At 38.1% G+C, this 123,915-nt stretch overlaps 2 protein-coding genes across 4 annotated transcripts; one reads left to right on the top strand and one right to left on the bottom strand.

Moving 5' to 3' along the window:
- Nucleotides 1-8,199: 8,199 nt before the first annotated feature.
- On the bottom strand, nt 8,200-19,016 carry ENY2 (ENY2 transcription and export complex 2 subunit). Of its 2 annotated transcripts, none has more exons than XM_055431701.2 (5): nt 18,859-19,016; nt 17,056-17,132; nt 13,249-13,319; nt 11,968-12,042; nt 8,200-9,329 (listed from the first exon to the last, which is right to left on the bottom strand). In XM_055431701.2, the coding sequence occupies exons 1-5, from the start codon at nt 18,862-18,864 to the stop codon at nt 9,253-9,255; spliced, it is 306 nt and encodes a 101-aa protein (XP_055287676.1). In that variant the 5' UTR covers nt 18,865-19,016; the 3' UTR covers nt 8,200-9,252. The 2 variants fall into 2 exon arrangements, with proteins under 2 accessions (XP_055287676.1, XP_055287677.1); XM_055431702.2 differs by having other exon boundaries at nt 18,931-19,009.
- A 193-nt stretch (nt 19,017-19,209) lies between these two features.
- NUDCD1 (NudC domain containing 1) lies at nt 19,210-112,593 on the top strand. 2 transcript variants are annotated; one of them, XM_055431700.2, is made up of 10 exons: nt 19,210-19,440; nt 33,615-33,769; nt 51,950-52,135; nt 57,697-57,877; nt 59,535-59,714; nt 62,621-62,825; nt 66,390-66,534; nt 72,048-72,173; nt 108,807-108,966; nt 110,919-112,593. In XM_055431700.2, the coding sequence occupies exons 1-10, from the start codon at nt 19,323-19,325 to the stop codon at nt 111,209-111,211; spliced, it is 1,749 nt and encodes a 582-aa protein (XP_055287675.2). In that variant the 5' UTR covers nt 19,210-19,322; the 3' UTR covers nt 111,212-112,593. The 2 variants fall into 2 exon arrangements, with proteins under 2 accessions (XP_055287675.2, XP_088700886.1); XM_088844760.1 differs by lacking the exon at nt 51,950-52,135.
- Nucleotides 112,594-123,915: the final 11,322 nt, after the last annotated feature.

Here is a 123,915-nt window from a genome sequence, read left to right as displayed (position 1 = left end):
ATCCCTGGGTCAAGAAGATTCCCTGGAGAAGGGAATGGTAACCCACTCCAGTATTCTTGCCTGGAGAATTCTATGGACAGAGGAGCCTGACCCCAGTCCATGGGGTCACAAAAGAGGCAGACACAACTGAGCAACACACACACTACAATGTGACACTTTACCTCTAAATGCTTCACTGGGGAACAAGGTCTTTCTACTTGAATACAAAGATAACACTCAGGAATGTTCAGTTCAGTTCAGTTCAGTTCAGTCGCTCAGTCGTGTCCGACTCTCCGCGACCCCATGAATCACAGCACGCCAGGCCTCCCTGTCCATCACCAACTCCCGGAGTACACTCAAACTCATGTCCACAGAGTCGGTGATGCCATCCAGCCATCTCATTCTCCGTCGTCCCCTTCTCCTCCCGCCCCCAACCTTTCCCAGCATCAGAGTCTTTTCCAGTGAGTCAACTCGTCGCATGAGGTGGCCAAAGTAGTGCAGTTTCAGCTTTAGCATCAGTCCCTCCAATGAACATCCAGGATTGATCTCCTTTAGAATGAACTGGTTGGATCTCCTTGCAGTCCAAGGGACTCTCAAGAGTCTTCTCCAACACCACAGTTCAAAAGCATCGATTCTTCGGCGATCAGCTTTCTTCACAGTCCAACTCTCACATCCATACATGACCACGGGAAAAACCATTGCCTTGACTAGACGGACCTTGGTTGGCAAAGTAATGTCTCTGCTTTTTAATATACTATCAAGGTTGGTCATAACTTTCCTTCCAAGGAGCAAGCGTCTTTTAATTTCATGGCTGCAATCAGCATCTGCAGTGATTTTGGAGCCCCAAAAAATAAAGTCTGACACCATTTCCACTGTTTTTCCATCTATTTCCCATGAAGTGATGGGACCAGATGCCATGATCTTTGTTTTCTGAATGTTGAGCTTCAAGCCAACCTTTTCACTCTCCTCTTTCACTTTCATCAAGAGGCTTTTGAGTTCCTCATCACTTTCTGCCATAAGGGTAGTGTCATCTGCATATCTGAGGTTATTGATATTTCTCCCAGCAATCTTGATTCCAGCTTGTGCTTCTTCCAGCCCAGCGTTCCTCATGATGTACTCTGCATATAAGTTAAATAAGCAAGGTGACAATATACAGCCTTGACGTACACCTTTTCCTATTTGGAACCAGTCTGTTGTTCCATGTCCAGTTCTAACTGTTGCTTCCTGACCTGCATACAGGTTTCTCAAGAGGCAGGTCAGGTGGTCTGGGATTCCCATCTCTTTCAGAATGTTTCACAGTTTATTGTGATCCACACAGTCAAAGGCTTTGGCATAGTCAATGAAGCAGAAATAGATGTTTTTCTGGAACTCTCTTGCTTTCTCCATGATCCAGCGGATGTTGGCAATTTGATCTCTGGTGCCTCTGCCTTTTCTAAAACCTGCTTGAACATCTGGGAGTTCACGGTTTACATACTGCTGAAGCTCAGGAATGTTAACAGTGATAAAAGTTCATTTTCCAAGTTTTCTAATTGCCCTAATAATGTTAATAGTTGTGTTTTGTGTGTTTACACATTGCTTTAAATACTCATGTCTCTTCATTATCTTTTAACATGGAATGCTTCCTGACTTTGGTTTCTTTCCTTTTTCTTTTTTTAATCTTTCATTCTTTCTTGACATTAACGTTTTTGAAAAGGTCATGCCAGTTGTTTTTGAGAATGTTGTCACTGCTGTTTTAGAGCAAAACTGGAGAAGGGTTGTGTGAGTTTCCTCAGCAAGATTCAGGTGTTCAGGTGCCCAGGGAGGAAGCCCTCGTGGTAGTCAGGTTTAATCCAGACTGTGTGTGATTAGAAAAAAGAAGAGAGACGTTCAGGGTCATCATAAGGGAGTTTTATTGATAAACCATGAAATCTAAGTGGGTAGAGAGGGAAGAGAGAACATGAAGGGAGTGATGGATAATAATGATAAAAAGTTCACCAATTGGCTGGAGGTCTCTACAAAGTCTCTAAAAAGTGAATTATATCAGGAACATAGGAAATGCAGCTGGTCAGTGAAGACATCTGTGCTTTTTCATGAACTAGATCTGCTGAAAGCCCAATGCTTATGGATGGGGTAAAATATGGGAGATTGATCCCATACACAAAATTGTTTTATGAGCCCCATTACTAGGGAGAAAAGTACAGCATATAATTAAAAACTTGTAAAAGTCTTTTACTGTAACTCTGACTTTATGTCACACCTCAGAAGAGGAATGCCCATAATTCTCATTCTTTATTATACTCCTAGCATCCTTAGCAGAAAGGAGATGTGTTGTTGACAGATATCTATCATGTAGAACATTTAAGTGACTAATGAAGTCATTTAGCTCAATAATGGTAAAACTGAGAGGAAGATCAGAGCACTCACAGACACACTTTATTAGCCTTGCTGAACACTCCCCAAATCACGATATGTGTGTGCATGCATGCTAAGTTTCGTCTGATTCTTTGCAACCCCATGGACTGTAGCCCGCCAGGCTCCTCTGTCCATAGAATTCTCCGGGCAAGAATACAGGAGTGGGTTACCATTCCCTTCTCCAGGGAATCTTCCCACCCAGGGATCCAGTCTGCATCTCTTTACAGCCCCTGCATTGGCAGGCGGGTTCTTTACCACTAGCGCCATCTGTTGTTTAGTCGATCAGTCGTGTCTAACTCTTTGCAACCCCATGGACTGCAGCACGCCAGGCTTCCCTGTCCTTTACCATCTTCTGGAGATTATTCAAACTCATGTCCATTGAGTCGGTGATGCCATCCAACTATCTCATCCTCTGTCGTCTCCTTCTCCTCCTGCCTTCAATCTTTCCCAGCATCAGGTTCTTTTCTAATGAGCCTGCTCTTTGCAACAGGTGGCTAGATTATTGGGGCTTCAGCATCAGTCCTTCCATAGAATATTCAGGGTCGATTTCCATTAGGATGGACTGGTTGGATCTCCTTGCACTCCAAGGGACACTCAAGAGTCTTCTCCAACACCACAGTTCAAAAGCATCAATTCTTCGGTGCTCAGCCTTCTTTATGGTCCAGCTCTCATATATACATGACTACTGGAAAAACCATAGCTTTACCTAGACGGACCTTTGTTGGCAAAGTGATGTCTCTGCGTTTTAATATGCTCTCTAGGTTGGTCATAGCTTTTCTTCCAAGGAGCAAGCGTCTTTAATTTCATGGCTGTAGCCACCATCTGCAGTGATTTTTGAGCCCAAGAAAATGGAGTCTCTATTTTCCAGTGTTTTCCCACCTGTTTGCCATGAAGTGATGGGACTGGATGCCATGATCTTCGTGTTTTGAATACTGAGTTTTAAGCTAGCTTTTCCCAGTCCTCTTTCACCTTCATCAAGAGGCTCTTTAGTTCCTGTTCGCTTTCTGCCGTAAAGGTGGTGTCATCTGCGTATCTGAGGTTACTGATATTTCTCCCACAATCTTGATTCCAGCTTGTGCTTCATCCAGCCCAGCATTTCTCATGATGTACTCTGCATATAAGTTAAATAAGCAGGGTGCCAATATGCAGCCTTGACGTGCTGCTTTCCCCATTTTGAAGCAGTCCGTTGTTCCAGTTGTAACTGTTGCTTCTTGATCTGCATACAGGTTTCTCAGGAGGCAGGTGAGATGGTCTGGTATTCCCATGTCTTTAAGAATTTTCCAGTTTGCTGTGATCCACACAATCAAAGGCTTTTTAGAAAGTTAGTGAAGCAGATGTTTTTCTGTGATCCAATGGATGTTAGCAATTTGATCTCTGGTTCCTCTGCCTTTTCGAAATCCAGCTTGAACATCTGGAAGTTCTCGGTTCGTGTACTGTTGAAGCCTGGCTTGGAACTTTGAGCATTACTTTGCTAATGTGAAATGAGTGCAATTGTGCGGTAGTTTGAAGATTCTTTGGCATTGCCTTCCTTTGGGATTGGAATGAAAACTGACTTTACAGTCCTGTGGCCACTACTGAGTTTTCCAAATTTGCTGGCATCTGTATCGCTACCTAAGTCACCTGCACATCACACAAAGTGAAAGTGAAGTCACTCAGTCATGTCCGACTCTTTGCGATCCCATGGACTGTAGTCTACCAGGCTTCTCCATCCATGGGATTTTCTAGGCAAGAGTACTGGAGTGGGTTTCCTTCTCCAGGGGATCTTCTCAACCCAGGGATCAAACCCAGGTCTCCTGCATTGCAGGCAGACGTTTTACCCCCTGGGCCACCAGGGAACTACATCGCACAGGGTCGGTTTAATGGACATCTGTTTCGATTATTCTATTTAGTGACTCTTATGCCACCAAAGCCCAACTTTGATATAAGAAGCTGTCTAGGAGGGATAAATTCTTAAAGATGTGCCCCCCACAAATAATTTTAGAATATAAAGGTATAAAGTAACTGGAAGACCCTTATTATCACTTAATTCTCGTGATCCCAGGCAGAAGCCAAAGCATTTAAAGATGTGATAAGTACCAGCTCCAGTATCAAAATTGTTTTACGAGCAACAAAGCACCATGAATGTAGATTCTATCTACCTTCATTCACTGGCTTTCTTCACTGTTATCACAAGCCAGCATTCATTTGAACGATACGAACCTCTATTTATGTATATATATGTATATATTTGTGAATACATATATATATATACACACATATACATGTGTGTATATATATATATATTTCTGGGGGATGGCATGGCAACCCACTCCAGTATTCTTGCCTGGAGAATCCCATGAACAGAGGAGCCTGGCAGGCTACAGTCTATAGGGTCGCAAAGAGTCAGACATTGCTGAAGTGACTTAGCACTTCATGACATGAACATATATATATATTTTTTTTAACAAAGTTACATTGTAAGGGAAAAAATATGAATATTCTTTTTAAAGGGCTTTCTGAGATAGCATAGTGATGGAAAATATACTAGAAACTATTAAGAATTTACATACTGTGCTTTTTTGATAAAATAGCTGAAATAGAATTATTTCAGTTGTGCTATTTAAATCAATTTGCTGTCTGAATTACTAAATTGGCTTCAGAATATGATCCCAGTAAAATAATATCCACATTATTATTATCCCAGTAAAATAGCATCTCAGTGTAGCTTCATCTTAATATATACCAGAAACACATTCTGAGGTCTTTATATTAGGTTTTAATTAAATTGCATTATCATCTTGAAAAAGCTGACTGGCCTGGATTTGGGCCTGACATGAGAACATATTTCAGTGAGCCCCAGAGAGGATCAAAATATAGGCTTCAACTGCCCCCTGGTGACTGATAAGCAGAATAACCAAATATAATTCAAAGTCTGGAATAAACAGGTTTTCCCTTTGCCATTTATCTATTCATTTATAAGAACATATTAGGAGTTCTATTATGTACTCTGTTATGCACTGAAGATCAAAAGATAAGTGGGATACAGATTTGTGTCATAGTAAAACCAGGGTGAAAAGATAATTTCAGCTCTCCCTGCTAAGTGCCATTATAGTGGGTTTTCTTTTTCCTATTCTGATCAAGTTATTTTGTATGCCTTTATTTTTGTAGGTATTCTTATGGCAATTAATATTAGAAATTCCTGAAAAATAAAAAAATAAAATCTTTCTACACAGGTGTAATTCCTGTATTAACACAAATCTAGAAGACACATAGTAAATAATTACTATTTCTAGTTTTTCCTAGGGCTTCCCGGGTGGCTCAGTGTAAAGAATATGCCTGCAGTGCGGGAGAGGCGGAGATGTGAGTTCGATCCCTAGGTCGAGAGGATCCCCCGGAGGAGTAAATGGTAACCTTCTTGTGTTCTTGCGTGGAAAACCCCATGGAGACGAGCCCAGCAGGCTACTGTTTATGGGGTTGTACAAGAGTTGGACTGAGCAACTGAACAACAACAAAGTTTTTCCTAGGAGTAACATGAATCTGTATTTTTTTTTCTGATTTACCCATATTGCTTTTCATAATTGTCCTACTAATAATGTTTAGTTTTAAAAATTATTTTCATTCTCTACAGGTCAGCATTATCAAATCTATTAAGCAGATGAAGAAACTGAGGCAGAAGTCGGACTTACCTAATAATTCAATGTAATAGATGAGATCACAACTCAAATTGTCTAATCGCACCTGTTAAGTTTTCTTGGCAGATTCATCCAGACTTTTGTGTCGTTTCTGATGATAAATATGAGGGGTCTTATGAAGCCACTGAGTAACATGAGATAGCCATTTACAAGAAGGGTTAAACCACACGTTGGATCATTTCCAACATCAGCTACTGAGCAGCTGTCACAATTCTCTTGAGTTAGTTGGAGTCTTTTTTCAAGTTATGTAAGTCCCATATCCAATTACCAATCCCCAACATCACCCAGGCCCAGGCTTGGCACTGCTCAACCAATGATACACTTGTGGTGCCAGAGGAAAGCGACTGCATAAATAATGTACGTGGGTCTTCTTTAATCCTATACAAGAGAAGTTTATGATCATCCTAATTAGTATTTTACTCACTCGGTACAGCCATATAACAGTAATTTCCTAATGAATTTTCAACACTGAGCATGAAAGGGTGCAAATTTTTAAAAGATGTATTCCTAATTTAACATAAATCAATGATGTGAGTCAATATATACAAAGTTGGTTTATTTGAAAGATATCAATGATTCTAGATGAAAACTACAGGATAATTTCTAAGAGGTCAAAAATAAAAACCAAAAAAACTACAGATAGTGGGGAATTTCTTGGTATCATTTTAAAGCTAGGCTCTTTAGTATTTTGAATTGTTATTATTTTCAATTCAGCTATTTTTGTTCCATTTCAAAATATTTTCCATTTGCTCGTATTTTCTTTTGAGCTATTAAACTAGTATCTCTATGAGCAATTTTTTGCTTTCATATACAGTACTATGAAATAAAAACTAATTGTTCAACATTTATGTACCACTTAAGATTGTTTCATTTTTGATAATTGGGTCTATGGGGTCACACAGAGTCGGACACGACTGAAGTGACTTAGCAGCAGCAGCAGCAGCAGCAGCATAATGGTGACTATAACCATCATTACTTTGGATCATTGCTTTATAAGAAATGAAGTGAAACAAAATCTTTTTGGGTTGTTTTATGATTTTGTCTTGGACTCAAATTTTCATATGACTACCCTTAAAATATAAATTCATCAGAAGTTTGTATCTCTAGAGAATGATCCAAAAATTAACACTCAACTGTACTGGTACCTTCCTTTTTTGCTCCCATGTTTGTTCGTTAGTTCATTCAGTGTTAATTGCTTTGTCCATTCACCCACAAATAAGTATCATACAAAATAAAGTCCTGTTTTTTCCCCTCCAGGAGTTGCATGCTAAAGTTGGAAAACCACTGTGTTGAAATCAGGAACAGGAGCTTCTCATAGAAAAACTGGTAGGGAATTGAAACAGAGCAAGAAACATCAGAATATTCTGGCAACATGCTGAATTCTGAAAGGCAAGTAGGAATGAGTTAAGTAGGAGGGCTACCAAGTTTGGTGGATTTTCTACTGTACTAGAGATATAGCAACTCGGCCCTTTTTGGGACTTGTAATGAGAAACAAGTAAATGGCAGTTCAAGAGGAGCCTAGGTGATATAGCTGAGCTTGAACTTTACCCAATGAGAAATTTCAAGGAGGGGAATAAAAATGACCAGGCTTGAATTTTAGTAAGGTCACTTAGGTAGTAATGTGGAAGATATACTGGAGGAGGCATGGAGCAACTGAAGCGAGGAAATATTAAGAGCCTATTGCAATAATCTGGGCTTGAACTTAAGAGGGCCTAAGAGGGCAGGTAGTTTTGACAATTTACAATCTTGTGACACTCAAAATGGTCTTGATTAGCAGCATGAGCACGTTTGAGAAGCTTGTCTGAAATACACAATCTTGTACCATATTTTCCTTACCTTCAGAATCAGTATTTTAACAAGTTCAAGTAATCTGGTGGCTCAAATGGCAAAGAATATGCCTGCAATGCAGGACACCCAGGTTCAATCCCTGGGTCGGGAAGATCCCTGGAGAAGGGAGTGGCTATACACTCCAGTATTGTTGCCTGGAGAATCCCAGAGGAGGCTGGTGGGCTGCAGTCCATGAGGTTGCAAAGAGTCAGACATGACTGAGCAACTAACACTTTCAGGTAATCTGTATGTCTGGGAGAATCATTCAGACAAAATAGAAACACAGCATGGGCAGTTACTAGAGAAAAAAAAAAATCACTCTTAGGTGTGGTCAGTTTGAGGTGTTTATGGAACATTCAAGGAAGCTGATCCATAGCAGTTGAGTATATGGATCCTGAAGCTGGGTTGGAGATTCAGTTTACCATTTATCAATCTGTTAGTATTTTAAGCCATGGTCCGACCCAAGTTTCCTGGGATCTGCCCAGGAAATTGTATCATTAGGCAGAGGTTCCAGAGGGTGCACTAAGAAACATCATTACTTAAAGTTCCATATAGCGAAAGGTATCCACAAGAAACAGGAGGTTCCAGTGGGAGGTCTAAACAACGTGAGAAGTGGGAAGAGTTCCAAGTGGCAGGATGGTCAACATTCTCATTTTCCAGCAGAGCTCACATAAGAACAGACAGAAGTCCATGGATTGGGCAATCTTGATGTCAGAGTAAAGCTACGGGTGGAGATTATTTCCCATTAGTTCATTCTTGACCTTTGTATGTGGGGATGCAATTTGGTTTCTGCTTTCCAAGTTCAGATGAGTAGAGCATGTGAGAGGAGCTTGGTATGGAGCCACTTTGCAAATGTTCTCTCTTCCAGTAAGATGGTAAATTCTTTGAGGAATAAGGAAGGCACATAAAGATGAGTAAGACCCAGTCCTAACCCTCAGCATTTATAACAAATAAGAAATAAGGTATCCATTGTACAAGATGGGACATATATTATAAAATATAGGGATTCAAAAGAGGCATATACTACATCCAAACAATCAGAAGAGGCTGCTTACTTCTTCTAAATTGTTAGTACAGAGATGTGCTTACTTAACAGTTACAAACACTTAAAACTATATTAATTGCTGACTTTTCTCTCAACAAATCTGATGAATTATTAATAAAGTCTCATTTATTCCAAAATCGAAGGAAACTTCAAACTCATTCATGAGATATTTATTAAAATAACACATTTAGGGAAAAAAATCAATACAATGTATACATCATTACTGAAAACTGTATACCATCATACAAAAAAGGATTTTATTTTGGGAAATCGATTCCTAATTTATGGCAAGTTTTACTTTAGAAATAAAACCACAAAACAACACAATCTAATTCAATCTTAAAGGCTGGCATGCTGAGCAAGGAATGTTCTTATTCTTTGTAGGAGTTCCTTCTTTACACTGTCAGGTACCAGGGCTGAAATATAAAAATAAAAACATAAAAGTAAGATGATTCCAATTAATATTTATCAATTTGAGATCTGGTATTTTACTCAGGATTACCAAGTGAAATTTCATAAATAACCCTCATGCTTCAATAAAAAAAATAAAGACATCTGAGAAAATAAAGTATATTTGAAATTTATTGGTTGAAAGAACTATCCAATACCTAAAAATATACTGCACATGTGAAAATTCTTTACACTAGGAATAGAAGAGGCCTTTCTTAAAGAAAGGCTGTAAAAGATTGCTAAATCTGATTCAAATGCAACTTAATAAGCCTGGTTAAAATCAAACAAAAAAACAGAGAAAGCACTCTTACAAAAACTGGGTAATCTCTCTACAATTTCTTCAACTTGATAGGAAAAAGATCAGCAGGCTTACAGAAAAATGATGAAAGGAGAAGCACACAGTTCTTGAATGTCAAAAGAATTTAACCTCACAACAGAAATGAAAATTAAAACTACCATTCAGAGAGCATGTTTTACCAATCAGATTGGCTAAAATCCAAAGGTCACTAACATATGTATTGGCAAGACCGAGGGAAAACTGGCCCTGTTACATCGTCTGGTGGGAGAATAAATTGATACAGCATATTTGGGGAGATAATTTGGTGATCCTGTATTGAAATAAATGCATATATTCTCTTGAATCAACAAAGATGCAAGAGATTCAACAATAATTGTTTCTGTCACATGTTCACGTTTCAAATCTTGAATCATGTGACTGACTATATTATCTACTCTGAATATTAATCCAAAGATGGGCAAATGGGAGTTCCTTGGTGGCCTAGTGGTTAGGATTGCAGGCTTCACTGCCATTTGGCCCAGGTCCATTCCCTTGTTGGGGAACTGAGATCCTAGAAGCTGCAAGGCACAGCCAAAAAAAAAAAGGGTAGGGGAGGGAAGCCCTGATCCTTGAAACTTAATATTAAATGTCAGTTATTAAATCTATACTATTTCCCCGCTTTTTGGCTACTAATAAATAAGGACAAGAAGGAATTAAATTTAACCTCTAATGTTATTTGCTTGAATCCAGAGGAAATAAAATATTCAGATATAGTTCAATATTTCTACAAAAAATTACACAAATAACAGAAATCAAATAAGAGAGATACTCCTCTTTATAAATTTAGTATAAACCTGCCGAGAAATAAGGACTATATAATTAAGTCCACTGGAAATGTGATCAATATGTATATTAAATATACTTTTACTCAAAATTATGATGATTGAGAACAGATTAGCTGCCTTGGGGTTACGGATGAGGTTTGACTATAAAGGAATAGCTTGAGGGAGTCTTTTAGAATGAATCTATATATGTGTATAAAGTTCACAGAACTGACACTAAAAAAGGGTAAATTTTACCATATGTTAATTTAAAAAGTACTTTCTTAATAAAAAGAAAAGATTTATTTTCACTTTTCTTTTTTGCTAATTCTCTAGCAGGGGAGCTATAAGGGATTGAAATATCCAACACACAAGCACTGAAGGAAATGCAGAGATAATTTCTACCCTGTTAACAGATTTACTTCTTAAATGTTAACAGATGAAGAAAAGTAGAAACAAAATATAGAAATTTATTTAAAAATATAAATCCATGGGGAGGGCAATAAATACTGCCCCCCGCCCTGAAATATGATTGACCGACAAAGTTATTTTTTAAAAGATGGCTGGAAAGGACCATGGGATGCTGTAGCTCTTTCTGCTGCTGCTAAGTCGTTTCAGTCGTGTCCAACTCTGTGCGACCCCATAGATGGTAGCCCACCAGGCTCCTCCGTCCATGGGATTTTCCAGGCAAGAGTACTGGAGTGGGGTGCCACTGCCTTCTCCAGTAGCTCTCTCTAGGTGGTAGCAATTCAGGGGCCTAGTATTCTCTAGTAATAATTTAAAAGTGATTTACTTTTCACACTTCAATTCTTTTTACTTTTTCTGTGTGAGGAAACAACTAATGGGTTATCTAATTTACCTGCTTCCACTTATAATTACAACCACCCCCTACCATCTTCCTCAAAATAAATGAAAATAATCTAGTTACTCGTAATTATTACATATAGACTTAACATTATTTCCTCTGTTTCTTTTGGTTTCTCTTAACAAGGCATTAAAGGGAGAAATTAAAAAGGCAGCTGAAGTTGAGTTTTAAACATGAATTACCCAATCATGAAGTTATGGAGCTACCAGATTCTTAATTAGACATCCAAGAAGACAACTTTGTTTATTTTTAATAAGGAAAGCGAGCAATGACTCAGGGGCTAGTGTAAAACACTGAATTATTACACATAAGGCTAAACTTTACAAATCCTAGCTTCCGGTAATATTTGCCTCTATAAAAAAAATCCCAAATTTTAGAAATTATCTGTTTTAACAACCATATCAACTTACATGCGTATATTGTTTTAAGAGTACAAAACATTTTTCATCTCATTAACTGTTCAAGAAAGTTGGGGAGGCAACTATAACTCTTCCTAAAGAGAAGATGCAAGTATATCCATATAATTTTACAAAGAGTGCTTTTTTTGTTTTAAAAAAAAAAGAAAAAAACCTGAACCAGCAAAAGAGAAAACAAATCATGTCTTAGCCCACATTTCCTTTTACACAATTTGTATTCCTTACCTCTGCCTTTTGGTGTGATTTCAGCCACCAAGTCATCAACAGTAACGTGTTCTAGTCCCTTTTCTTTAATTACCTCTTATGCAAAAGCAAAAAACAAATCATATCATTTAAAATCATTATCTGTAAGAAAGATTTTCATAGAGGAAGGGTTAAGATCATGTTTTTAGAGTCCAGACTGGTCTTAAAAAAAAAAAGAAAAAAAAAGAGGACACTTCTTTTTTTCTTTCTAATGAAGATTTAGTTCAACCTTAAACACAGCATGTAGTCACCAGATTCAAAACGTAAGACAAATAGTTGTAACAAGTAGAATGAATTTAAACTGTAAATTGAAACTGCCCAAAATTAAAATATGGAACAACTCCTTTGCTCCCTCTTCTCTATGCTGGACCAAGAGGGGGAGGAAGAGGAAAGGAGTTAACACTTACTGGACCTCTATTACATGCTGGGTGCTTTGCAATATTTAATATTCACAATTATCTAATGGTCTGGGCATTTTTCCCACTTTGAAAGTAAGGCAAGTGATGCTTAAAAATTAAATAACTCATTCAAACACGACTTGAAATCCAGCTCCAGTTTTACACCGAAGGTCTATTTGACCTTGAAGTCTATGCTTTTGTTAATTTGGCACATTGCCTTCTTTGGATTAATGATATAAAGTCTCTATTATCATTATCATTTGTAGAAACCATTACAATGAGAATTCATTAAAAATATCCAGAATTCCATCGTGCCAAAAGCTGAGCCAGAAAGGAAGGAGGCTCACCTTAGTGACTTGTGGAATCTAGCTAATGGCATCATCATCAATATCCAGTAATTTAACAAGCTTCCATTTTATAATTTAAAAAATATAAGTAATTTTCTAAGAGCTTTTACAGATGATTTTTTTCAAAAATAACACTATTAAAGACAGGAGATAAAATTCTATGTCTGCCAGCCATAACATGCTCAACATGTTATTAAGAAAAACTGACTAGGAATCACTAATGTTTCACTTCCAGTAGGCACACTGAGAAAGGTGAGATATTTCATGCCAGAGGAAATCTTGCCTCAATTGTTTTAAGAGAAACACAAAGAAACATTTCTAAAATTTAAGGAACAGGTCTACGTATGATCACTCAATTCAAGTAGTCTATACCACATGATTCAATTTTCTATTTGTGCAAAACTATGCTTGAGCACTCAACATACCTTAAAATACTGACTATAATTTTTTCTAGTGAATTTCAGACCCACACAGTTGAGAGCAATGGATTAGCTTATCTTCTAAATGAAACTGATTACCTTTACAGTGTGCCTTCAACTGATCCTTCCAGCCACATTCAATTAATTTAGCTCTCAGCAACTCTTTGAGGCTGTTGAAAAAGAAGTGTTTCCAAATTAAACTACAGCAGAGTACAGTATCTTAGACAGGAATGTTTGAAGCAAAGCTTCACTGTTCAATGAAAAATCCCCTGCTTTCTGGTTACAAAACTTTTAATTTAACCATGGCCTAATCTTGGTTCTATCACTAAAAAGTTCTTTGATCTTATGTGAGTCATTTAAATGCTGAGCCTCATTTTCATCATCAATAAAATTCAGTCAAGTGGATGGGACACAATACTTCTTAAGAAACCCTACTTGGGCCTTCTTACACACTTTCTACTTCCCTCCACCAACAGGAATATTGTGGGTTTTGTACAACTTCAAAAAGGTATTAGTTGAGTTTGAAGCAGCTGTACTTTTGAAAGCTTCAAACCACAGAATCCATTCTTTAACTACAAATTCTTAACCATTAACTATCTTACTGCCCCATTATATCTCAACCTTATAGACTTCCCCTTCCCTTTTTCTCATTACCCTTCTAAATTATACATTAGCTATGTTATGTGTTAGTAGCTCAGTCATGTCATGTTGGACTCTCTGTGACCCCATGGACTGTAGCCTGCCAGGTTCCTCTGTCCATGGAATTCTCCAGGCAAGAATACTGTAGTGGATAGCCATTCCTTTCTCCAGGGGAGGTTCCCAACCCAGGGATTGAACCCACGTCTTCTGCATTGCAGGCAGATTCTTTACCATCTGAACCACCAGGGAAGAACTTTAGTTACTACATTAACTATAGTATTTCATTAATTCTAAGACTGTACTTCCCCACATTTTAACAATCCAGTCATTGGCCTGCCTATCATAATTTAATTGCCAGTATTTTCTTTTTTTAATGGACAAATAATGGTATATATTACAACTAATGACATCATGGGTGCAAAAAAATATTTCATCTTCTGCAAAACCTACTGTTATAAAGCCTCAATCTTCAACCTAAATCATCTCATTTCTCAGCTTAAACATGTTGAGTTCCAAGCCAAACTGCTTCTTTTTCAATATTCCTAACATCCATTATGTGACATTTCCATCTTGATGTTTAACTAAGTCACTTAATCTTAATAGGGCCAAAACCCAACCCTTGCTTCTCTTCCACCTCAAGCTGTTCTTACCAGAAAGGCAAATCCATTCGTCTTGGTGCTCAGGCTAGAAACCTTGGCAGCCTCCTTCACTCAGTAATTTTGATAACACTAATATCCAATTATAAGCACATCCTCCTGGTTCCAGTTTCTAAGCATATACCTGAGATTCAAATGCTTTTCACCACCTCTGCCATTACTAGCTAGTTCAAGCCACCATCTTCTCTTGACTGGACTGCTGACTTGTTCCCCTGCCACTTCCCCCGGACACTTCCTTTTCCTCTCCCTGCTCAAAACCCTCCAGGGATCTCCCAGTTTACTCAGTATGCAATTTCAAGTCTTTACTATAGCCTAAGTGACCCTGCATGGTTTGCCCCCTCCCCAGTGATGTCTCTGACTTTACTGTTTCTCTCCCTTACCCAACTGACTCAGTGGCTTCCATGGGTTCCTCAAAAGGCCAGGCAAGGGAATGTCCTGGCAGTGCAGTGATTAGGACTCGGTGCTTTCACTGCAGGGTCCTGGGTTCCATCCCTGACAAGGGACTAAGGTCCCACAAGGCGTGTGAAATGTGGCCAAAGAAAAAGAAAAAAGACAGGCAAGTTGTCTCAGGACCATGGCTCTTGAGTCTCCCCACTCCCTCAGATAATTCTGATCTCTTTATGAGTGAGGTCTACTTTTTTTCCTTTCTATAACACACCTGATTATTCTCTGCTTTATTTTTCCTCTAGAACTCCTCACCATCTGACACACTGCACACGTATTTTCTGTCTCCTTCCATTAGAATGTAAGCAGTATAAAAGAACAGACTTCATTTTGTTCACTATTTTATCTTCAGACCTTAACAGGACATGGCAAATGGTAGAAACTCAGTAAATTAAAGCTACGTGAATGAAGACAAATGAAAAACAATAATACATAATCCCCTACAGCCATTACTGGCAATGCTATCCTCTTGGTTTCCCAAGGCACTGTTCTAGAGGCTTTCTTCCTCATTCCTCACATCAAGCGTTGTTGATTTTACTTAAAAAAAACAAAACAAAACTGTAAGTTCTTTCCTTTTTTGCTATTTTACTTTCAGCCTGATACTATCTTCGCAATCTATCTTTAGTCCTTCAAATCTCCTTCACACTGCCAAAATAACATTCCTAAAGTGCAACACGATCTAGTCAGTCTCCTGAAATTTTTTAATGCCTCCCATCACCCAAGGATAAGTCAACAAATGTTTTTGAGAACCTACCACCTATTTTTCTGCCATTTCTTTGACAGTAAAAACACGCTACAACTCCAGTGTAAGAAGTCTGGGTAGGGGCTCTAGCAATGGAAATGTGAGCTAGGCAAGGTGGATCATGAATGGCCAATTACTGAACAGGGATGTAACCAAGTAAAGGACATTGCTGAAACTACTAGGAGAAAGTAGTCTTAGCTGGAGATGTAAATTTTGAGCTCCCAATTCCTGTCACCTTGTGTGTAGTGCCTTCTGGAAAATAAAGCCAACAGAGGAAAGCAGATATGAGAGCAGAAAATAAAGACATATTCTTGGTGATAATTTTTGAGAGACTGGACCCAGTGGTGCCTGAAGCACCTTCAAACCCTAGATTTTTAGTTACATGATATTATACAGTTCCAATAGTTGAGCTAGTTTCTTATCCTTTTTAACGGAAAGATTTCTGATTATACAAAAACCACATTTCTCCTGTCCACTGTCTTTCACACTTCAATTGCACAGTTCCCCCAGAATATTATCATATTAGAACAAACTTCTTTGACTTTGCATATTGTTTCCATCTGCCCAAACTGTCCTTTCTCTTTTACTGTGCTGGGGAACCACTACTTCTTCTCTCCCTGGTGAAGTAACACTTCAACCATTCTGGGAGACTTCACTGATCATCTTAATCTCCAAGTAGAAGCTCAAGTTCCCTCTTAGGTTTCTCTCATACAATCTATCACCCTGCTCCTGGAAGCCTTTTTTGGTTCTTTAGCCTCTCCTGTGTACTTGCAAACCTGTTCATTCTTCAGATGTTTACTTGGCTAATTATGTGCTAGGTATGATGCTGGGAATAGAGTTTCTGCTGTGGAGAAACTCAGATTCTACTTATACAAACTAGCAAACTAGACCAGTATAATACAAAGTAATTAAATGCTATGATAGAACAAGGTATTTGGGAATTAACAGATTCCTGGAAGAGATGATATTTAAATTAAAACCTGATAATGAGCTCAAATTAGTTAAAGATGGGGGAAAGAAGAATATTTCAGAGAGTAAGAACAGCAAATGCACTCTGAAGATATGAGAGGCTGGTAACTGAAACTGGTTCCATTATGTTGACTCTCTTAAAAACTAGGCAACATTTTATCTCCAATGGCAGTTATTTGGGTATGTATTTTTCGTCTCCTTTAGATTACACATTTTTTGAGAGAGAGTCATTTCCTGTTCATCTTTGTACATGATTCACTTCCCTCCAAGTTTTGCCATATTGAACAGACCTAAGCTTTTTCTTTATTGATGTTAGGAACTGAAGTTTTGCATAATCTCAATTTTCTGTAATTATTTCTACTAACATCAGTATTGTTACTTGATAACTAGATTCTTGTCATATAACAAAATTATAAAGATGTCAAATATAATTTATTAACACAATCTATTACTTACCGTTCTCTTTCTCCAGTTTCTATCAACTTTTGGTTAATCGCTGCTCTCATCTGCGCATCTTTGTTCATCTTGCTAACCTGAATATCAACATGTATTTTCAGATAAAGAACTCTCACAAAGCACTGTTTTCTAAATCCTCTAGGCTAGCACCTCAACACACATCTCTCTCTCTCTCTCTAAGTCACTTCAGTCATGTTGGACTCTGTGTGTCCCCACAGACAGAAGCCCACCAGGCTCCCCCATCCCTGGGATTCTCCAGGCAAGAACACTGGAGTGGGTTGCCATTTCCTTCTCCAATGTGTGAAAGTGAAAAGTGAAAGTGAAGTCGCTCAGTCGTGTCCGACCCTTAGCGACCGCACTGACTGCAGCCCACCAGGCTCCTCCGTCCATGGGATTTTCTAGGCAAGAGTACTGGAGTGGCTTGCCATTGCCTTCTCCGTCAACACACATAGTTCAGTTCAGTTCAGTCGCTCAGTCGTGTCTGACTCTCCGCGACATAACACGCTATCAACTGAAGGGATGATAAATTTCAACAATGTGTTGACAATGTCATTACTCTCAATATTATTTACTGTTTCCCAAGAAGTCATAATGATGAACTTTACAATTTCCCCCCCTGTACCCTTCATTAGTAAGTCTTTGGATAATAACAATTACTGTACATTTATTAAATGCGTATGTGCCTGGCACTGAGCTAATGTGTTTTTATCTCATTAAATTCCCATATCTTATTCTTTTATGTAAGTAGTATTAACAGTTTGTATTTTACAGGTGAGGAAACTGAGGAACCAAGATAGAAAAGTAAACTCAGATACTGTGACCCCAGAAGCCCCCAAATACTTTAACAGCACATAATAACTGACTGGTAATCATTTCTGCCTCTTAATTAAATGCATTCAAAATTTGGGGGAAGCTATATAACCTATATATATAGCTATATAATTGATTTATTGAATATCAATAAAAGATTAAGTACAGTTGGTGACAAAATTTCCAGGTAAGGCTCTTAAGCACTTTACTTTTCACTAGGATGCACAGAATTACAACCGCCAAACTAGCTGTGTGTGGGTGTGTATGTTCTTTATCAAAACTTGCAGGTTGGGATAAAGAAAAAAGAAATCTCAAATAAATACCTAACTTAGAAAATTCTCAATTTTCAGTAAAAACAACCAAAACGGTGTAGAAATAAGAGGAAAGTTAAGTTGTAAAACTTGGAATAAGCTAACGTTACCCTACTTATCTGTCACTAACTTGAGAACTTTTGTTGTCTCCCAACTCGCCGCCTATAAGAAAACAGAGTGGCGGTGAGTTTTCAGAGTTGTGTGTGTTTTTTTTTTAATGCAACAGGAAAAAGGACAGGTTGAGAAAGAAGTAGGATATGTTTGCTTTTGCCAGTTGGAGGCTAACATTTTCAAAGTAACACTAAGATCTATAGTCAGTACCTTCCCTAGAATACTGAACTTGATCCTGCCTTCGCCCCGACACTACGGATAGTGACCTTGGACAAGTCAGTTCTTAAAGGCCTCAGTTTTCTCACTGGTAAAACAAGGGCGCTAGGGGATCCCTCCCAGTTCAGACGTTCTTTGGGAAAATAGAATAGGGCGGAGACAGCGGGAGAGGCGGGAGGGGAGGAGCCAGAAAACAAAGCGAGGACTGGCTTCAGGCCAACTCCGGTAGCACGCCCTGTCGGAGAGCCCTACAGGCCCGCGAGCGCGGGTCGGGGAAGCTAACGAGAGACAGCACATCGAAAGGAGCCTGGGCTGGGCCCGGGTCCCGGCCCTGAGGACCACGGGCATAGCTCACCACCATCACCGCGGGCGAGGGCCGTCCCTTCCCAGCGACGAAATGACCCTTGCGCTGACGACCGTTACCTACCACACTCTTCGGCTGCCCGGACCTAGACCCTCAGTAGCTCGGGCACCTAAGCACACAGAAAGCTAGCACACGCATTTCCGGGGCGGGGTCTCGCCACCCTGCCTATAAAGTGAGAATTTAACCAGCGCGGGCCGCCTCCTGGTCGCTCAGCCTTCTGGGTAAGAGAGTCCAGATCCTGCTGTCGTACTGGCATTGAGTTCCCGAAAGACTTAATATCCCAGCATGCAACAGAAACAACTTTCTCGCGGGCACTACATTTCCCAGAAGGCACGCTACGCCGCAGTGTTTTCTGGGATGAGAACCACGCCGCCTCCAAGCCACAGTGCTACCAGGGAAGCGCGGACCTTTCAACGAGAGCTTTACTAATTCTCACGCTGGGCCCGTGGAAGGCGATGGAGGTGGCCGCTAATTGCTCCCTGCGGGTGAAGAGACCTCTGCTGGATCCCCGCTTCGAGGGTTACAAGCTCTCCCTCGAGCCGCTGCCCTCTTACCAGCTGGAACTTGACGCAGGTGGGAAGCGGCGGCACCTTCTCGCACTCTGTTCCGTTCCCCTTTCGGTTTCCTTCGGCGCGACTCATCCTGCATTTTCTTCTTTCCTGACTTCGGCTAGCCAGGCGACTGTGGCTTTCCTCACGGTCAAGCCGGGCTGGGGTTGATTATGGCTTTCTCTGGAGAATGACGCCCATCCCCGACCCCCAAGGGAGCCGCCTTCGAGTGGCTCTGGCATAGCAGGACCGTGGGTTCCTCCCTCGGCTGTGTTGCCCGGGCTCCGAGAGCCTGTCCGGGGTACTGCCGAGGACCCGCCTGCCTGTCGTTCCTGGTCTGATCCCTGCTGCAGAGTGCTCACAACAGGCTTTGCTCTTGGAGCATCCTCTGTGTGCGTTGAGAAGCCACACCTCTTTGGAAGACTTTCTGCTTCTGTCCTCTGGCTAAGACCCAATTCTTAAAGAGAAACTCCATTGCAGTTATAGGCTGTCAGATTGAGGACTCTGTCTTAGATTACATTTCGAGAAAAAATTGGAAACGAGTTGGTTTAGTACCCACACTTCTTCTACTTATTTTGTTTATCTGTCGGTGGCGGGAATAATCATCCGTGTTTTTACAATGTAACGAATGGCATTTTTGTTGACGATAAAGAGCCCAGAGATTGCATTTTGAATACACAACCCTGCTGATTCTGATTGAGCTAATAAATCTAGTTAATAGGTTTTATATTAGAGTAAGGGTTTATTCGTTTAATGTATAAATTATACAAACTCAGCAACCTCTCTTGAGAGCCTGTTTTATGTTACATGCTGATACAATCAAGGTGAATATGATACAGTAATATAAAGTTGCTGTTGTCTAGCTGGGAAGAAAAGTGTAAGCAGATAATTACAAGAGGATGTGGTAAGGCAGTGATCGGGATATGTACAAAACATAGTGATGGTGTTTCCATGTTTCTCAAACCAGCCAGAGACATCTCGGAAAGCTTCCTGAGGGAGTTGGTATCTCAGTTGGGCTTTAAAGAATAGGTCGGAGTTGATCCGGAGAAGGCAATGGCAAGCCACTCCAGTACTCTTGCCTAGAAAATCCCATGGACAGAGGAGCCTGGTAGGCTGCAGTCCATGGGGTTGCTACTAGTCGGACACGACTGAGCGACTTCACTTTCACTTTTCGCTTTCATGCATTGAAGAAGGAAATGGCAACCCACTTCAGTGTTCTTGCCTGGAGAATCCCAGGGATGGTGGAGCCTGGTGGGCTGCCGTCTATGGGGTCACACAGAGTTGGACACAACTGAAGCGACTTAGCAGCAGCAGCAGGAGTTGATCAGGGTAAGAGAAATGAGCTTGCTGTTTCTTTTCATTCCCTTTCTCCCACCTTACATAAATAAATGATAACTCCATGTTAATGAGCTTTGCATTAAAAAACCACCTCAAAACTCAGTGGCTCAAAAGAGTAAGCAGTTATTAGTGCTTATAAGTCTACAGGTTAGCCAGGTGGTTCTAGTCGTGACTTGGCTTTCTAATACATTTGGGGTTCTCTGGTACATTTCTCATACATTTGGGGTTCTGCTGTAAGATGGTTTCAGATGCTCTCCTCTTGGTTTTCCTCCACGTGGTCTCTCATCCAGCAGGCTGCCACAGGCTTATTCCAAGAGACAAGCAGTGCACAAGAGTTTTTGCAGGCTCTGCTCGCAGTAAGTTTGCTATTGTTCCACTGGCCAAAGCAAGTAGTGTAATCAAGCGCAGAGTGGGTATGTATGGGAAGACTTCTCATGCAGGTCGACATCGTTGTTTGTGCTTTAGTCATCTTTGGTGTATTTCTTGTTTTTTTTTTAATCTCTGTAGGGAAAGAGCCAATTAGCCAAGATCAGCAGATGAGCAGTGGTCAGGCTCTCGCCCCACGGCCTCTCGCTCTTGCCCCACGTTTTGTAAATACGTAGCTAGGTAACAGCTGAGATCACTTATTGTACTGTGCACGTGCAGTGCCCCATATAAGCACCCCCCTGAGAAGCCCTTGCGGCTGCGTTACAGCTGTGTCCGCTAGGTCAACCATGAGAGGAGAGAATCCAGGGTGTCTGTTTCTACGGCTGCTGTGCCAGTCAGGAGACAAGAAAGGTGTCTGCCATTCCTACAACTCCTTGAGTTTTCTTCCATCGTCCCTGCTCATGCCTTGCCTACCATGGTTCGAGAGTGTGCACAGTGAGGAACATCGAGGTCATCTCGTCTTCGGTTTCTCAGCAAAGCCTATCAACTCGAAATCTTGTCTCCTCCACGCCTCTCCCCTGGTCCAAATCATTGCTGTCTCTCGCCTGAACTGTACTACCTTCCTGACGAGTCTTCCTGCTTTCGAGTTTGGGCGCCTTCATTCCATTCTCTTTAAGGCAGTACTTGTTACAGTTTTCAATTTTTTGTTTACCGGATACCTGTTTCCTCTACTGGACTGTGAGCTCCGTGGATACAGTGGTGTTTCTCTTTTGCTCAGCGCTCACTCTGTAGAGTCAGTGGCTGGCATAGCGGATACTCAGTACATTGACCAAATGAAGAAGAGAGGTTGTTGAGGTCATTCCGTTCCTGGGAAAGCATGAGCAAAGGGGAAATAATTAGACTCTGTGCAGGACACTACTCCAGTGCTGTTTTGCAGGAGCAAAAATATCTACTGGGAGAGCGAGAAGATGTAGATAGGTGAAGGCACTTTTTATCTTTGGCTTTTTTTTTTTTTATCCTATGAGTCAGTGTTTCCCAGACTTTTCCATGGGCAATTACAAAGTAAATCTCAGCTGTCATAGATTTATCAGCTTTTTAATTTCCTTAGTGGAGCTGTTTCTTAAAAACTATCATGTCCTCACCCACCTTTTCATAATCAAAAGGATATTTTGACACCAAAAAAGCAGGAAGCAAAATGTCACAATAAATATTCCTCTTGAGTACATTAACTTTGTGAAAAAACTAAGATATTCTTTTTCTGCCTCATTTCACCAGTATTGGTCTTAGATGATTGTTTGGGATGCACAGGTGGAGGTGATGAGATGTCATTTACGTTAGGTTCTTAAGTAGAGAAGGGAAATCGCTAAATTGGGGATTGAACAGTTCACTCTTCGGGGCTTCCCTAGTGGCTCGGAGGCAAAGAATCTGCCTGCCAATGCAGGAGACATGGGTTCGATCCCTGGGTCGGGAAGATCCCCTGAAGGAGGAAATGATAACCGACTCTGGTATTCTTGCCTGGGAAATCACATGGACAGAGGCGCTTGGCAGGCTACAGTCCATGGGGTTGTAAAAGAATCGGACACATCTTAGCAGCTAAACCACAAAAAGTTCACTCCTAGGCTCTGGGAGATTGAGTTTGGACGATGAGGGGAGTGGAGACAGGGAGACCAGTTTGGAGGCTTTGCAGAAGTTCACATGAGGAGCTTTCATTAAGAATTACTTGAGGACGATGAAGAGGTTAATTCTTTTAAAAACTGCCATTTCTAGAGAGAGTGTGAGATGATTGAGCTGCTCCTCCTGATGGTTTGATTTCTTGTATAACCAGCCCAGGGGTTTCATATTAATTCAACAAACTGTTGGCAGGCACCTGTGGTGTGTGAAGCTCTGCAGCTGGGATGTGAGAATGAAGGTGGGGTGTCTGGACTCAGAAGAGCTCAGAGCATTGAGTTTATTCTCTTGTCTTATGTGTTGTTAAATTGTTCTAAAACACACTATGCTACCCCCTGTGACATTGCATAAACAGTAAATGTCACTCTATCTTTTTCTGTCCCAAAGAACTAAGCAATGAAAATCTTTTGTATAAAATGTAATTGCCCTTTGACCTAGCAATTCCATTTCTGGGCATTTCTCTTATATTTTTTTCCCCCTAGACTCTCCACTCAGTAAATGTACATATTTTCACTTAGCTAATTCATACTCCATTCTTTCATCTTGGTTTATAAGAAAGTCAGATTCCTTTCTTGACTATTAGAAGCTGTACTATAAAATCTGTTCAAATTAGAATATGTACTTTTCCAAAGACCTGATTCTTCATAGACTTTATCAAATTTATCAGCATTTGGTGTCTGTTTTCTCTGCTAAGACTATATTCTGCGTTGAGACTCCTGTATCCATCTTTTTCAGTGTTTCATCTCTGGGGCTGAAGCATGACTGATTAGTAATAGGTGATTTTATATCACACACAACATTAAACAGGTTTTGTTGTTCAGTCACTCAGTTGTGTCTGACTCTTTGCCACCCCCTGGACTACAACATGCCAGGCTTCCCTGTCTTTCACTATCTCCCGGAGTTTGCGCCGATTTGTGTCAGTTGAGTCAGTGATGCTCTCTGACCATCTCATCCTCTGTCGTCCCCTTGTCCTCCTGCCCTCAGTCTCTCCCAGCATTAGGATCTATTCCAGTGAGTTGGCTCTTCACCTTTGGTTGACAAAGTGTTGGAGTTTCAGCATCAGTCCTTCCAATGAATATTCAGGGTTAATTTCCTTTAGGATTGACTGATCGATCTCCTTGCTGTCCAAGGGACTCAAAAGATTCTTCTCCAGCACCATAATTTGAAAGCATTAGTTCTTTGGCACTCAGCCTTCTTTAAGGTCCAACTCTCACTTTGGTACATGACTGCTGGAAAAACCATAGCTTTGACTAGATGGACCTTTGTTGGCAAAGCGATGCCTTTGCTTTTTAAATATGCTGTCTAGGTTTGTCATAGCTTTTCTTCCAAGGAGCCAGAGTCTTAATTTCATGACTGCAGTAATTGTCCACAGTGATTTTGGAGCCCAAGAAAACATAGTCTGTCACTGTTTCCATTGTTTCCCCGTCTATTTGCCATGAAGTGATGGGACCAGGTGCCATGATCTTAGTTTTGAATGTTGAGTTTTAAGCCAGTTTTTTCACACTCCTCATTCACCTTCAAGAGGCTCTTTAGTTCCTCTTCATTTTCTGTCATAAGGCTGGTGTCAACTGCATATCTGAGGTTATTGATATTTCTCCCAGCAGTCTTGATTCCAGCTTGTACTTCATCCAGCCTGGCATTTCGCATGATGTACTCTGCATATAAGGTAAATAAGCAGAGTTACAGTTCACAGCCTTGATGTACTCCTTTCCCAATTCTAAACCAGTCCGTTGTTCCATGTCTGGTTCTAACTGTTGCTTCTTGATGTGCATACAGGTTTCTCAGGAGGTGGGTAAGGTACTCTGGTATTCCCATCTCTTTAAGAATTTTCCACAGTTTGTAGTGATACACACAGACAAAGGCTTTATTATAGACAATGAAGCAGAAATAGATGTCCTTCTGGAATTCTCTTGCTTTTTTCTGTGATCCAGCAGATGTTGGCAATTTGATCTGTGGATCGTGTACCTTTTGTGAATCCAAAAGGATTACTTGAAGGAATTTGAACTTACCTTGCTGCATGTGGGGCTTCCCTTGTGGCTCAGCTGGTAAAGAATCTGCCTGCAATGTGGGAGACATGGGTTCGATCCCTGGGTTGGGAAGATACCCTGGAGGAGGGAAAGGCTACCCATTCCAGTATTCTGGCCTGGAGAGTTCCATAGACTGTATAGTTCATGGGCTCACAAAGAGTTGGACACAACTGAGCAACTTTCACTTGCTACATGTGAAATGAGCACATTTGTGTGGTAGTTTGAACATTCTTTGACATTGCCTTTCTTTGGGATTGGAATATGGCTAGTCCTGTGGCCACTATTGAGTTTCCCCAATTTGCTGGCGTATTAATGGCAGCACTTTAGCCGCTTTACTGAGATATAAATGACAATAGTCTACAGATATTTAAATGTGTAGTTAGTTTTGACGTGTGTCTGTATACACTTAGGAAGTCATTACCACAATCAAGAAATTAAACTTAGCCATCATCCCCAGAATTTCCCTTGTTCCTTTCTGTATCTGGTCCAGACTTAGTTAGGAGGGAGCAGGGAGGAAGAAAAAGGCAGAAGTGATCTCCCTTTGTAGCCCACCAGGCTCCTCTGTCCATGGGATGTCCCATGCAAGAATACTGGAGTGGGTTTCCATTTCCTTCTTCAGGGAATCTTTCCAACCCAGGGATCGAACCCAGGTCTTCTGCATTGGCAGGCAGATTTTATTTTATTTTTTAAATCACTGAGCTACCAGGCATACCCCTAAGATTTATAATGTACATCTTTAAATTATTACATGATGCATTCAAATGGTATTTCATTATTTCATGTATAGTTTGAGAACCAAAAGAATACTTCCATTTCTCTCTTTTATGCTATTGTCATGCATTTTACTTTTACATATTACTATAAACTTACGTTGTTGTTCAGTCTCTTAAGTTGTGTGCGACTCTTTGGGACCTCATGGACTTCAGCACGCCAGCCTTCCCTGTCCTTTGCTATCTCCTGGAGTTCACTCAAACTCATGTCCATTGAGTTGTTGATGCCATCCAACCATGTTAGCCTCTGTCGTCCCCTTCTCCTCCTGCCCTCACTTTTTCCCAGCATCAAGGCCTTTTCCACTGAGTTGGCTCTTCACATCAGGTGGCCAAAGCATTGGAGCTTCAGCATCAGTCCTTCCAGTGAATATTCAGGGTTGATATCCTTTAGGATTGACTGTTTTGATCTTGCTGTCCAAGGGACTCTCAAGAGTCTTCTCTAGCACCACAGTTTGAAAGGATCAGCTCTTAGGCGCTCAACATTTTGTTTAAATAGTTACCTCTTGTTAAGTCACTTCAGTCGTGTCCGACTCTGTGCAACCCCATAGATGGCAGCCCACCAGGCTGTGCCGTCCCTGGGATTCTCCAGGCAAGAACACTGGAGTGGGTTGCCATTTCCTTCTCCAATGTGTGAAAGTGAAGTCGCTCGGTTGAGTCCAACCCTTAGCAACCCCATAGACCGCACCCTACCAGGCTTCTCCGTCCATGGGGCTTTCCAGGCAAGAGTACTGGAGTGGGTTGCACCTCTTCAGTTCAGTTTAGTTCAGTCTCTCAGTTGTGTCCGACTCTCTGCGACCCCATGAATCACAGCACACCAGGTCTCCCTGTCCATCACCAACTCCCGGAGGCACTCAAACTCATGTCCATAGAGTCGGTGATGCCATCCAGCCATCTCATTCTCTGTCGTCCCCTTCTCCTCCCGCCCCCAACCTTTCCCAGCATCAGAGTCTTTTCCAGTGAGTCAACTCGTCACATGAGGTGGCCAAAGTATTGGAGTTTCAGCTTTAGCATCAGTCCTTCCAATGAACATCCAGGATTGATCTCCTTTAGAATGGACTGGTTGGATCTCCTTGCAGTCCAAGGGACTCTCAAGAGTCTCCAGCACCACAATTCAGAAGCATCAATTCTTTGACTTAAAGAGATGTAAAAGCAGGGGAAAAAATCTTAACATATTTATTCCTATAGTTGCCATTTCTGGTGCCCTTCATTCCTTTATGTTGATCCATAGTGTTATCTGTATAATTTTCCTCTGCCTGAAGGACTTTTAATATTTCTTATAGTGAGGGTCTTCTGGTAATGAAATATTTCAGCTTTTGTGTGTCTAAAAACATTTTGCCTTGATTTTCAAAAGATATTTTTTGCCGTGTACAGAATTCTAGGATGATGGGTATTTTTCCTTCAGTACTTTAAAGATTTTACCCCTGTGTCTTATTACTTTTATTGTTTCTCATGAGAAATCATATGTTATCCTTTGTTCTTTTATGTATGATATCTCTTTTTCCTCTGGCTGTTTTTAAGATTTTTCTCTTTCATCCTGATTTAGAGTGGTTTGATTGTATTGTGTGTTGATGTGGTTTTCCTCATGATTCTTGTGCTTGGGGTTTGCTGAACTTCCTAGATCCCTGAATTTATAGTTTTCATCAGTTTTGTCAAGTTTTCAGCCATTATTTCTTCTACTCTTTTTTTTTTTTTTTTTGGTCCCTTCTCTGTTTTCTCCTTTAAGGAATCTAGTTACCCATTATTTATTTATGTATTCATCTTCGTTGTTGCCTGCGGTCTTTCTCTGGTTGCGGAGCACAGGCTGTAGGTATGTGGGCTTCATTAGTTGCAGCCCATGGGTTCAAGAGTTGCAGCTCACAGCTCTAGAGCTCAGGCTCAGCAGTTGTGGCACATGGGCTTAGCGGCCTTGCAGCATGTGGGATCCTCCCGAATAAGGGATTAAACCATTGTCCCCTGCATTGGCAGGTGGATTCTTAACCACTGGACCTGTAGGGAAGTCCTTTTTACCCATTTTTAGATTAGGAGAAGTTAAAACACCAGCTCATCAATGCTCTTTTTATTTTTTCTGTTTTTGTTGTTTTGTTTTTTGTTTGTTTTTGGCCATGCTGCGTGGCATGCAGGATCTTGGTTTTCCAACCAGGCAACCTGTGCCCTCTAAAGTGGAAGCACAGAGTCTTAAACACTGGACCATCAGAGAAGTCTCTCGTCTGTTTTATTTTGGATAGTTTCTGTTTTCATGCCTTTAATTTCACTCTTCTTTTCCAGTGTCTATTCTGTCATTAATTCCATCCAGTATACTTTTCATTTTAGTTTTCATCTCTAGAAGTTTGATTTAAATGACTTTAATATCCTTCATATCTCTAGTTATCATTATGAACATTTGGAATGTACTTTAATCAATACTTTAATGTTTTATCCTGCTAATTATAACTTCTGTGACCATTATCTGGTGGCATCTGTTGATTGATTATTCTCTTCATTGTGGGTTTTGTTTTCTTTCCTCTTTGTAAACCTGGTAATCTTTGGATGCAAAAAGTTGTGAATTTTACCCTATTGTATCCTTATAAATCGTCTTGAACTTTGTTCTTTGATGCAGTTGAGTTACTTGAATTTATCACATTAACTTCACTGGATCTTGCTTTTTTTTTTAAGCCTGGTCTGGAGCAGTGCTGAGTCTGTGGCTGATTATTCCCCACCTCTGAGACAGGACTGTTCTGTGTATTCTGCCTATGAATTAGGAGTTTGCTCTATTCCAAATGGGAACGGTCACAGCTCCCAGCCGTGTGTGAGTTCCCATTGTTGTTCCCTCTAGTCCCTTCAGTTGGTCCTTTCCCTGGCCTGGAGTGGTTTCCTCAAACATATGCCATTAGTTGTCTGCTGAATATTTGAGAGGCCCTCTGTAGATCTGTGCAGTGCTCTCTCTGTGGCTCTCTTCTCTGGTACTCTTCCTGATGAACTGTAGCTGCCTTGGTCTCCCCAGACTTTTCAGTTCAGATTCCTCGACCCAGGGAGTCGGTCACGTTCTGCTTCACTCGCCCCTCTTTGTGCTGTGAGCTGGACCCTCAGTCAGGACGCTCAGCTGGGGCATAGTAGGGCTGACCTCATTTGTTTCTCATCACTGTCCTTTATTGCCTGTTGTCTCATGTCTTGAAAATTACTGTTTTATATAATTTTGTCTGATTTATTTTGTCTTACTGGTTGTTTCTGAGGGAAGGATAAATCTAGTCACTATTATTCCATCTTGGCTGTTCAATACATGTTTTTAAGTGAGAGTAATTTCTGTAGAATATTAGAGCTGAAAACAAAATTGAAATGGATTCTTGAGCATAATGAGAAAATGGGAGTGTAGACTTTATTTAGAGAAGTTTGAGAAATACAAGGCGGAAGAGAGCTTTGCTTTGAGTGCAGAGCAGAGGAATCCTTTCTCATGTGTTTTGTGAGTGGGGGAGTTTTCGACATATTTAGGTGAAGGAGAAGGGACCAGTGAAAAGGAGATAACCTGAGGAAGGGCCCAGAAGAGGCAGAAGAGAAGGAAATCATCAACAGCTATGTGAGAATTAGCCTTGGAAGGGAGAAGAGGAACAGAGAAATTAACACTCTTCTCAGGCATCATATAGCAAATGCTTCCCATGTTTTTTAATATAAGCCTGTCAGTAACTTACAGGATAAGTGTTGTTCACTTCTATGACAGGTGAGAAATCAGGGTAGACAATTAGGTAACTTACCCTTAAGCTGCTCATCAGTGGCTGCTGCTGCTGCTAAGTCACTTCAGTTGTGTCCGACTCTGTGCAACCCCATAGAGGGCAGCCCACCAGGCTCTGCCGTCCCTGGGATTCTCCAGGCAAGAACCCTGGAGTGGGTTGCCATTTCCTTCTCCAATGCATGAAAGTGAAGTTGCTCAGTCGTGTCCGACTCTTCGTGACCCCTTGGACTGCAGCCTACCAGGCTCCTCTGTCCATGGGATTTTCCAGGAAGAGTACTGGATTGGGTTGCCATTGCTTCTCTGCATCAGTGGCTAACCTGACCCAAAAGCACATGCTCTTCCTGGTCCCTGGGCTGTTTCTTCAAGGCAAGGAGAATAAAAGCTGGTTAAAAAAATTTAGGCAATAATTAAAATAAAGGGAGAGAAAAGCCGTGTAACCATTGTTTTGTGTAAGTTTACTATAAAATTCATGCCTACTCTTCTGGAGGAAAATTTGGGGAAAAGCAGATCTAAGTATGATGGTACAGAAGCATTATATAGAAGAGTTTACTGGGAGCTGTGCTGCTAAATCTAGCCTTGCCCTGTTCTATGCATTTGCTTCGGAACTAGCTCTACAAACTTGTACTCTTGCTTCTTTACATCTTTATATGCAAAGAGCAGCAAACTCAGCAACTCGGTGGAAAGAAGATAAATCTTCTGCGAAGTGACCTTCGTAAAGTAATTCAGTCTAATTGTATATTCTAAAAGGACAGGAAGCTGTAACTGTGGCCATTGTTAGCATCCTTTGGCCAGGGACCGTGTCTGTTTTATTTATCAGTATTTGCTCAACGATGGCAGAAAGTGAAGAGGAACTAAAAAGCCTCTTGATGAAAGTGAAAGAGGAGAGTGAAAATGTTGGCTTGAAGCTCAACATTCAGAAAACAAAGATCATGGCATCTGGTCCCATCACTTCATGGGAAATAGATGGGGAAACAGTGGAAACAGTGTCAGACTTTATTTTTTTGGGCTCCAGAATCACTGCGGATGCTGATTGCAGCCATGAAATTAAAAGACGCTTACTTCTTGGAAGGAAAATTATGACCAACCTAGATAGCATATTAAAAAGTTGAGACATTACTTTGCCAACCAAGGTCCGTCTAGTCAAGGCTATGGTTTTTCCCATGGTCATGTATGGATGTAAGAGTTGGACTGTGAAGAAAGCTGATCGCCGAAGAATTGATGCTTTTGAACTGTGGTGCTGGAGAAGACTCTTGAGAGTCCCTTGGACTGCGAGGAGATCCAACCAGTCCATTCTAAAGGAGATCAATCCTGGGTATTCATTGGAAGGACTAATGCTAAAGCTGAAACTCCAATACTTTGGCCACCTCATGCGAAGAGTTGACTCACTGGAAAAGACTCTGATGCTGGGAGGGATTGAGGACAGGAGGAGAAGGGGACGACAGAATGAGATGGCTGGATGGCATCACGGACTCAATGGACATGAATTTGAGTGAACTCCGGGAGTTGGTGATGGACAGGGAGGCCTGGCGTGCTGTGATTCATGGGGTCACAAAAAGTCAGACACGACTGAACTGAACTGAAACACCATGTCTGGCACATAATGGACATTCAATAAATCAATTTGTGAATGAAAATCTATAGATTTTTGAGGTCCCATGCATGTTATATAAGAAAGTTAGGTACAGATTAAGGGAGGCTCCCCTCTTGTTAGGTCCCAAGTGCTTTTTAAAAGAATAAGGAAAAAGGCTTTTCCAGCAGGGCTCTTGTAGTATATTTCCAATAATAAAATAGTTTACTACACTGACTTCTTTCAGTTCAGTTCTGTTCAGTCGCTCAGTCATGTCCGACTCTCTGCGACCCCTTGAATCACAGCACGCCAGTCCTCCCTGTCCATCACCAACTCCCGGAGTTCACTCAAACTCATGTCCATCGAGTCGGTGATGCCATCCAGCCATCTCATTCCCTGTCGTCCCATTCTCTTAGCTCTTTGTTAAAGAGGTCGCTCATCTTCGGTCAGCTCACAGAGCCAAGCTAGCTTGGCGACTCCCAGCCATCCTTTTCTCCCGTAGACGCCACAGAAGAGCCCTGCCAGTGGTTAAGCTCTGTCACATTCTGGATGTTGCTTTTCTCCTTTCATTTCCTCTACCTGCCTTTTTTATACTTGAGATGATTGACACGATAAATGCAGTAACTTTAAGTATGTAATGTGTCCTTTTCTTGTGTCCTAATAAATTATGTAAATTAATCTTGTCAGAATGGGGCAAGACAGACTATTTCATGGTTTTTTAACACGGTTTTCCAGATCCATACGTTCACAGTCGAGTACGCATTCATTTGTACTAAGGCAAAGGGCTGAGAAGTTTCTGGCTTGTTCAGCACTGCCCAGGTCTTTGGCACAAGTATGAACAAAATGTATTTGTTGTATCATTGCCTCATGTTGCTGCTTTGCGCCATGACGTTAGCGTGTGTACTTCCTGCAGTATCAAGTTTAATCCACACAGTGGTGCTAGAAAACCAGGAATTGATGATTGTTTCTAATCAGTGTGTATGTATTTTTAGCTTCCATATAAAATAAACTCTTCCTCCAGTTATGTAATAACAGTTTCCTCAGCCTCTATCAAATTCATCATAAAGTTACAATGATTTTACCTCTGGAGGTCTCTAAACTTCAGCCATTCTTACCTGGATGACTGCAGTAGCATCCTGGTGGGTCTTCCAGAGTTTCCTTTGCTCTGCTCTGTTTTCCATGTGTAGTTATAGGTAAACCTTTTGTAAATTTGAGTCTAGACCTTACTCTCCTACTTAGAAGCTTGTAAATGAATTATTACATTGAGTTTATCAGCAAAGATGAATATAGCAAGGCCTTTTGTGATCCACCTTCTACGCAGTTCTCTAGCTTCATACATCTGTAGCCTTTCCTTGTGCAGTTCTCCTTGTGATAAGTAGGGTGGGTGGGTGTGGGTGGGGGGGTGTGTGTGTAGGTGTTCTTTGTGTGTGTGCTCAGTTAAGTTGGATTCTCTGACTTGTTTTTTTGAAATCAAGTTTTTCCTTTTACTTTTGCCTGCGTGTGAGTGTGTGTTGGCGTACTTTGGGTGTGTGTGTGCTCAGTCAAGTCAGACTCTCGGACTTGTTTTTTTGAAATCAAGTTTTTCCGTCTACTTTTGCCTGCTGTCCTTTGCCAGTGATAAGTAGGGCGTGTGTGTATGTGTGTGTCCGTCTGCTTTTGCCTGCTGTCCTTTGCCAGTACTCAAGATGGGTATTAGAAGCAGGGACAGGTGAGCATTTGGGGAAAAGAGACGAAAATACTTGCAATCAAAATATAGTAAGGTGAGTTTCATAATTAAGTAAAATACTGTCCAAGCATAGTCTACTTATATATTTCCTTTTGGAACAGAAATTAATTCTAGGTCATGAGCAGCCCTGAACTATAAGGGTTTCTATCTACATAGAAGAGAAGGAGGAATGGGAGGCGGATTTAAAATTGTAGAAGCAGCTAAGAAAGTAGATCTTTTAAGTTCTTATAATAAGAACAGTTGTAACTATGTGAGTTGATGGATGTATGTGTTAAATAAACTTTTTTGGTAATCATTTCACAAGACATACATATATCATTATGTTGTACACCTTAAACTTATACAATGTTGTATATCAATTATATCTCAATAAAGCTGGAAAAAAGTAAAATTATGGAAGTCTCTAATGCCCTAGTGGAAAAGAAGCACTGTTCTTTGAGTAGGAAACCTTGTTTCTGTTCCAGATATGGTATTGTTTTGTTCTGTACTCTTGGGAAAAATGTGGTATAACATTACAGTAGTCACCAGTTATACTTCATTTGTTTCCATCATTATATAATGAGATAATAAAAACATTCTATTTCTTAACATGTAGTAAAAATGAATGAGTTAATAGACAGGAAAGGATTTTTAAACATACAAAAACACTTCATAATGTAGTGTACTTAATATTTGCCCAGAAGACAGGGAATCTTCCAATTTTAGAATTTCTCTGTTCTTTATATTCGTAATTATAAGGAAGAGGTACTGAAAAGAAAAGAGTGTGGTGTGAAAAGCTCTATCTCCCGCAGCACTGTACTATAACTTCTGTAAGGAAACAGCCTTGTCAGTTTGTTTCACTGTTTACCCTTTGCACACAGTGCCTAGTTGGTGCCCAGAAACTGTTTTTGAATGAATAATATAAGTAAATTGTCCTGAAGGCCTTGGTAATTAGTGTTCTGTGTTTTGTTTTTTTTTTTTTTAACTTTGTTGGCATTCTGCAGAAAAGAGCAATCTGAGAAAAGCTCTTGGTGTTTATTTTTCTTATATTTCAGCCGTGGCAGAAGTAAAACTTCGAGATGATCAATATACACTGGAACACATGCATGCTTTTGGAATGTATAATTACCTACACTGTGATCCATGGTATCAAGACAGTGTCTACTATACTGATAACCTTGGAAGAATTATGAATTTAACAGTGATGCTGGTAAGTAAAAGATCTATAATACTAGGATTTTTTCAATAAATTTGATCCTTAATTTTCACTTTTCATCTGATGGCCACAGAAATGAGGTACACATATACCTTTAATATACGGAATCGTATCATCAGTTTGTATAAGGCTTCATTTTGTTTAATTCAACTTTAATTTTTCCATTCATTACTGTTACTTTAACTTAATCCCCTCTACTCCCACCAATAGGCAACTGAACTGAACTGAATGTATTTTATATCTCAATATTGATGTAACTGTTCATGGCTGCTTTTTCTGTGTGAGTTGTTAGTCCTGACTATGACAGTGGATTTATCTGTGTTCCCTTTTGGTTAACTTTTGCTTAATGTATTTTTAAGTATGTTAATTAGGAATAGATCTTTTCAGATTGTTTTGTCTGCTGTGGATCGGCCCTTTTAGCGTTATAAAATATCCCTGTTTATCTCTGGGCTTTGGGAATAATTTGTCTTGAAATATTCTGATATTTAATATAGTTGTCCTGGCTTTTTGTTTGTTTAATTAGTATTTGTCTTTTTCTATTCTTTTTCTTTGAGTTTGTGTTAGTATTTTTAAAATGGTCCTTGTAAAGAGCATGTAGTAAGGTCTTGTTTTTTTAATCTAGAATGACAATCTATGTCCTTTAATTGGCTTAGTTCATTTATATTTAATTACTATTATGGTTGGGTTTCTGTTACCATTTTGTTTATTTTTCCTGTTTTGTCCCATCAGTTTTTTTGTTCCTTGGTGTCCCTCTTTAAAAATGTCCCTCTTTTTCTTTAAAAAAATTTTTTTATTAAAATTCCACTTAATTTTCTGTTTTGACTTTTTATTTAAATCTGCTTGTGTTATTGACTATGAGGATTACTCTGTTTCTTCTAAAGGATTCTTGCCCACAGTAGTAGATATAATGGTCATTGAATTAAATTCACCCATTCTGGTCTATTTTAATTCACTGATTCTTAAAATGTGGATGTTCACTCTTGCCATCTCCTGTTTAGTTACTTCTGATTTACCTTGATTCATGGATGTAACATTCCAGGTTCCTATGCAGTATTGTTCTTTGTAGCATCAGACTTTACTTTCACCACCACACACATCCACAACTGGGCGTTGTTTCCGCTTTGACTCAGCCTCTTCATTCCTTCAGGAGCTATTTCTCCACTCTTTTCCAGTAGCATCTTGGGCATCTACTGACCTGGAGAGTTCATCTTTCAGTTTCATGTCTTTTTGCCTTTTCATACTTTTCATGGGGTTCTCAAGACAAGAATACTGAAGTGGTTTGCCATTGCCTTCTCCAGTGGACCATGTTTTGTCAGAACTCTCCACCATGATCCGTCCATCTTGGGTGGCCCTATAAAAGGTTGTTGCTGAACCATGAAAAGACGCTGGGATTCTTGGCCTCCGGAGGAGAAGAATTCAGTCCGGGGCCAGAGATGAGGCTTGACCGCACAGTGCTTTTGTGTAATAAAGTTTTATTAAAGTATAAAGGAGATAGAGAAAGCTTCTGACATAGGCCTCAGAAGGGGGCAGAAAGAGTACACCCTTGCTAGTGTTAGCAATGGAGTTATATACTCTCTAATTATTTATCACAGTGAATCAGAAGAATGTCTGGAGGTTGTAAAGACCTCACTAGACCTACTCCCATAATTTACATTTTAAGATAACAGGATTAGCCAGAAGGTTTTTTCCAGAGACTGTCCTTAAGCAGGATACATTATTGTGATATAATCCTAAGGAATGTAGAGGGAAAAAAAGTTGGTCCTTTCTTCCTCCTTGAGAATTCCAGACCCCTCTCTCCTTGGGGACCCCCTAGATGTCTTATCAACCTGCCTAGGAAATGAGCCACCTACACGGTGTGGCTCACTCTCAGCTTCAGTGAGTTAGACAAGGGTGTGATCCATGTGATCAGTTTGGATAGTTTTCTGTGATTGTGGTTTTCATTCTGTCTGCCATCTGATGGATAAGAGGCTTGTGCAAGCTTCCTGATGGGAGGGACTGGCTGTGGAGGAAACTGGGTCTTGCTCTGGTGGGCAAGGCCATACTTAGTGCAGTTCGGTCATTCAGTCATGTCTGACTCTTTGTGACCCCATGGACTGCAGCACACCAGGCTTCCCTGTCCATCACCAACTCCTGGAACCTACTCAAACTCATGTCCATCAAGTTGGTCATGTCATCCAACCATCTCATCCTCTGTCGTCCTCTTCTCCTCCTGCCTTCAATCTTTCCCAACATCAGGGTGTTTTCCAATGAGTCAGTTCTTTCCATCATGTGACCTAAGTATTGGAGTTTTAGCTTCAGCATCAGTCCTTCCAATGAATATTCAGGATTGATTTCCTTTAGGATGGACTGGTTGGATCTCCTTGCAGTCCAAGGGACTCTCAAGAGTCTTATCCAGCATCACACTTCAAAAGCATCAATTCTTTGGGGCTCAGCTTTCTTTATGGTCCAACTCTCCCATCCATACATGACTACTGGAAAAACCATGGCTTGACTAGACGGACCTTTGTTTTATTAGTAATGTCTCTGCTTTTTAATATGCTGTCTAGGTTGATCATAGCTTTTCTTCCAAGAAGGAAGTGTTTTTTAATTTCTTGCTGCAATCACCATCTGCAGTGATTTTGGAGCCCCAAAAATAAAGTCTCTTAACTGTTTCCATTGTTTCCCCATCTATTTGCTATGAAGTGATGGGACTGGATGCCTTGATCTTCATTTTCTGAATGTTGAGTTTTAAGCCAAGTTTTTAACTCTCCTCTTTCACTTTCATCAAGAGGCTCTTTAGTTCTTCTTCACTTTCTACCATAGGGTGGTGTCATCTGCATATCTGAGGTTATTGATATTTCTCCCAGCAATCTTGATTCCAGCTTGTTCTTCATCCAGCCCAGCATTTCTCATGATGTACTCTGCCTATAAGTCAAATAAGCAGGGTGACAATATACAGCCTTGGAGAAGGAAATGGCAACCCACTCCAGTATTCTTGCCTGGAGAATCCCATGGACAGAGGAGCCTGGCAGATTACAGTCCACGGGGTCCCAGAGAGTCGGACACGCCTGAGCAACTGAGAACTACAATATACAGCCTTGACATACTCCTTTCCTGATTTGGAACCAGTCTTTTGTTCCATGTACAGTTCTAACTGTTGTTTCTTGCCTGCATACAGGTTTCTCAGGAGGCAGGTCAGATGGTTTGTTGTGATCCACACAGTCAAAGGCTTTGGTGTAGTCAATAAAGCAGCAGCAGATGTTTTTTTGGGACTCTCTTGCTTTTTCAATGATCTTATGGATGTTGGCAATTTGATCTCTGGTTCCTCTGCCTTTTCTAAATCCAGCTTGAACATCTGGAAGTTCATGGTTCACATACTGTGGAAGCCTGGCTTGGACAATTTTGAGCATTACTTTACTAGCATGTGAGATGAGTGCAATTGCGTGGTAGTTTGAACATTCTTTGGCATTGCCTTTCTTTGGGATTGGAATGAAAACTAACTTTTTCCAGTCCTGTGACCACTGCTGATTTTTTCAAATTTGCTGGCATATTGAGTGTAGCAGTTTCACAGCATCATCTTTGAGGATTTGAAATAGCTCAGTTGGAATTCCATCACCTCCACTAGCTTTTTTCTAAGGCCCACTTGACTTCGCATTCCAGGATGTCTGGCTCTAGGTGAGTGATCACACCATCATGGTTATCTGGGTCTTGAAAGGCCATGCTCAGTAAGTAAATCTTTAATCCAATTTTCTGCTGGTGGGTGGGGCTGTGTTCCTTCCCTGTAGTTTGGCCTCAGCTAGGGGTAATGTCAGTAATGGGGACCTCCTTCAAAAAGACTTATGCTGTCACACTCAAGACTATTGGAGTCAGCTCCTAGGAGAGTCAGTGCCCCTGACCCATGCCTCTGCCACAGACTCCTGGACACTCACGGGCAAGTCTGGCTCAGTCTCTTGTGGGGTCACTGCTCTTTTCTCCTGGGTCCTGGTGCACAAAAAGTGTCGTCGTGGTATTTTTAATTGTTTGTGTAGACATTGTAGTACTCATCCTTAACTTATCCTGCTGTTCTTTTAATGAATGTTATTCCACTTAAAAAGCAATTTAAAAACCCTACAGTAATATAACTCCTTTACTTCCTTTTCCATCCTTTGAGTTACTGTCATACATTTGCTTCTTCATATGTTGTAAACTTCATAATACATTGTTAATGTGCTTGCTTTAAGTAATCAGTGGTCTGTTAATAGTTTCCTGACTGCTCTTTGCTCTTTCCAGCTTTCCTCTGTATTTCATCTACAGAATCTAATTTGTTTACTCTTAACACCTCTCATTTAAAGTCCTTAAATATTTCCTTTATGGCAAGGAACACCCTTTTTAACATGTAATTCTACAATAGGTAATGCATTCATGTGATTTAAAAAACAAATTTAAAAAGATACTTAGTGAAGTCTTTCTGACCCTGGTTTTATCTGTCCTTTCCCTCTATTACTTCTTTTTACTAGTTTTTGATATATTCTTCCAGAGGTGGATTTGTGTGTGTGTGTTCGATTTTTAAATACAAACTCTTCACCTTGGCAACTGTAGCCTATTATGCCCTTTTCTCCAGCTTTGTCTTTCACCAAGTTGTACACTGTATTCTAACAATACCATATTACTAGAATCTGCCCTGTATCCCTCTGCCTCCAACCCTTTCTTTACCTTCTCTCTAATTTCTATATCGGGCTGCTTCACAGTCTTCACTTAAGTTTCAGCTAACTGTTTCATCTAGGAAGCTTACCCTCAGGTCCTCCCTTTCCTCCCCCAGGATATTCAAACCGTTAGTCTCAGATCTGCGTGCACTGTGAGTTTTTCTGCATGGGGCTAGATAATAAATGTTGCAGGGTTTATGGACCAGACAGTCTTAAGTCGCAGCTGCTCAGTTTTGCTATAGTTAGTGTGTGAAAATGGCAGTTCACAGTATGTAAACAGTGAGTGTGCTTGCATTCCAATAAAGCTTCATTGACAAAGACAACAGGCTAATTTTTAGGCTTATGGAGTATAACTTGCCAACCCTTGATCTAGGCTGTGTGTCTTATATTTTTATAATCCTAGCAGCCAACAGAAGGCTTCATCAGTATGTTTATAAAATGGATAACGGTTCCTTAAAGCTTGCTGACTTTACAGTTTTGATATTATCTTATTATTTCTTCTTCAGGTAAAAGTGTGAGTCTTCTTTACTGCTGTGCATGGTCAGGAGAGGGATGCCAACAGGGTCACAGGGCCAAAAGCTTGGTTTTATCAGTTCACTCATTGATAATCATGATTTTGGATACTAATTCCAACTCAAATCACAAGATTGGAAATCTAGAGAATTAAAGTTCATGACTGCATTTGAAATACCATAGATAAGCAATGTGGCCTACTTATCAGTATCTTTTTCTTCTATTGAAAAGTTTCCTTGGGAAATAAAATTATTTGGTGGCTTTTCTTCTGTAATTTTTTTTTGATAGCTTGCTTGACATGGAATCAGAGCAGAGACTGATACATCTGTGATTCCTTATCCTGCCCCATTGTCTGGCTTCTAATAATTCGTTATAGTTCCTTATTTGGTCTAGTGTCTCTTTGCTTTTCTGTTGACTCGTTAACGACACTGTATACACATACACTGTATATACACTGTGTACTGGGATAGTACACATACACGTTTACTCTGTTGCCCATATATGATCATACGCATCCATACTCTGCATATGCATAGTTAGCATTTTATTGTGTTTTTTAAATTTAAGGGCTCTTATATTTTTTAAAGAGTCTTATGCTTTGATTCAGAAGACAAATCTAAAATCTGGATAGTCTTTAAGAATATTGACTTACGGAGCCTCAGTCTAATTTATACTGTTCACTTGACATTCAAAATGTTTATGTAGTATATGTTATGCATTATTGTAGGCACTGAGAATGCTGCAGTGTACAAAGTAAAGTCTCTTCTACTTTATTAATTTCCAGTAGAATGTGAATTTAACTGCTTCCTTTCCTTGCTTTTGCAATTTGAACTTGACATAGAAACAACAGTCTTTTTGTTATGTTTGTACATGTTCAAAGCAATGTACATCTTTCTAAATGTAGTCTACATTTATACATGTTTAACTTCCTAGTAAAATTAGAAAGTCCTCCCTGCCCCTTGGAAAGCAATAACGAAGCCATAATTTTTAATGCATGACTTCTGGGAAAATTTCTACAAGTGCCATTCTTTCCTGGTTCTCAGTTGTCATTCTCATCCCTAAATTCTTTTAGGACTTCACATGTATTCTCTTTTCAGTTCAGTTCAGTCGGTCAGTCGTGTCTGACTCTTTGAGACCCCATGAATCGCAGCATGCCAGGCCTCCCTGTCCATCACCAACTCCCGGAGTTTACCCAAACTCATGTGCATCGAGTCGGTGATGCCTTCCAGCCATCTCATCCTCTGTTGTCCCCTTCTCCTGCCCCCAATCCCTCCCAGCGTCAGGGTCTTTCCCAGTGAGTCAACTCTTTGCATGGGGTGGCCAAAGTATTGGAATTTCAGCTTCAGCTCCATTTGACACCCAGAACTGATCTCATTTAGGATGGACTGGTTGGATCTCCTTGCAGTCCAAGGGACTCTCAAGAGTCTTCTCCAGCACCACAGTTCAAACGCATCAATTCTTTGGTGCTCAGCTTTCTTCACAGTCCAACTCTCACATCCATACATGACCACTGGAAAAATCATAGCCTTGACTAGATGGACCTTTGTATTCTCTTTTAGCAATTGGATTACAAAAAAAAATTTTAACTATTTAGTTGAAAAGACATAATATACACTCTAGATAGTATATTAAAAAGCAGAGACATTACTTTGCCAACAAAGGTCCGTCTAGTCAAGGCTGGTTTTTCCAGTGGTCATGTATGGATGTGAGAGTTGGACTGTGAAGAAAGCTGAGCGCCGAAGAATTGATGCGTTTGAACTGTGGTGCTGGAGAAGACTCTTGAGAGTCCCTTGGACTGCAAGGAAATCCAATCAGTCCATTCTAAAGGAGATCAATCCTGGGTGTTCATTGGAAGGACTGATGCTAAAGCTGAAACTCCAATACTTTGGCCACCTCATGCGATGAGCTGACTCACTGGAAGAGTCTGATGTTGGGAAGGATTGGGGGCAGGAGGAGAAGGGGACGACAGAGGATGAGATGGCTGGATGGCATCACGGACTCAATGGACATGAGTTTGAGTGAACTCCGGGAGTTGGTGATGGACAGGGAGGCCTGGCGTGCTGTGATTCATGGGGTCTCAAAGAGTCGGACACGACTGAGCGACTGAACTGAACTGAAATATAGTTTATTAGATCTTCTATCAAGAAGACCTGCATATATCTATATACCTTTTTTTCCCCCCAACTAGTGACAGCTGTATGTTTGAGTGAGAATCCCCTGACCTGAATGCTAGTTTTTGTAGGTCTTGTCTCTTGGGCAGCCAGATGTCCCCAGAGAGGAGTCCTCTGGTTTCTTGTCTGAGAGGTATAAGGCCTGATTGTGGCTTTCTGGTATGCAAAGAAAAGAAAAGAATTTGTAGTCTCATCTTCTGATACGTGGGCATTTGCTGATTCCTCTGTTTTCTTTCTGTGGTGTCCTTTACTTCTGTAGTTACTGGGCCTGAAGGCCGGAGTCAGTCTAATTAAAACTTTCAATATAGAAATCTTGTTTTTTGATAGAGTGAGTTAGTTTATATTAATTTGGGGAGAATTGACATCTTTGGAACTTTCTTTTTTTCACCCAAGAACATGGTATGTGTCCTTTCATTTATTTATATTTTGTTTTATGTCCTTAAAGTAATATTTGTATTGTTTTCCTTTGGTCTTACGCTCAAGTTTAATTTTGACTATTTTATGGTTCTTGCCTCTTGTTAATAGAATATGGTTTTTTCTGTTTTCTTTCCTAGAGGTTTGTTGATAAAGACTATTTGTTATATAAACAGTCACCTTAATTGCTAAGTCAGTAATTTTTACCTGTTCCCATTTAGGCTTTCAAAATTGATAGTTCCATCATTAACAAAAGGAAATGGTTTTGTGTCTCCTTTTCTAGTATTTGTGAAAGTAGAAAAAGCATTCCTGTGTCATTTCCTTTTTGTCTTCTTGAAGAACCTCTGAGACAGTGTTGAATAATAATGGGAAATGCAAGTATCTCTGTTTACCTTTTGATTTTAATTGTAATGGCTTTTAAATGACTTGAATACTCACTTTTGGTTTTAGATAGCTCAGTTGGTAAAGAATCCTGCAATGCAGGAGACCCTGGTTGGATCCCTGGCTCAGAAAGATCCGCTGGAGAAGAGATAGGCTATCCACTCCAGTATTCTTGGGCTTCCGTTGTGGCTCAGCTGGTGAAGAATCTGCCCGCAGTGCAGAAGACCTGAGTTTGATCCCTAGGTTGGGAAGATCCCCTGGAGAAGGGAACAAGCTACCCACTCCAGTATTCTGACCTGGAGAATTCCATGGACTGTATAGTCCATAGCCTCGCAAAGAGTCGGGCATGACTGAGCGATTTTAACTTTATTGTTGTAAACTTGCTTCTTTCAGTTTCTATTGAACATTTTTATTATGCCTGATGGATTTTATTGCATGCCTTTTCAGAACCCACCTATTTTTAATGTATCAGTGTAGTAAATTAAATTGATATGGTTTTAAAAATTCCTTAATTTCTTAAGTTCTTTGAATAAATTATTTTAGGTTAGAATGCATTATTCTTTTGATACATTATTGGAGTCTATTTGCTGACATTTTATTTATAATATCTGTATTTGTTTTCACAAGTTATATTGTTTTTATTTTGTTGATAACAGATTTTGATTAAAGTTTTGCTGGCTTCCTTGAATTATAGAGTTTTCTGGAAGTGAAATAGTTTAGAATTGGAGTAATCTCTCTATATATTAAATAAAAATTCTCTTCAGACCTGATGCATATCCTGTTCTTTCTAATGGTAATTCTCTAACCACCTATCCAGTTTTATTCTGTTGTAATTGGTTTACTCAAACTCTGTTTCATGGACAGTACTGAATATTTTTGCTAGGAAAAAAATTATCTTTTCTCTTTTTCCTTTCATTTTCCTCTTTTTCCTTAAACTTTATAAGGATATCATTATTATTTTATTTTTAACGAACCATATTTGGGATTGTTTTAGTTTTCTGCTTAAGTCAGCTTTTTGTCTTTGGCTTTCAAACTGTATTGTGCATCAGAATCATTTGGAGCAATTGATCAAAACAAAAAGCTAATTTCAGGTTGCGGTTCCCAAAGATTCTGATTCAGTTTGTTAGGATTGGTTGTGGTCTGGGAATCTTTATTTTATCAAACACTGCAGGTGACTTTGCTTCTGGTCTGGTGACCAAGTTTTGTGAAACTCTGCCCTAGTGGTATAGAAGAATACCATGCTAACTTATTATTTTTTTGATCAGCAACAAAGGAAATCAGCTTGCTCTTTGAACTATACTGGGAGCAGGTGGAGAGTATTGGCTACTGTGGTTATTATACATTGGCTTTTTTTTAAGCAGAAAATAGTTCTTACATAACTTTTATTGTCTGATTTTTTTTTTTTTAAGTCAAAGGCACACGTGCACAAATCTCAAGGAGGTTTTTTATTTGTGGCTGATTTACAAAAATGACCATCCTTGTTAATTTGGGCTAAACATGTGGTCACAGTGAATGAAGGCTGTAGGGCCTAAGAAAGGAAATCCCCAAGTTGTTTAACCTTTGGATTTTGTCAGGAGCCAGCAGGTGGCAGCAGTGCAACACAGGTTTATAGAGGCGTTGTATTGATAAGGTCCAAATCAGCTTACTTTGTGGGGCGTGTGTGTTCAGTCGCTCAGTTGTGTCAGACTGCAGCCCGCCAGGCTCCTCTGTCCATGGATTCTCCAGGCAAGAATACTGGAGTGGGTTGCCATTTCCTTCTCCAGGGGATCTTCCCAACCCAGGGATCGAACCTGCTTCTCCTGTGTCTCCTGCATTGGCCGGCGGATTCTTTACCACTGAGCCACCTGGGAATCTCAGCCACAAGCCACTGAGCCAACTTGTGGTTTACAGTCCTTAATTTCAGAAAAGTGTCAGTTGAGAGGAAGTTCACTTAGGAAGTAGAAAAATTCAGTTCCTTAGAAAAGCAAAAAAAAAAAAAAAAAAAAAAATGTTTAAAATTTGATTCTTTATTATGTCATTTTATCATATTAGGGCTTAGTTTAAAGTACTGTGTTCTGTTTCTTAATATTTAGGGGATTAATTCTATCCTAATTTCTTTTATCTGAAAAACTCATGTTTTTGCTAATAAAGAAGAGCATCATCTTGTGATGCCTCTTTAAAATGCATGTAAAGATCCAGAGGAGAGTTAGTTGATTCCCTCTGAAGCGTGCACTTGTGAGACTGTGTCTCAGAGTTACTGGTTATAGCTACTTGCTAGTCCAGCTCAGTTATTTACCAGTATATTCTTATCTAGACCTGAGTCCAGCTTTTGTTCTACAGTTGAGTTTACTAGCAGGGAGTGGGAGATTTCTCTGGTTAAAGAAAAATGAAAGGTGTAAAGTCCTTAGAACTGTGTGTGCTTAATACACTATTGAAAGCTTTGTGGTACATAAAGACATTACTTAATCAAATTACAATTAATTTAAAACACTTTTCCTTACAGTTCTAACAAAAAAAATGTGGGGGAAAGAAGAAAGATATAGGAAGATTTTTTTTCCTTCCAAATAGTTATTAGTGATGAAAGTCTTTCTCCAGAAAAAGATCACTGTCTTTTAAAAGGGCAGGTTTTTAAATATCAGTGTCTAATAGACATTACTTTGCCAACAAAGGTCCGTCTAGTCAAGGCTATGGTTTTTCCCGTGGTCATGTATGGATGTGAGAGTTGGACTGTGAAGAAAGCTGATCGCCGAGGAATTGATGCTTTTGAACTGTGGTGCTGGAGAAGACTCTTGGGAGTCCCTTGGACTGCAAGGAGATCCAACCAGTCCATTCTAAAGGAGATCAATCCTGGGTGTTCATTGGAAGGACTGATGCTGAAGCTGAAACTCCAATACTTTGGCCACCTCATGCGTCGAGTTGACTCACTGGAAAAGAGTCTGATGCTAGGAAGAATTGGGGGTGGGAGGAGACAGGGACGACAGAGAATGAGATGGCTGGATGGCATCACCGACTCGATGGACATGAGTTTGAGTGAACTCTGGGAGTTGGTGATGGACAGGGAGGCCTGGTGTGCTGTGATTCATGGGGTCTCAAAGAGTCGGACACGACTGAGCGACTGAACTGAACTGAATAGTAAATGGCATCCTTATCTAGTTTGACTATATTTTTTTAAACTTGAGTAGTGTTTTCTGTAAATGTACATGCATTAGAAAAAAGCTCTGTTAGTTCAGAGCTTGTCTTCTTGTAGCTGTAATTAAGATCCTCAAATGTTTTAAGCTGTTTTCATAAATATGTAGTTTATGTATTAGTACTAATTTGCTGTTTGTTTAGAGTGTCATTTGTACACAATATGTGGACAGTGATATTTTTGTAGTATGTTTTATTGACTCAGGAATCTAATTAAAATACTGTATAATGTATTAGCCTGAAGGAAAAACTGAATATAGTAGTTTCGTTCATACTAGAGGGTGTTTTTTTGGGGGGAAGGTGTTACTCTATAAGTTGCATTCACTTCTGACGTATCATTTGTTTAGAAAAACTTGAGAATTGATTTCTTCTCAAGAAAGTGTGGAATATAGGAAAGACCAGTTTTTGGAGTGCAGTCAACCAAGATTTGAATATTGGCCATGCCATTTCTAGCAGTGGAGTTATATGCAAATTATTTAATTTTTTTGAGCAGAGCTTTTTATCTTTTACAAGTGGAATAATAATTTCAACTTCATAAGGTTTGGAAATAATTAAATGAGATGGCAAAAGTCAAAGCACTTATTTAATACAATACTATACATTATTATCATTCAAGAAGTACTCCATTTATCATTGAAATTTTAATCCTTTCACAGTTCAGCTGTGTAATGTTATCTCAGAATGATTGTCAACAGCTTTGAACATAGTAATGTTAACATTTTTTTGACTGGAAGAAGAAAATGATTGGTTGGGACCAGGAAATTATAGATGCTAATTACATAAAGCTTTATTATTAAGACACTGTAAAACTGTTCACGGAGGGTATTCAGAAATAATTTAGCACTCTAATTTGATTTATTAATGCAGAAGAAAATATTTTGTTGCCTACAGTCCATTTAAAATTAAAATGTATTCTGAAAAGTAGGTTTCAAAAATCAGGAGCATTTTAGGTTCTTTCACATAAACTATCATTTAGCTTTCAGATAACTGTGTGTTTTCTTTTGCATTTTTAATTTAATTATTTTTGGCTTCACATTTATATACTGGAATATCTTAATCATTCTGTTGGATGTTGCACTCATTTATCTGATAATCATAGTCCATGGGGTCGCAAAGAGTTGGACATGACTGAGTGACTTTGACATTCACATCTGATAATCAGATGCCTAGCAGTCTCAGTTATGTGAAGCCTTGTATTTAAAAGAAAATGGCTTAAAGCCATCTTTAGGATGGTGTATGAAATGAAGAATGATCGATTCCTAACAATGGTTCCCTAGCTTAGATGTTGTGAATGGCGTGTAGTGGGGGAGACCACTAGAAACTTTGCTTTGAAACAACTATTTTGAGGAAGAAGTTGCCTTTTAGCTTATTCATATCTTTTAATTATGTATATCACATGTAAATTATTCAGTGTTTTTTAAAAAAAGCAATGTATTGAAGCAGTAATGGAAATTTCCCCTTGACCATGAGTCTCCTTTACTGCCAGATCTCGTTTTCCTTTCTAATAGTAAACGCTAGAATAGCCAGGTCTGTGTAAGCACAGCTTACCCTGTGCTGTCATATCACAGTGTTTGTTCCAACATATATGGATTTATATGTTTTCTGCATCTGCATTTTTTTTCTTCAGTCATTATCTTGGAGAACTTTTTAATGTATTATAAATCTACTTCTGGGGACTTGGTGGTCTGGTAGTTAAGACTTTGCCTTCCAGTGAAGGGGGTGCAGGTTTTCAATCCCTGGTCAGGGAGCCAAGATCCCACATGCCTCACAGACAAAAAACATAAAACAGAAGCAATATTATAACAGATTCAACAAAGACTTTAAAAGTGGTCCACATAAAAAAATCTTTAAAAAATTAAATCTACTTTAGTATAACTAAGTTATTCGGTATTCCAAAGGATGGTTATACCAGTTAACCATTCATCTGCCAGTGCTTTCCAGACAAAGATGCCAGGTTCACGTTTATATTTGAAAACACTGGATTTATTACTTTGTGAAGCAGAGGAGGGATGTGTACGATGGGGAACCACAGGATGTCTCAGTAAGAGGATGTTAGAAAGGACATTGTAGGGTTAGGCTTGTATTAGATGGGGAGAGGATTTTAGAAACTGGGGCTTTGCTCTGGGTTGGCTACTGTTAGGAAACCGGATAATTCCATGATGGGTATCTTAGTGAGTCTTGTCCAGAAGGAGGGAAGACTGGACCAAGGCTTAAGCTGTGATAAGTAATATTGGCATGGATTAGGATCCTATTTGTGGCTTTGACAACATTCATATTTTATATGTATTCGGTTACCATTATGGAGTGATGCTGTTTTTGTCTTGTTTGGTCATAATGACAGAGGTCACACAGTGTCCTTGTCTGATGATGATGTTCTGTGAAATTGTTTATCAGGAGAATATAGCTGTTTGTGTCACTAGCTCATAGCAAAACCAAGTCCTCGCTAATACTACCAGGCTAGCATTGGGATCGGAGAAGGCAATGGCAGGCCACTCCAGTACTCTTGCCTAGGAAATCCCATGCATGGAGGAGCCTGGTAGGCTGCAGTCCGTGGGGTCGCTAAGGGTCGGACACGACTGAGTGACTTCACTTTCACTTTCACACATTGGAGAAGGAAATGGCAACCCACTCCAGTGTTCTTGCCTGGAGAATCCCAGGGACAGGGGAGCCTGGTGGGCTTCTGTCTATGGGGTCACACAGAGTCGGACACGACTGAAGTGACTTAGCAGCAACATTGGGATGTCAGGTGCTGCTATTCTCTTCCTCACTATTGATAAATGACTAGATTGTATCTTAGTTTTTATTAGCACATTTTGTCATTTTCATCATTAAAATAAACATTCTTGTTATGTGGATCTTAGTGTACATGTGCAAGTATTCTAGAAGTGGAATTTTATTTGTTGTTGTTTAGTCACTAAGTCATATCCAACTCCGTTGAGACACCATGGGCTGTATCCTGCCAGGATCCTCTGTCCATGGGATTCTCCAGGCAGGAGTACTGGAGTGGATAGCCAGTCTCTTCTCTGGAGGATCTTCCCAGCCCAGGGATAGAACCCGCGTCTCCTGCATGGGCAGGTAGATTCTTTACCACTGAGCCACCTGGGAAGCCCACTAAAGGGTATATAACACATCATAAAATTTGATTTATAATCGTTGCAAAAAGCCTATACTTCTGTTACTACCAACAGGGCACCTTAGCCAAGAATAGACATTAACAATCGAAGATTTCTTTTTCCTGGCTAATGGAGATATCATTATTTTAATCATATATATATATTTTTTACTAGTGAGTTTGAATATTTTGGCCTTTTTTTAAAACCATAGTTTTCCTGTTCATATTCTTTTACTATGAAAGAAAATGATAACCTTGTCATTCTTGTTGAGTTTTAAAGGTACTTTGTATGTTATTAGTACTTTTATATTTGTGGCAAGTATTTGTCATCTTACCTTCTGTATGTCTTTTATTTACTCATAAGAAGGCTTTCTCCACCCTGAGATTATTAAAACAATCTTCTGACAAAGCTACTTTCAGTTCAGTTCAGTCACTCAGTCGTGTCAGACTCTTTGTGACCCCATGTATCACAGCACGCCAGGCCTCCCTGTCCATCACCAACTCTCGGAGTTCACGCAAACTCATGTGCATCGAGTCAGTGATGCCATCCAGCCGTCTCATCCTCTGTCGTCCTCTTCTCCTCCTGCCCCCAATTCCTCCCAGCATCAGGATCTTTTCCAGTGAGTCAGCTCTTCACATGAGGTGGCCAGAGTATTGGAGTTTCAGCTTTAGAATCAGTCCTTCCAATGAACACCCAGGACTGATCTCCTTTAGGATGGACTGGTTGGACCTCCTTGCAGTCCAAGGGACTCTCAAGAGTCTTCTCCAACACCACAGTTCAAAAACATCAATTCTTAGGCACTCAGCTTTCTTCACAGTCCAACTCTCACATCCATACATGGCCACTGGAAAAACCATAGCCTTGACTAGATGGACCTTTGTTGGCAAAGTAATATCTCTGCTTTTTAATATGCTATCTAGTTAGTCATAACTTTCCTTCCAAGGAGTAAGCGTCTTTTAATTTCATGGCTGCAGTCACCATATGCAGTGTTTTTGGAGCCCAGAAAAATAAAGTTTGACACTGTTTCCACTGTTTCCCTATCTATTTGCCATGAAGTGATGGGACCAGATGCCATGATCTTAGTTTTCTGAATGTTGAGCTTTAAGCCAACTTTTTCACTCCCTTCTTTCACTTTCATCAAGAGTCTTTTGAGTTCCTCTTCACTTTCTGCCATAAGGGTGGTGTCATCTGCATATCTGAGGTTATTGATATTTCTCCCGGCAATCTTGATTCTAGCTTGTGCTTCTTCCAGCCCAGCGTTTCTCATGATGTACTCTGCGTATAAGTTAAATAACCAGGGTGACAATATACAGCCTTGACGTACTCCTTTTCCTATTTGGAACCAGTCTGTTGTTCCATGTACAGTTCTGACTGTTGCTTCCTGACCTGCATACAGGTTTCTCAAGAGGCAGGTCAGGTGGTCTGGTATTCCCATCTCTTTCAGAATTTTCCACAGTTTCTTGTGATCCACACAGTCAAAGGCTTTGGCATAGTCAATAACGCTCCTTTACTTTTCCCTTAAAACATTTAGATTATTGATCTTTCTGGAATAAGGAATGTTTTTGTATGATTTTTTTTTTCCTAAAATTCCCTAATGTTCAACTATTATTTGTTGACTAGTCCATTTCTTTCACAATTTTTGGAAATTCAACATCATGTTCTAAATGCCTACATAGGCATTAGCTTGCAATAAAATTTCTCTTGCTTGCCTTTCACTTAACTGACTGGATTAACTGGTATTCTCTATTTTCTTTTAATAACATACTGACTGAAGACCACAGTAAGCTTGATATGTACTGCTAGTAGGCTGCTCAGTTCTCTACTGTTATAATTATGTTTCTGCTAGCTGAGTTTTACATCAGTAATAATCAGATTTCCTCATCCTAAAAACTTGTCAACTGTGTTTGTTGATGTATTTTCATTATTTAATGCAGTATTATGTAAATCAGTAAAATATGAGTACAAAAAGAAGGAAAGGTGCCCTTTTAAAGAAAACAAAATTGCATGCTTTAGAAAGAAACAGTGGGTCACTAAAAAACTTGAGGCTAATAAGGACATTGTTTAATTAATTAAATATTTTTTAGTGTATGTATATATATATTAATCTAAACAGCTCTGCTTCTAAGTCACTTCAGTCGTGTCCGACTCTGTGTGACCCCATAGATGGAAGCCCACCAGGCTCCCCCGTCCCTGGGATTCTCCAGGCAAGAAAATTGGAGTGGGTTGCCATTTCCTTCTCCAATGTGTGAAAGTGAAAAGTGAAAGTGAAGTCGCTCAGTCGTGTCCGACCCTTAGCGACCCCACAGACTGCAGCCTACCAGGTTGCCCCATCCATGGGATTTTCTAGGCAAGAGTACTGGAGTGGCTTGCCATTGCCTTCTCCGCTAAACAGCTCTAGGAGCAGGAAATGAAATACATGAAAAGTGAAAGTCACTCAGTCATGTCCAACTTTTTGTGACCCTATGGATTATACAGTCCATGGAATTCTCCAGGCCAGAATACTGGAGTGGGTAGCCTTTCCTTTCTCCAGGGGATCTTCCCAACCCAGGGATTGAATACAGGTCTCCCACATTGCAGGCGGTTTCTTTACTGAGCCACCAGAGAAGCCCTGAAATATATGAATCAAGGATTATTTCTGTACTGCAGGAAAACCTGTTAACTAAACACTAAAACAACAATAAAAACTGAATACAGTTCCGTGTATGAGGGGAAGTTTATTTTCTGAGTTGTAGCCCTTTTTTATTTATTTTCTTGTAAAACACTTTAATGATGTAATCCATCTTACTACTTTATATTATGGGCTTCCCAGATGGTTCAGTAGTAAAGAATCCACCTGCCAATGCAGGAGATATGCAAGAGACACAGATTGGATCTCTGGGTCTGGAAGATCACTTGGAGGAGGAAATAGCAAGCTACTCCAGTATTCTTGCCTGAGAAAATCCCATGGAGAGAGGAGCCTGGTGGGCCACAATCCGTGGGGTCACGGAGAGAAGCATGTCAGTCGTGACGCATGAAGCATGAGACTTAAGCATGAAACATGAGACACTATATTTATAAGGAGGTATATATATATATATATATACACACACAATAAAAATGTGTTAACAAAAACGCAAGTTGTTAATAGCATAACATAACATTTTCATACCACAGAGATGTCTGTGTAGGTATTTCCAGTTAGTTAAAAATACTGATCGTTAATTTTAAACTTAAGAATGAAGGCTAGATTACTGCATTGCATTAGTTATCTATTGCTGTGTAATAACTTACTTCAGGACTTAGTAACTTGAAACAATCAATGTTTGTCATCTCACTGTTTCAGTGAGAAATCAGAATGGCTTAGCTAGGTGGTTCCCTCTCAAGATTTCTCAGGAGAATGTAGCCAAGATGTCAACCACAACTGCAATGATCCGAAAGCCTGACTAGAGCGGAAGGGTACACTTCCGAACTTCACTCCTGGGCTGCTGGTGGTTGTCAGGAGCCCTGAGTGCCTCTTCACGTGGTCTGTCACGTGCAGTCGAAGAGAAAGAGCAAGACACAAGATGTACAGTCTTGTATGACCTAACCTAAGAAGTCAGATCCAGTCACTTCTGTTTCTTACAAGTGATCCAGTGGGATAGCTTGTACTCAAGCAGGGGACTTGGGCACCTACTTGTGAAGAGGAGAGTAACCAGTGCACTGCTGATACTTTCATTCTCTGTGTGTTTCTGTCAAGGAGAGGGAGGGATTCATTTATAATATTCGGCTTCTGTTTAGGATACTGCCTTAGGAAAACCACGAGAGGTGTTTCGACTTCCTACAGATTTGACAGCATGTGACAATCGCCTTTTCGCATCCATCCATTTCACATCTGCTACCTGGGTTACCTTGTCAGATGGAACTGGAAGACTGTATCTCATTGGAACAGGTGAACGTGGAAATAGTGCTTCAGAAAAATGGGAGGTGAGTTGTTTTGTTTTCTTTAGACTTAATGCTGAGTCTGGAAAATATATGCAAATTAGATCTTAATGATTTAAAAATAACACCTTTTTAGGGATGGTTTACATGTGACCTCTTGATTTTTATAGTATATAGTGTTTTGGATATCTACCTTTTATGAAACTGATACTTTAGCTATTCCTGTTTTGATCTGGGATGAGTGCAGTTGTCAAGAAATGCATTTGTTTTTCAGCAAATACCAATTGAGTGCTTTTAAAGTGTAAAGCAGTGCCTTAAGCATTGACCTTGCTACCTTCATTTTGTAAAGAGTTGGCCAGAGAATTACACTGTGATGTCTTTTCTCCTTTTTCTCACGTTTTAATCTCAGATATATTTACGAGCCTAGCACGCTTCTACTGCCCCACTTGGCTATCTGATATGTTTAAACTAGTCAAATAGTAACTTTACCAGAATATTCCATATTTAGAAAAACATACCATAGCATCAGTTCAGTCACTCAGTCGTGTCCGACTCTTTGCGACCCCATGGACTGCAGCACACCAGGCTTCCCTGTCCATCACCACCTCGGGAGCTTACTCAAACTCATGTCCATAGAGTCAGTGATGCCATCCAACCGTCTTATCCTCTGTTCTACCCTTCTCCTCCTGCCTTTAGTCTTTCCCAACATCAGGGTCTTTTCCAAATAGTGCTTTGTGTCAGGTGGCCAAAGTATTAGAGTTTTAGCTTCAGCATCAGTCCTTCCAGTAAATATTCAGAACTGATTTCCTTTAGGATGGACTGGTTGGATCTCCTTGCAGTCCACGGGACTCTCAAGAGTATTCTCCAACACCACAGTTCAAAAGCATCAATTCTTTGGTGGTCAGCTTTCTTTATAGTCCAACTCTCACATCCATACGTGACTACTGGAAAAACCATAGCTTTCACTAGACAGACATTTGTTGGCAAAGTAATGTCTCTGCTTTTTAATATGATGTCTAGGTTGGCCATAGCTTTTCTTCCAAGGAACAAGTGTCTTTTAATTTCATGGCTATAGTCACCATCCGCAGTGATTTTGGAGCCCCCAAAAGTAAAGTCTCTCACTATTTTCATTGTTTCCCCATCTTTGCCATGAAGTGATGGGACTGGTTGCCATGATCTTAGTTTTCCGAATGCTGAGATTTAAGCCAACATTTTCACTCTCCTCTTTCACTTTCATCAAGAGGATGAAAGTTCTTCTTCTTTCTGCCATAAGGGTGGTGTCATCTACGTATCTGAGGTTATTGAAATTTCTCCCAACAATTTTGATTCCAGCTTGTGCTTCATCCAGCCCGGCATTTCTCGTGATGTATAATGCATAAAAGTTAAATAAGCAGGTTGACAATATACAGCCTTGACTTACTCCTTTCCTGATTTGGAACCAGTCTGTTGTTCCATGTCCAGTTCTAACTGTTGCTTTTTGACCTGCATACAAGTTTCTCAGGAGGCAGGTCAGGTGGTCTGGTATTCCCATCTCTTGACTTTTCCACTGTTTGTTGTGATCCACACAGTAAAAGACTTCAGCATAGTCAGTAGAGCAGAAGTAGATGTTTTTCTAGTATTCTCTTGCTTTTTTGATGATCCAGCGGATATTGGCAATTTGATCTCTGGTTCGTCTGCCTTTTCTAAATCCAGCTTGAACATCTGGAAGTTCATGGTTCATGTATTGCTGAAGCCTGGCTTGGAGAATTTTGAGCATGAATTTACTAGCATGTGAGATGAGTGCAATTGTGCGGTAGTTTGAGCATTCTTTGGCATTGCCTTTCTTTGGGATTGGAATGAAGACTGACCTTTTCCAGTCCTGTGGCCACTGCTGAGTTTTCCAAATTTGCTGGCATATTGAGTGCAACACTTTCACAGCATCATCTTTTAGGATGTGAAATAGCTCAACTGGAATTCCATCACCTCCACTAGCTTTGTTCATAGTGATGCTTTCTAAGGCCCACTTGACTTCACATTCCAGGATGTCTGGCTCTAGGTGAGTGATCACACCATCGTGATTATCTGAGTCCTGAAGATCTTTTTGGTACAGTTCTTCTGTGTATTCTTGCCACCTCTTCTTAATATCTTCTGCTTCTGTTAGGTCCATACCTTTTCTGTCCTTTATTGTGCCTATCTTTGCATGAAATGTTCCCTTGGTATTCTAATTTTCTTGAAGAGCGCTCTAGTCTTTCCCATTTTATTGTTTTCCTCTATTTCTTTGCACTGATCACTGAAGAAGGTTTTCTGTCTCTCCTTGCTATTCTTTGGAACTAGAATATAGTTCCATTCAAATGGTTATATCTTTCCTTTTCTCTTTTGCCTTTAGCTTCTCTTCTTTTCTCAGCTATTTGTAGGCCTCATCAGACAACCATTTTGCTTTTTTACAGTTCTTTTTCTTGGGGATGGTCTGAATCCCTGTCTCCTGTACAGTGTCACGAACCTCTGCCCATAGTTCTTCAGGCACTCTGTCTGTCAGATATAATCCCTTAAATCTGTTTGTCACTTCCACTGTATAATCATAAGGGATTTGATTTATAACTGTAATAATGTAACAATCTCCAAGATGCCATTTTTATTTCAGTTTTTTTAAAACAATGTAACAAACTTAAATCTGAGGGGCAGGTTTGCATTTTAGTAATAATAAATGTGAAATTAGTTTCTCCAGAGCCACAGGTTTTGAAAGTAGACAAAGTGACACTGAGTTGTTGTAGTAAAGTACATCATGATATTGCTGCCTTCTAAATTTCAGCAGGTGGCCTTTAGTTCTAGGTAGCTAAAGAGAATTTAATATTTTACATCTTATAAAACATTTTTATCAGACCAACAAGTGCCTGCAAACACTGGGCCTTAACTATTTGAGAAAAACAACAGGCCTTAGCGGTTTTCTTTGTTATTGTCATACCAAATGCTGCACTACTTAATTGCAGTGTGTTAAAAAATACAATGAAATACCAGAACAATAGCCTGTTTATAGAAGGCCTTTGCAGCCAGTCACAGTTTTAAATATTCATTGGACATTGTGACATATTCTGTTCCTGCCTCCAATAATTTTTTCTTTTCTTTTTTTTACTGAGGTAGTGTGGTATATAGCACCCAGCTTCCTGAAACAGTTGAAAAGAATTTGGAGAATGATGGACAGGAGAGATACGAATGAGAATGTATCTGTTATCAACCTCTGGGATTCTGTTGGTGTAAGAAACACATTGACCCTCTTCACCTTCAGATTAAAAATAACACCACGTAGTCCATCAGAAGAAAATTCATATGGGTTTATAATTCATTTGGTTTCTGCCATGTATATCTCCTTGGCCCATATTAGTCCTTCAATAAGATTTTTTAAATAAATTAAAAATTTAAATTTACTCTATATCCTCTTCAGTATATATACTACCATAATGAAGTCAGTCCTCTCTGGGGAGGTGGGGACAGTGGGGAATGCGGGACCTGGGCATTAACTGAACTGGAAGGGATACTGTCGGATAGTGGTCGCTTTGAGAGAAATAACTGAGTTTTGGGACTTTGGGGGAATTGGTGTAAGAGAGGAGGCTAAAGGTGGAAGTGATGGGGTTATGGTAGGGCATAAGGGGGCCCGGCAAGCGTGGTGGTGATGACTGAAATGTAGAAAGAGAAATGAAAGAAGGCAGGGAATGTGTGGCCTCTAACTTGATGGGAGTGCTGTATATCAACAGTTTCACAGTTGATTTGCCGGGCTTGCTCAGAGGACTGAAAACGTCAGCCTAAGAGTTTTTAGAAGTCCTGACATGGTCTCCTCTGGTCTCACTCATATGAGAGAGAAAGCAGGGGAGGAAACAGTAATCTGGCTACTTGCACTTGGCAAAACTTACCATTTTTTCTTCTACCCTTTTGTTTCTTCTTGTCCCCCAAACAAAAGCGAAACCCACTTAACCAAAAATGTGTCTGTCTTCTCAATTTTGGGTATTTGAGGGAGGGCCCTCCTCTTCCCCTCACCAATGGAAGAATTTAGAATGAATTCCAAAGGTCTACTATTTGAATTATTTTGTCTGAGTTGCTCAAACACAAAGGGAAATTAATGACATTAAAGCACACTTTTCTCTTTATTGAACTCTAGTTATAATTTGCAGTGTTTTGTTAGATTTGCTGTACAGCAAAGTGATTGAGTTTTATATATATATGTATATTCTTTCCCATTGTAGTTTATTTCAAAGTATTGAATATAGTTCCCTATGTTATACAGTGGGAACTTTTTGTTTGTCTATTTTGTATATGGTAGTTTGTATCTACTAATCCCCAAATCCTAGTTTATCCCTCTTTCCTTTGGTAACTATAAGTCTGTTTTCTGAGTTTTTCCCTGGTTTATAAATAAGTTAATTTGTATCATATTTTAGATATCACATATACGTGATATTGTGTAATATTTGTCTTTCTCTGTCTGACTTATTTCACTTAAATTGGATAATCTCTAGGTCTATCCATGTTGCTGCAAATGGCATTATTTATTCTTTTTATGGCTGAATAGTATTCCTTTGTATGTATACCACATCTTTATCCATTCATCTGTTGATAGACATTTAGATTACTTCCGTGTCTTGGCTATTTTAAATACTGCTACTGTGAGCATTGGGGTAAAGCACCCTTTTTTAAATAAGGCTTTCAGATTTCATGGAATCCACATGAGGGGATTCCAGATACAGGTTTAAAAAGAAAAAAAGAGTTAATTCTTGTGTTTCAGTTAGATTTGTATTCACACTATTTATTTTTTCATTTATTTGAAAAACTTGTTTAGAAATCAGTCTTAAAACCTTTTGTTTGGTATTTAACAAAAATATAATAGTCTTTTAGATTATGTGTTGTAAGAAGAATTTGATAAGATTTTGTACATCTTTCCATGATGCTTTGATTTGCTTTTTTTTTTTTAGAAGAAATTTCAGTATTTAACAGTTAGTGGAATTATCTTTTTAGATGAAATGGGATATTTTGTTTTTGAACTGTAAGAAAGTTTTCATGATTTGCTCTCCAGTTCCTTTGACTCTTACCTTTGTAAATTTCCAGAAAACAAACAAAACAAAGCAAAAACAATGGGAAAGATACACACACGTATATAGAAACAGTATTCAGAAACTAAGAAGGCAGAAAAAAATTAGAGATATGATTAATATATTAATATATATCATATTATGTATAATATGATATAAATGATATTATAAATTAGATATGAAACAGGGGAAGAGATGCAGTAAGGGAATATTGACCTCATTTCCTCTTTACGGAGCACTCTTTTTCACTTGGCAATTCTTTTCTAGAGGATTGCTTTTAATTCCCTTTCTCTTGTAGATGCCGTTTGGAGGCCCTGTTGTTTTCTGTGAGTACTGATCAGTTTTCTCTGTTAAATAGATATTTTCTAAAAGTTATTTCTTTAAGCAGTGTTTTAAACTTGTAAGCTTTATTTCAGAGCTTTTTCATTCATGTGTCGTTGCAGTAAACAGTATCCAAATTACTTGTTGTATTGTCAATTCTGTGTATTTCCTCTGTGCTCTATGCATTCATGTAATACGTTTTTGTGAAACGTATTTTTTTCTTTTTTGTAGATTGTATTTAATGAAGAGCTTGGGAATCCTTTTATCATAATTCACAGTATCTCATTGCTGAAAGCTGAAGAACATTCAGTAGCTACTCTCCTCCTCCGAATAGAGAAAGAGGAATTGGCTATGAAAGGAAGTGGTTTCTATGTTTCCTTGGACTGCGTCACTATTAGTAAGAAATATGAAGGTAAAATAACTAAATTCTGATCTCTCTGTGGTGGTTGCCATAATTCAGTAGGTTTTGAAATGCAAGGCTGTTCCTGTAAATGCTGTTTGCTTTTTCTTAAGCATTGTGTTGTGATTATAGTACCTGCCGCCCAGTGGAATGAATATTTATAGGTAGTTTCTCCTTAGGTATGGATTATAAAAAAAAAATAATTATGTGTTTCCACAGTTGAATACAACTTTTGTGTAAAAGGAGACACTGCTACATATTTTGGAAGAATTTAAAGTATATGTTTTTAATATATACAAAAATATATGTTAATATGTAACATTAAGCACAAGATTTGTTCTTCAAAATGTTTAGTGTAATTTGTTCTTCTTCCCGGTGTTGTAGTTTTATCTCTAGAGGAACACAGTAACTTAAATATTTAGATTAGATGTTGGAAACTTTCTAACGGCTAGGTGGTAACCATAGGACCTATCACAGTTATTCAACTAGGATCCTGTGCTGCAAAAGCAGCTGTAGATGAAGGCATAAATGAATGAGTATAGCTGTATTCCAACTGTATTCCATTTACAAAGGCATAAATAAATGAGTATAGCTGTTTATTTATTAACACTGATGTTTGAATTTTATACAATTTTACATGTATTTAAATATTCTTTTGACTTTTTTGAACCATTTAAAAATGTAAAATTTATTTTTCAGCTCACAGGTCATAGTTTATAGATCCCTGCTTTAGATAAATAAAAGCTTTGTTTTTTAAATTAAGGTACGTAACATAGGAGGAATCACCATGGGTGTTTTTCCTTCTCTAGGACAGTCCACAGTGGCACTCTGCTGCAGCTTTAGCTCAGCTCCGTGGCTTCCATTGTCTTCATCTTTGTTTCCTTCATTCGGCTGGACAGTTGTATTTAGACTCACCTTTCTTTTTTTTCTCTCCAGCCAACTTTAATTATTGTAATTGTAGAAACATTCTTTCTGTGGTTGACTTTATTTTCTTTTCTGGATGTTTCAGTTCCTTTATTCCCTGAATTACTAATATAATTGTGTTACTTTGTATTTTCTAATGAATATAATAGAGCAGTGTTGTATTTCTAGACTGTTGAGTGGAACATTTGATAAATTATATTTTGTGGTCAAGTAAGTTTGAAAATGTAGGCATACAATAGCTACATTTCACATTAAGCATTGTCAAGTTTCTAAAAATCTTGGGTAAAAAAAGAAAATATAATTTTGATCCAGCCTTTCCCAACCCATTTAGCCATGGAATTCACTTCAGACCTACTGTTTTCTATCCCACATGTTGGGAAAAACCATCCTATAAAATACAGTGTGTCTGAGGTTGGCTCTTTGGAGTCAGGTAGGACTCTGCCTTGCATGTACCTGTGGAAGAAAAATAGTAGTTTTTACTTGACGAAATGAAAAGTCCATACTTAAATATATATGAAGTGAATGTGTGAATATAGGTGAGGATTTAGAGAGAAAAATTACATATTTTAGAATGGGTTGTATTATTATGTATGTATATGTATTATGGGAAGGATTGAGGGCAGAAGGAGAAGAGGTCATCAGAGGATGAGATGGCTGGATGAAATCACTTGAATATTTTCAGATGTTTTTATAATAGTTTTTTGTTTGTAATTTTCCTGTTCTGAAATGCTTTATTTTCTCACAGATAATAAATATGAAATGGCTAAGCGTAATATTCTCCGTGGGAAGTCCGTGCCACATTATGCTGCTATTGAACCTGATGGGAACGGTCTGATGATTGTCTCCTACAAGTCCTTTACATTTGTTCAAGCTGGTCAGGATCTTGAAGAAAGGAAGGATGAAAACATGTCCGAGGAAATCAAAGGTGATTTTACTTTGAATCATAAAGCTCCTGTGTAAAATAGATCTGACTTGTCCTCCTAGCTGGGTTATAAGTTTTACCAGGTCAAGATTGGCACTGAATTTTTCTTTGTTTTCCTTTATATTTCCCAAAATAGCCTTTCATAAAATATACCACCTACGTTGTGTGAACTGGTTCAATTTAATACTTTTCATAATTACCAAAATTGTTTTTTAAAATCTATGTATTATTTTACCTGATTAGATATTTAACAAATACTTAATGAATAAACAAATACTGATGTCTATTTGTTGTTGATATTTGAAAGTCCAGCATATTAGTATCATAGACAATAATTTTTAAAAATAAGCTAACCTCTTTTCATATGAAAGTGAAAGTCGCTTAGTCATGTATGACTCTTTGCGACCCCATGAACTATACAGTCCACAGAATTTTCCAGGCCACAATACTGGAGTGGGTAGCCTTTCCCTTCTCCAGGGGAATCTTCCCGACCCGGGAATCAAACTAGGGTCTCCTGCATTGCAGGCAGATTCTTTATCAACTGAGCTATCAGGGAAGCCTCTTCAGATAGGTATGAAGAGTCTTATAGGTATACATCTCTTCATATAGGTATGCTAGTTATGTGTTCTTCCTTTTCATACTGAACTGAAAGAAAATTCCTCGGGGGTATAATCACTTACGTTTTCTCAGTCTTGAATGAATGAATGAAGGTAATGTTTTAGAATGAAAAGAATAAAAAGGTCTTTCAGAAGAAGTTTATATGGAAATAATTCATATTCTTCTAAAAATATATTCAGGAGAACATTTCCCTATAATCATTGCTGTTCATATTTCTGATATTTATAGTCAGAGAATAGTATATTTTACTTAACAGATCTGCACAGTATTTAACAATCATATGTATTACTCTTTGAAGCTACCCTTTTTATTACTTTAACAACTTAATTATTTAAAATAAAAATCGGTTTCACTATTTTTATGTACTTACATAGCTCTTTAGGGTTTCCCTGATAGCTCAGTTGGTAAAGAATCCGCCTGCAATGTGGGAGACCTGGGTTTGATTCCTGGGTTGTGAAGATCCCCTGGAGAAGGGAAAGGCTACCCACTCCAGTGTTCTGGCCTGGAGAATTCTGTGGACTGCATAGGCCATGGGTTTGCAAAGAGTTGGAAATGACTGAGTGACTTTCATTTCCATATAGCTCTTTAAAAAATAAATTTATTGAGAAAATTTGAAAATACTTTTATAATCAATATTTGAAAAATATTTTCTCCAGGTTTATAAATATGAACGAATATAAGAATTGTGCGTGGTGGCCTTTAACTTCACCTCTTAACAGCGTACTTTCCACAAGAGTGATTTTTTTCACAAGATCCCTTTCTGAATAAACTCTACTGTTCTGTCTTAGTTATAATGTTAAACTCTCCTGGAGCTTAGCCAGAGTAGCTAGACCACATGCCCTTTAGAACTCCTTTGGTGAGTGGCTGAGGAAGAATGAAGCACTGCCTTCATCCTGGGAACCAGTCTGCCTAGTACCTAGGCCCACATGCTCCAAGACAGATTTGCAGCCTAGCTGGAACACATCATGTTTTTAAATCACTAGCCGCTAGTGTTTCTTGTGTTCACATCTAATGTTATGTTTGAATTCCTCCTGAATTTGTTCTTCTCGTTTAGTACAAACCACTTCCATTTAGTGTAAACCCTTCAATTTTTCTGTTTTCCTTCTAATAAACGGCCCTTACTTCTTGTACCCTCTTCCTCTTGGGAATGTATTTATTTTAATATCATCAGACTTTCACAATAAGAAAGGAAAATGGTTGTAACAAAAATTATGGATAGTTTGTTGCATGCTTTCTTTTAAGCTCTCTTCTGAGCATATATGCTGGTTTCATTTTCTGTAAACTTCAATTAGACTGATATTACCTATTACCTGGGCTTCCCAGGTGGCACAGTGGTAAAGAACCTATCTGTCAGTGCAGGAGACACAGGTTTGATCTCTGGTTCAGGAAGATCCCCTGGAGAAGGAAATGGCAACTTACTCCAGTATTCTTGCCTGGGAAATCCCATGGACAGAGGGGCCTGGTGGGTCACAAAGGAGTCAGACATGACTTAGTGACTAAACAACACCAATGCTTCTTTGTGATGAGTGAGTGGACGGATTAGTGTTTGTGGATGCTGTTAAGCAAATATTTGTCCATTTTGCATTTAAGCCCTGCTTTCTTACTTCATGGTTATAGTATTATGGGCCTAAAAGTATTTCTTAGGTAGATAGCTTTTTAGGAGCCAAGCAGAGGGCATAGTGAAGGAGTTGAAAGGAGGATTCTTTCACTGGGAACTTAGACTAAATATTCTGACAGCCCTTGAATTTACCATGAAGTTGCTTTCATGTTGTGGGGTAAAATAGCCAATACTTTTATAAGGAAAATATATCTTCTGTTTTTGTGTGGTTGTCTGTCCCACCAAACGGTTGTAGTCTCCTATATCACAGAGTTACTACATTGCCCCAACAGTGGAAAATCAAGGTTGTGATGAAAGTTTCAGGCAGGGTTTGTGACATATTTGGTATTCTTTTAACTTGGAATCCTGTGTATGTGTGTGTAAGAGGGAGAAGCAGGGATACTGGGAGGTAGGGAATAAAGAGTTGCTGTGATTTGTATTTTATGAGTGTACATCTTCTAGGGCATTAGGTAAGCCTGGAACAGGGAAATGTCAAGTGTGATTGCTACAACACTTTGAGTGAAAATTCCCCAAGGAGATCTCTGTGTATTTGTTCATAATTACTTTTTTGTGAGAAAATCACTAGAAAAGATGCTAGATAGGTGTTTTGTATGTTCTAGTTTCTGATTTTGTATGTTATGTTGTCGTCTCTGTTTTTTTTCTCTATTACATAATACATTTTTCTTTCCCAAAGAACCTCTGTATTACTGGCAACAGACTGAAGATGATTTGACAGTAACAATACAGCTTCCAGAAGACTGTACTAAGGAAGACATTCAAGTACAGTTTTTGCCTGATTCTGTCAACATTGTACTGAAGGGTCAGAGGTTTTTGGAAGGCAGTCTCTTTTCATCTATTGATCATGAAAGCAGTACATGGATAATTAAAGAAAATAATAGGTATTTTTTTTAGTTTTATTTATATTTGAAATTTTACCTTTTATTATTTTAAACTTTTTTTCTTCTTTTTATCTTTTCTGCAGTGGTTACATCAAGGGGGAATACTACGATAGGCTCATCGATACTGCTGATTAGTTTTCTTAGGATAGATTAAAAATGGAATTCCTGTGTCAAAGAGCACAGCTGTAGTTAAGGTTAAAGATACTAGCTTAGTTATTGTTTGCATTATGTTGTCATGCTTTTCATTACCAACTCTGGATACAATAAGAGTAATAATCATAATAAATGGTTGAAAATGGCTATTTATTTGAATTTTCGCATTTTAAACTTTTTAATGGAAATAATTTTTTTCTACTTTTAATTTGCTAACTAGATAATGTATTCCTGTGCTTTCTTATTGTTCATTGTTCAGTCGCTCAGTCTTATCCAACTCTTTGCAACCCCACGGACTCCAGCATACCAGGCTTCCCTGTCCTTGGCCATCTCTCAGAGTTTGCTCATACTCATGTGCATTGAATCGGTGATGCCATCCAAGCATCTTACCCTCTGTCATCCTCTTCTGCCTTCTGTCTTTCCCAGCATCAGGGTCTTTTCTAAGGAGTCAACTCTTTGCTTCAGGTGGCCAAAGTATTGGAGCTTCAGCATCAGTCCTTTCAATGAATATTCAGGGTTGAGTTCCTTTAGAATTACTTGAATTTAGAATTTTTATCTCCTTGCTGTTCAAGGGTCTCTCAAGAGTCTTCTCCAACACCACAGTTCAAAAGCATCAATTCTTCCTCGCCCAGCCTTCGTTATGGTCCAACTGTCACATCCGTACATGACTACTGGAAAAACCATAGCTTTGACTAGATGGACCTTTGCATGTCTCTGCTTTTTAATACACTGTCTGGGTTTGTCATAGCTTTCCTTCCAAGGAGCAAGCATCTTTTAATTTCATGGCTGCAGTCACCATCTGCAGTGATTTTGGAGTCCAAGAAGATAAAGTGAGTCACTGTTTCTGTTGTTTCCCCATCTATTTGCTATGAAGTGATGGGATCAGATGCCATGATTTTAGTTTTTTGATTGTTGAGTTTTAACGCAGCTTTTTCACTCTCTTTCACCTTCATCAAGAGGCTCTTTAGTTCCTCTTCACTTTCTGCCAATAAGGGTGGTGTCATCTGTCTATCTGCAGTTGTTGATATTTCTCTTGGCAGTCTTGATTCCAGCTTGTGCTTCATCCAGCCTGACATTTCGCATCATATACTCTGCATTTAAGGTGACAATATACATCCTTGTCTTACTCCTTACCCAGTTTTGAACCAGTCAGTTGTTCTATGTCTGGTTCTAACTGCTGCTTCTTGACCCACAAACAGGTTTCTCAGAAGACAGGTAAGGTGGTCTGGTATTCACATCTCTTTCAGAATTTTCCACAGTTTGTTGTGATCCACACAGTCAAAGGCTTTATGTAGTCAGTGAAATTGAGTGAGTCTTGATATGAACCTAAATGCCAAGAGTCTAAGAACTGTATATCTAATTCACAAAGTTTTTTAGGCTTTAAATTGAACAGATATCCTGAAATCATTTTATTAATGGAGAAATTTGGTGACTTGGTTATATTTTTATATATTGTTTAAAAAACTCTATATTCCAAAAGGTTCTTTTAAAAATATTTTATATTTCCATATATTCTATTTAAACATATATTACTAGTGTGTGCAGTTTGAGGATAGCATTTTCAAATAGGCAAACCAGCTGGAACATACTGTTAAATATAAGTCATCAAGCAGTCACTCAGCCAAGATTTAGGAGAAGAGCTGGACTATATGCAAAAATAGATTCAGCATTTAACACATGAACATAGACCAGTATTGTTTTTCCATGAAATTTGAGGTGCTTAATTACTATTTAATGTTACAAAAGGTAATTACAATGATGTGTGTGTGTGGTATCATTGGTTTAAAACACATGATATTTTTATATTATTCATCTCATTTTTAATAGTTCATGTTCTTACTTTGAAAGGATTTGTTAACTAATCTGTATTATGTATGGAGCTGTGTATTCCTTTTTGCTTGGATGGTAGGATGTGATTCTAGTTTTAAAATGTAGAAATGCATTTATGCTAAAAGAGTGACTGACTGAATATGCCAATTTAATGATGGTTCATAAATTCTTTATAAACCAAGACTGTATGAACTTGTTAACTTCTTCAGGTAGCAACTGACTAAGAACAGTATTTATACATTCTGGTCCCTAGGTACAAGTTCTTTAATAGTTATTTACATATATTTTTTCAGAGAGGCAGAATAGTGCAATAGTGAAGAACATGGACTTGGAGCCAGACTGCTTTACTAGCTTGTGACCTTGGCAAGTTACTTAACTTCTCGGTGCTTTTTTTGTTATTTGTAAAGTGCAGATGCTAATAGTACTTATTTTCTTTGTGGTGAGCCATAAATGAGTTAAAATATGTAAAGTGCTTAAGATAGCACTTAGCATGTGGTAAGCATTAGGTAAGTATAAGCTGCTGTCATTGTTTTTATTATCATCATTAATCATCCTCATCTTTTGAGATTAGCTTTCTCCTTAGAAGATATAACTATATCTGGGCATTATTAATTGTGGTGGTAGTTTTTAATGGTAATGATAGCAACTCATTATGTAAGAAAGATATTTTGTATAGTCTCTTTAAATAAAAGTAGTTTTAGAAAATTTGAAAGTGCTGTAGTTAATTCATGAGGTGGTGATAATAGCCTTGAAAATAGCTGATAAGTTAGCATGTTCTATTTTATAATCATGATAATAGTTGTTATTGTGTTCTTGCAATTGTTTCCTTGCAGTTGAGTTCCAGGGCATCGGTTAGTATGACCCACATGTACCAGAGATGGCACGTGGAAAAGGTTGCTTTGTTGTGGAACAGGTGCCACCACCCCACTTTTCTCTGTATTACCGCAGCAGCCAGCTTACCTGGATTCCCTTTCCTAGTCAAAAGGCACATGGGCAATTCCCTACCCCATGTCCACAGTCTGCCCTGACTCATCTCTCTCTCCCTTTCCTGCTGTATTAGTCCTTAATCTAAAGTTCCTTTATGGGTTCTTTTGTATTGATTTAAGCTGCCTGATCTTTAGTAATCATATTATGACTACTAGTTTGGTGATAGTGAAGGTAATTGTTGGCTCCACACACAGAGAGATACCTTTAGTTATAGGCCCTTTTCAGTTAACTTTATGTGCCCATCACTGCATCTCCATTCCCCAGTGAAATAACTCATAGATAACATCCTGCTTATATTTCCACTACTTAAGATTGGTAACACTCAGCACACCTGAACTGCACAAGTTCTTTCTGAGGGTGATTTGACTTTCCCAATAGTCCAGTGATACTTTTATATTTGTTAAGTCTGCCTTGTTTACTCCTGGATGATAGGTTTTCCATCATATGCGAAACTAAAAGGAACATGATTTTTGGTAAAACATTCCTTGGACACCAGAGGAATAATTTCTATGGAAGATTCTTCTGTTTGATATTGGTTGTATAGTTTGTGTAGCTGCTTAATGTAACATAACTTTCCTCATTTTACACATCTAGCTTGGACATTTCCTTGATTAAGAAGAATGAAGGCATGACATGGCCAGAGCTAGTGGTCGGTGATAAACAAGGGGAATTTATAAGAGACTCAGCTCAGTGTGCTGCAATAGCTGAACGTTTGATGCATTTGACCTCTGATGAACTGGTAAGCAACTGCAATAGTAGTGGGACTTCCCAAGGATTCAGAAGTATGTGGGGATTATACTATGTTTTTCAAATGTCATTTTGCTTTTCCTAATGTAAAAGACATTAGGTATTACTGACTAGTGTTTGAATATCACTTGAAATTCTAATATTTATTCCCTATTCACTAACTGAATATATATATGTGTGTGTGGGCATGTTGTACATACAGGGTGGGTGTGCATGCACGTATGTATGTATATATGTATCTCTCGGTCTCTCAATATATGTGGAGAGAAAAGGAGATACGTAATTGATCCTTGAACAATGCAGGGGTTAGGGGGCCCACCCTGTACACTCAAAAATCTGAGTTTATAGTTGGTCTTATATATCTGCTATTCCACATCCTCAGATTCAACCGGTTGCATATTATGTATTTCTGTAGTGTGTATTTTAAGTTCAGTTCAGTCGCTGAATCATATCCAGCTCTTTGAGACGCTATGGACTGCAGCATGCCAGGCCTCCCTGTCCATCATCAGCTCCTGGAGCTTGCTAAAACTCATGTCCATTGAGTCAGTGATGCCATCCAACCATCTCATCCTCTGTCGTCCCCTTCTCCTTCTGCCTTCAGTCTTTTAAGTAGATGCTTCCAGTTCAAACCCATGTCGTTCAGGTGTCAACTGTATCTGCCTATATATCTGTATTCTCCTTTAGAAGAATTGACTGACCAATGCTGACAGGGACAAAATTTTGATTTTACACCCTACTTTGCTAATAATCTATTTGTAATCATTGACATTTTTTGGGTGATCTTAGAATATCACAAGGGGTGTGTATACATACACACTACATATAACTATGGTTTTTTGTTGAATATGTTCCTCCCCTGATAACGTTTAAGATAATGTTAAGAATTTGAACAAATACAGCAATACACCAGAACTTCAGTTATCTTTATTTACCAGATCTTACATCAGCACATTTAAAATGTCTGATTTATTGCCATCTGGAATTATAGCAATGAGGAGGGTTGTATAAAGAAGTATTCATACTGTAGAGCAACCCACTCCAGTGTTCTTACATGGAGAATCCCAGGGACGGGGGAGCCTGGTTGGCTGCCGTCTATGGGGTCGCACAGAGTCGGACACGACTGAAGTGACTTAGCAGCAGCAAGATAGAAAAGAAAGATTAGAATATTGAAAGTAAATGTCTCTGATGAAAGAAAACATGACCAAAATGGAGAAACCATGTTTCACATTTTCCAGCATAATGGAAAATTTCAAGAATCACTGGAATTCTATGTATGACTACAGAACTTTGATTTCATAGCCTTGTTACAAGTCATGCAGACTGCATTTCTCTATGCTCATTAATTCAGCAAGTATTTATTGTGATAGGGCTCTGGGGATATAATTATAGAGACAGTAATGGAGGTTTGTTGTGAGATTGTAGATAATTGCTGCTAACTGCCTTTTAAACTTGATTTCAAATGAATGTTGTTAGATAAATGACTAAGTTATTTATGCCTGAATACTAGTGTATTTGTTAGTTTTAAAATAACAGAATTTTGTCATCTCTAACTGAAGGTAGTTTTTGTTTTTCAAATCTTTATACCTTTACTTGCCTTACTACATTGATTAGAACCTCTAATCACGGTAAAATAAAATTACTCTCTTTTACATACTGCTGGTTTGGTTTACTGGTATTATTGAAGAGCTTTACATCTCTGTGAGGAATATTGGGGTCTATAATATTTGTTTTGTTTTGTTACTTTTTGTATATGGATAATGCTGAGTTCATAAAATGAGTAAGGAAGTGTTTCTGTCTTCTGTTTCTGGAAGATATTGTAGACTTGGCATTATATCTTCTTTCATGTTTGATGGAAGTTGCTAGTGAAACTGTCTGGAGTCTTCTTTTTTTGAAGGTTTTAAACCATAAATTTAAGTTGTTTAGTAGATATTTTGGACATTTATTTCAATTGACTTTATTTTTCTTCTTTTTTTTCAGTTTCCAGTTTTGTTCATTTCTGTTAGGACATATATTACTTTCTCTTTGCTTGCTTTGGATTTATTTTGCTATTTTTTTTGAAGGTGAAAGCTTAGATGATTTTTTTTTAAACCTTCCTTTTTTAATGAAAACATTTAATTCTCTACACTTCTTTCTAAATACTACATTAGCTGCATCCTCCAAATTTTCTGCCTGTTTTCTTAATCCCATTAGTGGCTTGCCTGGTAACTCAGACGGTAAAGTGTTGGCCTACAATGAGGGAGACCTGGATTCAATCCCTGGGTCGGGAAGATCCTCTGGAGAAGGAAATGGCAACCCACTCCAGTACTCTTGCCTGGAAAATCCCATGGACTGAGGAGTCTGGTAGGCTAAGTCCGTGGGGTTGCAAAGAGTCGGACATGACTGAGCCACTTCACTTCACTTCAGTTTTTTGCCTGGCTGGTTTATTTTTTGTCTGTTCTTAAACCTAGGGCAGAACTTTTCACATATCTTAGCTAAAAGTGTGGCATGTTTACCAGGGTTTCTCTTCCTGTGTAGGCCCTGATTTCTAATTTTTGTCTCCAAGTACTTTGACAATTATCAAAATTCAGCTTTTTAGCCTTTTATCCACTGTTTTCCCTTGTCTTTTTCAGCTCAGCTTGAAATAGCAGATAGCTTGAGGAAAACAGCATGGAGTCTTGGGTTTTCTTTGCTTTCTCTTTTCTCTATACTCTTGTCTTTTTCAGTACTGGCTGCCTCAGTAGTCCTTAGCTTTTCATTTTTGCCCTCTTATTTCTAGTGTTAGTTGCTCCAGTTCTTTGGGACCCCATGGACTATAGCCCACTGAGCTGATCTGTCCATGGAATTTACCAGGCAAGAATACTGGAGTGAGTTGCCATTTCCTACTCCAGGGGATCTTCCCCTCCCAAGGATCAAACCTGCACATCCCATATTGCAGGCAGATTCTTAGCTAAGCCTCTAGGGGAGCCCGATATGAGTAATTGAAAGGGGGAGGGAGAGTACTTTCTGTTCTGCTGGATGCACGCATCTTCTTGAGTCAGTGTACCAGAATGCGTGCATGCACGCTAAGTCACTTCAGTCGTGTCCGACTCTTTGCAACCCTATGGACCGTGGCTGGCCAGGCTCCTCTGTCCATGGGATCCTCCAGGCAAGAATACTAGAGTGGACAGCCATTCCCTTCTCCAGGGGTGGAACCTGAGTCTCTTATGTGTCTTGCATTGGCAGGAGGGTACTTGACCACTATAGCTACTTGGAAAGCCCATGGCCCAGCTCATTGCTGGAATTACCTTCTAACCAGTCACTGTAATCATTGTTTCCTTTGATATTTAGGATGAGCAGACAACCATAGCTCAGTCAGTTCAGTTCAGTCGCTCAGTCATGTCCCACTCTTTGCGACCCCATGAGCTGCAGCATGCCAGGCCCCCCTGTCCATCACCAACTCCCAGAGTTCACCCAAACTCATGTCCACTGAGTTGGTGATGCCATCCAACCATCTCATCCTCTGTCATCCCCTTCTCCTGCCCTCAATCTTTCCCAGCATCAGGGTCTTTTCAAATGAGTCGTCTCTTCGCATCAGGTGGCCAAAGTATTGGAGTTTCAGCTTCAACATCAATCCTTCCAGTGAACAACCATAGCTAGCTTGCTCTATATCTCAGCTGGAAATGGACAGATCTGATAATGTCTGTAACTTTCAGACATTTTGTTTCGGACCCTTTTGGGTTCTTAAATTCTGAATAACATGACTGTATTTTGGCAAACTAGGTATGTGGACATTTTATCAGTTGCTATAGAATTGTATTTCTGTTACATGCATGTGAATATACAATTTATAACTTGAGTAATCCTTTTTCACTCTTTGAGAGAAAAACATCAAACAGTGATTTTTGCAGACAGTGAAACATATTAAAATCAGTGATTCCATTATTCTTTGCATTTAGCTTATTTTTAACTATACCTCTGTGTTTTTGTTTGGGTGGATATTTGTGTGTGTGTTTTAGTGTTGATTCTAGAGATTATGGTGTCTGTCTTCAACTTATCACCATGTGTCTTCATCTCATATCTTGAGTTCATTTAACTCCTATCTTGGGAACTTTATAGTATAATTCCATTCCTCCATCCTTTGTATTATTTTTGTCATTTTATTTCTACCTTATAAACTCAATATGTTACAACTTTAGTCACTTGTCTTTTAAAGAGATTAAAAACGCAGTGTGGAAAAGTCTTGCGTTGATCCAAATATTTGTCATTTCCTCTTTCACACTGTTTATTCAGATTTCTATCTGATGTCAACTTTTTCCTGCTGAAGAATTTTCTTATCATTTCTTGCATTGTAGTTCTGCTGGATAAATTCTTTCTGCTGGATAATTCTTTTGTTTTTCTGCAGACATCCATATGCAAAAATGCATGCCTTTTTTTCTTTTAAAGCTAATTTTCTCAAGTGTGTAAGACACTGATGATGGGTTTTTTACCTTTCAGAGCTTCAAGCATACTCTATTGTTTTCTGGCTTGTATAGTTTCTAATAAGTCAACTGTCATTTGTAACTTGGTTCCTCTATTTATAGTATGATTTCCTCTTCTGACCACTTTAAAATTTTCTCTTTATTACTTAAGAGAATGATTTTATTTTTCTTATTTTCAGCAATTTCATTGTAATGTGACTTACTGATTTTTTTTCTTAATGTTTGTTATGCTTGAGATTCTTTGACCTGTAAGATTATCATTTTAAATCAAGTTTGAAAGAAAATTGCCATTATTTCTTGAAATATTTTTTCTATTCTTCTTGCATCCTTCCAAATACTTATATGTTAGACCATTTGATGTGGTTCCATAGGGCACTGGGGTTCTTATTTTCTGTGTCTTTTTAGCTTTTGTCTTCTCTGTGCTTCATTTTTAGGTGGACTCTTTTATCTTTTACCAGGGTTTTCCTGGTGGCTCAGGCAGTAAAGAATCACCTGAAGTGTGGGAGACCTAGGTTTGATCCCTGGGTTGGGAAGATCTCCTGAAGAAGTGAATGGCCACCCACTTATTCTTGCCTGGAGAATCCCCATGGACATAGAATCCTCATGGGCTACAGTCCATGGGATCATAGAGTCAGACCAACTGACTGACTAAGCACAGCACAGCACATATTACTATTTTAGAGAGACTATTGAATTTTAAGTAGACTCAGACTTACTGGTTGTCTTTTCTTCTGCCATGTCTAATCAGCTCTCAGTACCATCTATTTTGTTTTCCATTTCAGGTATTGTATTTTTATGTCTAGAATTTCAGTTTAGTTCTTTTTTATATCTTCTGTATTTCTCAATGTTTGTTTTTCTTTATATCTTTGAGTATATAGAACATGTTTTTAATAGCTGTTTTCATATCTTTTTCTGCTGATTCTATCAGTCTATTATTTTTGTGACTATTTTTGTTTAAGTTTTTATTGGTCCTGAGTCTGAAATTCAGTATTTCATTATTTCTGTAATCTCAACATCTTTAAATGTGAAAACATTAATGCTCTTATTGTTGTTTCTTTTCTGGTCCAAGAATCCAAATCCAGATAAAGATAAACCTCCTTGTAATGCTCAAGAGTTAGAAGAATGTGATATTTTCTTTGAAGAGAACTTCAGTTTATGCAGATTTGATGGCAATACATTAAAAACTACTCATGTGGTAAGTTCTTAATAATGATATTTATAAAAATTTGTGAATAGAGAGAAGTTATTCAGATGAGATAATAAGTGATTGACTAAATACTATTTTGCAAAGATAGATTGATTGGCATTTACTGTCTGTGACAAATTTCTTCTTTTCCTAAAGTAGCCATCTTTTCATACCATCACCCATAATTAAACAGTGTTGTATGTTTGGTACTACTGCATAGTGATATCTTTCAGTGGTTTTTTTCCTGTGCATGTTTTTTATATGTAGTTGTGCCTGCAATATATGACAACTTAATATCTAACTGTTCCTCTCATTCACTATCCTTTTGTAATATTTTTTAGATACTTAACTTTTTTTAAACTAATAGCTGGATATTATGATACTCAAAGGAATTATAAAAAGGAGCATTTCTGAATTATACCTGTGTAGAGAAGTGATGTGGAATTGCATAAGATCATTGGGTATAAAAAGGTGTCATTGAAGCTTGTACCAAAATTGCTTACTCTTAAGATTAATTTCTATGTCTGCTGTGCTCCCCACCCCATCAACACATAACACGAATAACTTCTGAAAAGCACAGAGATAACATTTTGCTTACTGCAGTATACCTAACACCTGTCAAAGATTCTGATTCTGATAGGTGCTTAAAAACATTTTTAGACTGATCTGTTGGTGACAATCATAAAAATAAAAATGGTTTCAGTTCCATCTTGGATCTCAAGAAATTTGCATGCACTTTTGTGTCTCCTGTTCTTTTTCAGTCATTCCTCTAATTGAAGAGTTCTTGATCATATTATTTTATGCAATCTGGTCACTGATCCAAAGCCCAGATGATCAAAGTTGTTAGGTTTTCTTGGCATTTTGCTTCTTGGATGTTTTTTAGTTCTGACATAATCCCATGGATAACTCCTTTAATTGTGAGTAAGGAAGAGCCATTACACACTCTTACTGTCTTGGGTTAGATTTTAGAAAATCATTCTAAGTATGACTGATGAAAAACTCTTGAACCTTGACTAACTGTAGACTGTTCTTGAAGAATCTGACCTTTCTTCCTAAACTTATAGTCTTAGGAGCTATAACTTTTAGATACTGCTTCCTGCCTAACTTTTATAGAAAAGGTACCTGATCTTAGATGTCATAAAACATTACTGTTTTAGCTTAGCTTCTCTGAGAATTTTACTTCATCGTAGTATAGTAGTACTAAGTAGTATTGATCAGTAGTTTAATCTTGGTCACTGAGAGGCATCTAGTTAATGATACTGCTCACTGTTTCCTTTGTTTAACATACTGTAAGTTGAAACCAAGGACAAATAGAAGGGGACTGAAATAAAACCTTTATTACTGACAAATTAGAGTACAAATGCCCTGTCTGCTGACTGAATCCTAGAATTTAGCAAATAGCAGCTAACCTTAGTCACAGGCAGTGCCAAACCAGATCTGGCTGACTCTGGTGGGGCAGTGGAAGCATCTAATTCTCTGAGGCCTCTAGCTCCCTCGAGGAAAAACTTGATAGAACTGAGAAGAATATACTTGGAATTTTCTTCTTACATTTACCAACCAAATGTCACTTCATTCCTTAAGAATTTATAGAAGGTGAAGTGTTATAGCTGTGGACCTTCTCAGTGTCATAGAAATATACATCAGAAGTGGGGAAGAAGTATAATACATAATAAGCAGGGATAGTCCTAACTTTGAAAAAAATAATTTGGATCTGTGGAACTGTATTTCTTCTTTTTATTTTGCAGATCTGTTAGACTGTAGTAGGTGAGGTTTACATGAGATCAAAGATAGAGCCAGTATTAGAAACTAGATCTGTGGGCTTTCAGGATGTTTCACCATAATTTTCTCTGAATACTAGGATCATAAATTATAATTTCAAGATTCTAAATCACTGCAGTCTGAATAAAATGTGTTCCCATAGAGCATGAATGATAGACTTATTATAAGCAGGTCCTATCTTTGGAAATATAAGAAATATATAAACAACCCCTCATTACATCACAGTTTATTGTAGCATTTTTTACATACTTTAAAGATTTAATCAGGGTTCAGTGTTAATATCTCATTTAAGTGTAATAATGTATTCTTCTGCTCCTTTGTTGTACATTAATTGACCAACTATAGATGGGTTTATTTCTGGACTGTCTCTTTTGTTCCATTGATCTATGCATCTGTTTTTATGCCAGTACTTTACTGTTTTGATTATTATAATTTTGCATTATAGTTTGAAGTCAAGGAACATGATGCTTCCAACTTTGTTTTCTTTCTCAGGATTGCTTTAGCTGTTTGGGGATTTTGTGGTGGTTCCATACAAATTTTAGGATTATTTTATTTCTGTGAAAAATTCCATTGGAATTTTAGGGAGATTGTATTGAATCTTTAGATTGCTTTGGGTAGTATGGACATATTAACATTATTAATTCTTACAATCTATGAGCACATTTATTTATGTTTTCAGTTTGTTTCACCATGTCTTACAGTTTTCAGTATACTGGACTTTCACCTCCCTGATTAAATGTATTCCTAGGTATCTTATTCTTTTGGATACAACAGTAAATAGGGTTATGTTCTTCATTTCTCTTTCTGATAGTTCATTATTCGTGTATAGAAATGTAACAGATATCTAGATATTTTTGTATCATGCAACGTTACTGAATTTGTGTATTAGTTTTGACAGTTTTTTGGTGAAATCTGTAGTGTTTTGTAGATGCAATATCATATCCTATCTGTAAAGTGACAGTTTTACTTCTTTTCAATTTGGATGTCTTTTCTTTTTCTTGCCTAATTGCTCTTCTAAGACTTTCAGTAGTATGTTCAATAGACGTGGCAAGAGTAACTGTCATTGTTCTTGATCTTAGAACAAAGCTTTCAACTTTTTACCATTGCGTATGATGTTAAATGGGAGCTTGTCATGGATGTCTTTTATTATATTAGGGTAAGTTTCTTCTTGAGGGTTTTTAAATAAACACAGAAGAAGGGGTTTATTTCAATAAACCCTTCAATAAAGGGATGTTGAATTTTGTCAAGTGCTTTCTGCATCTGTTGAGATGATAATATGATTTTTATCCTTCATTTTGTTAACATAGTATATGATTGCATTTATTGATCTGCAGCTACTCAACCATCGTTGTGGCCCTGGAATAATTAAACACTTCATGTTGTATCATCCTTTTAATGTATTATTGAATTTGACTTGCTAGGCTTTTCTTGATTTTTTCATCTGTGTTCATCAGGGATATTGGTCTGTAGATTCCTGTTTTGTGGTGTTATTGTCTGGTTTTGGTATCAAGGTAATGCTGAGCTAGCAAAATGAGTTAGGACATGTCCCCTACTTTGCCCCCTCCCCAAAAAGAGTTTAAAAAGAACTAGTATTAGTTCTTTAGATGTTTGGTAGAATTCACCTGTGAAGCTACCTGGTCCTGGACTTTTGTTTGTTGAGATGTTTTGATTACTCCTTACTAGTAATTGGCCTGTTCAGATTATCAGTTTCTTCATTATTCAGTTTTGGTAAGTTTGTTTATTTCCTCTAGGTTGTCCAGTTTGTTACCATATAATTGTTCATAGCAGTTTCTTATCCTTCGTTGAATGTCTGTGGTATGAGTTGTAGTGTCTTCTTCATTTCTGATTTCATTTTTTTTCTTGGCACATCTACCTGAAGCATTGTCAATTTTGTGTATTTTTTTCAAGAAATCCATTCTTAGTTTTATTGACCTTTTCATTGTTTTTTAAGTCTCTTATTTCATTTATTTTTACTTGAATTTTTTGTTTTTTTCCTTCCTTCTACTAACTTTGAACTTGGTTAATTTTTAGTTCCTTGAGATGTACAAGTTAGGTTATTTGAGATCTTTCTTATTGTAGGCACTTATTGGTATGGATTTCCCTCTCAAAACTGCTTTTGCTGTGTTCCATTAGTTTTCGTGCATTGAATTCACATTGAATTTAATCTCCACATATTTGTAAATGTTTGTGTTTTCTTCTTATTATAGTTGATATCAAGTTTTTTGTGGTCACAAAAGATCCTGATACTATTCAGTTTTGTTAAATTTATTAATTCCTGTTTTTTAGCCTAACATGATCTATCCTGTAGAATTTGCCATGCATGCTTGAAAAGAATGTTTATTCTGTTGCCTTTGGGTGGAATGTTCTGTTTATATCTATTAAGGTCATATGGTTTAATGTATCTTTTAAGGCCAGTAGTTCCTTATTAATTTTCTGTCTGGATAATATGCATTGGTGAAGGTGGCTTATTGAAGTGTCCTATTATTATTGTATTGCTGTCTCTCTCATTTTAGGTCTGTTAATGTTTGCTTTATATAGACAGGTGTGCGCCTATGTTGGGTTCATAGATATGTACAAATTTTTGCTGGATTGACCCTTTTATTATTATATAGTGACCTTCGTTGTGTCTTATTGTAGTCTTTGTGTTAAGGTGTATTTTGTCTGATATAAGTGAGCTACCTTCCCTTTGTTTTGGTTTGCCTGAACTATCTTTTTCCATCTATTTACTTTTAGTCTTCATGTTTCCTTATATGCAGTGAGTCTCTTATAGGCAGCATATAAATGGTTCAAGTTTTTTAGTTCATTCATCCACTCTTTTGATTGATGGTTTTATTTTAATCAATTTACATTTAAAGTAATTATTAATAATGTATTTTCTGTTTTGAAGTTGCTCTTTTCCTTTCTTCTTCCGTTGATTACTTCTTTTGTGATTTAATTATTTTCTCTAGTAGTATATTTAGATTCCTTTATCTTCTTTATATTTACTTGAGGTTTTTGCTTTGTGGTTACCATGAAGCTTACATAAAACAACTTATGTTTATAACACTATTTTAAGTTTATAACAACTTAAGTTTGAACACTAAAGCTCTACAACCCTTACCCCATGTTTTGTTTCTGATCTCACAATTTACATCTTTTTATCTTGTTTGTGTGTTAGTTGCTTAGTTATGTCTAACTTTTTGAGACCCCATGGACCTGCCAGGCTCCTCCATCCTTGGGATTTTCCAGGCAAGAATACTGGAGTGTATTGCCATTTCCTTCTACTGGCGATCTTCCCAACCCAGGGACTGAACCTGGGCCTCCTACGTTGCAGGCATACTCTTTACTGTCTGAGCCACTAGGGAAGCCCATTTATCTTGTTTATCCCTCAGCAAATTGTTGTATCTTTATTTTTACTACTTTTGTCATGCTATCTTTATAAATTAACCTATACCCTTTACAACTTAGATTATTCATAATTTTACTATATTCTGTACATTTGCCAGTGAGATTTATACTTTTTTGGTTTTCTTTTTACTAATTAGCTCCATTTTGTTTCAGCTTAAAGAAGTTTCATTTACATGTCTTATTAGGCCGGTCTATTGGTGATGTACTATTTCAGTTTTTGCTTTCTTTCTCTCTCCTCCAATTCTGAGTGATAATTTTTCCAGGGAGAGTACTCTTGGCTGGAAGATTTTTCCTTTCAGCACTTTGAAAGCATTGTGCTACTTCCTTCTGGCCTCCGTGGTTTCTGCTGAAAAAATCTGCTCATACATGGGGTTCCCTTGTATGTAAAAAGTTTTTCTCTTACTCCACCTCTTTAGCTTTTGACGCATTAATTACAAGGTATCTCGTGGGTCTGACTTTGGGGGTCTATGGGCTTCCTGGGTCTGGTTATCTGTTTCCTTACCCAAATAATGGAACATCTCCACCAATCTACCTTCAAATAAGTTTTCTGTCGCTTTTTCTCTCTCTTCTCCTTCTGGGGTTCCATAATGTAAAAGTTAGTCTGCTTGATGTTGTCCCTTAAACTGTCTTCACTTTTTTCATTGTTTTTCCTTTTTGCTGCTCTGATTGAGTGAGTTGAACTATCCTAAGTTTGACCTCAATGATCCTTTTGTGTCTTCTCTTCTTTATTTTACTCAGTTATTGCATTCTTCAGCTCGGTGACTTTTATTTGACTCTTTTATCTTGTCAAGCTTTATTGAAGTTCTCACTTTGTTCATTCCTACTTCTCTCAGTCTCAGTGGGCATCTTTATGACCATTATTTTGAATTCTTTTATCAGTTAAATCACTTATTGCTGTTTCATTAAGGTCTCTTTCTGAGGTTTTATCTTGTTTTTCCCTTTGAAACATATTCCTCTGTTTCTTCATTTTCCTTGACTTGCTGTGTTGGTTTCTGTCCATTAAATAAAATAGCCACCTCTCCCAGTTAAAGAAGTGGTCTTATAAAGGAGATGAAGCTTAATTGTTGCACTCTGCCCCTAGTTCTTTGTCGCCTCTCAAACTTTGTGATTGTCCAAGCATCTTATTTTGGCTTTCAGTGGTTGAGGGTGTGGCAAGACCTATTAGCGTCCCAAAATGGAGGATCTCAGTCAGCACATGAATTCAGTCTGATTGGAAGCCAGACCCTCAGACATCAGCTTTTAAAGTATGCAAATATGTACAGTCCTGTGGACCGCAAACATAAGTCCCACTGTCCACCAGAGCCAGATGATCTAGAGGTGTACCCTGGGCGACAGTCACAAAAATTGAGGCACCAGATGAGTATACAAGCTCCTTTCCTAGAAATACCAGGGACCTAGAGTAAGGCAGAGGGATTGTGCCAAGATGGCGACCACTGGCCTCAGCCTCCAAAAAGCAACTCAGTAAGCTTTTAGATAGATCCGTCACACGAGAAGCCTCTCACTCTGAAGCTCTAGAACAGGCAGAGTCCTTTTTCACAGAAAGACTGGGAGTGTATCTTGACATCTTCATTAAGCCCTGATAGTGGTAGCCAACCAGGAACTGTCTCTAATTGCTATAGTCCCATGGTACCAGGAACACAAGCCACACTGACTACCAGACCCGGCCTAGTGAGCATCCCCTGGGCAGCAGCCACAACAACTGGGGTACTCAATGGGAAAGCAGGGGCACCAGGTACGAGTCCAAGGTTCTCTCTGGGAGATACTGGTGCTCTGAAGAGATGCAGAGGGAGAGTGCAGGAGATGGCGCTTACTGGCCTCTGTCCCTGAAGTGTATTTCAGTAGGCTCCTAGATGGGTGTTGAATTAAAAGCTTGCCACTCCTTCATGGGAGGAGGTGAGTTCAGTATCCTTTTTCATTGCTATCTTGAACCGGTATCTCAGTTGAGTTAAATTTAAGGCCAAAGTTTTTTTATATAATAACAAGCATTTTGATTTTTCTATTATTAGTCACTTTTTATGAATGTAGGCCAAGATTCAGTCAAATAAAAATGCAAAAACATGGATGTTTGGGAGTGAGTGGACTGATAATAGCTGGAACATCTCCAACAAATAATACTCAGTCCATCTTCTTTCAAAAAACAGATTTGGTAGGTCAGTGTATTTTGTGAAAGTCAAGGTCTAGCTGGTTAAATGTAGCTTGTACAAAAATAGTTTCTTGTTATACCCAAGAGCTACCACTTGGCTTGTCATTGGGAAAAGGAATGAAGGAGGCTCTAGCGTTGTGTCTATTCAGTAGTACATCCATTTTAGGCTTCAAATACTTGGGTAATTTGTACTCTTTTTTGCAGTGTTTATTTCAAGTTTTTCTTCTTGATTTCATTTGTCATGACTTTGGACAATTTGAAATTACCTATACATGGAAAGGTCAGTATATGTCCTAATTTTAGAGAAGAAAAAGTACTAAAACAGAAAGGTCATAACTCTATATTGTAAATGACAGGTTTTCCAAAATATAAATTCCCTGAATGAAATGTAAATCAGGGTTAGAATTTGGCATTTGGAAAGTAAAATGTTAAATGAATATATGCAGCAACATAATAAAAGAGAAATATTAAATTTCAGAACGGAAGAAGAAAAATAATGAGATGTAATCACTGGGGTGTAAAGCTCAAATCAGAATTTAGATATAGTTGAATTATTTTTGCTTTTTTCCAAAACATTAACCACTAGCCACATAGCTTTCAAGCAGTTGAAGTGTGGCTAGTTTGAGATGTACTATAAGTGTGAAATATACAACAAGATTTTGAAAACCTAGCATGAAAAAAAGAATATATTATTAATAATGACTTTTATATGAATGTTCATGTTGAAATAATTGATTAGGTTAAGTAAAATACATTTATTAAAATTAATATATCCCATTTCTCTTTACTTTTTAATATGACTACTAGAAAACTTAAAATTTTGTAAGTGCCTTGCATTTTATTACTGCCAGACAACACTGATCAAGTTAAATATAACCTTGAACCATCAAAAGGTGATAGGATGTTTTTAAAAAATTAAACTACAGTTAATTTTCCAGATCATGTGTTTGTCATTCACAGCTTAAAACATGAGAGTGAAACAGCTGAAAAGAATATTTGTAACTTATAAGTCACTGAGACCGTAAGAAGAGGAAGTACAAACAGGAAATAATTATTTTAGATTAATATCATTAAGAAAAATGGTAGAAATTGCATGTATTCTGTATACTAATTCTTTCAAAAAGATATTAAGAGTAGGCTCAGAGTTTACAGAGGAAGGAAATGCATTTAGAAAGTATCTAAATCAGTTGTTCTCCAGCTTTCAAGCTCCTTGGGGTACTGAATTTGTAAGTTATTTGATTACATCAAATTTGACTATAGCAGCAATGAAGCTGTGTAACAATTCCCCTGCTTTCATGATCAGAGAGGTGTAGATCTCTGTTACAGTGTCTGAAAATGGAAGGTGACATATCCTGCTGCTCGTTGTTACTGAATCTGACCACTAGATTGATGAAGAGGTGTTCTCTCCTGGAAGAGTTGCCAACCACCAGAGCACCATTCAAGCAGCTGACTATGAATCAGCTTCTTCCCTAGAAGCAGTCTGCACCCCTGTCCCTAATTCTTCCTAATTACCAAGCAGTAAAGTAGGGGACTGTTCATTGCCTGATTTAATGTACAATTTGATCTGCATGTTTGTTACCAGTCCCCACAGACTTCACTTAGATTGTATAAATTAAACCATAAAGCCCTCATATTTTCTAAGAGAGCCATGTCTCTGTCAGCATCCATTCTTTGTCTCCAAAATGGCAGTGGGTTTAAGATTTTTAACTTTCCTGTAAGCTGCATCTGGTCCCATCACTTCATAGGAAATAGATGGGGAAACAGTGGAAACAGTGTCAGACTTTATTTTTTTGGGCTCCAAAATCACTGCAGATGCTGACTGCAGCCAGGAAATTAAAAGACGCTTACTCCTTGGAAGGAAAGTTATGACCAACCTAGACAGCATATTAAAAAACAGAGACATTACTTTGCCAACCAAGGTCCACCTAGTCAAGGCTGTGGTTTTTCTCATGGTCATGTATGGATGTGAGAGTTGGACTGTGAAGAAAGCTGATCGTTGAAGAATTGATGCTTTTGAACTGTGGTTCTGGAGAAGACTCTTGAGAGTCCCTTGCACTGCAAGGAGATCCAACCAGTCCATTCTAAAGGAGATCAATCCTGGGTGTTCATTGGAAGGACTGATGCTAAAGCTGAAACCCCAATACTTTGGCCACCTCATGTGACGAGTTGACCCAATGGAAAAGAGTCTGATGCTGGGAGGGATTGGGGGTGGGAGGAGACGGGGATGACAGAGAATGAGATGGCTGGATGGCATCACCGACTCGATGGACATGAGTTTGAGTGAATTCCGGGAGTTGGTGATGGACAGGGAGGCCTGGCGTGCTGTGATTCATGGGATCGCAAAGAGTTGGACACAACTGAGCAACTGAACTGAACTGAAGCTAACAAGTTAGCCTGCCACCGTTTCATAGATGCTGGTAAAAAAACTCAAGACTTGGGTCAGAAAGGACAGTTTATTACTGACAGTAGTAACATTAGCTAGAGTATCAACATTTGGACCAATTCCCTGAGCCCCAGTTCCCTCTGTAATATGGAGGTAGCCAGAAAATTTGTCTGACTTCACTCAGGAGAGAAAGATTATGCTACTTGTTTTCTAACAAGTCTCATTTTTGCTCTGGAGGGAGACCATTTATTTTCCAAGTTTGGTTGTTCTAATATCACCATGAGATAGTAGTCTAGAACACATGCATGCCTCTGCCAGAAAGATGTGCAGAAATGCAAGAATTTTTAGAATCAGTGTTTTCTTACAAGTTAATGTTGGTAATGCTAGTGTCATAAGTGTGATTCACATGAAAGCACTTCAGTTTCTTTCAGGGTTATGAAAATATAATAGTTAATGTCAACTGTTTGTTGCCAATTGTTAATATTGATGTAACCTGTGATGGACCTATTTGAAATTGTCTTTAGTTCCATTTTTACCTTCTTTTCTCTGCAAAGAAAGGTTATTTTAGTTGCACATCACATACTTTTTGATTCTTAAAATTTCTACATAGTATCAAGCCCTCAGTCCACTAGAATTTAGCCCTTCCCTTGAGGTATCAGTGGAGAAGAAAATGGCAACCCACTCCAGTATTCTTTCCTGGAGAATTCCGTGGACAGAAGAGCCTGGTGGGCTGTTGTCCATGGGGTCACAAAGAGTCAGACATGACTGAGTGACTTAACACTTGAGGTATCAATGAGATTGTTACTTGACTGACCATTTTTTCTTAGAATATGAATTCATGTATCAGTTCAGTTCAGTCGCTCAGTCGTGTCCAACTCTCCGCGACCCCATGAATCACAGCACGCCAGGCCTCTCTGTCCATCACCAACTCCCGGAGTACACTCAAACTCATGTCCACAGAGTCGGTGATGCCATCCAGCCATCTCATTCTCCATCGTCCCCTTCTTCTCCCGCCCCCAACCTTTCCCAGCATCAGAGTCTTTTCCAGTGAGTCAACTCATCGCATGAGGTGGCCAAAGTATTGCAGTTTCAGCTTTAGCATCAGTCCCTCCAATGAACATCCAGGATTGATCTCCTTTAGAATGGACTGGAATTCATGTATACAGAGCATCTTATGGGAAGATATTCTTAAAAGTTTTGTTTTAGATAGAATATTTAGTAAACTTTCATCTGAAATCTTATAAACTACAAGGATATTTTCAGAAATTATCTTAAATCCCACTTAGAGGATGTCTTTCTTTATTCTCTAATCTTTTTCCCCGGGAGATTGCCCTTTACACACCAGATAAGAGAAAGTCTTCATGTTTCTAGCTGGTGGATTTGATAAATACTTGATTAAAAAATGCAGTTTCTTTGTTGTTATGGACAACAAATCTAACACATGAATACAATTAGACTTCCCTGGTGGCTCAGACGGTAAAGCGTCTGCCTACAATACAGGAGACCTGGGTTTGATCCCTGGGTCTGATCCCTGGGTCGGGAAGATCCTCTGGAGAAGGAAATGGCAACCCACTCCAGTACTACTGCCTGGAAAATCCCATGGACAGAGGAGCCTGGTAGGCTACAGTCCATGGGGTCGCAAAGAGTAGGACACGACTGAGTGACTCCACTTTCCACTTTGATATGTAACAAGGATGATACTACAATATAGTGGGGGGAAAGATAATCAAAATAAATGGCTTTAGTCTGTTAGATAGCTATAAGAAAAGTAATTTATTGACATTTACATCACACCATATGCAAAAATCAATTACAGATGAATTGCATATCTATACAAGTGTGTAGAGGAAAACAAATTTTTGTGGCCTTGGAATAGGTAAAGATTATTTGGACAGGGCATATAAACAGTGTAAAAAAACAAAAGTGTTCAGTTGGATCAAAATTCAGAATATCCGTTTATCAAAAGATAACATTCTGAGAGTATAGAAGGAAATTTGCAGTGAGGAAGAGATATTTGTAATACATATCTATGGCAAGTGGTTCGTATCTAGAACAGGATAAGTAACCTACTGGTTACCTGCCCCCACCTGATTGGTAAGAGTTTTGTTGGAATAAAAACTATAGACATTTATTTGTGTATTGTCTATGGCTGCTTATATACTATATAAACAGTTGACTGGTTTTAAAAGAGACCATATACTTAGCCCTGAAGTATTTACTGTCTGACCCTTTAAGTAAAAGTTTCCTGATCTCTTGTTCAGAGAGTGCTATACTAGCTTGATTTCTATAGCTTTGTAGTAGTCTTGCTGTCAGATAGTTCTTGTCTTGATCTTTGTTTTTATTTTCCTAATTTGGTTTTGTTTTTAAAAAAACTTTACAGTCAGCTTTTCAATTTGTACAGAAATATTTTCTCGGATTTTTATTGGAATTGCATTTAATTTGTAGGCCAACTTGAGAATTGATACCTTAATAATGTGTCATTTGTGGACATTGTATGTCTCCATTTACTTAGGTTTATCTTAATGTTTTATGGCGATATTTTGAAGTTTTTAGTGTTCAGTTTAATACCATTATTTCATATTATGGAAGCTATTGTAATTAGCATATACTTTTTTAGATTCCCAATATGTTTTGTCTTTTACATAGAAGTAAAGTTCATTGACTTTATATTGTAACTAATTCTCTTTGTCTAGTGCTTTTTGGTAGATAAGTAGGTATATTTATGTACAGGATAATGACTAAATAAAGATAGTTCTTTTTCTTGTCTTAATGTGCTAAGTAGGACATCAGATTCAATGTTGAATTTCAGTGATGAGAGCAAAATTCTTTATCTTATTCCTGGTCCTAGAAAGAAACATTGAGTAGTTTACCATTAAATATGATATTAGGGTTTTCATATGTTAGGTTGAAGAACTCACCTATAGTTTGTTCACCTATATGTTAGGTTGAAGAACTCACCTATATGTTAGGTGAGAACTCACCTATATGTTGCTCACCTATATGTTAGGTTGAAGAACTCACCTATAGTTTGCTGAGATTTTTATCTTTAATCATGAATTTTGGTGAATTTAAGTACTTTTTTGGGCATGTGCTTTGATTATGTGGATTTTGTCCTGTATTCTGTTAATATGTTCAGTTTTATCATTTAATTTTTAAAAAATTGAAACATGAGCATTATTTTAAGGATTTTTATTTCTATATTCATAAGGGATATTAGTCTCTGGTTTTCTTGTAATTTTTTTTCTTCAAATAACAGTAATGCTGTCCTCTTGAATTGAGAGGTTTTATTTTCTGATAGAGTTTGTATAGGATGGATATTATTTGCTCTTTGTTTGGTAAAATGTATCACTGAAAATACCTGTACCTGGAGTTTTTTTGTTAGAAGAGTTTTAATTGAGTTTAGCTTTGTTAGTAGATACAGAGCCATTCTGATTTTGTTTCCTCTTTACCTTGTATTGATCATTGTTGTCCTTCATATATTAATCTATTCCATCCAAGCTGTTGAATTTATTGGCAAAAGTACTTCAAAATACTCTCTCATTGTCTGTTTAATGTTTATAGAATTGTAGTAATGGCTTCTCTTTTGTATTTTGTTATATGTTTACTCTCCTCTATTTTCTGTCAGCCTTTATATCAATTTATCAATTTTATTAATCTTTTAAGTTACCCATTTTGATTTCATTGATTTTTAACATTATTTATCCATTTTGTATTTTATTCATTTTTCTCTTAATATTTTATCCACTAATTATGGGTTTAGTTTATTCCTCTTTTTCTAGCTTCTTAGTTGAAAACATAGGTAATTGGTTTTTAGCACCTCTCCTGATAAATGCATTTAAACCAATAAATTTTTCTCAAAGTAGCATTTAAACTTGATTCCGTATAATTTGATAAGTTACGCTATTTTGTTTCAGCTTAATATATTTTCTAATATCCTTTACTCTTTTATTTGATCCATTCTTATTTATAAGGTTAGGTGTTTTAATTTCCCATTGTGTAGGGATTTTTTTGATGTGTATGTATTCTTAAACTAATTTCTCACTAACTTCATTGTGGTTAGAGATAACCAGTCTTTTAAATTTTATTCAGATTTGTTTATAGCCCAGTACATGGTCTCTGTAGGTATTTTTTCCATTTGTACTTGAAAATATGTACATGCTGTAGTTGGTTGACCTCAGTGTGTGTTGGGTCAAGTTGTATTAGGTTAACTAGTTGAGGGGTGTTTCTTTTTCTAATTATTATCACTTGATTTATAATGTTGTAAATTAGTTTCAAGTGTACAGCAAAGTGATTCAGTTACACATATACATATATCTATTCTTTTTCAAATTTGTATTCCATTTAGATTATTATAGAATATTGAGTAGAGTTCCGTGTGCAATATAGTAGGTCTTTGGTGGTTATCTATTTTAAATATAGTAGTGTGTATTTGTCAATACCAAGCTCCCAAATTCTTTTCCCTCCCCCACCTTTCCCTTTTGATAACTATAGTTTGTTTGCTAAACCTATGAGTGTTTTCTGTTTTCTAAGTAAGTTCATGTGTGTCATTTTTTAAGATTTCACGTGTAAGTGATATATTTGTTTTTCTCTGTCTTCACTTAGTATGATAATCTCCATCCATGTTGCTGCAAATGGCATTCTTTCTTTCTTCTTAGTGGAATATTCCATTGTATATATGTACCACATTTTCTTTATCCATTCGTCTGTTCATGGACATTTAGATCCGTCCATGTCTTGGCTATTGTAAACAATGCTGCAGTGAATATCAGAGTGCATATATCCTTTCTAACCATGGGTTTCTCTGGATATTTACCCAGGAGTAGGATTGCTGGATCAGATAGTAGCTCTATTTTTAGTTTTTAAGGTGTCCCCATACCGTTCATAGTGGCTGTACCAGTTTTCATTCCCACCCACAATGCAGAGGATCTCCCTTTTCTCCATAGCTTCTCCAGCATTTATTATTTGTAGACTTTTAATGAAGGCCATTCTGACTGGTGTGAGGTGATACCTATTGTTGTTTTTGATTTGCATTTCTCTAATAATCAGTGATGTCGAGCTTCTTTTCCTGTGTCTCTTGGCCATTTCTATGTCTTCTTTTCTCTCTCTCTCTTCTCCTTTGAATGCACAGCTTGCAGGGTCTTAGTTCCCGGACCATAGATTGAACTTGGGTCCCTGGGAGTGGAAGTGCTTGCTGAGTCCTAACCACTGTACTGCCAGGAAATTCCCTGTATGTCTTCTTTGGAGTACTCTCTGTTTAGACCTTCTGCCCACTTTTTGATTGGGTTGTTTGTTGTTTTGCTGTTGAACTGCCTGAGCGGTTTGTGTATTTTGGAGATTAATCCCTTGTTGGTTGCATTGTTTGCAAATATTTTCCCCCATCCTGGGAGCTGTCCTTTCATTTTGTTTATAGTTTCCTTTACTGTGCAAAAGCTTTTGAGTTTAATTAGGTTCCATTTGTTTATTTTTGTTTTCCATTTATTATTTAAAAATAATAAACTATTATTTTACTTTCCACTACTCTAAGAGACGGATTGAAAAGGATATTGCTGCAATTTATGTCCAAGTGTTCTGCCTATGTTTTCCTCTGAGTTTTATAGTATCTGGTATTATATTTTGGTCTTTAATCCATTTTGAATTTATTTTTATATATGGTGTTAAAAAGTGTTCTAGTTTCATTCTTTTACATTTAGATGTCCAGTTTTCCCAGAACCACTTATAAGAGACTGTCTTTTCTCCACTGTAAATTCTTGTCTCCTTTGAAGTGAAAGTCACTCAGTTGGTGTCTGACTCTTTGTGACCCCATGGATCCCAGTTCTCTGTCCATGGGATTCTCCAGGCAAGAATAATGGAGTGGATTGCCATTTCCTTCTCCAGAGGATCTTCCTGACCCAGGGATTGAACCTGGTGTCCTGCTTTGCAGGCAAATTCTTTATTGCGTGAGCTACCAGGAAAGCCCAAAAGTTTCCTGAGACCTCTTTCTTCCCTGCTGCTTTTTGAGGCCCAAGAAGATTGTGCTGTTTTCTGTTTTATGTGTTAATATATTATGTGTGTTATGCTTAGTCACTCAGTCATGTCCAACTCTTTTCGACCCCACGGGCTGTAGCCCACCAGACTTCTCTCTCCATGGGGGATTCTCCAGTCAAGAATACTGGAATGGGTTGCCATGCCCTCCTCCGGGGGATCTTCCTGACCCAGGGATCAAACCCAGGTCTTCTGCATTGCAGGCAGATTCTTTACCATCTGAGCCATCAGGGAAGCCCATAAATACTGGAGTGGGTAGCCTATCCCTTCTCCAGGGAATCTTCTCAACCCAAAGAATGAACCCTCCTCTCCTGAATTGCCTGACAGATTCTTTACCACTGAGCAACCTGGAAAGATCTTGTCTCCGTTGTAGATTAATTGACCATAGGTGCGTGGGCTTATTTTGGGACTTTCTCTCCTGTTCCATTGATCTATATTTCTGTTCTTGTACTGGTACAATACTATTTTGATGACTGTAGCTTTGTAGTATAGCCTGATTCTTCCAGCTCTGTTTTTCTAAAGGTAGTTGTGGCTGCTCAGTGTCTTTTATAACTTCATATAGATTTTAAGATTTCTTTTGTTCTAGCTCTACGAAAAATGACATTGGTAATTTGGTAGGATTGCATTCAATCTGTGCATTGCTTTGGGTAGTATGGTCATTTTGGCAATATTGATTCTTTCAATTCAAGAACATTGATATATTTTTCCATCGACTTGTGTCATTTTTGATTTCTTTCATCAGCATCTTACAGTTTTTGGAGTATAGGTCTTCTGTCTCCTGAGGTAGGTATTCCTAGCTTTTTATTCTTTATGATGCAGTAGTAAATGGGATTGTTACTTTAATTTCTCTTTCTGATCCTTCTTTGTTCAGTTCAGTTGCTCAGTCGTGTCCGACTCTCTGAGATCCCATGAACTGCAGCACACCAGGCCTCCCTGTCCATCACCAGCTCCCGGAGTCCACCCAAACCCATGTCCATCGAGTCATTGATGCCATCCAACCATCTCATCCTCTATTGTCCCCTTCTCCTCCTGCCCTCAATCTTTCCAGCATCAGGGTCTTTTCAAATGAGTTGGCTCTTCGCATCAGGTGGCCAAAGTATTGAAGTTTCAGCTTCAACATCAGTCCTTCCAATGAACACCCAGGACTGATTTCCTTTAGGATGGACTGGTTGGATCTCCTTGCAGTCCAAGGGACTCTCAAGAGTCTTCTCCAACACCACACTTCAAAAGCATCAATTCTTCAGCACTCAGCTTTCTTCACAGTCCAACTCTTGCATCCATACATGACCAGTGGAAAAACCATAACCTTGACTAGACGGACCTTTGTTGGCAAAGTAATGTCTCTGCTTTTTAATATGCTATCTAGGTTGATCATAACTTTCCTTCCAAGGAGTAAGCATCTTTTAATTTCATGGCTGCAGTCACCAATTGCAGTGATTTTGGAGCCCAGAAAAATAAAGTCAGCCACTGTTTCCACTGTTTCCCCATCTATTTCCCATGAAGTGATGGGACCAGATGCCATGATCTTAGTTTTCTGAATGTTGAGCTTTAAGCCAACTTTTTCACTCCCTTCTTTCACTTTCATCAAGAGGCTCTTTAGTTCTTCACTCTCTGCCATAAGGGTGGCGTCATCTGCATATCTGGGGTTATTGATATTTCTCCCAGCAGTCTTGTGCTTCCTCAAGCCCAGCGTTTCTCATGATGTACTCTGCATAGAAGTTAAATAAGCAGGGTGACAATACACAGCCTTGACGTACTCCTTTCCCGATTTGGAACCAGTCTGTTGTTGCGTGTCCAGCTCTAACTGTTTGCTTCCTGACCTGCATACAGATTTCTCAAGAGGCAGGTCAGGTGGTCTGTTATTAGCTCTTTCAGAGTTTTCCACAGTTTATTGTGATCCACACAGTCAAAGGCTTTGGCATCATCAACAAAGCAGAAATAGATGTTTTTCTGGAACTCTCTTGCTTTTTCGATGATCCAGCGGATGTTGGCAATTTGATCTCTGGTGCCTCTGCCTTTTCTAAAACCAGCTTGAACATCTGGAATTTCACGATTCACGTATTGCTGAAGCCTGGCTTGGAGAATTTTGAGCATCACTTTACTAGTGTGTGAGATGAGTGCAATTGTGCGGTAGTTTGAGCATTCTTTGGCATTCCCTTTCTTTGGGATTGAAATGAAGACTGACCTTTTCCAGTGCTGTGGCCACTGCTGAGTTTTGCAAATTTGCTGGCATATTGAGTGCAGCACTTTCACAGCATCGTCTTTTAGGATTTGAAATAGCTCAACTGGAATTCCATCACCTCCACTAGCTTTGTTCATAGTGATGCTTTCTAAGACCCACTTGACTTCACATTCCAGGATGTCTGGCTCTAGGTGAGTGATCACACCATCGTGATTATCTGGGTCGTGAAGATGTTTTTTGTACAGTTCTTCTGTGTATTCTTGCCACCTCTTCTTAATAATCTTTTGCTTCTGTTAGGTCCCTACCATTTCTGTCCTTTATTGAGTCCATCTTTGCATTCAGCCCTTCTTTGTTAGCGTACAGAAATGCAATGGATCTTTATTAATTTTGTATCATGTAACTTTCATGGATGAGCTTTAGCACTTTTCTGGTAGCATCTTTAGGATCTTCTGTGTGTATCATGTCATTTGCAAACAGTGACAGTTTTACTACTACTTCACCATTTTGGATTCCTTTTATTTTGTTTTTCTTCTCTGATTGCCATGGCTAGGACTTCCAAAACTGTGTTGAATAAAAAGGAGAGAGAGTGGATATCCTTGTCTTGTTCCTGATCTTAGAGGAAATTCTTTCAACTTTTCACCATTGAGCATGATGTTAGCTGTAGGTTTGTCATTTATGGCCTTTATTATGTTGAGGCATGTTCCCTCTATGCCCACTTTTTGGAGGGTTTTTATCATAAAGTGTTGAATTTTGTCAAAAGCTTTTTCTATATCTGCGGAGATGATTATATGATTTTTATTCTTCAATTTGTTAACTGTGGTATATCACACTGATTGAGTTGTGGTTATTGAAAAATCCTTGCATTCCTGGGATAACTTGCACTAGATTGTGGTGTATTATCCTATTAATGTATTGTTTCTAATTGTGGCCTTTTTTTTTTCCATTTGGAGATGGTCCTTCAGCAGTTGTTGCAAAACTAGTCTTCTGGTGCTTTAATTACCTTTTTGAAGATCTTTCCAAGTATAGTCACATTCTGAGGTTCTGAGGGTTGGGACTTCAACATATGAATCTGGGAGGGGATACAACTCAGCCCATAACAGTATCCCTCACTGAGATTTCAGTAATTATTAACATTTTGCCACATTTTTTCTCTTTCTCCATTTCTTTTTCTTTAAGCATGCAGCCTGTAGTTTGGAACATCCAGTTAGGCAGCCCTGTGACACTGACTTTGTTTTCCACCTTTTATAGACTATTTCCAGTACTTCCTCGAGGTCAAATTCTGAGTTTGCATTTTTTCCAGGAACCTTATATAAATGATGTTTCCAGTGTATCACATTAGGAGGTACTTGGTTGATATTTACTGTTTTTCTTCTGTTGTGGCATTAAATGTGATTACATGGTGTCCACCAGGTTTCCCTATTTTAAACTTATCTTCCCAGTTGAATTAGTAAGTACTTTCTGGGAAGGTTAAAGTAGTCTTTGGAAAGGACTTAGATTTTGTCATTTCCCTGTTTTTTTTCTCTCTATACTGGCTTCCAGTCTTGTCACATTTAGAATAATGTCTAGGATCCTCACTGTGGTCTACAGGCAGGCTTTATGACTCACTGTATAAAATAATATTTTAAGTTGAGAGATCAGTATACACATATAACATGAATATATCTGAAGCAAAAATTTCACAAAACAGTGCTACCATTATTGTGTGTGCTCAATCACTCAGGCATATCCAACTCTTTGTGACCCCATGGATTGTAGCCCATCAGGCTCCTCTGTCCATGGAATTTTACAGGCAAGAATACTGGACCGGGTTGCCATTTCCTCCTCCAGGTGGTCTTCAAACCCAGGGATGGAACCATGCAAATCTCTGACGTCTCCTGCAGTTGCAGCAAATTCTTTACCACTATGCCACCTGGGAAGCCCAGTGTAGTACTGTAGTCACTCAGTCGTGTCTGACTCTTTGTGACCCCATGGACTGTAGCATGCCAAATGCCAAGACTTTTTGGTAGTTTTCAGACATCGATTTTAGACATATCACACATGTACAACTTTCCAACACAACTGACCAAGCAGAATATATCCGTTATTAGCTTCTTAACCTAAACCTCTTAACCACTTGAGTTTGAGGTTTCTTCCCCCATAAGGTGGGAATTCTTAGGTAGTGAAGATTAAATAGGATTAAATAATGTAGTTATGAAAAAGTATTTATTGATCTCTGCCCAGTGAGAGATCAGTTAAGTCTTAAAATCTTTGTACAGAGATCCTAAAGCCTTTGTAATTTCCTAAGTAGTAAGAGCGCTAGGTTTTTGGTCTTTGATCCTGGTTTCTAACATTGCTCTTAATTCCCTTGGAATTTTCTGGGTGATAGGAGTGGCTTTTACTCTAATGAGGCAGTACTTGGTGGGTTCCTAGATTGCTTCATGATGGGAGCTGGTCACCAGGAAGACCTCACCAAGATCTGAAGGTTGGAACTTTCAGCAGTAGCCTTCTTCCGCTAACCTCCAGGAAGGAGAGAGAGATTGGAGACTGAGTTAATGACTGATCGTGCCTGTGTGATGAAGTGTTTGTAAGAATCCCAGAAGGACAGAGCTTGTAACCTTCCGAGTGTTGAGCACATGGAGATACTAAGGGGGTGGCGTGCCTGACGAGGGAATGAGAGCTCTGTTCCCTCTCCTCAGCAGCTGCTGCGGCGCCTCTCTTCTGAATGTTCTTAGTTATCCTTCATCATAGCCTTTTATGGAAACTAATACATATAAGTCTTCCCCTGAATTCTGTGAGCCATTTTAGCAAGTTATTGAACCCACAGAGAGGGTCTTTGGAATTCTTGATTTATGGTCAGTCAGTCAGAAGTATAGGTGGCAGCTTGGGATTTGTGATTGGCATCTGAAGTGGGGTGGTAGGGGGAGCAGGGGAGTCTTGTGGGACTGAGCACTTAACCTGTGGAATCGGATGCTACCTCCACGTAGATTGTGTCAAAACTGAATTAACTGACGCCCACCTGGTGTCAGAGGATTGCTGGATATGTGAAAAAACCTATACATCTGTGTCAGAAATGTTTTGAGTGTGGTAGTATTGTGAGAAAAAAGGCGGAACGGGGGGAGTGTTTTTCCTTATTCAGTGTTAGATACAAATCAACTCAATACTTCATGGGTAGTAAGAATAAAAACAGAGGTGTTGTTTCAGTCTTTAAGTCTTGTCGAACTCTTTTGTTACCCCATGGACTATAGCCCACCAGGCTTCTCTGTCCGTGAGATTTCCCAGGCGAGAATACTGGAATGGGTTGCCATTTCCTTCTCTAGGGGATCTTCTTGACTCAGGAATCAAACCCGAGTCTCCTGTATTGGCAGATGGATTCTTTACCCCTGAGCCACCTGGGAAGCCTAAGAACAAGGTAAATTTTAGTAATTTATTCTATGTTCAGTTCAGTTCAGTCGCTCAGTCGTGTCCGACTCTCCGCGACCCCATGAATCACAGCACGCCAGGCCTCCCTGTCCATCACCAACTCCCGGAATACACTCAAACTCATGTCCACAGAGTCGGTGATGCCATCCAGCCATCTCATTCTCTGTCGTCCCCTTCTCCTCCCGCCCCCAACCTTTCCCAGCATCAGAGTCTTTTCCAGTGAGTCAACTCGTCGCAAGAGGTACAGACTGTGAAATTGAAATTAAGTTTTCTTGTCATTAACTTTTTGGTCTGACCTCCCAAGAGATACATTATTTATGAATAGATAAAACCTTTTCCTTAATACTGTTTTCCAGTTTAATTTGGTAATAACAGTGATTAAAGCTTGTTTAAATGTCTTCACTTTGACACATGATTTTCAGAAGTCTTTAATCGCTAAGTGAAGAGAATTGCAAAGAGAAGAAAAAGACGATCAGTTGACTACTTGAAATTTATGTTCCAGGTTTTTCTATAGAGAATGAGTAAGTGAAGTCAGTCATTTCTGACTCTTTTTCAACCCCATGTATTGTAGCCAGCCAGGCTCCTCTGTCCATAGAATTCTCCAGGCAAGGATACTGGAGTGGGTTGCCATCCCTTCTCCGGACCCAGGTCTCCTGCATTGCAGGCTGATTCTCTACCATCATTTTACTGTAATTGTAATCTTCACTGGTACTTCAAAGATAAATGCTACCTTTTCTATAATAAACATGAGAATAGAAGAAATTAGGAATTCTATTTTATTGGTCAAAGGGTTTTATGAATTTGAGGGTTTTTTTTAAGGCAATAAGATTATTTGGCATTGACAAAGAATGAGTTTTTTAAATAAATTGTCTGCTATAAATTCTTCTCATTTAAGTGCTAAAACTATCTTTAGGGCTTGTTTTTAAAATGGAATCTTAGAAAATTTATTATTTACCCCAAATCTTATATAGAGCATTCTGAAGAGAAAGTAACATTTTATTGATTGTTGAATGTCATTAGAATGAACATTAATTACCATGCTGTGTATGTCTATACAGTAAAACCCCTAGGAGCATTTGATGTTAAGTTGGGTTCTTTACTCCATTAAAAAGTTCTGGTTCTGCATGATTTGTTTTTGTTTTTTCCCACTGCTAATAAGCTATTGGATACTATTCTTACCTTTGACAGTGTCCTCCCCAAAAGACATCATTTTCCTTCTTTCTTATTTGCTGTCCCATTTTACTTGCAGCTACCAAAGTAAACAGAGTTGTGAATTCAGTGGGATTTATGGCATCTGTTTTTTTTTTTAATGTTGATTTTTCTGCTGTACAGCAAAGTGACTCAGTTATACACATATATTTTTTATATTCTTTTCCATTGTCATTTATTCCAGGATATTGAATATAGTTCCCTGTGCTGTGTAGTAGGACCTTGTTGTTTATTCATTCTGTGTGTAATAGTTTGCATCTGCTAACCTCACACTCCCAGTCTGCCCCTCCCCCACTCACCTTCCCCCGTGGCAACCACACATCTATTGTCTATGCCTGTGAGTCTGTTTCTTTTTTGTAGATAGGATTGTTTATGCAGTTTTGTTGTCACATATAAGTGATATTATATGGTATTTGTCTTTCTTTTCCTGACTTACTTCACTTAGTATGATAATCTCTAATTGCATTCATGTTACTTCAAATGGCATTATTTTATTCATTTTTATGACTGAGTAGTATTCCATTGTATATATGTTCCACAATTTTATCCATCCACCTGTTGATGGACACTTAGGTTGTTTCCATGTCTTGGCTGTTGGGAATAGTGCTTCTGTGAACACAGGAGTGCACGTATCTTTTTGAATTATAATTTTGTCTGGATATATGCCCAGGAGTAGGACTGCTAGATTGTATGGCAGTTCTATTTTTAGTTTTCTGAGGAACCACTATACTGTTTCCCATAGTGGCTTCACCAGCTTACATTCCCACCAACAGTGTTGCAGGCTTCCTTTACTCCACATCCTCTCTGGCATGATTTTTTGTACACTTTTTCATGATGGTCATTCTGACTGGCATGGGATGGAACCTCATTATAGTTTTGATTTGCATTTCTCTAATAGTGATGTTGAGCATCTTTTCATGTGTCTGTTGGCTGTCTGTATTTCTTCTTTGGACAAATGTCTGTTTAGGTCTTCCCATTTTTCAGTTGGGTTCTTTGTTTTTTTTTGTTGTTGAGTTGTATGAGATGCTTATATATTTTAGAAATTAAGTGCTTGTTGCTTGTATTGTTTGAAAATACTTTCTCTCATTCTGTGGGTTGTCTTTTATTTATGGTTTCCTTTGCTGTGCAATGCTTGTAAGGTTCCATTTGTTTATTTTCATTGTTATTTCTTCTGCCTAGGGAGACTGACCTAAGAAAATATGGGTACAATTTATGTTAGAGAATGTTTTGCCTATGAACTCTTCTAGAAGTTTTATGGTATCTTGTCTTATATTTAAGTCTTTAAACCATTTTGAGTTTAGTTTTGTACATAGTGTTAGGGTGTGTTGTAACTTCATTGATTTACAACTTTCTAACTTCCAGCACCACTTGCTGAAGAGATTGTCTTTCTCCTATTTTATATTCTTACCACTTTTGTTGAAGATTAATTGACCTTATGGATATGGGTTTATTTCTGGGTTCTTTATTCTGTTCCACTGATCTGTAGATCTCTTTTTTGTGCCAGTATCAGACTGTTTTGATCACTGTAGTTTTCTTGTATTGTCTGAAGTCTGGAAGGGTTATGTCTCCTGTTTTGTTCTTTTCCTCCGTATTGCTTTGGCAATTGCTGGGGCTTTTATGATTTCATATAAATTTTAGTTAATTTGTTGTAGTTCTGTGAAAAATGTCATGGGTAATTTGATAGGGATTACACTAAATCTGGGAGAAGGCAGTGGCAACCCACTGCAGTACTCTTGCCTGGAAAATCCCATGGACGGAGGAGCCTGGTGGGCTGCAGTCCATGGGGTTGTGAAGAGTCAGACACGACTGAGTGACTTCACTTTCCCTTTTCACTTTCATGCATTGGAGAAGAAAATGGCAACCCACTCCAGTGTTCTTGCCTGGAGAATTCCAGGAACAGAGGAGCCTGGTGGGCTGCTGTCTATGGGGTCACACAGAGTCGGACAAGACTGAAGCAACTTAGCAGCAGCACTAAATCTGTAGACTGCTTTGAATAGTATGGCCACTTTAACAATATTAATTTCTCTAATCCAAGAGCAAGATATATCTATTTCTTTGAATCATCTTCAGTTTCCTTTATTAATGTTTTATAATTTTCAGGGTGTAAGTCTTTCACCTCCTTAGGCTTTTTCCTAAATATTTTATTTTGGGCTTGTGATTTTAAAAGGTTTTTTTTTTTTAATTTTCCCTTCCTGATATTTCATTGTTGGTGTAAAGAAATGCAACCAATTTTTGTATGTTAATCTTATGTCCTGCTACCTTGCTGAATTCATTTATCAGTTCTAGTAATTTTTTGTGTGGAATCTTTAGGGCTTTCTATATATAGTACCATGTGATCTGCATATAGTAACAGTTTTACCTCTTCCAATTTAGATACCTTTTATTTCTCTTTCTTGTCTGACTGCCAAGCATTCCAAGAGTAAATAGAATAGAAGTGGTGAGAGTGGGTATCTTTGTCTTGTCACATATTTAAGGTGAAAGCTTTCAGCTTTTCACTGTTAAGTATTGCCTATGGGTTTCTCATAAATAGCTTTTATTAATGTTAAGATATATTCCCTCTATACCCACTTTGACAAGAGTTTTTATCATAAATTGATGTTGAATTTTGTCAAATACTTTTCTTTTCATGCTTCTAATGAGACGACCATGTGGTTTTTGTATCGTTTTTTTGTTGATATGGTTGAAATTGATTGATTTGCGATTGTTGAGCCATCCTTGTGACCTTGGGATGAATCCCACTTAGTTGTGGTGTCTGATCTTTTTTATGTGTTGTTGGTTTCCAATTACTAGTATTTTGTTGCATCTATATCGGAGATATTGGTCTGTAATTTTCTATTTTAATGGTATCTTTGTCTGGTTTTGGTGTCAGCATGATGATGACTTCATGGAATGTCTCTGAGAGTGTTCCCTCCTCTTCAGTTTCAGTAGTTCTTTATATGTTTGGTAGAATTTGCCTGTGAAGCCCTCTGTTCTTTGACTTTTGTTTTGTAGAAAGTTTCTTTAGTACAGATTGTATTTCACTTTAGTGATTGGTCTGTTCAAATTGCCTGTTTCTTTTTGATTGAGTTTTGGTGGGCTGTACATTTCTAGAAATTTGTCCATTTCTTCTAGGTTGTCGAATTTGTTGACATGTAATTGTTCATAGTATTCTATTATGTTTGTTTTTCTTTTTTGTATTTTTGCAGTATCAGTTGATATTTCTCCTCTTTAATTTCTTATTTTATGTGGGTTCTCTCTCATTTCTTCTTGGTGAACCTAGCCCGAAGTTTTCCAGTTTTGTTTACTCTTTCAAAGAACCAAATCTTGGTTTTATTGATTTTATTTCCTCTCTGATCTTTATTATTTCCTTCCTTCTGCTGAGTTTAAGTTTTGTTTGTTCTTTTTCTCATTCTTTTAGGTGGTAAGTTAAGTGGTTTATTTGAGACTTTTCTTATATTTTTAGGAAGGCCTATATCTAGAACTGTACATGGAACAACAGGCTGGTTCCAAATAGGAAAAGGAGTACGTCAAGGCTGCATATTGTCACCTTGCTTAAACTTATATGCAGAGTACATCATGAGGAACGCTGGGCTGGAAGAAGCACGAGCTGGAATCAAGATTGCTGGGAGAAATATCAATAACCTCAGATATGCAGATGACACCACCCTTATGGCAAAAAGTGAAGAGGAACTCAAAAGCCTCTTGATGAAAGTGAAAGAGGAGAGTGAAAAGGTTGGCTTGAAGCTCAACATTCAGAAAACAAAGATCATGGCATCTGGTCCCATCACTTCATGGGAAATAGATGGAAAAACAGTGGAAACAGTGTCAGACTTTATTATTTTGGGCTCCAAAATCACTGCAGATGCTGATTGCAGCCATGAATTTAAAAGAAACTTACTCCTTGGAAGGAAAGTTATGACCAAACTAGATAGTATATTAAAAAGCAGAGACATTACTTTGCCAACCAAGGTCCATCTAGTCAATGCTATGGTTTTTCCCGTGGTCATGAATGGATATGAGAGTTGGACTGTGAAGAAAGCTGATCGTTGAAGAATTGATGCTTTTGAACTGTGGTTCTGGAGAAGACTCTTGAGAGTCCCTTGCACTGCAAGGAGATCCAACCAGTCCATTCTAAAGGAGATCAATCCTGGGTGTTCATTGGAAGGACTGAGGCTAAAGCTGAAACTCCAATACTTTGGCCACCTCATGTGACGAGTTGACTCACTGGAAAAGACTCTGATGCTGGGAAAGGTTGGGGGCGGGAGGAGAAGGGGATGACAGAGAATGAGATGGCTGGATGGCATCACCGACTCTATGGACATGAGTTTGAGTGAACTCTAGGAGTTGGTGATGGACAGGGAGGCCTGGCGTGCTGTGATTCATGGGGTTGCAGAGAGTCGGACACGACTGAGCAACTGAACTGAACTGAACTGATATCTAAGAACTGTTCTCATAACTGCTTTTGCTGTATCCCATAGATTTTGTATGATTCTGACTGTCGTTTGTCTCAAGGTATTTATTTTCTGTTTACATGGAGACTAAACACCATACTACTAGTTAATTTTTTTCCCCTCATTTATTTTCCTGTGGTTGATTTCACTTTCATGCCATTGTAGTCAGCAAAGATGCTTGAGATAATTTTTATACTCATAAATTTGTTGAGCTTTGTACCCTAGATTATAGGCGGTTCTAGAGAATGTTCCATGCCTACTTGAATATGTATTCTGTATTTTTGGGTGTAATATCTTAAAAATATTTTAAAATTGCCGAATTCAGACTTAAATTGAGGAAAGTAGGGAAAACCACTAGACCATTCAGGTATGATCTAAATCAAATCCCTTACGATTATACAGTGGAAGTGACAAATAGATTCAAAGGATTAGATCTGATAGAGCACCTGAAAAACTATGGACAGAGGTTCGTGACATTGTACAGGAGGCAGTGATCAAGACCATTTCCAAGAAACAGAAATGCGAAAAGCAAAATGGTTGTCTGGGGAGGCGTTACAAATAGCTGAGAAAAGAAGAGAAACTAAGGGCAAAGGAGAAAAGGAAAGATATACCCATCTGAATGCAAAGTTCCAAAAGAATAGCAAGGAGAGATAAGAAAGCCTTCCTCAGTGATCAGTGTGAAGAAATAGAGGAAAACAATAGTATGGGAAAGACTAGAGATCTCTTCAAGAAAATTAGAGATACCAAGGGAACATTTCATGCAAAGATGGGCACAGTAAAGGACAGAAACGATATGGACCTAACAGAAGCAGAAGATATTAAGAAGAGGTGGCAAGAATACACAGAAGAACTGTACAAAAAAAGATAACCATGATGAGGTGATCACTTATCTAGAGCCAGACCTCCTGGAATGTGAAGTCAAGTGGGCCTTAGAAGCATCACTATGAATAAAGAAAGCTAGTGGAGGTGGTGGAATTCCAGTTGAGCTGTTTCAAATCCTAAAAGATGATGCTGTGAAAGTATTGCACTCAATATGCCAAGAAATCTGGAAAACTCATCATTGGCCACAGGACTGGAAAAGGTGAGTTTTCATTCCAATCCCAAAGAAAGCCAATGCCAAAGAATGTTTAAACTACTGCACAGTTGTACTCATCTCACATGCTAGCAAAGTAATGCTCAGAATTCTCCAAGCCAGGCTTCAATAGTATGTGAAACGTGAACTTCCAGATGTTCAAGCTAGATTTAGACAAACTAGAGGAACCAGAGGTCAAATTGTCAACATCTGTTGGATCATAGAAAAAGCAAGAGAGTTCCAGAAAAACATCTACTTCTGCTTTGTGAACTATGCCAAAGTCTTTGACTGTGTGGATCACAACAAACTTGGAAAATTCTTAAAGAGATGGGAATACCAGACCACATGACCTGCCTCCTGAGAAATCTGTATGCAGGTCAAGAAGCAGCAGTTAGAATTGGACATGGAACAACAGACTGATTCCAAGTCAGCAAGGGAGTAGGTCAAGGCTATATATTGTCACCCTACTTATTTAACTTCTGTGCAGAGTACATCATGAGAAATGCCAGGCTGGATGAAGCACCAGCTGGAATCAAGATTGCCAGGAGAAATATCAATAACCTCAGATACACAGATGACACCACCCTTGTGGCAGAAAGCAAAGAAGAACTAAAGAGCCTCTTGATGAAAGTGAAAGAGAAGAGTGAAAATGTTGGCTTAAAACTCAACTTTCAGAAAACTAAAATTTTGGCATCTGATCCCATCAGTTCATGGCAAATAGATGGGGAAACAGTGGAAACAGTGAGAGACTACTTTTTTGGGCTCCAAAATCACTGCAGATGGTGACTGCAGCCATGAAATTAAAAGACACTTGCTCCTTGGAAGAAAAGTTATGACCAACTTGGACAGCATATTAGAAAGCAGACATTACTTTTTGACAGAGGTCCATCTAGTCAAAGCTATGGTTTTTCCAGTAGTCATGTATGGATGTGAAAGTTGGACTGTAAAGAAAACTGAGCGCCGAAGAATTGATGCTTTTGAACTGTGGTGTTGAAGACTCTTGAGAGTCACTTGGACTGCAAGGAGAACAAGCCAGTCAATCCTAAAGGAAATCAGTCCTGAATATTGATTGGAAGGACTGATACTGAAACTCCAATACTTTGGCCACCTGATGAGAAGAACTGACTCATTGGAAAACACCCTGATGCTGGGAAAGGTTGAAGGTGGGAAGAGAAGGGGATAACAGAGGATAAGATGTTTGAGTGGCATCACTGACTCACCGGACATGAGTTTGAGCAATTTCCGGAAGTTGGTGATGAACAGGGAAGCCCAGCGTTCTGCAGTCCATGGGTTTGCAAGGAGTCAGACATGACTGAGCGACTGAACTGATCTTGAAAATATCAATTAACTCTAACTGTTCTCTTGTGTCAGTTAGGATATCTGTTGCTTTATTGATTTTCTGTCTAGAAGATCTGTACATTGATGTGAGGGGGTGGTAAAGTCTCCTACTGTTGATATTATTGTATTCCCATTAGTTTTCTCTTATGTCTGTTAGTATTTGTTTCCTGTACTTGGGTGTTCCTATATTAGGTGCATATATGCTGACGAGTATAAAATTCTCTTCTTAAATTGATCCTGATCCTTTTATCATTATCCTCCTTTATATTGTGTCCTTCTTTGTGGCCTCTGTTTTGCTTGATATAAGTATTGCAACCCCTGTTTTCCTGTCATTTCTATTTGTATGAAATATCTTTTTCTATCCCTTCACTTTCAGTCTGTCCTTTGTCCTAAAGTGGGTCTTTTGTATGCAGCATACTGTAGGCTCTTGTTTTTTAACCCAGTTTTATTTTGTGTCTTTTGATTGGAGCATTCAGTCCGTTGACATTTAACTATATATTTATTGCCATTTTAAACTGTTTTCCAGTTGATTCTGTTTCTTTGTTCTTTTTTCTTTCCTTTTTCCTTTTAGTGATTTGATGATTTCATTTTATGGTTGTAGTTCTCTTTTTGGTTTTTTCGAATCTATTGTATGTTTATGATTTGTGGTTACCCTGCTTTTCAAGTATGTATACTGCTTCCTGTAGTTTCCCGTTTAGACAATAGGTTCAAACACATCCTTAAAAAAAAAGTCTGTCCATACATTCCCTTACTCTCTTCACCCGTGTTTTCTTACTTTGCCTACCCACATTTTGTCATTTTGCTATCTTTTACATCTTTGTTTATGCTTTTGCTCTTCCTTGTGTTTATAATCACTTTCACAAATACATCATGCTTTTCCTTTTTGATGTGTATACTGGCTTAAGTGGTTTACTTTCTGGTTGTGATTTCCTTTTTCGTATATTTTCTTGCTGCTTTTCTGTTTAGAGAGGACCTTTCAGTATTTCTTTTAGGATAGCTTTAGTATTGCTGTACTCTTTTAGTTTCTGCTTCTCTGAGAAATTCACTCTTTCCCCTATTTTAAATGATAATCTTGCTGAGTGTTCTAAGTTGCAGATTTTTCCCTTTGAATTGGACATCTTGTTCTTGATTCTTACAGGTTATTGCCCATGCCAAATACTTTATTTCCCTGCTGCTTCAAATTAATGATATGTTTGTTGTTCTTCAGACATTTTCTACGTAAATTTTTTTGTTTCTGTTGCATATAAAAGTGCATGTAATTTTCATTGTACCTTTACACTTTTGCACTTCATTTTCATTCACTTAATTAACTTATTAGCAAAATTAGTTTGCTCCAGTTTGTAATCTGATTTTGATTTCCTTTTATTTTGGACAGACTCCTTTAGTCTGGGCTTTTAGAGGTTACAGGAGCAGAGACAACCTCTCATTATCTCAAGTCATAGATATTTATTGGGAACATATGTGGAGACTACACGGAATAGTGGAAACAATCTCTTTAGATCTCAGAGAAATAGATCATTCTGTAAACAGATGCCTTTGCAAGTTAGACCTAAAAGAGAAGCGAAATTTTGTTTAGAAAAATAGAACACAATTATGATGACAAGGTATTCTGTTTGTCTTAAGAATCAAGTGTCCCTTGCTCTGTTGTACTGTGCTGTTATTATCACATCATCATCTTCTTTGCTTCTCCTGCTCATAATGACTGTTAGTCACTTTATACTTCATATTATGATTTCTGCTTACTGTAGTCTCTCTGGGTATGGTTTTTGCTTATCTTCTTTGCTGGCTGTATGAATGTGTTTATTTTTGGCATTTAGACTTAACAAATAGAATTTATTGTTTTCGGCCAGCTGTTATTCAGTGTGGGACGCACCTATCCAAAAAAACCCCACATCTAACCATTTCATAAATTATTGGATAAAAGATGGTTTCCTTTTAGTTAATTATCTACACTTGATTATGTTAGGAGAAGCCAAGCTGTGAGATCCTATGGTTTACCTACTTGGGTATAGGGAACCTTTTGTGGATATTGAACTATCACTGGTCTGCTCATTGAAAATGGTTTGCTTTTTAGGCAAGTTTAAAACAGTAAGCAGGAGACTTCCAATTCAGTCTGGGGTGTAGGAATATGAAAGAATGTCATTCCAAATGTAACAACAAGAAAAGCCTGGATAATCTGTAAAATTATTACTTAAAAAAATTTATCAGAGATCTGAGGTTACATGGCAACCAACAAGTTTGAAATAAAGGAAAAATAGGTACCACCAAGAAGAGAGTGCATAGGAGAGCTGGTTCACCTGAACATGGGAAGAAGAAAGGTTTACTGTGTTAAGTGGGTAAGAAGAATTCAACAAACCTCTAAAGGCCTAAAGGGAGCTAGTAAGAAGTATAGAACCCATGGGATTCATAGATCCTCTTTATGGACCTTGACCAGAGCCTGATGAGCAAGAATGGGGACAAGGGAAGATAGCAGGAAAGCAAGTAGCAAAAGCCTTAAGCTGATGAGGGAAGAACATCAAATCTTAGCATCTTAAGGGCTCAGAAGAATACCCACTGCAGCTGGGGGGGGGGAATTTTTTTTTAAACACCATCCCTGTGTCTGGGGAGGGGCAGGAAACCAAGAGTAGACTATTAGGATTCTACTACCACCGAAGATGAGGCAGCACCACTGAAAAGGCTGAATATATACGAGCAGGAAAAAACTAGTAAACTTTAGTAAAAATTAGCAGAACTGAAACAAAAAAGAGGGTGGAGGTGGGGTAGAATTAAAAAACACAATAGCAGCAACCAAGAACTGTGGGGCAATAATCTAATAGTGTAACATACATCTAGTTGAAATCCCACTTACCAAAATAGACCATATTCTAGGTAATAAGATGTCAAGAAATTTAGAAGAGTGAGAATCAAACAGAATGTTCTCTGACCATAGCAGAATTAAATGAGATTAATAATTCTTTCCCTAGTTGAAGCTTCCATCTTGAACTAGGAGACGAGCAAACCAAATCTAAAGCAAGTAGGAGGAAGGAAACTTACACAGAGTAGAAATCAGTGAAACTGAAAACCAAAAATAATAAAACCAGTGAAATCATCAGCTGGTCCTTTGATAAGATCAAAATAGATAAAATAGTAGGCATAGTAACCAAGGAAAAAGACAACACAGATTACTATCAGGAATAAAAATGGACACATCAGTACAAGTCCAAAAGACACTAATGTGTAATAATGGGATGTTAAAATAACTATTTTCATATATTTGACAATTTAAGTGAAGCTAATTTCTTGAAAGACAAGCATTAAGAGATTGAATTTACTGCTAGGAACCTTGTGTCAAATCTCCAGACCTAGGTTACTTCACTGGTGTGTTATACCAAATGAAGGAAAAATACCAATTCTGTACGAACTTCCAGAAAATGAAAGAGGAAGAAACCCTTCTCAACTTGTTTTATGAGGCCAGTATTACCCCTTTATAGCAAAGATATGGCAAGAAAAGAAAACTGAAAAAAAACAACCAGTATCCCTCGTGAATATGGGTGCAGAAGTCCTCAGTAAAACATTAGTAAATGAAATCCAACCATAAGTAAAAAGGGTAATACATCATGACCAAATATTACTTAGGGAATTCAAGGCTGATTCATCAGCATTCAGATATCAGTCAACATAAATAAGCATATCATCAGACTAAAGAAGAAAACTGTTTGACCATTGTAGTGGATGCAGAAAAAGAATTGACAGAACTTAGCATCCCTTTAATTTTTAGAAAACTAGGAGTTGAAGGTAATTGCCTCCTAGAAAAACCTAGATTTAACATCGTACTTCATGGTAAAAAAACAAAAAACAATGCTTTCCCCCAAGATTGGTAACAGGCCAGGGTGTTTGCCCTCATTACTCCTTATCATCATCATGCTCGAACTCTGAGCTATTGCAGTGAGGCAAGAAAAAGTAGTGAAAGGTATAAATAATTATCAGGAGATTCCAATAATGACCATGAGAAAAATGAAAACACTTTTTAGGTGTTACCTTAAACGCAGTGTTTATATGCAGTTCCTTTCTCTACTCTTTTATTGCAACTTTTGAATGGAATTATAAGTTTCTTTTCCTAATGTGGCCACTGACAATCTAATAAGTATCATACATCTTAAATGGGGTTAACTTTTATATTTAGCCATGTGGATTCAGTTCAGTTCAGTTCAGTCGCTCAGTCGCGTCCGACTCTCTGCAACCCCATGAATCACAGCATGCCAGGTCTCCCTGTCCATCACCAACTCCCGGAGTTCACTCAAACTCATGTCCATAGAGTCGGTGATGCCATCCAGCCATCTCATTCTGTCGTCCCCTTCTCCTCCCGCCCCCAACCTTTCCCAGCATCAGAGTCTTTTCCAGTGAGTCAACTTACTGTCGTCCCCTTCTCCTCCCGCCCCCAACCTTTCCCAGCATCAGAGTCTTTTCCAGTGAGTCAACTTGTCGCATGAGGTGGCCAAAGTATTGCAGTTTCAGCTTTAGCATCAGTCCTTCCAATGAACACCCAGGATTGATCTCCTTTAGAATGGACTGGTTGGATCTCCTTGCAGCTGTGTGGATTACTGGATTTTAAAATGAATAGGAAGGCTAGACTTTAATATTGAGAATATCACAGTCTCTTACTACATAAAGATAGAAGTGTAAATCATCTCATTTAAAGGGAATGTTTTGTCTCGCAGTAAATTATCAGACTAGTTTATTATAATTTGTTTTTAAAACTCCTGGATACTTGGTTTTGGGTATATTTAAAGCATCCAGATCTTATTTAAGGGAAAATTTGGTCACTTTGGGGGGCACAGATCCTCAAACTATTTGCTGAAACATGTGTGTCATCAGTCAGTTCAGTTCAGTTCAGTCGCTCAGTCGTGTCCGACTCTCCGCGACCCCATGAATCACAGCACGCCAGGCCTCCCTGTCCATCACCAACTCCCGGAGTACACTCAAACTCATGTCCACAGAGTTGGTGATGCCATCCAGCCATCTCATTCTCCGTCGTCCCCTTCTCCTCCCGCCCCCAACCTTTCCCAGCATCAGACTCTTTTCCAGTGAGTCAACTCGTCGCATGAGGTGGCCAAAGTATTGCAGTTTCAGCTTTAGCATCAGTCCCTCCAATGAACATCCAGGATTGATCTCCTTTAGAATGGACTGGTTGGATCTCCTTGCAGTATAAGGGACTCTCAAGAGTCTTCTCCAACACCACAGTTCAAAAGCATCGATTCTTCGGCGATCAGCTTTCTTCACAGTCCAACTCTCACATCCATACATGACCACGGGAAAAACCATTGCCTTGACTAGACGGACCTTGGTCGGCAAAGTAATGTCTCTGCTTTTTAATATACTATCAAGGTTGGTCATAACTTTCCTTCCAAGGAGCAAGCGTCTTTTAATTTCATGGCTGCAATCAGCATCTGCAGTGATTTTGGAGCCCAAAAAAACAAAGTCTGACACTGTTTCCACTGTTTTTCCATCTATTTCCCATGAAGTGATGGGACCAGATGCCATGATCTTTGTTTTCTGAATGTTGAGCTTCAAGCCAACCTTTTCACTCTCCTCTTTCACTTTCATCAAGAGGCTTTTGAGTTCCTCTTCACTTTCTGCCATAAGGGTAGTGTCATCTGCATATCTGAGGTTATTGATATTTCTCCCAGCAATCTTGATTCCAGCTTGTGCTTCTTCCAGCCCAGCGTTCCTCATGATGTACTCAGCATATAAGTTAAATAAGCAAGGTGACAATATACAACCTTGACGCACTCCTTTTCCTATTTGGAACCAGTCTGTTGTTCCATGACCGGTTCTAACTGTTGCTTCCTGACCTGCATACAGGTTTCTCAAGAGGCAGGTCAGGTGGTCTGGGATTCCCATCTCTTTCAGAATGTTCCACAGTTTATTGTGATCCACACAGTCAAAGGCTTTGGCATAGTCAATGAAGCAGAAATAGATGTTTTTCTGAAACTCTCTTGCTTTCTCCATGATCCAGCGGATGTAGGCAGTAAAACTGAAAGCAATAGAAATGCAGTTGAAACTACAGAAAAAATAGAATTGGACAGTAAAACTTACGATAAAATGTAACATAAAAGGCCAGTTAGTTGGCAGTGATTTTGAAAGTAGACCTCACTTAGTAGTGATTCTCAGGAGCAAAGGGACACAAAGAGAAGAAATAGTCTCTGAACCCTGTGTGCCTGTCCCCCTTCTGTAGAGAACAAGCACTGGCCCCTCCCAAAAGCCTATCCCCGGGTATTGCTGGGGCAACACAGATTGGGCTGGTGTGTCTGGATTCTCCTGTGACCCATAGACTGGTAGAGAGCCACTTCACGGCTTTCCCTGCTGAACACAGGTCTCCACCTTTCATTTTAACCCAACATTTTATTCTCTAGTCTGCTCTGAAACCCATGGAAGCAATTCAGTATTAAGTACTCTGTGTGTTTTATGTTTTCTACATTTGGTGTGATTTCTGTTATTTAGGCATTTTTAACTCCAGTAAACAGTATTTGTAATGAAAAATACCACTGCAACTTCTTTCCATTAAGAAAAGTATTCCTGTGGATGGAATTCAATTATGAGTCTCAACCTGATGAGTTTGTATTAAATGAATTCCTTTAACCATCAATATTGCCATAAAATTTTTAACATAATAAACATTCTTTAAATTTTACTATAAATAGACAGTATGAAGTTAATAACTTGTAAACAGATCTGAATTTTTAACCCCAGCATTGTGGTTTTTCTGTGTAGCCTAGAACAGGTAACTCAAGCTCCCTCAAGTATCTATAAAGAGAGTGACAGCCTTGTGGGTTACTGAGGTTGTTTATAATATGCCTGGACATATAGACTGTGCTCATAAATCATAGTAACTATCGTTCCTGGTAGTTATTATTGCAAGTTAGCGTTTCTAAACTTCATATTTGTATTGTGGCTTAAAATATATTCTGCTTATAAAATTGGTGCTTTATATTATGTTTTAAATGAGTTACTAACAGTTGAGAAGTAGTATATATAGTGCAGTGGTTAAGAACATTGACTCTGGATTCAATGTTAGCTGCATAGCTTCTTACCAGACTGACCATGGGCAAGTTTAAAAGTTGTCCTCAGCTTTAAGATAGACCTAACGTTAGCACATTTCTCCCAGGGGCATTATGAAGAGGTAATGAGATAAGGTATGAAAAAAAGTTTAGAACAGTTGCTGACATGTAGTTCTGTGTGTCAGTTGTCATCATTATTATTAATTACAATAATTTGTTGTTGAGTAAATGATTTTTTTTTTTTGGTCACTTTTTATTTTAGGTGAATCTTGGAAGCAACCAGTACCTTTTCTCTGTCATAGCGGATCCTAAAGAAATGCCCTGCTTCTGTTTGCGCCATGATGTTGATGCCTTGCTCTGGCAGCCACACTCCAGCAAACAAGATGATATGTGGGAGCATATTGCAACCTTCAATGCCTTAGGTATAAGCAAGCTCTTTGACAGTCTTTGACATTATATTAAAACTTAGTCGTTTTTTTTTCTTCTAAGTTTCTTTTTTTTGTTTGTTTAAATTTGAGCTGTCCTAATTACAGTTGGATTTACTTGTGCTATAATTTGGTTGCTTGTACATAGTTGATGAATGTTAGTACTTTTGGAACAGTAGGACTAATTTGTTTTTATGTTTGTGCAGAAGATCAGAACAGAATAGAAATCAGAGTGTTTATCTAACCACTTGAATCATTCTGATCAATTACTTCTTATTCTAGCTAAGCTGTACAGTATTAGAATATGAACAGGGGGCTTGGCAATACACTACATGGAACTTGTATTCAGGTTTCTTCAGAGTAGTCTTCTGTAATCATAGAATTGCTCTAAGGTTAAAAAGCACATTAGGAGACCTCTTTCTTGGAACTTAAGTGTGAAACAGAACCATTATAATGCAAACACGTAGGGAAAATGGTGATGCAGAAATGAAATTTATTCTGTAGGATAGAAGGGAAATACTGGTAGGACTTGAAACATTTTGAACTACATAATTGTAGACTTATGCAATAATTGATTTAATGTCAAACTACATTAGTATTGTGGGAGAAATTTTTTAATGTGAATTAACCACAGCTATTGCTTTATTGAAAGGTTATTTTAAACTGCCAGCAGGAAATAAAACTATGCATTTTGATTGCTATATATGCACAACCCTAATTATAGAAGATATTTTTTCAGTTGTCCCTTACAGTTAGTAATATAGGCTGTTAATGTGGTTAATTCAGACTCCAAATGGATTTTTATGACCTGAAATAGTTTGAATAATTTAGCCAGATAATTTCTAGCCTTTCTACTAAAATTCCTGATTTTTTATTTTTTTAAAGAGGAAAACTTTATCTTAATTTTCCGATCCTTTTGTATCCCAAAATCCTAGTTTAATGGAATTCTATTATGCTTGAGTTAAATCAGCATTACATTAGATATGTAGTCTTGAGATGTTATATACATTATTTTGTCAAAATCAACCTGGAGAGTTAATTCTGGGCTCTCAGATAGGTGTCTGTGTCCTTCTACTCTTTCATCCTCAAGCCCTGCTTAATTTTTTAAAAACCAGCATTGATCTGCCTGTGCTCAGGGTTCCTCTGGTCATTCATTGTTTGGTGAGGTTTCAATTTATATTAGTGTTATACTTCCTGTCTCACATTTTAACATTCAGTAATCATATCCCAACCTGAAAATTGCTGATTTATACTTTAGAACATAAAGGCCCTTTTAGGCTCTAAAGATAAATTTTTAAAAGATTGTTTTCTCAAAGTTTAGTTTTCAAAGGTTATCCTGATGGAATTTTTAAATTAGATATTTGAATTTTCTTTTTGATTTTGTTTTGATCTGAAGGCTCTACTTCTGGGAGGTGAAGTACAACAAATCCTGTTACTGTGTTGGTGTTGATTATAAAAATACCACTGATAATATACAAAGTGAGAATGCATTATGCACACACTCCTGAAATAACTTTGTAATAACATCCTCTAAACATTTTCCCATTTATTTGGTAAGAAAAAAAAAGATGCTGTAATGCCATCTCTGTGATCGATGTACTCAGTTGTTAAATTCTCCTTTAAAGATAGTTTGGCATGTTTAATGTGTTAGATTTTTTAATTATTTCTGGAAATTATATGGGAAATATGTTGTGCTTTTCTTGACGAGATGAATGAAACACTGTTTTGTTCCTTAGGAATCAGTGCTTTATGCACCATTTGGGAAAGATTGATTGTGGCTAGTCATTATTGGTTCAGAATTTAACCATTGTTGAATATCTATGGTGTATATTTTTATTTAGTAATTTCAATTTGTAATAAAATTAATGAAATAGTAAATGTTAAATCACCATTTTTCCCCCTTCTATTTAATATATAGTTTTTCTTTTTTGTCTCATATTTCTTGGCAGGCTATGTCCAAGCATCAAAGAGAGACAAAAAATTTTTTGCCTGTGCGCCAAATTACTCCTATGCAGCCCTTTGCGAGTGCCTTCGACGAGTTTTCATCTACCGTCAGCCCACTCCCATGTCCACCGTACTTTACAATAGGAAAGAAGGCAGGCAAGTAGGGCAGGTTGCTAAGCAGCAGGTAGCAAGTCTAGAGACCAATGATCCTATTTTAGGCTTTCAAGCAACAAATGAGAGATTATTTGTCCTCACTACCAAAAACCTCTTTTTAATAAAGGTAAATACAGAAAATTAATTACTCCAATGCGTTGGCTTCTCTGTACTGCCAAAGTATTCAGTGGTAGCTGGAAGGCTGAGCAGTTTTGCTATAATCTGTTAAGTTTTACTATGTTAAATAAAATTACCTTGTATGAATTTTTAAAAGGATATTGGAATATATTTGCAATTTATGTGTCTATAAAAGCTATGGAATGAAGCTGCAAATTTAGAGAAAACAGCTTCTGTAAAAAATGTAAAGATAATGTTAGCAAGTATAATTTTTAAAAAACAGGCTAGAATCTCATCTTTTATATGAAAGATGTACCGTTCATTGTTTAAACAAAAATATTTATCATGTACTCTGTTTGCTGATATAGTTTCTACTTCTATACCAATGGGATAATAGTTAACATGTTGATTCTTGTATATAATTTTAAATAGACCGAATAGCTGGAATAGAGGGGGATGTATAACAGGTACAGCAGGTCTAATATTGTTAAAGTTTGCAGAAGAGACTTGAGGTGTTTTTTCAAAATAAGTATAGCTTTAACTTTTATAAATCCACTTGGTCTTCCACTGAATAGATAGACATGATAGGTTCTACAAAGTGTAGCTCTTACCCATTGCTATGTAATAAACCAATCTAAAACTCAGTGGTTTAAAACAGGATATTTTATAATTTTTCATGGTTCAGTGATTTGACTGTCTCTGTTCTGCATGGCCTCTCCTCCTCCAGTAAGCTAGACTGTGTTTTTTCCCATAACAGAGAAAACATTACAAGAGAGCAATTCTCTAATGTACAAGAATTTATCAAGCCTGTACTTGCATCGTATTTGCTCATCTTCAGTTGAACAAAGCAAGTAGCCAAGTCTAGAGTCAGTGTGAGAGGTGAGCATACAAGGTTACAGATAGATAGCAGATGGAATGATTCACTGGAAACCATTAATATAACAGTTTACCATACAAATTATCATTTATCCTTGTAGTTCTCCCTGTAATTCTACAGTTTAGAAAGTAATCTTATTTATACATTAAATATGTCTTGCTATGAATTTTAGTTTCTTACATTATTTTCTTGGATTTTTTTTGGTGTGCATTTACCTGGGAAATTGTTTACTTTTATACCATTTTTGTATGCTTCTTACATAAGTGTCAAATTAACTTTTATAATAGGAGAATTGAGATTTTAGATTGAGACAGTAAAGAAAAGAGATACAAGATCAGAAACATTTGTTCCCAACATATCTCTTGCCTGTCTAGACAAGTGTTTGGCTGGATTAAGTTTTAGTGAAAGAAGGAAAAATAAGTTTGAGAGACAGAAAGGGAGGGAAAAGATGGGGATTACATTCATGTTTCAACACTTTGTCAGAATGCATTTTCCTGGAGAGAATTATTGGGCTACTTGATACAAATTTGGGAAAGGGCCTAAGAACTGGTAATGACAGTAATACTAGGAAAGAGACAGACTAGATTGCTATCAAGCACCATGAGATCATGAACAGAGAGGGGGAAAATGTATGGCTGGGCCAAAAACCAAACTGGTGATATTTCCAGAACTTTTTAGTATCATTGTAAAATTCAGTGAAACAAAAGATTATTTAGATGGTGAACTGTTGAAAGCTTTTGTTATGTGACAGATTTAAGTTTTCTTTAAAATTTACCTCAAAGATCATAAATACTCTTAAATTTAAGAAAAAGGCAGATTAATGTGGTGCTTAATTAACCGTATGACTCTCCATATAAATATATGCAAATTTCCATATGGTAATCAATTTTCTTCCCTTTGTATATGTTATTTTTCACATGATTAATGTTGAATTGAAACCTATCAGGATTATTCGTCCTAAATATTTTTGCATATTGGTCTATGTTGAGAGTAATAGGTCTAGAGCAGTGATTCCAAGCCATGTTCCACATTTAAACTCAATTTAAACAATGTTTTAGTTTTTAAATAAAGTATATACAAGTGCTATGAATGTAGTACCTTGTGTTTTACTGATTTTACTATAAATTATAAATGGGAATTTTATAAACTTTATGATAGTAATAAAATATTGTGTTTTTCATATGGAGTCATTTAACAGTATTCATTATATCAACATGTTTACTAGGCATCAGCTGTGTAAGAAAACATATTCTCAGTGCTAAGAATAATACAGTGTTAAAAAGTCTAGTCATTTCTAGGTGAAGTATCTCTTTGAGTAAAAAAGTAGATGGGAGATTTGTGGAGCTGTTGTATTTGAAAGACGTTTAACCAGGGATGGAATCCATACACGAACAGACAAAAGAGTTGCCAGTGGAAAGGGTCAGAAAGAGGATAATAAAGTCAAGAAATTAACCAAAGAAAAGGATAAAAGACTACTATGAACAATTTATAACACAAACAACTTTGTAACATAGAAAATGTATAAATTCCTAGAAACATATAACCTACCAAGACTGAATTATGAGGAAATAGACATTTACTACTAAAGAGTTATCCAAAACCTCCCAACAAGAGACCAGGGCCAGATGACTTCACTGATGAATTCTGGTGAACATTTAAAGAATTAATTCTACCCAAATTCTTTCAAAAAGTAGAAGAGGAGGGAACCCATCTAAACTCATTTGAGATGGCCAGCATTACCCTGATATGAGAACTATACCAGGATACCACAAATAAAGAAACTTAGAGGCCAGTATCCATGGTGAACATAGATACAAAAATCCTTAATAAAATCCTAGCAAACCAAATTCAGCAATCCATCGAAAGGATTACACACCATGATCAAGTGGGATTTATTCCTGAGATGTCAGGGTGATTCAGTATCTGCTCATCCATGTGATCCACCACTTTAATTTAATGAAGGATAAAAATTATACAGTTAATAGATACAGAGAAAGCATTTAACAAATTTCAGCATCCGTTTATGATAAAAATTCTCAACAAAGTGGGTTTAGAGGGAACATACCTCAACATAATAAAGGCCATATTTGACAAGCCTACAGCTAACATCATACTTGATGGTAAAACAAAATTTTTTCTGCTAAGGTCAGGAATAAGACAAGAATGCCTACTCTTGCCACTTTTATTCAACTTAATATTGGAAATCCTACCCGTAGCAATTAGGTGAAAGAAAAGGCATCCAAGTTGGAAAGGAAGAAGTAAAACTGTTACTGTCTACAGATGCCATGATAAATTAAAGACTCCACCAAAAAAACCCCTTAGATCCAATGACTTAGGTAAAATTGCAGATAGAAAAATCAATATACAAAAATCTGTTGCGTTTCTGTACACTAATAACAAACTATCAGAGAAATAAAATAATCCCACTTACAATTGCATTAAAAATAAAATATTACAAATAAATTTAGCTAAGGAGATGAAAGACCTGTACACTGGAAACTGTAAGACATTAATGAACAAAACTGATGAAGATGCAAATAAATACAAAGGTATTTATTGTCATTTTGTGGATTGGAAGCAGTTGCTACTCAAAGCAATCTATAGCTTTAATTCAATCCCTATTAAAGTTCTAATGGGATTTTTCACAAAAATAGAGCCAACCTGAAATTTATATGGAAACGCAGAAAGCTAAAGCACTCAACACATCATTGACTGGAGATGTATTAATGTGGTTTTAGAGAGTGATGGGATTAACATTATTGTGCAAAGTTGTTAGAGCTTAAAATTGATCAAGTGTTCATGATACACTCACATTTTGCTCCATTAGGTTTTTGTTCCAGTCTTGTATTCAGTATAAACGTAAAGTTTCCAGAATTGACACAGTGCAACATTTTGTGTGAAGAATAAGTGAAGAATTTTAAGTGAATTTTATGCAGATACTTTGTCTGAGCAGCATACATACTAATGTTTCAGCAGATGATAGCTCTTCACAATATGGTTCCGATTCAGACAATGTGAACATTAGACCAACAAAATGACAAAAAACTTCAGTGATTGATTCTGATACAGAAAGTGGCAACACTCACAGTGTTGGAGAGCACGCCTCTGCTTCTGTAGAAGAGTAGATTAAAGAGATTTTACAAAAATTAGAAAACTTTACAGGTGTCAGGTGTAACTATTGAATATAATAACCCCAAAAGTGTTAGTGAAATAACAAAATTAATTTTTGGTCAGCTAAAATAAAAATCACTGGCCACAGGTGTTAGTTTGTGCAAAAATTCCCTGGTCAATAATGAATTATGACAGAGGTGGAGGCATCATGCTCCCTGATTTCAAACTGTTAAAAAACTGTGGTAATCATAACAGTATCATATTGGCATAAAAACCAGAAACAAAGATCAATGAAACAGACTAGAGAGCCCATAAATAAGCCCACCCATATATGGTCAACTAATTTACAACAAAAGAGCCAAAAGTATACAAAGGGGAAAGGACAGTTTCTTCAGTAAATGAATTTGGCAAAACTGGACATTCACATTCACTGTCTTACACTGTACACAGTAGCTCAAGTCAGACTAAAGTCTTGAATATAAGATCTGAAACCATAAAAATCCTGGAAGAAAGCATAGGTATTCAGCTCCTTGACATCAGTCTCAGTGACGCGTTTTTTTTTTTTTTTTTATCTGACACCAAAATCAAAGGCCACAAAAGCAAAAAGAAACAAGTGGAATTGCGTAAAACTAAAAAGCTTTTGCAGAATAAAAGATAACATCAATACAATGAAAAGGCAACCTACTGAATGGGAGAAAATATTTTCAAATCATGTATCTGATAAGGAGTTAATATCCAAAATAACACAACTCAAAAAAATCCAGTTAAAAAATGAGCATAAGGTCTGAATATATTTCAAAAGAAGACATACAAATGGTCAACAGATACATGAAAAGGAGTTCAGCGTCACTAATCATCAGGGAAGTGCAAATCAAGACCACCATGAGCTATCACGTCACACCTATCAGAATGGCTACTGTCAAAAAGACAGGAAATAAGTGTTGGTAAGGAAGTAGAGAAAGGGAACTCTAGTGCAGTGTTGGGAGAAATGTGTTAGTGCAGCCACTATGAAAAGCAACATGGAGGCTCCTCAATCAAAAGTAGAACTTTCATATAATCCAGCAAATCCACTTGTGGGTATGTATCTGAAGGAAACAAAAACTAACTCAAAAAGATACATACCCACATGCTCAATCAAAAACGACAGAATAATCTGTGTTCGTTTCCAAGGCAAACCATTCAACATCACAGTAATCCAAATCTATGCCCCAACCACTGATGCCGAAGAAGCTGATCAATTCAGTGAAGACCTACAAGACCTCCTAAAACTGATACCCAAAAAAGATGTCCATTTCATCATAGGGAATTGGAATGGAAAAGTAGAAAGTCAAGAGATACCTGGAGTAACAGGCAAGTTTGGCCTTGGAGTAAAAAGTGAAGCAGTTCAAAGACTAACAGTTCTGCCAAGAGAATGCACTGGTCATAGCAAACACTGTTTTTCAACAACACAAGAGACGACTTTACACATGGACATCACCAAAGGGTCAATACCAAAATCAGATTGATTACATTCTTTGTAGCCAAAGATGGAGAAGCTGTATACAGTTAGCAAAAACAAGACCTGGAGCTGACTGTGGCTCAGATCATGAGCCCCTTATTGAAAAATTCAGGTTTCAACTAAAGAAAGCAGGGAAAAACACTAGGCCAGTCAGGTATGACTTAGATCCCCTATGAATATATGGTGGAGCTGACGAATAGATTCAAGGGATTAGATCTAGTAAACAGTGCCTGAAGAACTGTAGGCAGAGATTTGTAATTTGGTCAGGAGGCAGTGAACAAAGCCATCCCAAAGAAAAATAAATGCAAGAAGGCGAAGTGGGCTGAGGAGGCTTACAAGTAGCTGAGGAAAGAAAAGTGAAAAGCAAGGGAGGAAGGGAAAGGTACACCCAACTAAATGCAGAGTTCCAGAGAATAGCAAGGAGAGATAAGAAGGCCTTCTTAAATGAACAATGCAAAGAAAGAGGAAAAGAACAGAAGGGGAAAGACTAGAGATGTCTTCAAGTAAATTAGAAATATCAGAGGAACATTTCATCCAAAGATGGGCACAATGAAGGAGAGAAATTAGGTGAAGACCTAATAGAAGCAGAGGAGATCAAGAAGAGATGGAAAGAATACACCAAAGAACTGCACAAAAAAAGATCTTAATGACCCTGGTAACCATGATGGTATGGTCACTCACCCAGAGCCAAACATTTTGGAGTGTGCAGTCAAGTGGGCCTTAGGGAGCACTGCTACCATTAAAGCTAGTGGAGGTGATGTAATTCCAGTAGAGCTATTTAAAATCCTAAAAGATGATGCTATTAGAGTGCTGCACTCAGTGATGTCAACAAATTTGGAAAACCTAGCGGTGGCCATAGCACTAAAAAACATCAATATTCCTAAGAAGGGAATAGCAGTAAAGAATGTTGAAACTGCTGGACATTTGCACTCATCTCCATGCTAGTAAGGTTTTGCTCAAAATCCTGCATGCTAGGCTTCAGCTTTGTGTGAACCAGGAACTTCCAGATGTTTCACCTGGGTTTATCAAAGGCAGAGGAACCAGAGATCAAATTACCAGCCTTCACTGGATCATAGAGAAAGCAAGGGAATTCCAGAAAAACATCTACCTCTGTTTCATTGACTGTGCTAAAGCCTTTGACTGTGTGGATCATAACAAACTGGAAAATTCTTAAAGAGATGGGAATACGGCCACTTTACCTGTCTCCTGAACAGGTCAAGAAGCAACAGTTAGAACCTTATATGGAACAACTGACTGGTTCAAAATTGAGAAAGGAGTACAACAAGGCTATTTATTGTCACCCTGTTTAACTTACATGCAGAGCATATCATGTGAAGTGCCAACTGAATAAGGTACAAGCTGTAATAAAGATTGCCAGGAGAAATATCAGCATCCTCAGATATGTGGATGATACCACTCTTAACGGCAGAAAGCGAAAAGGAACTAAGAATTTCTCAATGAGGGGGAAAGAGGAGAGTGAAAAAGCTGGCTTAAAACTCAATATTAAAAAAGCTAAGATCACAGCATCCGACCCTGTCACTTCATCACTTTACAGCAAATAAAAGGGGAAAAGGTAGAAGCAGTGACGGATTTCCTCTTTTTGGGCTCTAGAAATCACTGTGGATGGTGACTGCAGCCATGAATTAGAAGACAGTTGCTTCTTGGCAGGAAAACTATGACAAACCTAGACAGTATTAAAGAGTAAAGACATCACTTTGCCAGCAAAGGTCTGTATAGTCAGGGCTATGGTCTTTCCAGAAGTCATGTATGGATGTGAGATCTGGACTTTAAAGAATGTGAAGCACCGAAGAATGAATGCTTTCGAACTGTGGTGCTGGAGAACACTCTTGAGAGTCCCTTGGACAGCAGGGAGATCAAACCAGTCTATCTTAAATCAACCCTGAATACTGATTGAAAGGACTGATGCTGAGGCTCTGATACTTTGGCCACCTGATGTGAACAGCTGACTCATTGGAAAAGACCCTGATGCTGGGGAAAATTGAAGACAGAAGGAGAAGAGGGCAACAGAGGGTGAGATGGTTGGATGGTGTCACCAATTCAATGAATGTGAACTTAAGCTCCAGGAGATGGTGAGGGATAGGGAAGCCTGGTGTGCTGCAATCCATAGGGTTGCAAAGAGACGGACTTGATTTGACAACTGAACAACAGCTACCCCCATGTTCAAGATATAAAAACAGCCTACATGCTATTCATGGATGAATGAATAGCATTTTAAAATGGCATATATATGTTAACTATATGGCATAACTACATACACACACACACACATATTTATATATAGGCTGCCCCAGTGACTCAGTGGTAAAGAACCCACCTGCAGTGCAGGAGGCTTGCCGGAGACATGGATTTGATGCCAGGGTCGGGAAGATCCCCTGGAGAAGGAAATGGCTACCCACTCCAGTGTTACTGCCTGGGAAATCCCATGGACAGAGGAGCCTGGTGGGCCACAGTCCGTGGGGTATCAAAAGAGTTGGACACTACTGAGTGACTAAACAACAACAAATATATGTATATGTATATAAAATATTTATCAGCAATAAAAAAGGAATTCTCGCCACCTGAGAAAAGATGCATGGGTCTTGAGGGCATTATGCTAAGTGAAATAAATTGGGCAAAGACAAATTATCTCACTTCTGCGTGGAATTTACAAACACAGTCATACGAACCAAAACCGAACTCAGATAGGTAGAACAGAATGGTGGGTACCAGTGGTGAGGGTGGGGTGGGGTGGGGTATCTGAATGGGCGAAGGGGATCAAAAGGTACAAACTTCCATTTATAAACTATTAAGTCCTGGCGATGTAATGTACAGCATGGCAGCTATAGTTAATAACACGCTGCTTACTTGAAACTTGCTAAGAAAGTAGATCTTGAAAGTTCTTATTAAAAGAATTGTAACTCTATGTTGTAACAGATGTTAATGAGCCTTATTGTGATTGTTTTGCAATATATACAAATATCAAAGTATGTTGTACATCTGAAACTAATACATGTTAATTTTTAAAATAAGCGTGAAAACAATCTGCAGAATATTTAACTGAGTTGCAGTTCAGCTGCCACATAGGAAAACAGGCCTAAGGGGTGGGTGACCCTAGGGCAGGCAGGGTTAATGGCTGCTTGGGCAGGCAGGGCTCTCCAAGGGGTCTGTACCACCTAGGATCCAGAGATTCCCAGCCCACTGGGAAGACAGGTCAGCAATGACTGTAGCACAAGTAAGAACTGCACTGGGGTCCTTGGTGGTGTGAAGTTAAGGAAGGTGAAGTGCCCGGGAGCTGTCTGTGGACTGGCGGAGTCCAGTTCCTGCTAGCCCTCCTCATGGTTCTGTTCTCTGCTTCCTCACACAGTCTCTGCCTCCTCACAGACTGCCTTCTAGCTCTGCCTTGTTCTTCCCGATAACCAGTAAAACTATCAGGTGTTGATTAAGGAAACTCACCATTTTATATCCACAGCCTGATACAGGTCTTAATGTATAATAAGTATTTAATGTATGTGTTAGATAACTGGTTTTTAAAAAAGAAACTAAGAATGGTTAACAGTATTAATGCTTTGAAGTATGTTACAACTGTCATATTTCTACATAGAATGAAAATTACAGGTTAAATCATCATTGCACAGGTATTTCTAACATTTTGTGATTATGGAGATGAGAACAAATGTAAGTATTATATGTGGCAAATAATAAATAAAATTGGTATTGCTGATAACTGGAAGAGTGTGTTCTTAGTACTAAGTATGTCTTACTGAACAAGTGATAGCAGCTGAGCTATCACTCAGCTAAATTAGGCCTAATGATGGGATGTTGGAGTAATAAGTGCGAAGTATGAAAATTAGTATGAAAGAAAACTAGGCAAAAACAACCAAGCCAACTAGATATCAAGATATGTGTATAAAGTAGTAATTAAATGAGGTGGTATAATCACATCAGTAAACAAATTCACGTTTAATTTAATTTTTATTTACTTATTAGAAGGAAATGTGTATAACCTCAAGGTTAAAAAGGCTCTTAAGACCCAGAAAACAAAAATCAAATTAGGGAAAAGATGAATGAATTCAGTCATTATAAAATGTAAAATTTCTTTATGAATTGTTCTACTAACAGTGGTAAAAGATCAGCAACCGAGAGAAGATCTTTGTCAGTGCATAATATATGAGGGTAAAACCTAGAATATAAAGTGAATTACTATTAATAATAAAAAGGAAACAACAATAGAAAAACATGTGAAAGAAAGAATAGTCAATAGGAAAAGAAAGATGGCCAATACAATTTTTAAAATATGCCTAGTCTTCTAAGTAATCAGAGAAATAGGTAAAAATTTTTAAGTTTTATAGTAAATATCAGCCAGGGTATAGGAAAATTGGGTCTTTCCTATTCTGTTGGCAGGGGGGAATGGTATAAATGGGTACATGTGAAGGACATTTGAAAGTATGTATGAAAATTTAAAAAAAAAATACATTCTCAGTAATCCCGGCAGGACTATCAAAACATTCAGCATGTAGATAGGGAGTATACATGCAGCAATATTTACATTAAAAATTTGGAGGAATCTAAATGATCCTCATTAGGGGAATGACTAAATTGTACTGTTTTTATAGTTGAATCCTATATACTAGTGTTTATAAGAAGACTTTGGTTAAATCCCTCTTTATGGGTCTGAAAACTTCTGACACTCATATATAAAGAATGTTTTTTTTTTCCTTTTCTCACGAAAGATGGAAGTCAATTCTAATATATTGACCATTGATTTATTGTAATATATCAATTTACAAGATTTGTGTGCCCTTTTCCAAGAATTTTGTTCATAAAATCATGTTTTTCTTATCTTTAATGCATCTATTAGAAAAGAAGAGGAAAACACCCCTTAGTGTCTTAAAGGGATCAGGAAAACTGAAATGAATATCACCTGGGTTCCAGAGTTTTTGTCATGGGAAGGAAAAGGAGCCACCCTTTCACTTTGCTTTCAGGAAGTATTTTGGGTTTAAAAGCAGGCAAGTCACGTTTCAAGAGAAGTAACTTGTGTTGGATCCATTGCCAGCCACATCCATTCTGTGTCCTACCCGTCTTTCCCTCCAGCGGACTAGTCCAAGCATGTGTTAAGGCTGTGTGTCAGAATGCAAGAGGGCAAGGTCAACTGCACAAGCATTTTTCAAGCTTCTGCTCCTGTCACATTTTCTAACATCATATTGGCCAAAGCAAACCATAGTTCATTCCAAAGTAAGAGTAGAGTACTCTGCGAAGTTATGTGGCAAAGACATGAATATGGAAGAGGTGAAAAACTGGAAATATTTTCAACATCTTCCACATGTATCCATACTATTTCCCGGCAATATCATAGACTTCTAAGCATTTTTCCACCCTCCTTGGCACACACAAAATCATATGGCACAAAGGGGCAGAAAAATCAGTTTGCTCTTGGCCAGAAGTGACCTTGGCTATCCAAGGGCCTAAATATCTAGGCAACTTGTAATCTATTGGCAGCACAAAGATGTAAAGTCTATAAATAGGTGTGTACTTACATCAAAAGATTACCAATTATGGTTAAGTGCTATACTCAATCTCAAGAAAAAAAGTCAAAATTATTGATAAATAATTTAGAAAAATATACTGGGCCATTTAGACCAGAAACCTATAATTATTACTATTTCAAATGGACATATATATTTAGCACTATATCAGCTTTTAAAATAAATTGTTGAAGTATAATTTGCACACAATAAACTATGCCCATTTAACTTGTACAGTTGCATCATTTTTAATATAGCTAAGTATGTATTTTGATTTAAAAGTATTCATCTGTAATGATAATATATATTGTTTGTATATTCATGAAGCCACTGCTATAAAATTAGTTGAGGTGGCCATATTAATATCACATGAAATCAGTTTCAGATCAAATAATACCAGGGATAAAGGAAGTCATTTCATAATAATGCAGATTAGTCATTTAAGAGGACATAATTCTAAATGTTTATACCCCTAAAATAACAAAGCTTCAAATGCAAAAAGTAAAGACAGGTAAAACTACAGGAATAAACAGGCAAATCAGCATTTATAGTTGGAGATCTAAGTCAGCAAGGATATAGAAAATTCCAATAACATTATCAACCAAGTTTGACCTAATTGACATTTACAGAAAGCATTACCAAATAACAACAGAATAACATTCTTAGTATTCTTAAGCATAAACATCCTTAAGTGCAAACTTACATTTATCACTGTCATATTCTGGGTCATAAAACAATTCTCAGTAAATAAAAAATGTCATACAAAGTATGTCCTCTGAGCAAAACAGAATTAAATCGGAAGTTAGTTACAGAAAGAACTTTGGGAAATCTCCAGATATTTAGAAACTACATAACACACTTCTAAATACCTCAAAGAAGAAATCAAACAGTAATTAGAAAGTATTCAAAATGAATAAAAATGACATATCAAAATGTGTGATGCTGCTAAAGCAGTATTTAAGGGGAAACTTATAGCACTAAATGCTTTCATTAGAAGAGAGATTTCAAATCAATAACAGCTTTCACTTTAAGAAACTAGAAAAGGAAGAGTAAACGCAACCTAAAGTAAGTGGTAAAAAACATAATAATTTAGAGTAGAAGTCAGTGAAATAGGAAACAAAACATTTGAGGAAATCAGTGAAACCAAAAGTTGGTTCATTGAAAAGAATGAAGAAACGAATAAATATTTAGCCAGATCAGGAATAAAAGAAGATAAAAATGACCAATCATAGCAACAAGAGAGGTGAGTGAAATCACTATAAATTCTAGATATTTAAATATGAGCAACTTTATACCAATAATTCAGACAACTTAGAAAATATGCACAAATTCTTTTAAAAGACACAAATGACCAAAGCTCAGTCAAGAAGAAATAGGAAATTTGAATTGCTTTATATCTATTTTTAAAATGGAATTTGTAGTTAAGAAACTTCCCACAAAGATTCATAGACCTGATGGCATGAAAGGTAAATTCTGCCAAACATTTGAAGACGAAATATCAATTTTACACAAATTTCTTCCAGAAAATTGAAGAAGGAATATGGACAATTTAGTAGAGTTCTGCCAAGAGAACGCACTGGTCATAGCAAACACCCTCTTCCAACAACACAAGAGAAGACTACACATGGACATCACCAGATGGTCAACACCGAAATCTGATTATATTCTTTGCAGCCAAACATGGAGAAACTCTACATAGTCAGCAAAAACAAGACCAGGAGCTG

The sequence above is a fragment of the Moschus berezovskii genome, chromosome 16 (assembly GCF_049115385.1).
Source record: "Moschus berezovskii isolate FMDL1 chromosome 16, NW_MosBer_1.0, whole genome shotgun sequence".
Lineage (NCBI taxonomy): Eukaryota > Metazoa > Chordata > Mammalia > Artiodactyla > Moschidae > Moschus > Moschus berezovskii.
Note: the sequence above shows the minus strand (reverse complement) of the source record. Positions and strands in the feature narration are given on the sequence as shown.

Coding starts and splice junctions, on each gene's coding strand:
- ENY2 (XM_055431701.2), bottom strand. Junction 13,320..17,055: donor GAAACTGGAGAAAGAGAACG/GTAAGTAATAGA, acceptor CTTTTTCAACAG/CCTCAAAGAGTTGCTGAGAG. Junction 12,043..13,248: donor GTTGAAGGCACACTGTAAAG/GTAATCAGTTTC, acceptor CTTTTGCATAAG/AGGTAATTAAAGAAAAGGGA.
- NUDCD1 (XM_055431700.2), top strand. CDS start 19,323: ATGGAGGTGGCCGCTAATTGCTCCCTGCGGGTGAAGAGACCTCTGCTG. Junction 57,878..59,534: donor TATTAGTAAGAAATATGAAG/GTAAAATAACTA, acceptor ATTTTCTCACAG/ATAATAAATATGAAATGGCT. Junction 59,715..62,620: donor CATGTCCGAGGAAATCAAAG/GTGATTTTACTT, acceptor TCTTTCCCAAAG/AACCTCTGTATTACTGGCAA.